This window comes from Actinia tenebrosa, unplaced genomic scaffold (assembly GCF_029948245.1).
Source record: "Actinia tenebrosa isolate PJP-AT-01 unplaced genomic scaffold, QUT_ActTen_1.0 PGA_scaffold1__47_contigs__length_23844297, whole genome shotgun sequence".
In the NCBI taxonomy this organism is placed as follows: Eukaryota; Metazoa; Cnidaria; class Anthozoa; order Actiniaria; family Actiniidae; genus Actinia; species Actinia tenebrosa.
In genome coordinates this window covers 3,964,351-4,108,106 of record NW_028292578.1, presented here as the reverse complement: position 1 = coordinate 4,108,106, position 143,756 = coordinate 3,964,351, and the positions used below count along the sequence as shown (strand labels likewise).

The 143,756-nt window shown below is 37.9% G+C and overlaps 7 protein-coding genes, 1 long non-coding RNA gene and 1 pseudogene across 13 annotated transcripts in view; 6 read left to right on the top strand and 3 right to left on the bottom strand.

Annotated features, from left to right (window-relative positions):
* LOC116294242 (calcineurin-binding protein cabin-1) overlaps positions 1-36,666 on the bottom strand; it is a 39,500-nt gene extending 2,834 nt beyond the window's left edge. Inside the window, exons 1-53 of the mRNA XM_089033346.1 lie at positions 36,539-36,666; positions 36,372-36,452; positions 35,904-36,017; positions 35,407-35,538; positions 35,041-35,142; positions 34,772-34,850; positions 33,386-33,439; positions 33,027-33,093; positions 32,730-32,781; positions 32,447-32,553; positions 31,501-31,622; positions 30,911-31,027; positions 30,563-30,657; positions 29,715-29,791; positions 29,210-29,278; positions 28,941-28,996; positions 28,455-28,542; positions 28,063-28,125; positions 27,622-27,699; positions 27,499-27,538; positions 22,845-22,939; positions 21,925-22,064; positions 21,063-21,133; positions 20,170-20,263; positions 19,636-19,688; positions 19,241-19,327; positions 18,332-18,418; positions 17,843-17,949; positions 17,115-17,193; positions 16,440-16,534; positions 15,956-16,153; positions 15,333-15,429; positions 14,631-14,696; positions 13,436-13,468; positions 12,969-13,067; positions 12,805-12,859; positions 12,309-12,396; positions 12,159-12,221; positions 11,210-11,321; positions 10,277-10,329; positions 9,492-9,546; positions 9,200-9,253; positions 7,932-8,132; positions 7,334-7,423; positions 6,700-6,877; positions 4,001-5,832; positions 3,366-3,479; positions 2,752-2,786; positions 2,091-2,219; positions 1,723-1,765; positions 1,218-1,274; positions 635-718; positions 325-375 (exon numbers count right to left, since the gene is read on the bottom strand). Coding sequence (XP_088889472.1) covers positions 325-375; positions 635-718; positions 1,218-1,274; positions 1,723-1,765; positions 2,091-2,219; positions 2,752-2,786; positions 3,366-3,479; positions 4,001-5,832; positions 6,700-6,877; positions 7,334-7,423; positions 7,932-8,132; positions 9,200-9,253; positions 9,492-9,546; positions 10,277-10,329; positions 11,210-11,321; positions 12,159-12,221; positions 12,309-12,396; positions 12,805-12,859; positions 12,969-13,067; positions 13,436-13,468; positions 14,631-14,696; positions 15,333-15,429; positions 15,956-16,153; positions 16,440-16,534; positions 17,115-17,193; positions 17,843-17,949; positions 18,332-18,418; positions 19,241-19,327; positions 19,636-19,688; positions 20,170-20,263; positions 21,063-21,133; positions 21,925-22,064; positions 22,845-22,939; positions 27,499-27,538; positions 27,622-27,699; positions 28,063-28,125; positions 28,455-28,542; positions 28,941-28,996; positions 29,210-29,278; positions 29,715-29,791; positions 30,563-30,657; positions 30,911-31,027; positions 31,501-31,622; positions 32,447-32,553; positions 32,730-32,781; positions 33,027-33,093; positions 33,386-33,439; positions 34,772-34,850; positions 35,041-35,142; positions 35,407-35,538; positions 35,904-36,017; positions 36,372-36,452; positions 36,539-36,541 — 6,291 coding nt within the window. The 5' untranslated portion in view covers positions 36,542-36,666. The remainder of the gene's footprint in view (positions 1-324; positions 376-634; positions 719-1,217; positions 1,275-1,722; positions 1,766-2,090; positions 2,220-2,751; positions 2,787-3,365; positions 3,480-4,000; positions 5,833-6,699; positions 6,878-7,333; positions 7,424-7,931; positions 8,133-9,199; positions 9,254-9,491; positions 9,547-10,276; positions 10,330-11,209; positions 11,322-12,158; positions 12,222-12,308; positions 12,397-12,804; positions 12,860-12,968; positions 13,068-13,435; positions 13,469-14,630; positions 14,697-15,332; positions 15,430-15,955; positions 16,154-16,439; positions 16,535-17,114; positions 17,194-17,842; positions 17,950-18,331; positions 18,419-19,240; positions 19,328-19,635; positions 19,689-20,169; positions 20,264-21,062; positions 21,134-21,924; positions 22,065-22,844; positions 22,940-27,498; positions 27,539-27,621; positions 27,700-28,062; positions 28,126-28,454; positions 28,543-28,940; positions 28,997-29,209; positions 29,279-29,714; positions 29,792-30,562; positions 30,658-30,910; positions 31,028-31,500; positions 31,623-32,446; positions 32,554-32,729; positions 32,782-33,026; positions 33,094-33,385; positions 33,440-34,771; positions 34,851-35,040; positions 35,143-35,406; positions 35,539-35,903; positions 36,018-36,371; positions 36,453-36,538) is intronic.
* LOC148909718 (uncharacterized) lies at positions 9,920-11,485 on the top strand. The gene is made up of 2 exons (XR_016120319.1): positions 9,920-10,374; positions 11,061-11,485. It is a non-coding gene; the product is annotated as an uncharacterized LOC148909718 (long non-coding RNA).
* A 653-nt stretch (positions 36,667-37,319) lies between the features above and the next one.
* LOC116294251 (uncharacterized) lies at positions 37,320-39,345 on the top strand. The gene is made up of 2 exons (XM_031701811.2): positions 37,320-37,726; positions 38,952-39,345. Exons 1-2 carry the CDS (start codon positions 37,411-37,413, stop codon positions 39,260-39,262), a joined length of 627 nt encoding a protein of 208 aa, XP_031557671.1. The 5' UTR covers positions 37,320-37,410; the 3' UTR covers positions 39,263-39,345.
* LOC116294250 (complement factor B) lies at positions 39,346-43,855 on the bottom strand. Its single transcript, XM_031701810.2, has 3 exons — positions 43,582-43,855; positions 42,288-42,669; positions 39,346-41,979 (listed from the first exon to the last, which is right to left on the bottom strand). The coding sequence occupies exons 1-3, from the start codon at positions 43,664-43,666 to the stop codon at positions 41,709-41,711; spliced, it is 738 nt and encodes a 245-aa protein (XP_031557670.1). The 5' UTR covers positions 43,667-43,855; the 3' UTR covers positions 39,346-41,708.
* A 1,687-nt stretch (positions 43,856-45,542) lies between these two features.
* LOC116294230 (organic cation transporter-like protein) lies at positions 45,543-55,376 on the top strand. Its single transcript, XM_031701786.2, has 9 exons — positions 45,543-45,672; positions 49,252-49,528; positions 50,105-50,251; positions 50,663-50,943; positions 51,371-51,619; positions 52,346-52,480; positions 52,900-53,088; positions 53,728-53,800; positions 54,073-55,376. Exons 2-9 carry the CDS (start codon positions 49,259-49,261, stop codon positions 54,331-54,333), a joined length of 1,605 nt encoding a protein of 534 aa, XP_031557646.1. The 5' UTR covers positions 45,543-45,672; positions 49,252-49,258; the 3' UTR covers positions 54,334-55,376.
* A 20,296-nt stretch (positions 55,377-75,672) lies between these two features.
* On the top strand, positions 75,673-76,598 carry LOC148909717 (uncharacterized; annotated as a pseudogene).
* Positions 76,599-77,376: 778 nt separating this feature from the next.
* On the top strand, positions 77,377-97,040 carry LOC116294243 (organic cation transporter protein). Its single transcript, XM_031701798.2, has 10 exons — positions 77,377-77,532; positions 90,793-91,056; positions 91,507-91,653; positions 92,170-92,450; positions 94,177-94,419; positions 95,070-95,204; positions 95,517-95,596; positions 95,975-96,083; positions 96,397-96,469; positions 96,735-97,040. Exons 1-10 carry the CDS (start codon positions 77,521-77,523, stop codon positions 96,978-96,980), a joined length of 1,590 nt encoding a protein of 529 aa, XP_031557658.2. The 5' UTR covers positions 77,377-77,520; the 3' UTR covers positions 96,981-97,040.
* Positions 97,041-99,866: 2,826 nt separating this feature from the next.
* Positions 99,867-131,384, bottom strand: LOC116294245 (5-hydroxytryptamine receptor 7). 6 transcript variants are annotated; one of them, XM_089032357.1, is made up of 8 exons: positions 131,121-131,384; positions 130,962-131,044; positions 130,227-130,519; positions 128,968-129,177; positions 125,604-125,660; positions 125,130-125,293; positions 100,942-101,508; positions 99,867-100,501 (listed from the first exon to the last, which is right to left on the bottom strand). In XM_089032357.1, exons 7-8 carry the CDS (start codon positions 101,477-101,479, stop codon positions 100,017-100,019), a joined length of 1,023 nt encoding a protein of 340 aa, XP_088888483.1. In that variant the 5' UTR covers positions 101,480-101,508; positions 125,130-125,293; positions 125,604-125,660; positions 128,968-129,177; positions 130,227-130,519; positions 130,962-131,044; positions 131,121-131,384; the 3' UTR covers positions 99,867-100,016. The 6 variants fall into 6 exon arrangements, with proteins under 6 accessions (XP_088888483.1, XP_088888484.1, XP_088888485.1 ...); XM_089032358.1 differs by having other exon boundaries at positions 128,968-129,160; positions 130,962-131,384; XM_089032359.1 differs by having other exon boundaries at positions 128,968-129,099; positions 130,962-131,384.
* Positions 131,385-131,741: 357 nt separating this feature from the next.
* On the top strand, positions 131,742-138,236 carry LOC116295257 (uncharacterized). Its single transcript, XM_031703029.2, has one exon. It carries the CDS (start codon positions 131,742-131,744, stop codon positions 138,234-138,236), a length of 6,495 nt encoding a protein of 2,164 aa, XP_031558889.2.
* The last annotated feature ends 5,520 nt before the right edge of the window (positions 138,237-143,756 follow it).

The window sequence follows — 143,756 nt, the reverse complement described above, 5'->3', positions numbered from 1 at the left end:
ACGAATCACTTTTTTGCTGTCATTTTGATCCGTTTTTGGCGCCAAATGTCCGGTCCTTTTTTGTGTTTGCCTCACTAATTGCAGCGATCGCAGCAATCAAATGGAAACTTCAGATAGCTACGATCACTGCGATCATAGAAACACGTTTTTGAGCGATCGCAGCGATAGTAGTGATCGGAGGAATTCAAATATAAACCTTAAAAGTCTATGGCGGATTACGCATAATCTACTATAAAGGTATTCAAACAATACCAATCAACTATTCCACTGACGACGGATAATTAAAGCTGATATCTTTAGGACAACAAGTCATTGTTTACTTACTACTTTTTCTCTGTACATTTCGAAGGCCTTTACTACCAGATTTTCAGATATCTAAAACATATACACAAGGTTTTTAAAGTCATAATAAATGCATTTTAGTATGTATTTTTGTCCAACTTCTATTTACGAATCAACTTCTAGTAAATTTCATTTTAAATGACTAGCCTGCGTTTCTTGGCTGCCTTGTGTTGTTGCCCTTAGCGCCAGCCCCCCTCCCCTTCTCTCCTAGGCAACAACCGCAGACCACCGAGTAACACAGGCTCCAAGTTAATGATTTACTGCCTGCCATAAATCAGATAGTAATAAACACCTTTGCAGTCCCCTCGTATTTTTGTGCGATTTTCCAACATTCGTAGGCATCGAACAACAGCTGTGATAAAACCGCAGGCTCGACCTAAGCAATTAAAACAAATAGAGTGTGTGCAACCATGTGACTGATATATAAATAACGATGAAACAGCCGACATCTTGGTTGATTTAACAAGAGAAGCTAATGAGGAATGCTTTGTTATCAGCCAAGATGGCGGTAACATGCACCTGCTCTATTGATAACTCGAATATAATTTTTCAATCAAAATGTTCTTCATTTTTTATGAAAGACTATACATTTAACCCTCGCCTCCAGGGAAAGTTCATAATGCTTTTGGACTGTTGTTAATAACTGAAGAAGCTATTTCTTCAGCTGAATAACTGAATGGGTCTTAGATGTTGGGTTATAATAGTTAGAGGGTTTATGGAAAAGACCCCTTGCAGCAAGTCGGAATGCATCTTAATTTGGAGGACATAGGTTTCCAATTGTCAGAAGATTGAAATTCTTTTGTTTTGTTCTCAAAATTGAGCTCCATTGACGTCACATGCAACGGGTATATACTAGAATCATTGGGTGTTATTACCTGAGCATCTTGTGATTCTACCCGCTTTGCCATGATCTCGACAGAAAAGTCACAGGCCTTTTGGTAAACGACAAAGAAAACAATAAACAAACAATCAAACGGAAAAACGCCGGGAATTCATGCGGAAGGACAGACCGACCATGAACCACCTTTTATTATTTTATACTATTAGTATAAATGTTATAAATTAGTTGCTAATAACTAGTAATAATCATAATAATATATGATACAAAAGTGTAAATTGTGGAAGAAAGTTTGATATATACTAGTAATACTACATAGTGCAAAAGAGGTTTGCACCATCACGTGTCGGCGCCCACAATACAGCTTGGACTGTCTGTGGTTAGATGCAGAATAAAATCCCTTTGCTTTCGGGAATTGAGTTTTTTCTCATGTAAAACGATTGCATTGTTCCTGCCCCCTGTCATGGCTGCCATCACGCGATGGTGCAAAGCCTCTATACTGTGAACTATGAAGCTCCATTTAAAAATAGAGAAATATTTACCTTTTTGGAAAGAAAGTGTCGTTCGTTGTCACGAAGATATTTTCTGGAGAAAAGTTTATTAAATATCATCAGTTGCAGAAGAAAGCAGAGAATGAGAAGGCAATTCTTCTTGACAATAAACTGTTACTAACAGTGGTACCTCTATTAAAAATACACCTTCAGGACCTCTGATTTCCGCCAAATCAGTTAAGGTTTGTTGTAAAGTAAAAAAATGTGACATCTGTATTACAGGACCATAACCAAAATATATTGTGGCAATTTATAATATAATTGTTGAATGTGTACATGCAAACACTTCTTTACATAACAATGCCATATTCCAGCAACCTTTTCTAAGCAGGTATAAAAAAACTAGGAAAATTTCTTACTTTCCTGGCTCGGGTGTCCTGTGCAGCAAGTTAGAGATGCTTATTAGAGTGTCCCATTCATTGACGTCTCTTAGTACTTGTAATAAGAGGTCCACCGACTTGTGTGTGTGAGTACAGAAGCTACCGGGACTGAATTAACAAATAAAAATGCTCAGACAGACAGAAGATTAGGCAAATGAAACAAAGGTATATAAACGATATAAAGAAAAGGAACTGAAATGAAAAAAAAAAAGGAAAAAACAAGAAAACAAGAAACGGAAACAGGGAGTAGAAAACAACAACAAAACAAAACAAACAAACAAAACAATAAAAAACGAACAAACAAAACAATTAAAACAAATTTGAAACAAAGCAGAAAAGAGAATACAGAAACAAGAAATAAAAGGAAATGGGAAATAAAATAAACAAATACAATAAAAACAAAAACAAACAAACAAAACAAACAAACAAACAAAAACAAACAAGCAAAAAGCCCACGGGATAACGTGAATCCGGCAGATTGTCGTAGAGAAAGGCAGAGGAAATTCATCGTACAACTAATCCTATGCTTTGTTCCAGCTATAAAATCTAAAAAACGTTTGAAACTGATACAACCAAAAAAAGCACCCGCCACTTTTACAAACTCAAAATGGCAAACTAAATAAGAACAAGCTCTTTGTACCGGTCAATATCTTCTTCGGGTATCCTCCAGAATGCCTGCAAGAGAATAAAGATGGAAAAGCAAATATTATATTAAAATGAAATCATTTTAAACTTATTTGAGATGCAGCTTTCGTGCAAAAGGCAAGCTTGCATAAAAATTTAAATATAGAATCAACCTTTTAGCAAGCAAACAAACATTATTTTAATTAAGCAAAACTTTAAAAACGTTTATGTTTGTAAGTTTAACTCTATCGTGCTCTACAGCTTTTAGAGTATTTTTATGCGAGCATTGGCCTGTTGTTATATACGTAGACTTGAAGCTAGCTTTGAAGTAAATACGGAAAAAAACAAAAACAAAAAAAAAAACAAAAACAAAAACAAAAAAAATCCAAAAAAAACAAAAACAAAAAAAACAAAAACAAAAAAAACAAAAACTAAACAAAACAAAACAAAAAAAAAAAAAAATAAATAAAATAAAATAAAATAAAATAAAATAAAATAAAATAAAATAAAATAAACAACAACAACAACAACAACAACAACAACAACAACAACAACAAAACGGGTCCGCCGAAAACACTCTGTCCCGGCGTTTACTGAGGGATTACAACTTTGTTTTTTCCATTTACTCACAGAAAACATATTGGTCTTGCTCTTTTCGTTGAACAAGCCTTGATGCGGATTTCGCTGCAGTTTTGCCTTTCCTGTATTTCCCCCCAGCAACAAGGCTCTACTTAACTGAAGATCCTAAAAAAATCAAATCATGTAGAATAAGATTAATTCTTTTGCACAAAACATTCGTGTTAACCCATCGCATAAAAGATGCAACAGCTTTTTTAAATGCTTATTAAACACGCTGCAGTTTGAATCATGCAGACTGACGAACGAAAGAAAGAAGACAAACGATCGATGAAACGAAGGAAATAACGAACGAGCGAGCGAGCTAGCAAAAGCATCTGTACAAGCGCAAACAAGCAAGCGGATGAACAAACAGATCGACAAAGAAGCTACTGGTGAGTGACCAAGCATGCATGCAGAAATACAGAACTAAATTTAAACTGTAGCTGTGCGAAAGGATTATAAACAAAGGAGGAATAATCAGGTTTACAACCAAAACAGCCTACTGAATTGCCCCCTTACGCACCCCCCCCCCCCCCCCCCCACCAAAATAACAAACAAACAATTGCGCTTTGTTTGTTTCTACCTCGTGTAAAATTACTTAACTCGCGCAGTGAGCACTTTTACAACTGAGTCAGCTAGAAACTAACCTTGTGATATGGGGATACATAATACACATTCGCTAGTCTGTATCGAGACTTGTGATGCTGAGGGAAACGAAGGAGACAGTGCTCCAGTCCATGAATGCAAACATCGATCAATTCACGCTGAACAATTTTTTGCTCATCGGTCAGCGGTTTCTTGTCCTTGACTATGCTTTGCGCAGGAATGCATTGATTGGTTACCAAGCTCTCTTCTTTGTCTGTCTTAGATTCCTTACCCACATTTCTTATTTGAGAGTCATTTTCAAAACGTTTGCTGTTGCTGCCATTCGAAACAAGAGGGGTTTCTTCACGCGATTCTTTAGGAGCTGTCACCGACTCTTTATCCTTGGATTGACTTCTTAAAATATCCTTTGATTCGCCAACTTTGTCTTCTTCAGCACTTGCAGAAATTTCTCTCGTGTCCTCCAAAGCTTCTTTCCCTACGCCAGACTCGTGTATCGTTTCATTAGACATTAATGTTGTATCCTTCGGATGAATCTTCTTCAAGCCTTCCTTTTCAGGTTGTGATTGAGAAATATCCATTGGAATAGCTGGTGATAGCTTTTCAACAGTGTCTGATATATTTGTTGATAATTCAGGCCTTTTTGTAACCTTTGTGTTTTCCATTTCCTCGTCTTGCTCGTCAGTAATTTTCTTTGTATCCATTGGCACGCCCATTTCGTGCATTTCAGTCTCCCCTGGATAAAACTTAGACGAATCCACAGACTCCATTTCTTCTTTGCTTGATTTTACTTTGAGCAAATCTTTCGAAATATCTTCCTGGCCAATCTGCTTAACACGATCAAAATCCTTAACGTCTTGCATCGATAACTCTTTTGAATTCTCTGGTGTACATGTTGGGTTTGCCATTTCAAAATCCTGTGCATAAGCGTGTTCTTTTGATATTTCTGATGTACCCTTCAGCAATACAGGGGTCCTCGCAGGAACGTCTACCGCAACTTCTTTTTGCGTGTTTGGTTTATCGTAAGATGACAACGACTTGGATTTACAAGTTTCTGTGTCCTCTATTCCAGACATCCCTTCAACGACTTCTAAAATGTGAGAGTCCGGCTTAGATCCAGGTGTGTCGTCTTTAGAAATTTGTTGAGAAACATTTGATTTTACCGGCTGAGCCACTTCAGTCTCGGTTCCTTTCAAACCGTTGGTATCGTCTGGTTGCTTAGCAACGTTACTTGCAACCAGTAATGCTTCTTTTTCTTCCACTTCCATCTTTTCTTCTATTTCTTCCTCCTGTTTAATCGACTCACTGACACTACCACTTTTCCCAACTTCTTCATTCTTTGATTCTTTGGTAAGAGCATCTGCAAAAGGATTATTAGATACACTCTTATCTTTCGTAACATTACCATTGTCATCCTCTATTACAGATTCTTGCGGTTTGCGTAACGTAGATTCTATGGGTTCTGTTATTAAAGAACTTGGAATATTTTCTTTGACATCTTTGCTTGGTTCTTTTTTAAGTTTCTCATCATGGGGCGGTTGCTCCTGTAACAATTTGCTAGTAACTGCTGCACTTTTTTCTTCTGTCATCTCCATTGCAGGCGTCACTTCTCTAGGTTCTTCCAACCCATCTTTGTCTTTTTGTACTTGTCCTTGTAACTGGCTGTCGCTCACAACATCATCGTTATCTTTCGAAGCTGCTTGTGCTAGGCCAGATTTTTCCGCCCTAACGTCTTGTTTTACGTCAAATGAGACCTGCATTGCTGTAGGTACAGTTGATTGACTTACGGGAGCAGTTGAAGTGTCTATTTTAGTTGAAGCAAGGAATTCGGAGGACAATTCAAAAACTCCTTTATCCGGTTCTATGGCATTGGTTTCTGAAGGAAATGAAAAAAAAAAAGAATAAGAAAATATATAATAAAAAAGTATAACATTAAACGAATGTCCGTAAACAAACTCAAGTACTTTTGAAGGTTAAGATGATAATAATGACGATAAATAATAACGAAGATGATGATGATGACGCTTATGTTGGTGCTGTTGATGAAACCGTTGAGGATGAATATGATAATGAACACGATGATACCGATTATCATGGTCATAATGATGTTGACGATAATGATGATAACGGTAGTGATTAGGATAGCAGAGACCTAAAGCACGACGTTCTTGCAAGGTAACGCAAACCTTAAACTGCAGCTCGGCGTTAGGCGTTTTCTGTCAAACTTTCGAAACACAGCAAGGCGTCATAACCAAGTCGCTGCTGCAACAGCCGCCATACTGAATTACATTGATACTGAGTGTTTCTCCATGTTTACGGGCGTAATTCTGAGGTTGCTTTCTAGCGGTTAGTGGTCAACGCTAATCCTGATGCTAAAGCTCTCTATTGATGATATCGGTGGTGATGATGATAATCTGGTGATGTGATTACGATGATACTGGTGGTGGTGGTGGTGATGATGATGATCTGGTGTTGTGATTATGATGATGATACTGGTGGTGGTGTTGATGAGGTTGATACTGGTGATGGTGATGATAATACTGATGGTGGTGGTGGTGATGATGATACTGGTGGTGGTGGTGATGATGAGGTTGATAGTGGTGATAGTGATGATGGTGATGATGATACTGGTGTTGGTGGTGATGATGATTATGGTATTTGTAATTAAGAATATATATGTTAAAGAAATATATTGCTACATGCAGAAGGAAATAATTGCCTAGTACGAGGTTATATGACTTACCGGAAGCAGTCGACTCGGATCGGAAGGCAATAGAATGACCTCCATCTATATCATACTCATGGCTAAAGAAAGGACCTTTGGCAGCTCGCTGTAGATACTTCTCAAGTATCTCCTTGTTTACGTCCGGAAACTCGTTGAGAAGTAGTTTCAGAACTGAAACATGTACACGGTAATATACCTAATGAAGAAAAAACTCACTGAGAAAAAAATTAACCAAGATGGCGGTAATGACGTAACATCCACCTGCTCTATTATGTATCATGTTGTACACTAAACCATATCACTCGACCCCGACTGGTTGGCAGCAGTACACATAAACATTATTTGTACTCCCTGAGAGAACCTATTACTCGCTGTGGGAAACACGCGCGCACACGGCTAACAGCGACAACTTAAAGGTAAAAAAAAAAATGATGGAAAGGACGTATTAATTTTTTCATTTCAAATAAACAAAAATATTACACGTACTAATTAATTACGAATTATACTCAAGGTCGTGCGATTTCCTATGCTCATTCAATATTTTCCCCAAAAATTTTATATATCGCTCATAATTCTTTTTTTTTTTTAAAATTAGCAACTATACTTTGGTATATTGCAACAACTAGTAGATACACCAACAATGTTGAAATACCTCCAACGCCTCTAGCACGTGATCAGGTGGACTGTAAAAAGGAATCTTCCTTGGATAATTGGCAATGTCTTCATCTAAATGCCTTGACGACTAAGAAGGAAAAAGTAATTGACTGTAATAAAAAAATAAATAGACAGATGGATGTATGGAAAGATATAAGTGAGGAAGAGAGGGAGGAAATAGAAAAAGGAAATCAATGTAATACAGTAAAACCTGCATAAAAAACAACAGTGGATTAAGAACCACCAAGGCTGAAACATTTAGCAAATAAAGCACCAAAAAAAAGAAGCAATTCAGCCTGACAAACGAGACAGGTTTTTATGTGAAAAATGATTGCTCACAAGGTACCAAATATATATGAACCATTACAGCCATACTAAGGAAAATAGTGGTCCTTTTATGTGGGTTTTACTCTATTTGAAGGTGTGATTGAAAAAGCGAATGCGTGGAAATATGAATCAGGGAAGAATACTGATAGGTTGGTACCCAGGGGGAGAGGCCCTAATAAAAGAATAAGAGAGAGGGAGAGAGGGAAGGGGGGGGGGGGGGGATTCCTGAGTTTTTACAGTTCATTATTGAAACAGCTTTTTGTTAACACCTTTTCGTAATGTTCTAGATATATCTCAGGGGACTTCCTAAGCTTCTCAGCAATCTTGCCCAACATGTAGTGATGAAGCCAAGCTTCACTGTCATCCATTCCAAGAGCTCTGGTGAAGATCTCCTCGGAAAGGACAAGCATCTCTTGTTTACGTTGACTTAACGAAGAACGTGTGTCTAGTGACACCTCTTCTTGATCAAACTATAATGCAAGTATAGTAGTAATAAATTATGCGTTCGGTGTGTATATATAATGAAGTAGAGAGAATAAGAGAAAAATATCAAATACCCTTGGCCGGATTCGAACCCACGTCTTCGGTATTCTAGTCCGATGTGTTAACCACTTCACTACAAGGACCAACCACGCTGGTAACGCAGCCGGAATATGAAATGTAGGGGAGGATCCCAGAGCGATATTTTTTCTGGGATCTGGGATCCTCACGAATACCCTACATTTCATATTCCGGCTGCGTTTCCAGCGTGGTTGGTCCTTGTAGTGTAGTGGTTAACACATCGGACTAGAATACCGAAGACGTGGGTTCGAATCCTGCCATGGGCATTTGATATTTTTCTCTTATTCTCTCTACTTCATTATAATGCAAGTAGATTATTATTTATTTTATTTCATCATAATCAAGCGATCAACACAGTCCAAGACGTCTGGATTAGGACATCCGTATGATGAAATGTGCAGTAGTCAAAATTATGCTAAGTTTATTTTATCGTTTGATTCACAGAAACCAAAAAACCCAGACGTCCTGGGCTGCGTTGTCGCATTGATATGAAAATGGATGGAATTGGCAAATTTAATATCGTAAAGACGCGATCATCATTACAAAATCTCGCTCATAGATGATTCCACAAGAAGCCTAATTTAATTCTTACCTAAGTTTTGTTTCGGAGAGTTTCGGAGAGGAGGAGGCGTAAAGGTGAAGAAGGAGATAGTGAAGGGTTTTAGTACTACTCTTCCCAGTAGACCGAGGTAGTCGTGATTTTTTAATCGCCTTCGTAGCGTCTGTTATGTTATCCGCAAGTACATTTCAAATTAACCACGTGATGCCAATGTTGTACCACGAGGACAAGTTTTTTACACCACGTGATTAAAACTTGACTGAATTTTGATCACGTGGTGTAAAAAACTTGTCCTCGTGGTACAACATTGGCATCACGTGGTCGATTTGAAATGTACTTGCGGATAACATAACAGACGCTACGAAGGCGATTAAAAAATCACAACTACCTCGGTCTACTGGGAAGAGTAATAATTACCTGCTTTAGCTGTCTTGAGGCGTGAGAATGGAGGAAGTAACACAACGAACCATACTATAAGAATAATACACAGTTGAGAGTTAAGTAATTAAAGAAAAAATATAGACCAAATGAAAGAAAGCAAGAAGCAAGGAATCAAGAAGAGAAAAAATCAACAAATAAAAAGAGCTTAAAAAAGACTGATAAAAAAAAGAATAGGATTGTTGAGTTGTGAATGAGTGAATCGTTGGATAACCCTCATTCATATTTGCTTCTTACTAGTGCATTTGTTTATTTTTTTAAATTCAAGTACCTCTTCCAGGATACTGCTATTGGTGCTGTCGGTTTCCATTGCTCTCTTAAAGCACCTACAGGTTGAAAAGTGTATTAAAAAAAGAGAAATCAACCTTGCAATGCTGCAATCAGGATGATGGCTTTTACGTTGCTTCTAAGCAAGGATCGACAACAATCTCTCAAAAATGGGGCATAGAAAACGCGTCTGATATCATATCAAACTAGAATTACAGTAACACACCGAAAACATCTTCATTATGTCTTCAACAACAGTGACGCAAATCAACAACAACAGCAACGACGACAACAGCAACAACAGCAACAACAGCAACAACGACAACAGCAACAACGGCAACAACAGCAACAACGACAACAGCAACAACGACAACAGCAACAACGACAACAGCAACAACAACAACAGCAACAACAACAACAGCAACAACAACAACAGCAACAACAACAACAGCAACAACGACAACAGCAACAACGACAACAGCAACAACGACAACAGCAACAACAACAACAGCAACAACGACAACAGCAACAACGACAACAGCAACAACAACAACGACAACAGCAACAACGGCAACAGCAGCATCGACAACAGCAACAACGACAACAGCAACAACAACAATAGCAACAACAACAACAGCAACAACGACAACAGCAACACCGTCAGCAACACCAACAACAGCAACAATAGCAACAGCAGCAGCAATAGCAACGTCGATAACATTAAAAAAAGCAACAACAAGAACAGAAACAAATGGACGATAAAGTTTAGATTGACAATCACCCTATTACCTCAAAGCAGCTACCGCATGTTTCTGTATAGGTCCTTCACTCTTGGGCTCACACTGTTCGGAAATCATGTGAAAACAAATTGGTGGTGAGAAAAAAAGGTGAGAATCGAAAGAGTCGCATAACGATGAGGTCTGGAGTGACAGAACCGTACTGAGCACGTCCAGAAAATTTCGAGCGCTGACACTTAGGTCCCGTTTACACTATCGATTTTTTGGCGATTTTTGCTGCGATTTTTTTTTTTTTTTTTTTGGCGATTTGTATAGGAAATCGCACGATCTCGAGTACAATTTGGAAATTAATAGACACGAGTAATGTTTTGAAAGTTCTTGTAATTGCACGAGCCTTTAGGCGAGTACAATTAAAGAACTTTCAAAACATTACGAGTGTCTATTAATTCCAAATTGTACGAGAAGATCGTGTGATTTTTTGTTTATAGTTCACTCAACAAAATTTCAGTAAAAAATGCGAAGCGACGCCGTTCATCTTTGTCTATTTGGCGACCGATTTCCAGTCCATCGTGCAACTGAAATGCATAAAAAAGATTAGTTCTTACGGCTTTAAAATTTCATTTATGCTTTTTAAGTACAAAATGATAGAAAATAATTGTTTTGACATTGTTTTGGCCGTGTTGCCATAGCGACTTAATTCGGTACTCCTACGGAGTACAATTAACGCTATAATTGTACTCCTCTCGACCAATCAGAGTCGAGTAATTTTGTTGAGTGTGCTATAATGTCCATAACGAATAATGGTAAAGAATTTACTTGTAAAGTTTTTTTTTCAGGATACCAAGATTTTCCTAGAAGAATGTCTCTTTTGAAGGATGAGACGAAAGACTTCATATTTCCGAAAATTGCCACAAAAATCGCAGCAAAAATCGCAGCAAAAATAGCCAGTGTTAACGGGGCTTTAAGGAGGCAGCAATGAACTCACCGCGTTTAGTTTACTTTCAAGGCGACTTTTCCTGATCAACGCCATGGCTGCCCATGAATCCGATCTGTTAGGCTGGACACAGATGTCGTGTGTGTAAAACTTGAGTGCTTTGCTGTCAAACAAATATAAGCCAAAATTACTAGTTGATAATGACTAGCAGTTACTGGTGTTAAATACAAGTGAAGAGGAGGGAAACTAAAACACCGTGAAAAACGTTAGCATATATTTATGACGGACGTTAGTCCTTCGTCGGAATAAAATAAATTCGTATACCTATTCAACCATCTCTCTTTCTCTCTCTTCCTATTCATCCTTCCCACTCATTTATTCGAAAATATACTGTCTTCCAATTGAAGATATAGAAATATAGATAAGTTATAGTGCTTGGGACCGAGGTTAATCAGGGCGAAAGCCCTTGGAATTAAATTCGGAAAAATTAATTTCCGACCTCGCTGGGGATCGAACCCACGACCTTCGGAATAGACCAGTTTCGAATTCCAAACTACCGCTGTGTTCCTTGATTACAGACTCATTTACTCAGTCTTAGCCTCGCATCAGTGTTTAAATATTCACAAATACCAACGGTAAAGTAAAGAATTCACAACTTCAACAATACAAACATTTTGAAACTCGACGGACCTTGACTGGAACACGTGAATATTCTGCACAAACTCGAGGCTAACCCTGTGCAAATGAGTCTGTAATCAAGAAACACAGCGGTAATTTGGAATTCGAAAAGGGTCTATCGTACTACCGATGCTCTACCAGCTGAGCTAGAGGTCAGACTGAGAGCAGGCCGGGGTGAAATAGATGTTAGGTCGCGGTAATTAGTGCTTGGGAACGAGGTTATTCTGGGCGAAAGCCCTTGGAATTAAATTCGGAAAAATTAATTTCCGACCTCGCTGGGAATCGCACCCACGACCAATTGTCTTCCAATTGGTAAACTAACCTGAATTCTTTGTTCTTGAAATAAAAATCAGCCAACAAATAGAAGAGCTCGCTGACCACAGGCCTAAGAATCCAAGGAAAGACAGTGCATATTTTTTTAATACCAATAATAAGCCCAGGAAGTTCAGGATGTTTCTAAGCAAAAACGTACCTCTTAACTGTTGCTAGATTCTCAGGGAGCTTGGGAACATCGTCGTTAACACCTTCCATAAAGGCCTGGACATTATCAAACGAAATGGCTGCAAACCAAAAATAATAATTCACGAATATGCAGTAACATGTATGTTGGTTGGGCTGGTTTAAACAAGCATTCTTATTCTGATCCTGAATAAACCGCTATCATGTGTTGATTGGTTCATATTATATAGATCGGTTTTAGTAACAATCCTCTGTTGATTGGTTCAAATTATACAGATCAGTTTTTGCAGCAATCGTGTGTTGATGACCAGGAAAAGTAACGATCACGGTGTAAAATTTACATCACCTTAGTGAACCAATTACACTAATAACGTGTGACATGGCACGATTGTGGGCACGGCACGGTACGTCAGTAGTACCACGTTTTCCTAGTCAAACCAAATATGCTCTAAAGTCCTGAAGCATATATATACTGTAGTACGAGAAGTCTGCTCCACATTAATATTTACCTTCTAATTCGTGTTGTGGTACGACGAGTGTGATGCGTCGCATCAGGTTTTGAACCTTGGGACAAAAATATTAACAATAATGAATATAACTATGATTTATGCAGATAAACATAGCTACATGTAGGTATTGATTCTCAGGCGTTATGTAAATAAACGATCAATACCTCTGTTGATATCGTGTTGGTTTTGGAGTCAAAGGTTGGTAGTTCAGGAGGCTTGAAATAGTTAAAGACTACAGCAGAGTTGCGCCAAGTTAAAGGAATCTAAAAAAGCAAATAGTAGCAACAGTATTATTGGTCTGAAATCATTTTGAAAATAAGAATAAGAGAATCGGCTACACTTAAAAAGGATCAGGGGAATGAAATTCTGATCGTAAGGCTGAAGATACAGAAACCAACCCACATTACATGGAATACCAAAATACCATTACTCTTGGTAAACGATCTTAAACGTGGGATATATATATCATTACAATTCAAGTTGCCCCTCCCCTCCCATACTGAAATTCCCGTTTTCTTCGCTTTCGTTGACAACAAGATTGTTGTTGAGACACTGAATGCATAATAAAGGAAAGAGAATTGTATTACGTATTATACATTTTAAAAAAATAAGAAAATAAAGTTGATCTTACCTGACATGAGTTGTGCTCTTGAAGTCCACGGAGCTAAAAAGATATGCCATGAGAAAAATTAATAATAATAATAATAATATAATAATATATATATTTATAACGCGCATATTTCATGCGGATATGTTCATATGCGCAGAAATTAACTATGCCATTTCAAATTAAATAAATTGGATAAAAAGAAATATAAATATAACATAATATAGTATAGTATAGAATAATATAAATATATAAAATAAATAAAATATATAGTAAATAGCAATAAAGATGTATGAAATTCTAAGTAAAAGCTAATTTAAAAAGGTATGTCTTGACAAGTGATTTAAATTTCCTGATACACAGTTCATTCCTGATTTCAACAGAAAGAGCGTTCCACAGTTTAGGGGCCGCAGATTGAAAAGCCCTGTCACCTAAAGTTTTTTTACATTTCCCACTAGCTGGATTTAGCAGAGTGCCCTTATGATTCCGGAGGTTATACCTAGAAACCTTACTTACTGAAACCAAATCAGATAAATATTGTGGTGCTAGCCCACGTAAACATTTAAATGTTAACAGTAGTATCTTAAAATGAATACGATATCTACTAGGTAACCAGTGTAAATCAAAAAGAACTGGTGTGATGTGGCAAAAACGAGGAAGCCCTACAATAACCCTGGCAGCAGAATTTTGCACTCTTTGTAACTTATTTACATGAATATCAGGAAGCCCATACAATAAACTATTACAGTAATCAAGTTTACTCAAAATTAGTAGGAGGGGATGGGGGTAGGGGGATGAAAAACAGATAAAATGGAGGGGAAGCCGAAAGGTCTACAATGACTAACGATGATACAAGGGAAATAAAGGGAAGAAAAACCAACAAACAGATTTATTCTGATAGACGGACGTCTGCGGCTACCCGCGAGAGTACCGGATGGCAAGCTTAAGTGACATTCGATGTTTAACCATTGAAATACAATTCAATAAGATAGATATTTTTACCATGGACATAACGTTCCCCATTACAGACCACGTCATTTTCTTGAGATTAAGATTCACTGTTTGAGTGATAATTTTTAAATATTCATGTGTTTTCTCGTGTGCGACCATTAAGAATTTTTTCTAGGGCCAAATGACACGTGGTCTGAAATGAGAAAATATTACTCCCGAGGTAAAAATATCTATCGATAACAAGCCACGACAATATGAGGCAAGACACCTTAGCTTTCTTGGACGGATGACCATACAAACACAGAAAACACTGCTCCAGGTCTCGTACTAGATCCTGTAATAAAGCAAGAGTATTATGGCCAAGTTAAAGGGTGAAAAATTTTCCTTTAATTTTTTTTTAAACGGTTTTGTGATACAAGTTTCAGGAAAAACTTAAATGTCTATGAAAATATTCAATCTTGTAAAACCTTGGCGAAAAAAAAAAAAAAAAAAAAAAAAATGAAACTTTATTACGAATAATCTGCTATAGAATGGTTCGACGTATGAAAATATTGCATTGTTCTTACCCTTCCTGCTGTGAAACTACTTTGTACGTTTTGTATCATCTAGTTCAGATTGTAATTGGTCAATTTAAAAGGCTAATGGACATAATACGCTGGGCCGGGTTGTTCAAAGCTGGATTAGCGCTAATCCAGGATTAACTCTATAGGTCTTATTAAGAGTTAACCCAGGATTAGCACTAATCGGGCTTTGAACAACTGGGCCCTGATTACTCGTGAGCCAGTGGCCCAAAACTACACATGCCAGATCAAGTTGTAATTTAGAAGTTGATTTTCATGGAGGGAGGAAACTCTGGAACTTAGAGAATACTCCCAATGCACAGGAGAGACCCAACAAGCAACTCAACTCCCCGTTGATTGGAGGTCTAAGGATGAAATCCCTTGTCAAATATTCATCAAATAACACTTACATCCCTCGAGGAAAAATTAGGTTTGGAAAGCTGTTCTCGTAACAAATCGACACAAAGCAGCAAGAATATTCCATCGTTGTTACAACACCAGCCTCTCCTGTCAATGAACACAAACGCGCTACTTAGTGATCATATAACAAAAAGGCCAACATAATACATACATATCGTAAAGACCTTGTATATCGATTGATAAGTTAATTAATGGGCGATTTGGCGGGAGATACTTCTTTACGAAGGAAAATAAAACGATCGTTTGTTTTGGGCTTTAAAACATCGGAATTAAATATTTAAAATATTAAATTAATTAAAAATATTTTCTCCTCTGGTTTTATATGTTTGTTGTTGTTGTTGTTGTTGTTGTTGTTGTTGTTGTTTTGGGGGGGGGTATGAGGGGGGGGCCTTCATTTAGAAGTTTATTCATCGATTGGTTTGATATAATTGTATTGGTCAGCTGAGAGTTCACTTAAAAACAAAACACGTGAACACAAAAAGATAACAACATACAAACAAACAAACAAACAAGCAAACAAAAGGAGAAAGAAAGAAAAAAAAAAAAGAAGAACCAACGAAAGAAAAGTAAAGAAATAAAGAAGACTATTAGGATTCCAAAATATTCTTTTTACCTTCCAAGATGATCATGCGCAGTCCGAAGGAAACGCAACGTATTTGACACCGCAGGCGCATCATTTGTTGAGCCAACAGCGTCAGTATTGTTGTCAGATATTCCACCGACGATAGGAACAGGACTGTCTACTGATGTTAGCACCGGGGTGTTGTGCTTTGGTGTCGGGTCAACTTCCATTTCTTCATCATTTTCTTTACTATAAATGAGATATGCTTTAGTGTTCAGTCAATTTTCATTTCCTTGTCATTTTCTTTAGTAAAAATTGAGAAATAAACGATAAATAAACGGGATGATGAGGAAACCTTTGCCGTAAACGCTAGAGGGGACATATATCTTCCCCTTACCCCCTTAATAGGGATATTAGACTCGCTACTAATTTCCTTTTGGGCAAGTTGACCAAAGCCGACGCCAAAGAGGGACTTACTCACAATCTAATATTGTAGGTATGGTAAAATGGTGTTTGGCTGGGCAAATAAACGTACCTTTTAATGATCTTACAAAGCAAAACCCAAGGAAAAGCCGAGGCTAATGGTGGCTCCATACTAACATCCGAAGAGTAAATGGATGCTTCGATAACCTGTATGCCAGTAAAAACAATGAAGATCCTTCATATTTTATGGAGTATTTCCGTTTGTTACAAGTGCAATTCACTCTAGATCTGTGAGTTGTCAATAACAGATTCTACAGCTGGTTCTGTTTGTGACTGGGATCCCTATTTTGAATCCTGGAACGAGGAAAGATTCCCTGCTAGCAGATAGTATTTTCCTTTTGCTTTGGTTGAGAGAGAAAAATAGACTCTGCCGAAGTAGGACGTTATTTCTGTCGCACATGCGTGGCGTAACTTAGCAACGCTGTCATGATTTTGACAGCCGCTCTCGTCAAACAATGTTTAGCGCCACGGTGTGTTATATTTGCTCATGCGCACTACATGTAATCGGTTAAAAACCGGTTTTAAAACTGGTTTTGTTCGTCCACGATGGTGGACGGCGGTGTATCAAAGGAAGCGCTCTACATCGGCAGAGTCTCCTTCCTCCCCGCCTGAAAGAAGGGAGAGAAAGAGAAGAGAGACTCTGCTAGCAGGGAAGAAGAAAGAAAGCAGGGAAGTAATCTCTATTTTATTTTCTAAATCAGCTAAAAGTTATGCGCTTTTAGAATACCTTGATAATATTGAGAGTAAGACTTTGGAGTTTAACTTGTGAGAAACCCTCCAGAATGGACTTCGATTCATCGATACAACTAAAAAGAAATCAGTTTTATATATGGAAAAAGTGAAATTTCTAAAACCAGGGGTGCTAACCATAACCAATGCGTTTGGTAATGGTAAGAAAAAGAGCGGGAAACTTGGATTTCCGACAAATGGTGCATATGTTTACCAGAAGAACCAAAAAGAGCGGCAAGAACTGATCACCTTAATCGGAAGACCGAGTTCTCTGGAACTTTCAATTCGGAATAACGAATGACATTTGTTTTAGTTTCCATTTGAAATTTCCGGTATTTCCGGGTAAATGGTAAGATCCGCCCAGATTCCTGAAAGTATGTTCACTCTCTCTCAGCCCCCCCTCACACACCCTCCTCCCTTAACTCACATACATACAAAAGCAACGAACCAAACAAATAAACAAACAAAAAATAAAACCACACACATAATGCACGCCCCTATAACTTACCAATGGATATAGGGACCAATGGGAATAGGGACCAATGGGAATAGTGACCAATGGGAATAGGGACCAATGGGAATAGGGACCAATGGGAATAGGGACCAATGGAAATAGGGACCAATGGAAATAGTGACCAATGGGAATAGGGAACACTGGTATAGGAGCCCACTGGATATCACTTTATTATCAATACAAAAATAACAAGTATGTTGAGTGATACTTACGTATTTACGCATTGGAAAAGTCGTAATAGAGTGGTGGACCAAGCTTCGCAGGGACTCATCTGCGATACCGCTTCATTCAGTGCGACTTCGGTGCATTCCAAACATTTCTAGATGTAAAACGATAAAAGATAATCAATTCCGGTCTATCAATTTTTTATTTCCTTTCTATTTCTTTACCCTACACCTAACATACTGCGCAGCCGTAACAGAACTTAAGGACGGCTACGTAGGAGGCTACCCTACACCTAGCCTACGATTCTGATCTATGGGGTCTTCGGGGAGGGAGGAGAGTAGGAGGAAGGGGAGGGGGACACCGCTACGCAGGCTTCCCTACACCTTCTCTACCCTATACCCTTTCTCTTTACTTGCTCTCATTATTTTTGTTTTGGTTATGTGTTACCCTGTTTTATTACTCCCCTTTTTCGCTTTTTTACCTTTCGTTCGTTTATACCTTTTGTCCCACATTTTCTCAACAAGAGAAATGCATACCTTGTAGTCTTTCAGCTTTATTAAGGAATCTTGTAACAGCAGTAGCTGAGCAGGACGTTCAGGTATCGACATACCAAGTTCACTAGCCTAGAAAATATATGAGGCATTCTTTTCTTAAAGTGCCTATGACACCTAACTCATTTTTTTCAGCATTGATATTACTTCAAGTGAATAGTTGAGTGGTAAAATAATTTTATATGATTTGAGTGCATCTTGAAGATATCGAGGTTTATACTTCCGATATGTTAATGATGTGATGTCATATGAGGCATTATCTGAGGCAGTGACACATCCTGTTTAAAAAAATATTCTTTTCTCATAGTAATAAGTGTTTCAATTAATAAATGATAAGAAATAAACACTAAATGCCTCCTTTGACGTCACATCATTAATGTACAATCAGTGTTCAAAATATTGATTTAGGTAACATAGGCACTTTAATAAAAGCAACGCCAGCAATGGAATTATAGCCACAAATAAAACAAATTCAGTAGTAACAAATATAAAGTAAGAAATGAAAAACTACGCATAAATAGATTTAGACAGAGTAATTTTCATCCAGGTAGAGGGAAAACCGGAGACTCCGGAGAAAATCCTCGAAGCACAGGAGAGAACCAACAAACAACTCTACTCACAGAAAAATAATCTTTGTAGGACTGTGAAGAACGCACAGTGCGGTGACGTGCCCGTGTTGAAGATTGATGACCAGTGTTTTCGCACAATGATTGGTTTAACGAAATTTACTCAACAAATACTACAACGAATCCTGTTTGCACTCACCATTACAAACGTCACGAAAGAAAAGATACGCGACACAAGCTTTCACTGAATGTCAGATAATGTATCAGATGTATAATACGTCCCTCGAGCCTATGAATTAAGATATGCTATGGTATTGTATTGCATTACCTTGGTTTTAGGCTGCGGCTGGTGTAGTGTAGGAATCAACAGCTGTACAACGTCTTCATACTGTCCCAGCTCATACAGACGATGGACCTAAAAAACGTTTTCACAAAATGTTAGAAAGTGAGTCTACAGTGGATTGATTCAGACTAACTTGCTAAATACAGACATACTGCTGATAGTAAAATAATAGCGTGATAGTATAGAGGCTTTGCAGCATCACGTGGTGGCAGCCATGACAGGAGGCCGAAACAATTGAATCTGGTCTAATCTAATTTACATGAGAAAGAATTCAGTTTCCCAAGGGAGAACGACTCTATTTTTATGCCTCCTTTCATGGCTGCCATCACGTGATGATGCAAAGCTTCTATTGGTGGCTAGTGCAATGGCTTCAAACTTACTTCTTCGAGGGACTGGCATCGCTGTAGTGATTCAAGTTTCTTGTGAACGTTTTCTAAAAAGCCAGCACACAATTAATTACTTTTTTTAAAGACTGGTAGTGGGGAGGGTGGTGACTAGAAGAATGATTACCCTCTACTCCCAGGGACGATAGTCCATTGTAGGTTACCTATTTCCGCCAAGTACCTTGCTAGGTACTTCAATAGCTGTGTCATGATTGAACTTTGGAAATGTAAGGTGAAGCTGCATATTACGATCAGTACGAGTATTTTGCTAGTTGGCCCTACCCCTATAATTGTAGCAGTTGTGCCAAACTGAATCTTAAAACTAAATGGAAGGTACATCTCTATATAAGGCACCTCTATATTTAGTAACAAGACAAAGTGTTAAGTGAGTAGAATACGCTAGAATTGTCACTCGAATATTCCATAAGGATTAGTGTGTGGGAAAATGTGTCTGCTGGCTAGCTTTTGTAAGATCATGCTTTCGCCGAATGGTACATAAAAACTATTATCCATATTCTATACTCGACTTACCAAGTGTAATATTATTATCAATCTTGCAGTTCACCAGCTTTACAGTGATTGGTTCAGCAAGTGGACTGACTTCGACTGCAAGAAGCTTAGTACACTAAACAAATAACATAGGATCACATAAGTAAAAAAGGGTTAAATACAATCGTGAATCGCTTTATCTACTTATTCCCTTGAGATTTGGTGTATGGGAAAATGTTTCTCCTGGCTAGCTTTTTTTTTTTTAACTATATTCTTCACACAAATTCTTCATATGGTAAGCTGTCTCGAGAATTTTACTCGTTCTATTTCTATTGTTTGATGTTGGTTTGAATTTAATTTCAATGGGAAACCTGTCAAGGATTTTGAATTCAGCATTGATACCAACTGGAGAGAGAGGGGCTGAATTGAAAACCCGGGACAGGTTTTCCATCGAAATGCAAACCCTCTATCAAACATTAACAATAGGGCTTGGTTGTTTTTTAAACCAGTTAAAACGCACGTGTCCGGATTCGCAGGCCCTCGGTCCTGAATTTCAATGCAAACCCTCGCCCTAGCGTTTTAACCTTTTTTATTTTATTTTTCTTCTTTTATAAGTATCATTATGTACATATATTATTAATCTACTAAAGTGCAAAATAAAATATCTATCTTTGTGAGTTTTTCATAGCTTTATGAACCTTTCTCATGCTGTACTCATTTTAGCTGAAACAATACATTTTTGAGGTTTCCACTCTATAACTTAATTTTTATACTCGTTGAAAATGGTTTGAGTATAATAAAAGAACTGCAAGGTAGCCTCAAAACAATGTTAGAAATTTCATACATTGATCATGTGAGCTAGATGTAACGATTGATCATATCAACTGAGCTATGCCATCCAAGTATGTCAAAAGACATTGCAAGGGATTACTTACCCTGTCAAGGTAGAGCATGGCTATTTCCATCTGTCCCTGGAGCATTAGATATCTGGCCTTTGCCCAGTTAACTGCAATCCATAAATGGGGTAAATTGCATTAAGCACAGGTAACTAATGCTCTATTAATGTCAGTCGTGACATTCCCCACAACATCATGATTTAAAAAAATCAGATAACAGGTTATCATAAATATGATGATATTGATGTTGACGATGTTGATGATGACGTTATTGTTGCTGCTGATGATGATGATGATGAAGATGGTTATGATGAAAGTGATACAGCATGTCTGTGGTGGAGGTGGTGCTGTGCTGAAGTATCACATCATGATATTGACGTTATTGTTCATGCATCTGTTCATGCTGCTGATGATGAAGATACACATTATGAAAGTCGTTGTTGATGATGCTGCTGATTAATACAACATTGATGATAATGGTGGCGATAAGATTGTTTATTCATGTTATTAAGGATAAATTATGAAATATTTAAAATAAAACGCGCTGATTGGCTGGCTACCGTGTTTGTATTGGAGGACAGAAACACGCTTACGAAAAATAAACGTGTTGCTAAGCTTGCTTTTCTCGTGTTCTGCAGCTCCAGAGTGTTTATATCATAGTACTGAGACATGCGCGAGCGATTTATGTTTCCTTTATCCATTTTCCATACATTGGTTCTCAAGCGAGGTACTTTCAAATGATTATTCAAATTTGAACCTTGCCTGAACCTCGACTGAATGTTATGTGTTTGACCAGTGAACTGATGTATGAAAAATGGTGAATGATGATAATAATGGTAATTATAATGATAACATGCAGTCATGTACGAAGGTCGACGGCAAGAAAGTTTCCTTTTAATACCTCTGATAGCCATTTCCAGCCAATTGTCACCATGGATACTTCTGTCCAATGCAATACAATGTAGATACTCTACATCAGTGGCCAAAAACTTGTTAGAGATTCCTGGGCCAACATTCATTGGCGACACTCCAGTCGCGCCGCTAAAAGACCAAAAGATTACTAAGTTCAGTTAGATGAACAACACGACAGAACCAAGAGTGGCTTGCGTATGATATATATTGCATCAAAAAGGGATGGATTGGTTAATAACTAATGAAACAGCTCAAACACCATGTGTACTAGTTTAGCTATAACATCAGAATGCAGCGATTGACTCAAAACCAGTGGAATTAAGATCTCATACCACGGTCCATGTTCGGGAATTTTTCATGAGTGAGAAACGATACAGGACATTCGTAGCCGTACTGTAGACGTACAGTATTCGACCTTAGTCGTAACTACAATTTGTGATCCAATAAATTACTGGAATACAATCTTGATTTCGATGTCAGTTATAGTATGTCATACCGCGTGTCAGTCAGTGCTGTAAGTCAGTTACGTATGATACCCACTTATGCGAAAACTGCTCCACTTATCTTTCATTCACACGCACGCCGCAAAGTCAATCGCGTTTTCGTCGTTTTCAGAGCAATATTACAAGTATCTTCGGCCTTTTGTCCATTTTGTTGCGAAATTATTTTTTGTTGTTATTGTTTTGCTTTTCCAACACATTTCGCTTTCTTTTTATCTTTTAAAATATCCCATCTTCCACATTTAAATTCAACATTAATAATGACGCTACAACGGTTAAATCACCTTACACAGTTGAGGGCCTTACAAAGTTGAAGACTTCGCAAAGTTAGTTAATAAATTCACGTTGACTTTTATGAGTTTCAAATAAAGGAACACAGATTCAAAACCCTGTCTTATTAACAACGTACCCTCTCGGAGAGCTTGCTGGCGACAGACTTGAGGATGACTTGGATTTGGCGGTGAGGAGTTTGTCGAGTGTCAATTCTGTGGCAACTAGAATGAGCTGTAAATAAAACAATAATGGTGTTTTAAGCATCGTTAAAGGATAAAAAATATTTATAAAAAATTACCGGAAAAAGAAAAAAAAAAGAGGAAATAAGAAAAGGCAAGAAAAAAGATTAAGAGAAAGAAAGAAATTCGAACCGAAAAGAAATAAAGAAAATTGAACTGAAAAAAAAGAAACAATAATCAAAAACACCGTTACAATAAGCGCGCGCAACCTTCATTGACTCCACATATGGTGAGGTCTCCAGCGCGAGCGACATGTACAGATCCTCAAGTAAGTGTGATTAAAACTTTTGAACGTTCGATTTGAGCCCACAATGTGCGCGCCCTCAAAACCGCTGAAAAATCTACAAGATTTTATTGAAGAACCAGACGCGTTTTGAGCTTCAACAGGGCAAAACCCTCAAATTTTGCACGGGACTCTATTTTTTAATAGCTCATTCGAAAAAACTCCTAAAAATCTAGCTTATATCAACATTTTAGGAAAAGTTTAAATCAGTAACACATGAAAAAATAGATGTTTGTAGGGATTTTTGTTCGACTTTATGAGATTTTTAAAGAGAACCGAAACAACAAAATATGACAAATCAATGTATCTCTGTCTTTTTGTCGAAAATATCCATGTATTATAGTAGAATGATTGACTAGCCTTCATTCGTGCAATCATATAGTCTGCAAATAACTATTATCTTTATCAATTTTTACTCCAAAAGCTCGTGCGTAGGCTTCCATTAAATGCTGATTATCTCGAAAACGAGCTGGGGACACCCTATTTTTCTTTCCAGATTTGGAATCAGCATTAAATTTCAATTCGGAAAATCGAAGTTTTTAAAAAAGTTTAAATCAATTTCCAAAAGTAGGCAGTCACCTTAAATTGTTATTTATTAAAAAACACACACACCTTCAAAAGTCCCCTGAATTTTAATTAAAAAAAGATAGGCGCAGCGAATAATCAAAACTCTTTTTTTTAAATAATGCTCAATATTTCGTATATATTGAATATCCATGATTCTATTGCATGTCGAAAGGACCTGGGAACCGCTCAAGTTCCGCGCGCGCAAACACGTAGATTCTGTGGACTATGACATCACGGATCTTCGGCGATTCCTCATTTGCAAAGTTTTCTTCATTCGAGAAACACTGTTATTCTGCGCTGCGATAAAAACGTAGGAAATAGTCTTATTAACAAAAGTTGAGTTACGAATTTCAGTCCTAAAAGATGGGGTGCGCGTACAGTAAACCAAAAGTTCAAGAAACAGAACCGGTAAGTGTCTGATTCACTTAGATTTGAAAGGCGTAGTTTACCACCAAAAATGTCATTGATTTGGTTTGCACGCAATAAGTAATTTTACCTTCATGTCACATTGCCATTTTTATATTGAATCTCACTATAGAATATATTGATATTAAATTAATATTAATTATAAAGTGTCTATTTTCTTTAGATTTTAAAATGCCCTTTTTATACGGAATCAAATTTTAAAATAATCAAATTACATGACAAAAGAAAAAATGTAGCTGATAGATGCAGTAGTTGTGAAAATAACTGCTACAAATTGGTTTTCTCATTTCAGATTACTATGGATCAACTTCAAAAGGAGTTATTTAAATTCAACAATAACATTCGAGGTTATTGGAGGCGAAAGAGTAAGACTTCAATCAATATTATTGCTACTATGATTCCATTTTGTTATAAACTTGTGCAGAAAAACTGACTGTGCTTATATTTCATGGTTACAGAGATCTTCTGTTTAAGAAAGGTGAAGCCCAATAATTCTCAGGCAGAGGAAAGGCCTCAAACCAAGGCACGGGTACCTTGCGACGGCAAACCGTGCTCAAGAAAACCTACAAACCAGAAACCAAAAACAACAACAAATTCAAAAGAAATCAAGCAGGATGGCGCTCCACGTGTACTGCGCTCTGTGTACTCAAAAACCGAGCCGACCAAAATCCGAAGATCACAATCACTGGAATCAATACCTCTCGCTACAAGATCTCTACCATTACAAGAAAGAAACTTAAGGTAAACAAAGGAATGCAAACTCGGCCTCTTCACTTTAAAAATATACGATAATAAACACTAGACTGCAAAAGTTCTTCAAAGGTACCTTCTAGATATTATTTCCAGTGGTATCGTATTCTAGAAGTCCTTTTTAGTAGTCCTTGAAGGCATCATCGTAATAACTATTGCCAATCTCCACAACAGATGGACAAGCGTCGATTTTCTTAATTTACAAAGAAAATTAACTGTTAATATTTTGTCAGAGAGCCCTACTAGCTGCCAATCCATAAAATAATCGTTTGCAAGAACTTCCTAGTCAAGTTTCAAGCCTCCTACGTGTAGTGTAAAATGTACTCGAACTTTGTTTTCACTAATATTCTCACTTTTCTTGTTCTTATTAGTGAACAAAGCCAAGTTACCCTTTCTGATATTGAACTCAGTTCACAAATAAGTGTACAACATATGTACATGCAAGGGAACTGGATGAGTGTTCTGGAACACTTCCAGCGCGATACGCGGTACCATCCAAACAGAAATTATGACATCATTAGAGAGATTGGAGAGGGATCGTATGGACAGGTTTACCTCGCAAGACACAAACAAATACAGGTACTGACCTCATAGTAATAGAGTGAGAAAGAGAAGTACGGGTCTTAGGAGATTATCATGACGTACCACTTTTAATTGCCAGAGCAGAACTATAATACGTTGGCTTTCTTTGTTTTGATCAGGGGGAAGAATACGCCATCAAGACCATCTCGCTCGAAGATTCAGACAAGAAAAACCTGGTGATGGAGCTCGAGGCCCTTCGCACCTGCAGCCACAAAAACATCATCACTCTTAAAGACAGCTACCTTACCGATACATCTTTGTACATCGTTACACCATATGTACCTGGGGTTAGCCTTTTCACGCTGTCCTCTGTAACAAAGGGATTAACAGAGAAGGTGGTTGCATCCATGTTAAAGGAATGCCTGCAAGGCCTCAAGTACTTGCATAATCATGAATATATTCACTGTGACATCAAGAGTGATAATATATTGGTTGGCATCGATAGACAAGTAAGCCTCATTGCTAACGTTTTGACGCACGCCTTTTTCCATGAAGCGTGGCATGATTGAACGTAACTCCATCAACGAACATAAATATAAATATACCAAATTTACAAAAGCTCTTGAGCTGGTTACCTTAAAGAAAGGCCTATGAGACTGCTAGTCCATGTTTGATAATCGTTTTATAAACTATATTTTCATTAAAAAATAAGACAATGTTTTATAACAAGATGCCTGACTGCGATTCTTATTGCATTTGTAACCATCACTGATAGAGATTAATATAGCAAAGTGGTAGATTATACTGCAAGAATATCAGTGGGATGACGCTAATGTTGACGGTCTGTTTTCAGGTGAAAATTGTTGACTTTGGTCTAGTGATCAAAGCAACGGAACAGAGACCACCAGGATTCAGGGGAACCAAACTATTTGCCTCACCAGAAATGGCCAACAGCTTCCCATACGGGAAGGAGGTAAGGAGTTAGTGATGTTGCTATCAGTTACTAGGGAAAAAAATGCTCGTCTGGTGTGGTCAATGATGATGGAAAAGTAGTGATGATGTCATTGTCAGTTGAGCTCATTTTTTTCTGTCGCTTCTCTTTTTAAAGCATTCTTATTCTAACCTAGAAGTAGTTCATACTATATTATCCACACAATGTTTTGATATGAACGGTTTCGTGCGTAGTCGTTAGTGGCCGGAGGAAATCCTTAGTTTCTAAAATAATCCAGAATTAATTCGCCCATCACTTGAACTTTTCTTGCCACAGATCGACATTTGGAGCCTTGGTATTGTTGCCATAGAGATGATCCAAGGATATCCCCATTGCAGGATGCTGACTCCATGCAATGCTTTGTCAGAATGGCTAAGTCTGGTTACAACACCATGAACAAAAAGGCTGCATCTAAGGCTTCCGAATATTTAAAGGACTTCTTGTACAACGGAGCATTGAAATACCATCCTGCAGATCGATTATCTGCTGACGAGCTGCTCAACCATCCCTTTATGTTACATGGTGACAACTGTCAGTGTCTGCCATTAGTTGTTGATTGGGTGATGCAGAAAGGAATGAACCAACAAGATGATGCTGGTTGATGCAATCATCATTATCCTTAATTATTCCAAAAAGAAACGTTCCTTTCAAACTGTCTGTGTTTTTGAAAGTTTTTAAAAACATTGCAGCTGATTTTTTTTTCATTTCCGACAGAATTATTTGTATTATTATAAGAATTATTGTCATAGAAACGACTGAAATGTGAATAGATTAGCTATAATTCGGAATCAAAAATTTGAAAATAAAAATATTTCATTTTAACGAGGGTTTTTCCTGAATTAAATTACATTTTTGTAAAACCATAAAACAGAAAGTGAAGGAAAGAAAGCAAAGCAAAACAAAGCATAGAAAGGCAAAAATAAACGGAGGGGGTGGGGGAGGGGAAAGCGGGCAGCAGGCAGCGAAGAAAGAAAAAGAAAAAGCAATTATTAAAAAGGCCAGTAAAAAATACCTTCGCCAATTCTGCTGTGTAGGTCTCATCTTGATCTCGTCTGATAATAAATAATGCAAGATAAATATATTTTTTTATCTCATAAATTATGCAATGTATTTACAAGCATTATTTTGTTCTTACACGAATTCTGAAGGCAGGATGACATGCTTACGAAGCCTTGAGTACACTTTAAGAAAGACATCTGCTAAAGCTGAGGGCCTGCAAAATCAAAAATAATAAGAGTCAGATTTTTTTAATATACATCTGAAATAAAAAGTACATGCGCCAATGGGTGGTTGGGTGAGGGATGGATAAGTGGGGAGCCAGATGGGAGAAAGCAAGAAAAGGAGGATGAGTGGGACTGATAGAAGTGGGAAGCATGTGTGTGTGAGGAAGGGCAGGAGAGGGGAATAGAATAATGATGAGTGGGACTGATAGAGGTGGGGGCATGCGTGTGTGAAGGAGAGAGGTAGGGAGAGATAGAAGGAAGGTGAGTGGAACTGATGGAAACCTATTGAAAGCATATTTGAGCAAGGAAGATAGGGAGGGAGAGAAGAAACCACAGGATAAGGTTGCACTTACCACTTCTTGTTTCGTTGAGCAGCTAAACGAACACCAAACTTGATCATCAAATCAATAATACCACTAAAACATATTAAGGAGAATATAAACAGGGGCAAAAAATGTTTTTATTTCAACTGCCATAAGGAGAATATAAACAGGGGCAAAAAATGTTGTTTTTATTTCAACTGCCATAAAAAGAGAAGAATAGGGACTGATTTCTTAGTCTTCTAAGCCAGCCCAGGTTAATTTGGATTGGAATTATTTAATGATAAAGAAAATTTATCTTGAAAGCAAAATACAAAAAAGCATGTCTAAGGATTAAAACCATAAGAGCTGTATGAGTTCCCAATTTGTATGAGGATAGAAGGGAACAGGGGCATTGAACAAAATATTTCAGACTCTGTCATTACCCATTAGTCATGTAGTCCTTCACAAATGTTAAAACATCTAAAGTCTCTGCCTCTCCTGATATTACATTACCATATTCACTTGATTGACCTTAAACAGTTATCAATCAATAATAATTAATTAATCAATCAATCAATGACTCAAATAAATGAATGAATCAATGAATGGAGGGAGGGAAGGAGAGAGGGAGGGAGGGAAGGAGAGAGGGAGGGAGGGAGGGAGGAGGGGAGGTGGGGGGGGGGGGGGGGTGGACGGACGGAAGGTCAGAAGGATAGATGGACAGATGAGTGAATGAGTTGATTAATGAAATGAAATAATCAAAAAGATAAATAAATGATCATATTATCAATAATTATAAAAAAACTTGTGCATTAATGCAGATCCTTGGTTCTGATTGGCTAAGCTACCAGTGTTTTATATGCCAATGGTGAAGGATATAAATCAATGGCAGGTTTCAAAACAATAAAGAACAAAATGTACTTTCATACCAAAAGTTGATTTGTCTGGGGCTTTTCCATCCTGAGACATCACTGGCTGGCTACCTCTGAATGATTAAAAAAATGAATTTTATATAGATAAATAAAGATTATAATAGTATCAAATATGTATGTTTTAAAAAGGAGTGGGAGAGATAAAATGAAATTGAAAGAAACAATAAAGGAATATCGATGCGTGTTATATGCATTCCAGACAAACTACTGTATGAGAACCAAAGAGAAAGAACACAGGACTAAATTTAAAACCTAAAGAAACATACTTTTGAAAATTAGATTGACTGTCATTAAGGCTGTCTTGACTGCTTTCATCTTCAGCAAGGATGATTGACCTATTCAAAGCATTAGGAGGAAAAATGAAAAGTAAACAAAACTAGTTATAGAATAAAGTGTCTGTAATCTAGGCTCTTTTAGAATCTAGGCTCCCTTCTATCAATCCTGGGCAGAGCTTGGACTTTGTATACCCTCCTACACAATGTCCACTACCATTTAAGAGCCTACCAATTGCTAATTGTTTGGTAAGTAGTTGGTAATTAGAGTGCCTGGTAAAATGTCAGTTAATATATAACTTACAGAAGTAACATTATTTTGTCAGTTAATAAATCTAATGACCAGTTGGTAAGTGACTGGTAAGGTGTTGCTGAGTGGTTGGTAGGTGGTTGGTAAGTGTCTAGTAAAATGCTGCATAACTTAGAGTCATAACATTACTGTCAGTTAATAAAGCTAGTGGTTGGTAAGGTAAAGTGAATGGAGTTACAGTATACCCACCTTAGAGGGAAAGGCATAAATGGTTGAATCAAGTCCTTGTAGTTGATGTCTTCTTCTTTCTTTTTGCTGGTACGTACCTTCAAATGAGAAAAAAAAAAACAGCATTCACAACTTATATGTCATTGGTTTCATTATTGTAAGCATAATGACATAACAATGTACACAGTACTTTAAGGCTGACTGACTTTTTTGTTCTGCTCAAATATGAAGGGCTTACAGTCCATTAAGAAAAAAATATACTGTCAATAAGCCTGAAGCGAGATGATGTTTTACCCCCGTCTCTAGACCATAATTCTTTTCACACTGCTTTTTGTTCTTTAATTATGACTATTGTTCCTGTATTCTCTAAGGAATCAAAAATTTTAATATGAAATAATTTTAAAAACTATTATGGTATAGAGTCGGGGGTAAAACGTCATCTCGCTTCAGGCTTATTATATACTCCATGGATAAATTAATGAATTCAAAGAGAAATATCAGTACCACAAGCAGTGAATGCATTTGTTTTAATACGCTATTGTACCTTGGGAAACCCCTTTGCGTTTCATAAGTGATCGGGAAAAGTTTGGAATGCAAATTCCTGGACAGTTGATTTATTGATTTAAAGAAGAGATAACTAGCTAAAAACTAGTGCAAAAATCACTTGATTTAAAGTGTCGTTACGGACATTACAGCTAAAACAACCACATCTTTCAGTTCAAAATTTTAAGTCTTAATTGCTGTGAAAGTGCCTGTACTCCCAAAGCAATGAGTACTTTTTTTGAAAAATACATAAAATATATTTTTTCATTAAGTTATAATACATAATAAATATATGTGACATTAAATTGCAAATTTGACCAGCTTACCCTAGCTGAACGCCTTTTTGGAGGAAAATCATTTTCTAGCCCATTAGTTGGTTGCTTCTTTCTTTTGGTAGCTTTCTTGATTTTCTCATCATTATCTGAGGGATATACAGTTTATCTTATTTCTTAGCTTTAACATCACAAGGTACATTAATGTAAGAACAGCCTGCAAATGCCCTGGTGATCAACTGTTAGCCATTTGTCACCCATTTACATGTATCAACCATTTGATGGTCTTTAGTCAACAGTTTGCTCCAGGACGCATTAAGAATCACCTCACCTCATTAAGAAGCACCTCACCTCACCTCACTCCTACCTCCCCTCCCCTCCCCTCACCTCGCCTTATCTTACCTGATGAGCCTGTACTCTTATAAACACCAAATCCTTCAGTTGAGAAACTAGATCCAGCAAGGTTGTCAGCAGTAGCAGCAGCCTTGGCAAGAGATGCTTTGTGGGGCATGGATATGTCTAGGAAAATTTCAAAGAAAAAAGGAAAACAAAAGTTTTTGTGCTGATTTTTTTTGTTCTTGTCAGACTGCTTAGAATTGGCTTCTTAAATTAAATAATATACAGTACTTTTGCTCATAACTCATAGCAAAACACCTTGAACACATCCATATGTAAAGTACTAGAGTATCAAAGTCATAATCATCATCACTTAAATCAATGAACTCAATCAAAATCAATTGAACAATTGGTGTTCAGTTGAGTTCGATTGGTATTTTGTTCGGATTTGTTTGATTGACTACGCCAACAGAAAGAGCTCATGCTTGTTGAATTCAGCTTATTAATTTGTCTGTCCTTTTTATTGATCATAAAAAATAGCCAATCAGCAGGAGAGAAATTTACAATTTGTGGTAAGATAAGGTAACCCTTAGTTAGTGATTTGATGATACGTGTTAATAACTGTACTCAACTGTCAGCCGATTGGGGTTACTGACCTGGTGTGACTATGGCCTTGTAATAGTCCTCTAGGTTAACAGTTCGTCCCAGTGACTGTGGATTATCTGGCGAGGTCAAGTGGTCATACAATACCACAAAACATTCTCCTAGTGAAGCCCAACTAAAATAGCAACATGAAAGCAACATGAAAGCAAGATTTGTCTCTCCACAGCGAAAAAAGGGTAGTAATACTTATTATTCTAATTTGGAAAAAAAATAATAATCAAAAATAGCTTCAATACATATATTCAGAGTCATTCGTTTAATCTTGAAAATAACATATTATCAGGGCTGTCAACTCTCCCGGATAAACCGGGAGTCTCCGGATTTTGGACCGTATCTCCCGGTCTCAAGATTAGAGTCTCAAATCTCCTGGATAATCGCCGAAGCTGACCATTTCTTGTGAGACTCGACTTTCACAACCATAAAATTCCAATTATTTTATGTTGTTTGTGTTATTTTACATTGCTAACAAAATCAAAACATTCCTCATAAACTGTTCTTGCAAGCAGGTCATTGTAATAATAAGCGATAATCTGATTGGTCAGAAATAAACCAATCACATCAAATGTTATAAAGCAGTAGATCATATTATATACGTCATCCGCTGTGACGTCATGTCCCTTCCCTATCAATTCTCCATATTTGAATATCTTGAGGGTTGACAGCCCTGTATATATTTATAATACGTCTTTGGAAAACAAAATTTTTAAGATATTAGTTAACTGAAAGTAATAGTCAGAGTCAAATCATGGGAGCCAAACGCCTCTTAAACATTTCAGCACCTAGATTCATCAAATAACTATCAAAAATATGTTATTTTTAATATTAAATCAATGACTCTGAATATGCATAGCAGCAATTTTTGATTATTAATATTAATTATTTCCAAATTAGAAATTAAAATTTCCACATAATTTAGATTGATTTCTCAAAATTACTCACGTGTAAGATGTCAAGGGTTTGACAGGATCAATGGGCAGGGGATCTGCCTTATCTGCTTCTATTAACTTAAGTCTTTCTTCTCTTAGTTTTAGAGCTTCCTGTACATACTACAAAAAATGCATACTTTTATATTAAAAGACAACAAATGCATACTTTTATATTAAAAGACAACAGTTAGGGGTCAAATGGATTTCCTTTTTCTTTTATAAATTAAATATCACTGGAAACCCAACTCATAGGTTTACACTAACATACAGTACTGTCAGAGGTTTAATACATGTACCTTTGAAGCTTCCACTGCATCTTCTTCACCAATAAATGATACAAAGAGAGCTCTGAAAAACAACAGCCAATGCTCAATAGAAAAATTAATGATTAAATGAAAGGTCTTGCAAAATGACTGGCCATCATGTCAAGCTATGAAGGATCAGGCTGCAGGTTTTTTGTAGCCCTGGCAAGTACTGTATTCAACCAACTGAACCAACCACATAGAGTAGCATGAATTACACGTCTAACAGTGTGCCACACTGTTAACAATTATTAGTAATTCACCCGTGTGTGTAAATGTTAAGTGCTGTACCTTAAGTGCTTGTAGTCTCTTTTTAAATACGCTTCTTCTTTGAATATTTTGTCCCTTAAGGCAAGACCTGAAACAATATCAATAATACCATAATGTTTTTGATCAAAGATGCATTTAATTTTTAATGTTTTGTTCTCTCCCTGCAGGCCATTGGCCACAAAAGCTATTAAACAAATAAATATAAAATTGTCTCTAACAAGAATACATAATGCTCAGCATCACAGTAATACTGCTAGCAGACATACATGTAATCATCACCAATGTTTGCCATATATACATATCACAGTACAGAGACATACACGTTTTATACATGACATATTGCTTGTATATATTAAATATTACACTTAATGAAAAATTACCTTTAAGATAATTTTCGTCCCTTTCCAAAGCATTGGCAATCATGACCAGGCAAGCTAAAAAAAGAAATATCAAACAGGAAAAAACTTTTAGGTTTTAAATTAGTTTTAAAATGTTGTGTAAAATATTCACATGTAATTGTGTTTCATGTCTGAGGAATGTCATAGTGTTTTACATGACTTGTATTCTTGACATACTGTATTGTGCTCTCATTGGAATTTTTCAATTTAAGGTGGCTGGACCCCCTCACGCTTGACGTTACCTTCTACGTTTGGAACGCTGGTGCATAAACGTGTTTTATCCGATTGCAAATCTTTTTTGCACATAAGTTATATAACGATTGGATTAATGTTTGATGCAGTTTTTAATGAGATCGGACATCATAACACGTGATTATGATGAAATATTTGTTTTCGTTTAGAGAGCAATTTTAGCCTTGCAGAGCGTTCAACACTAAAATGCTTCGTACCACATAATTATGTACTAGATGCCTCCATTTGTAGGGATTTTTGAAAAAATCTATCTACCTAATTATGAGATATTTGAGATTCTTTAAATATAGTGCATAATCTACTTCAAAACTAAACAATGGATTTGATACGGCCGAAATTAATATTTCAGAGCTATATATTCTCAAAAGTCATTGCTCATTTAGTTTTACTCTGTATCTAGTTTTAAAAGGAACATTTTGAAGGTAATCGACTTATGCGATTTTGTGAAAACGTATAATGCATAAGACGGGGTAAACTTTTGATGCGCACTTTTCATTGCAGTTTTCTAGTCAATCTTACTAGATCTTCCATTATTCTAAAATTCGCTGATGATTTCTGGCCTGGAGTTTTGAGACAAATGATCAACAAGTCAGTCATGAGCAATGACTTTTGTGAATATATATAGCTCTGAAATATTAATTTCGGCCATATCAAATCCATTGTTTAGTTTTGAAGTAGATTACGCACTATATTTAAATAATCTCAAATATCTCATAATTAGATAGATAGATTTTTTCAAAAATCCCTACAAATGGAGGCATCTAGTATATAATTATGTGGTACGAAGCATTTTAGTGTTGAAGCTCTGCAAGGCTAAAATTGCTCTCTAAACGAAAACAAATATTTCATCATAATCACGTGTTATGACGTCCGATCTCATTAAAAACTGCATCAAACATTAATCCAATCTTTATGTGTCTTATGTGCAAAAAAGATTTGCAATCGGATAAAACACGTTTACGCACTGGCGTTCCAAACGTAGAAGGTAAAGGATGCTGTGTGTGCCAACCTCAAACAACTAATGGTTCATATTTCAAACACTGCTTTCTTGAGTATGTCAATTATGAACACATGGTCATAAAATACACAATTACCCAGTCATGCAAAATTTCTTACTTGCATAGTCTCCTATGGCATACAAAACTGTACACAACTCATTCAAACATGGCCAGTGTTTGGAGTTACACCTGAGACCCTAGGAAGACAGATAAAATAACCGTTATGAGAAACAAATGTATAGTCATAAATTTATTGCATGGCAGCCAAAGCATAAGTTAAGATAATGTCACATATGCAGTTTGACTGAAACACGAAAAGCAATTGACTGGGCGAATTAATATATGACCATGCAAATACTGTACAGTATGAGTTGTTCATAAATGTACCTCTTCAAATGCCTGCCTTGCTAAACTTAGATTAAAAGACTTCATGAAAACCTTTCCAATGTGGTACCAGACAGTCACATCTGAGTCATCTAATAACACAGCCTAGAAAATAATTATATAATATTTAGGTACAGGTAAGTCCTGTCGCAGTAAAGAAACTCAATTCACATGTGGAGTCTGCAGGGCTTGAACAAGCAACCCTCTGAACAAGGAGGTGCTTGAACCATCCATCCAAAACTATACTCACTATACAAAGTACAGATATGGGGTTATGAAATCTATAATATCCACTCAATCATTAAGACAGTATGGTTAGTGAAATAAATTAGAAATAAATTAGAAATAAATTGGGATATTCATGTGTACCTCCAGGTAGGCATCTGTAGCTTTTTCATATTCTCCTTTGTTTTCTGCCAAAACTGCAAGGTTTTTGTAAGCAGAGTATTTCAACACCTGACCTGGATGCTTAAGCTCTTCGTCTTCTTCTGGTGCAGGAGCCTTAAAAAGTGTACATACTTTTTTACCATACACAAATAACGTTTCCATGCACTACTATAACACTATGTCTTCACTAAGCAGTGGTTCCAGCCAATGCATTCCAGCTGGTTTGAAGTTGGCAAGAAAAATTGTTTCCATTATATTTTGTTTAACACTTTAATCTCAATAGAGCAGCATGTGGCTGAACCTTAAGCAAATTGTTGAGTTTGTTTATTACTTCTTTCCCCCCCTCCCCCCTCCCCTCCCCCCCCTCCCAGAGCACTCTGTCCTTTGACTGTATAATATGTATACCCCCCACACACCCACAAAGAATTCCTCCTTGAACACTCAAAAACCACATGCCCACATATCCAAAGAACACCCACCTCTTTGACTAAATCTGATGACAGGAGTAAGTTATAAGTTTCTTCAGCTTTAATGTAGTCCTCAGAGTGCTGGTATCCCAGAGCTTTGTTATACAGCTCTAATGCCTCTGCCTCCTGCAAGAAAACCAATCACATCTACATGTAGCTATATCCCCTCCTTCCTCCCCCAACCCCTCCACCTTCCCTTTTCCCACTTTCTCTTCCCCTCCCACCCCCCACCCCCATTCCCCAAGGCTCAATACACAGGTGGAATAAAATATCTTAGGATTGGATCTCGGAAAATTTACACCATAATGTTAAAGATACAGGATGTGAGTATTATTTTAAACTCTGGGAAATCAAAGACGAGCTCTTAAACTCTCATAAAAAGGTAATGTATTAAGTACTTTTAAGGAAATATGGTACAAAGGATATCCTTCCTAGGAATATAAGCTAGGATATAAAAGGCAAAAGATACTCCAAATGTACCTGAGCTTGTTTGATGCTTTCTTGAGTTCTCTCGGGTTCACTTTCATCGCTTGAATCATCGTTTAGAGCACTCAAACGAATCTAATAAACAGGGCCAAAACAGTGACATGAAACTAAAAATGCCAATATTCCAACATCAAATTCTCGAGAAATTTCTTTGCACTTACCATTTTGAGTTTAAAAATCCTCAGACGCTACTAAATTTGAGGCATTTAGTAAAGAAATAGAGGGGGGAAAAACAACAGAAAAACATTTCTTAGTTTCGGAACACTTCGTCCGCCATTTTGAAGCTAGATTCAAAGACTCATTTCCAGGACTTTGCGCGGGAAATTATTATCAACATTGGGGACCTGTGGGGGAGGGGGAGGTCGAAATTGGGAATAAAACTTTTCCAATTTAGACAAAAAGCAAATGAAAATGGATGAAATTATATTTTAAAAAAAACAAAAAAAACACGAAATAATAAAAACAAAAACAAAAAAGACAAATAAAGTCAAAAAAGGAAGACAAAAAAAACAAAAAACCAACAAACAAAAAACATCAACAACAACAACAATAACAACAACAACAACAACAATAATAACAACAACAACAACAATAACAACAACAACAACAATAACAACAACAACAACAACAACAACAATAACAACAACAACAACGACAACAAAACTACGACCTGATGACCCAAACGTCCGTTGTGTAAATAGTATGAAGTTGTTGTATTGAAATGCGATCTCTCAGGATTTTTCTCAGAAATGTCTACTTAGCTTTTAATTTAAACTCAAATAAAAATTTAACTATAAGATTAAGCTTATTATCTTTATATTTTTTATTGTGTATTTTCTAGAAAGAGCCATGGCGCTTCCCCTTGGGAGCTTGTAACGGGATCGATTGAAATTTTCAGTCAAATTGTGACCAGGCCTTTAGCTTGGCTACTAAGGAGTCAAAGAATTTTTGATCAGAGGAATGTACGTCAGTCTGCTTTACACGTACACACTTTAGACAGGCAGGAATTCTATTCTCACGAAAGGCAATCACCATGAATGTTTTGCTTTGTATAATCTCGCTATCCCTAGCCACCGTCCTTCAGATCTCCTCTGCTGAGCAAGCACAGCTTAAAATTGAAGTAGTAGAAAAACCAGAGAAATGCCCTCGCAAAACCAAGGTTGGTGATACCCTAGCGATGCACTACACTGGTAGACTAAAGGATGGAAAGAAGTTCGATTCAAGTCTTGATCGCGGTAAAACCTTCGATTTTACGTTGGGTAAAGGCATGGTGATTCAAGGATGGGAGCAGGGACTCCTGGATATGTGTGTTGGAGAAAAAAGAAAGCTTATAATCCCTCCACATCTAGGTAGGCTTTTGAAAATTTTATTAAAAGTATGGTTAACTGTTACTTTGTTTTATTTGATAATCGCAAATTTTAGTATAAAGTCATCAAACGTAACCAGATGATGAATTAGAATTTATTTTGGGTTTGTTTGCGCGCTTTGTGCTTTCATGAACACTCAGCCATCATCAGAATTGATAATACAAGTAGAGTATTCATGTTTAAGAAATTGCCCCGATACTTAGAGTACTCTAGTAAAGGGTAACATTTCATTCCACGCACGTGTCATTGTATCAATGGCCCTTGTTTAGTGAAATTCTTAATTAAATTTTAATTGTATTGTTTGATTTGGCGTTTAACTTACTTGTTGGTAAATGATATTTGAAGAGGCAATCGACTCTTTTGCCTTAAACTGAATATTTCTTTACATTTTTACATTTTACTTATTTTTTTTATAATCCCTGCATTTATCTTATAATTATACTTATATATTTAATTTGATTACTATAGAGCGCATGCAGTAAAGCCATGAAATAAAATCAAAATTGATACGAACAAATAATAATATTTAGTGACTAATAGTCACTATCACTCAACCAGAATAGTTTGTTAAACAAAAGGCACATACATGAGACCTTTGTGATCAAAAATTGTCTTTTGTGTATGTGTCTTTGTGTAATGAATGTTTTGGCTGAGTGATTTAGTAGTCACTAAATAGTACTATTTGTCAGTATCAATTTTGATTTTTTTCATAGTTTTACTGCATGTGCTTTTAATCATATTTTACCAAGTGTTTCATTTAATGCTGGCTTTTTTTTTTTTTTTTTTTTTCATTATTACTTTACTGTTTTATTTATTTATAATTCTATTCTATGATTTAATTCATTTTTGATTATAGATTCAGTTTAATCCTGGCTCTTTATATCTTATTGATTTCCAATTCCGAGTTATGCTTCTCTTGTAATTATTGTCATGCACAAAGATTTCATGAGAGATAATGTACATACTGATAATGGTCATATATAGCGACAGGAGAAAGGGATTGATTTAATTAGCATGTAGTCTTGCACTGATACCTTTGTGTGAGAAAAGTATATCTTGGAAGTGGGTTAAATACAAGGATTGGATTGCCATCCTCCATGAAAAATTTCCTTTAATCCTATTTTTATTGATAAGATCAATTTGTATCCAGATGAAAATGCATCAGTCTATAATTTTTATAATAGTAATCCTTTCTACCTTTTTTTAGCTTATGGTGACAATGGAGCTGGTGCTGCTATACCACCAGGTGCAACACTGTACATGGACGTCGAACTGGTCGAAATTCAAGACTCCCCTCAGGCTCAACCAGATGTGTTTGGCATGATTGACAAGGACAAAAACAGACAGTTAACCCAAGAGGAAATCAAAACCTACCTAAAAGAGCAGAATAGCATGCCAAATGATGACCCTGCCAGCCATGATACAATTGTATCCGAGATTTTCCAAGAGGAGGACAAGAATAAAGATGGGGTTATATCTTTTGAGGAGTTCACTGGCCCTAAACATGAAGAACTTTAGGAATATAGTAACTGTGTTATTATAGATATATGCCAATTATAATGAATATTAATATCATTTTGTAATAAAATAGGCTCTTAGAATATGTTTTTGTTTTTAATCGTTGCATTAATATTTGATGGAAATTCTTAAAAGCAGTACTGTATATATAAACAGGGGTGATGAGGGGTAAACTATTCACCCCCTCCCTCCTTTGCACAAATAAAATTAGTTTGTTCATAACAAAAAGATATTTATTCAGATAAACTTTACTTGAAGCTCTGAAATTTAATTCCCATCAACTTGAGACTCTTCTTGATTTTTTCTCCCACCATTACCCCACATTAGATAGATTTTCTGTAGTACGTATTGGTATAAGGTACCATGTGACAGTCACCCCCTCCATCCCTTCCCCCTCGGTAATAAAAAATAATTGGATAAGGCTGAACATGATATTTAGCAATTATTGATGAGGCTGAATATGATATGAACAATTAAATTATGCAGGAGAGTGTTATCTCAGATAACACTCTTTGGCCATGGTTCAAAATCAAATTCAATATTTAATTATTTTGTTATTTATTCAAAATATTTTCAAAGTAAAAATATAATTTAGTAAATTTCTCATCTAGTGAAAAAAAAAATTTCAGTAAAACAGCAAGTTCTTGGTTATTTTCAGTTTTTTTCCTTCAGATATTGGTCCAAGAGCATTTCACTGCCATAAATTGGAAGATTTTTTGGTGTCAAACTTGAAATATTTCCTGTTGGAAAGCCATATTGCAATTGTGTGGTGCGCAGTACCATCTATATATGATAACATTAATTGTCCAATATTTTTTTTTTTTACTTTTTTGAGGGTATGGTATCATATCGTCAAAAAAGTAAAAAAATATCGAATTTGGTCAGTTGCTATGAAAAATAAACCATGAGTGGCTGTTGGCCAATCAGCAACGAGAAAATATTTTGAATAAATAAGAATCTTAAGTATGAAGACGAAGGCCTTACCTTGCCCTGTCAAGGATGTAGGCCGAGGTGCATAAAATGGCCGAGGTCTTGATATTCCAAAACTGAACTGGGGGGGGGAGGGTACTCCCCTATATTTGCTATACGGAAATGTGCCGCCCTATAGAGTATGGTTTTTCGGCTTTTGGGTCTGGGGTAGGGTATCATTTTTTGACATTTTGTCTGGGATAGGGTTAACAATTTGGTCGTTTTTGTTTGGCAAACTGAGGCTATGCTTTCTGCCGTTAAAATGTATACTTTTGCTATCTTTTCCAAAGCAGAACTGATAAAGTCCTTATTTTTAGTTTACAAAATTTGTAACTAAACAATTAGTGAATTCAGTCCCGGGGGGTACTACCACCCCAACTTGGGTTGGGGTGTGCCGCCAGGACCTCAAAACCCTGACCCTATCCCAGACCTAAAATTTTGATTTTACATACCCTACCACAGACTAAAACAAAGAATTACACACCCTATCCCAGACTAAGTGACGGAAATGACGGTTGTTCAATAGATTGCAATCAATATTTACTAACGTTATTGTTTTTGTGCCACAAAAACAAAAACGTTAGTAAATATTGATCAAAATATTTCTTAAACAGTTAAAAACTGATGTACTATGATAAAATGCCTATTTGAAGTGGTATTTTCAATTCTTCGTTTGCACATTACGTCATCGCGGCCATGTTGGTACCAATTAACAAAAGTTTTCTCATTAGCATCCTTTGTTAACGGCACCACAATGGCCGCCATGTTTTTGTCTTTTAACTCTCTTGGGAATGCTTGCAACCCATCAATTGTACAAAGATGTTTTGTTACATTTGTGTTAGAATGTTGCTTCATTTGCTTATAGAAAATATATGGGAAATAAGCAAATGAAGGCCTAAACCTCAGGCATTTTCAAATAAAATTTTTGCCTTTAGTCTACTTGGGTTAACACTTTGATTCCACTTTCATCGGTCATCTCCACTTCCAAACAAGTTAAACTTTCTGAATAATAAGATTTTAGCCTTGTACAACAGCCTTTCTTCAAGAAAATAGGTTTTGGCGCACACTGCTTGAATACGAAAAGAATTTTCTCTAAACATATAACTTGCCTTTAAACACCCACGCCTATATAAACCCCAAACTACTAGTGCTCTAGTACCGATTTCCGGGAATAGACCCTTTTCGAGTTCCAAATCACCGCTGTTTTTCTTGATTACAGACTCATTTGCTCAGGCTTAGCCTCGATTTTGTGAAGAATATTCACGTCGTTTCCAGTCAAGGTCCGTCAAGTTTCAAAATGTTTGTATTGTTGAAGTTTCACATTCTTTACTTTAGCGTTGGTATTTGCGAGTAATTAGACACTGATTCGAGGCTAAGCCTGAGCAAATGAGTCTGTAATCGAGAAACACAGCGGTAATTTGGAACTCGAGCAGGGTCTATTCCTTAAGTAATCTATCATCACGGCTCTAGAGGTGCTTTATCCCCATGGGTTTGTGTAGGGATTCCATTTGATGACGTCAACCAACCCCTTCATCGATTTCACCCTGAACACGTGGGATTCCTGTGTGCTTGCTAGGGAGGATATCGCCGGAGCACCGTAGAGGTATCGGCCTACAGCGATCACAAAAATATCTGTGTCGTTCAGTTTGAGCTGAAAAGCTTGTTTGATTGAGTCCAACTTATTCATGTTAAAGAGACCGTCTGTGATCATGACGATTCTATTGAGTGCCTTGGGATTGAGACCAGAACTGTTAAAAACAATTTAAAGAAAATACTAATAAATATCTTAACAAAAATACTAATGGACAGAAGGACCGGCGGTGTTAGGGATGGGCATGGATGGAACGGATGCGTAAATCAATTATTGGTTTGCAATCATAAGGAACCAAAGTCGTGGCCGCCGTGAAAAATACATATAACAAAAGAAATTAATATGTTATTGTAAAGAGCATATAGAGACTCCCAAGAGATAAATTCTTCAAAATAATCTATTGATCATATTCCTCCCACATGGCATCTATGACATAATGTGCAAACGAAGAATATAGCCTCTCACCTAGAATTTCTCAGAAGTTCACTACATGCCTTCAAAGCTGCATAGCTATTCGTTCCTCCTCTCAGTCTCTTCACGGCTCTCAGCTTCCTCACTATTTCAGCTGGTGTTGTAAACGTCGATATGACTTGCGCGTGTGTAGCGAAAATCACCGCTGCATATCTTGTATTCGGTCTCGCCTTAGCAGTTAACAGTCTTATTGCCTCGATTGCATGCCGGAAGTCTACATCCTTCATTGACGAGGACGAGTCAACGACGTAGATTATGTTGTACAACAAAACCTTTTGGATCAGTTGTCTCTTCAGACGGTGCGCATGCTCAGCCTCATCCACTTTTTCAGCTTGCTCAGTCAATCGGAGGCCTGTGGTTTCCTCGGAGGCGAAACCTGGTATTTTTTTACGAAGGGAAAGAGTGAATAAGTGATGATTCCATAACAAGATATCGATTGCACATCAAAGTCGCTGATAGCAATGTTGGTGGCTCGACCCTATTTATATATATATGCCACTAACAAATGTATGAAAATTAAAGGGAAGTACCATTCTTCCCTTAAGAAATAATTTTTCGGAAAAGTAATTTCAAGAAGAAAAATATATTTATTCAAGTCTTGACAATGGACAATTTCGACGATACGATGTCCAGTGGTGGTCCAGTTAGCAAATAGAGCTTTGTTACAGTAATGACGTCATTTAATTAACCTGAGGCACCCCGAATGCCTGGTACTTTGTTATATACAACAAAAGGTGAATTGAAATAGGATGGCACGATCGATCATCTTTATTACCCATAAAAGAACGAGTAATCATCTATCGTCACAAGACGGAACGTAACCTATAGTACTAAACTACTAGCAATGAGGTCGCCTCGGCGCATTGATACAAAACGACGATTCTAGACCTCCTCACATTAACCACATTAACTATATAAATATTCATTAAAAGTTACAACCACAGCTAGTAGTATAGAAACTCGAATGAAGGGTTGTCTGTACACTGACCCTACGAGCACGTCGCCTAATTGCTCGATGAAAAAACAAATACGAAGGATGTTACACGTTTTGTAAAATTAAATCTTCAAGTCACTTGAAATATATGCTGCTGGTATATTTCATCACAACAAGTTAACTCTCGAGAACTTAAAAAAGCTAATCAATTTCAGTCTAATAATCGATTTGGACGCATTTCAATTACATTTTCAGTTATTATTAATTCAGTGTCAGTAGTTCATCATTCAGAATCAAACACGCAAAAAAACACTTCACTCAGCAGATGTAACCAAAAGCCTAGTGAGGTCTTACCTTTTGGCTGTGCTTGAACGGTCATCAAGAACCGCGCTATCATAAAAATATACAGCCACCATGCTGTAAACGATTTCAACGCCATTTTTACAAAATTATATGCTGTAAGTCTATCAGTTTCCGCGCAGATAAGACCCTCCAATGTACAACCTGGGGTTTCCAACTAGTCGCCGAATATTGCTATATATCTGTATTATGTTAGCTTGTAAGTAAGTGTTTCAAAATGTCTCTATTTTTTAGGATTTGTGTCTTAATTGCTTTGTTGGCACTGTCATCGATCTGGGTCAAGAACATTTTAACATTCCTTCTTTTCAACGCCTGTAGACTGCTTGAGGGATTATGACGCGGTAATGTTATCTCAAGCCGAAGCAGATTTGCCTGTTTTAATAAATTCACCGCAGGGGTTTTGTTGAACTAAGAAATAGAATATCGCGCAATGGTTCTCATGATAAGAAAAGAAGAAAAAAAAAGGAGACCAAAATTTAAATTTAAAAAAAGCATTTGAAGGTCGTGTGCACTCTTTATTAGCGAGGCAAGTTTACGGAAAATATTGAACATGTATCAAGATGTATACATTTTGAGCCAGTTAAACAACCGAGTCCTGTCATGGAGAGAATAGAAAGGCGCACGCCTACTCATATATACACACATACGCATACACACAGTAGCACGTGCCCCCCCCCCCCCCCCCCCAAGAATTTTTAAACAATTTTTTTTGGAAAAAAAACAACAAAAACAACAAAATCAAAAAAGAAGGAAAGAAAAAAAAGCATATTAAACCAAAACGAAAGAGGGAAAAAAAATTATTGCAACCTAGGAAAGTGCGCTGTATAAATCAGTTTATACGATTACGAATACGTTTCTTTTTTGTTTGCGCGTTTATTCGTTTATTTGTTTTATGAAAGGAGGAATAATTTGGGGGGGGGGGGGGGGGGGTGTCAGTGCCCCCCAGCTCCTAGGTCCTCGCTACGCCCCTGCATAAACATACACATACAAGGGACAAACGATAGAACTGAGAATGGAACCAAAAAATCATGCATGTCGAGAAAACATGGAAAGAAGATAAGCAAGCGGCCGCGATCATTAAGATAATGAAGGAGAAAAAGGTATCACAAAAGCAAGAAACAAATTTAAAAAATCAAGAGAATCTAATTCCCCGTAAAAAAAGCTGCCCTGGGAATAACAAGGACAGTTTTTTTTTTCTTCAACCCCTTACACCTTAGCACTGAACGAGAGCTGCAGACGGGAATGTTGTTTTCAAGTATTTTTCGGTATGGTTTAGAACATGGACTGGTCTGGTTTAGACATCGAATTTCATGTGTCGAAATTATATTGCAAATGTCAAGACCTATTTGAGCTGAGTTTTGATTTCTAAACTACTAAGGAGCTGATCTAGTTGAGCAACAATATCGTTAAAATAGAGAGTATGCGCCACGTTACAGTCACTTTAAAGATAGAAATTGTCGACGATCACCCGTACTAGAATAAAAAACCGTCAAAAAAGTTTGTGCGTATGAAATTTTGAAGTTATAATCTAAAAAAATAAAAAGTTTGCTACATTATGATGATTATCAATGTGACATACAGATAAGGTTTCCACAAAGTCCATATTTTCTACTACGGTCCATGCCTACGTCCCCGTCCTTTTTCACGAGGGTAGCACTTAATAGCCAGTGGCTAACAAACCTGTGGCCCTCATTCCGTGATCGAATTGGAATTTAGAAGTTGATTTTTGCGAAGGGAGGAAAACCGGAGAACCAACGAACAACTATACTCATATATGCAACACCGAACCCGGCGGGACTCGAACTCGGGTCGTATTGATGAGAGGCGAGCGCTCACACCGCTACGCCACCCGTGCTTTCCGGTCCATGTTTTGTCGGGTCCAGTCCATTCCATGTTCCAGAACATTCCAACTGTCAAACACTCAAGCAAATGTTTTAGGTTACGGCTCAGTGAAGCAAAGATCAGAGTGTGTTTGCGCTAGTGTCTCTGCTCGTCTTTGCTTTCTCCTGATTCGTACGTACCATCCTCTCAACTTAACCACTTGTAATACCTTCGAAAAACAAATCCAAAAAATCTGCTAAAAAGGTGAGTTTAGTTTGAAGTACGGTAGGATAGTACGGAAGATCCCAGGGGTATCCCGTCATGCATTGCGTGTAATATTTTGGAAATTGAAAAAACAATGCTACTTATTACTTAAGTAGTGTATGTTATAGCTCATAAAAAAGAAAGAGATAACACGGTAAAACACTGGAGTACTTTCGAATACTCTCAGGTTCAGCACATATCCTACGACTGACTTATTTAATTCATTTGCCTAATTAATCAGTCGAACATATGTTCATCAGACACATTAAAGCAATACCTTAGTACAAGCATTAGTAGTAGCAATACAATTAGAAAACGATGGCACACATATATTAAACCGATTGAAATTTGAGATAGCCATAGATCCTCCTCGATCTGCATGGATAGCCGAGATATATAACTTTATTGACAAATACTCGATCTATACTGGATTTCCGCACATGAAATTAGCTTACCCGACTGAAATTCCGCATCGATAAGTGGAAAAAACTTTCCTTGTAACAAAAATTGTGTATGATCTGGAATATTAAAGGAGTCAAAAATACTCATTCTGGGAACTAAAACGTATGTAATGGATATATATAGATGACATTCATAAGTAAATAAAGGTATCAAATATTTGTTTTTCCTGACTGACCCGATGCTCTCGTTACTCCAAAGATAAGATGAAATAGAATATTGGAACGTAGAACATTGATTATTCATTGTAATAAGTCATATTCCATCCCGTGGGGGGGGGGGGGGGGGGTGGTACTCCCCTATATTTGCTATACGGGTATGTGCCGCCCTATAGGGTATGGTTTTTCGGCTTTTGGGTCTGGGGTAGGGTATCACTTTTTGACATTTTGTCTAGGATAGGGTATCATTTTAGTCTGGGATAGGGTTAACGATTTGGTCGTTTTTGTCTGGACAGATCTAGAACAGAACAGAAGTTTATTGCTCCTAAATATTAATTACATTTTGTGACAATATATAGAAATTTAAATATAATATAAATGTATAATAAATATCTATAATAAAGTGATAAGGAAAATTACACTAATTTCTATTCATATTATTTGTGCATATGACAATACAGACTGAGAATAGAGATTAGTCGAGATATTTGAGCCTGGAGGACAAATTAACAGTGATGCTTTCTAGTTGTCCCCCAGCCTTTTTATATTTACTTAAGTAAAAGTTAAGGAAGCAATGCAAAGTTAAGTCATATTAGGAAAAAAATATGCAGAGAAAAATGACAAATATTTACGTTGGTGACTGATGTGTACAGGATAGAGAGATTTTTGATTAATTTACTATCAAATATACAAGATACTGAAATATATATTGATATCATACAAATGAAGAAAAGGCAGAATAAAACTCTAGTTGACAATTCTTCTGGCGAATAGGCTACGCTTTCTGCCGGCAAAAAAACAATAAATACGTTAATAAATATTGATTGCAATCTATTGACTAACTGGGTTTAGTCTGGGATAGGGTGTACAATTATTCGTCTTAGTCTGGGGTAGGGTATGTAAAATCAAAATTTTAGGTCTGGGATAGGGTCAGGGTTTTGAGGTCCTGGTGGCACACCCCATCCGTGTATCATAAGCCTTGAGTTTGAATTTTCGAAAAAATCTTTGAAAGAAGCATCTTTGAAGCATTTTGGCTTGTAACTGTACATGTCAGCAAATGTTGTGTATTAATATCACCTGAACTACCATCTTCAACATTAATGTAGATACCTTACCTTAATATATCTTAGGTAATTCAAATCAGAACACTTTGCATTTCAAGGAATTCGTGATTTGCATTTGTTAAGCATTGGTTTTTCTGGGGCAATGTTCGATATATCATCACCATCACAAATTAACATGTATTGTTTTCGCCATCACCATGAACATCTGCATATATCAATTCATCATTATCATCCATCATGGTCGTTTTCCCACCATCATACTATGCAAATCACCATCAGCAAAATACATCATTTATCACCATTACCAACACCATCATATGACTACCATCATCATCATGTAACACTTCACCATCACCATCACCAGCCATCAATATTCACGTATCAGTTCCCTAGCATCACCATGCATCATCTTTACCATCACCATCATCATTAACATCAACCCTTTGACTCCTGGATATATTTGAGGTATTCATTTATTTTTTTCTGGGCCTAAACGTTCTGCAAACCCTAGCAAAACCATATTTGGCGTTTGTACATTGTCAGTACAAAGATCGCCACTGGTGTGATCGATATCGCGAAATTTTGAGAGCCTTATTTTCTATCTGTGGAGTGCTGGAGAACATCATGAAGACCTTAGACATGTAGCGTATCTCAGCCCTATCTTAAAAAACTGAGAGTATGCAAGGGGTTTTTGTACTGGGTACATTTGAAAAATTTTGGCGTTATTATCATGTAACCTCTTAAACAGATGGACAGCCATTTTGTCGAATATTTGGCTCACGGAAAATTCTTTGACGCCGATATTTCGTTCGTAGGACCGAGTGACTCTATTTTGAGGTGGAAAAAATATAAAAAAACATAATCGACCTTACTCCTTGTCCAACATTTCTGGAATTTGCCATGATGCATTGCGATGCAGACAAGTGAAGAATCGAGTAGCTATGAAATACGTCTGGTTAGCCGTGGAAAAAGAATACACGTTTACTAAAGAAGAATTTAAACTTGTATTCAGACCAACTGCATGGCAAAAAATTGTTAAAGCTTAATTTTTTCAAATAAGGTGGGTTTTTTTTTTGCGATCCGTTTCGGGTGTTGCAGTAGCCTGCGTAGCCGGCCCTCTTTTGGGGCCTCTTCTCCCTTTTCTTCTCTCCCCAGGCCTCCAAAAGAGGGCCGGCTACGTAGGCTAGTGTTGCAGGAGTCAAAGGGTTAATATAAGGTCACTATTAATTAAACCAGGAGACAGTACAATTAACCGAAGCGTACAACAACTCGCGTATCTTTCTTAGGAGATATCGTTATCCCAGTCCATCTATATTTAGAACTACGGCTTTCCAATCCCTCGAGAAATAGACAACACTATTAAGCTATAGCCACCAAGTCGGTGTCATGCATGAACAAGAGAAATTAATGAGGAATGCTTTGTTATTTAGTACCGATATGAATCTAAAAATGACCAGTACGAGAAAAATTATAACTTGAGCAAAATATCATCAGAGGCATCACCATACACTATAATCAATGCTTCCATCATGTGTCATCACAATCATCACCATTACCAGTTATCATGTGTATCATCGTTACTTTCATGGTCAATGTCCTCGTGAACATGTCAATTCAAACCCCCCCCCCCCCCCCCCCACCACCAATCATAACCATCATTATTACTGACAAGTAAAGTTTGCAAATAAACTAAAAACTATTTATAATTATTGCCAGTACGTTGTTAGAGTACAAACACTATAAGTGTGTAACATAAGTACCTCTAAATACTGCTAAATTATGCTAATCCTATTGTCTTCTATTGTTTAATTAGCACTACTTACTCAGTACTAAATAGTGCAATGTGTTGCACACTTTTAGTGTTTGTACTCTAAGCTTTTTATGTTTCAATGTTTTAGACTAACCATGGAGAGCACTAACAAGAAGAAACGATACGAATTTGATGAAGTGTTTCAGCTAGTGCGTACAATGGGTCCCTACCAGATAATCTTGTATTTTGGCGTTTGCATGCTTCAGTTCCCCATGGCCTTTCAGTTTGGTCAATCTATTTTCGCATTGGGTACACCAAAGTTTCATTGCTCTGATGGTAATTCTACGTGGTGTGAGGCAAACAAATGCTGCAACAACTGTACGAACTACGTGTTTGATGGACCTTTTACTAGTACTGTATCTGAGGTAGGTGTAACTACCACCAACTACCCATTTTTTAAACGATTGTTTTTTCCCATTGAAAATCATTCACGTGGTTTCTTGAAATGGGAAAACAAACTTAAATCGAGTGATTCAACTACATGTAAAACTTTAGAAAAATTTTTTTCGGTTATAATACTTTGGGTGCTAATTTGGAAATCAAAGCCAATAGACCCCTTTCGAATTCCAAATTACCGCTGTGTTCCTTGATTACAGACTCATTTGCACAGGCTTAGCCTCGTATCAGTGTTTAAATATTCACAAATAACAACAGAAAAGGAAAGAATGCACAACTTCAACAATACAAACATTTTGAAACTCGACGGACCTTGACTGGAACACGTGAATATTCTGAACAAACTCGAGGCTAACCCTGTGCAAATGAGTCTGTAATCAAGAAACACAACGGTAATTTGGAATTCGAAAGGGGTCTATCGATCCGTATACAAGCACGCCGAAAATTGGAGATCCAGTTTGAATTCGAAGCCACAACCCTACACATTTTTCGTATGCTCTACCCACTTGTATACTGAACCTCAAATGTTTTTTTTTTCCTTTCAGTGGAATCTGTTGTGTGACCGGGCATACCTAGGGGCTTCCATACAGTCTAGTTACTTCGCTGGAATGCTCGTCGGTTCTATTGTTAGTGGGTGGATAGCGGATTCATTTGGAAGGCGAACATCTATTTTCCTCAGTCTTGCATTCATTGTGAGTCATTATTCATCTAACAAAACAAGCGGAATACGAGGCAAAAAAGAAGTTTGGCAAAGCCAATCATGGAGTTTGAAGGGGGTTGAACCCCATTTTTTCCATCCTTTCCTCTCCTCTTCCCGCGAGCTCTCCTTGCCTCTCTATTCCTCTTCTATCTAGCTACATCCCTGTAGTGCATGCCCTGACTTATTACAAGAACCTTGATTAACCCTATGTGTATCCTAAAATTTGTACACTTAGTTTCGAATCTTCTTTCCTAGAAAAAAAAAATGGTGCATATATATTAACACATAAATTTTGTCTAAGAAAATTCATATTTATATACAAATTTGCATTTTTAGCCGGATTTATCAGGTTTGTTTATATAGTGTCCATTCGTTTCTAATGTATCTTTTGGTCACTCTACAGATACTGTTTGGTGTCGGTTCATCATTTGCAAATTCAATACCCCTGTTGATCTTTCTTCGCTTCTTCGTCGGCTTTTCATTGGCTGGATGCATGTTGACTCAGTTTGTCTACATCGTTGAGATGGTGGGTCCCAACAAACGCACGCATGCTGGGAAAGCCCAAGGTTCGTTTTGGAAGTTTGGGGCCTGGGCAGTAGTCTTATTGGCCTACTTCGTTCGGGACTGGAGATTGCACATTCTCATTGGAAGCCTCAGTGGAATTGTGTTTTTCTTTTTCTTTTGGTATGTATTGCATACATGGATACTTAGAAATCGAAACCCTGGAGTCTCTTCAGTCGATCGTGAAATCATCTCACACTGTCTTTTAACATTAGCGCTATTGTTGCAATTGTCATTTTTTAAAGTTAAACGATCCAATACGAGTAGACGATAATCGTACAAATTGCAATTCAGGGCGGCACGCGTTGCGATGCGGCAGGGTTTTTTTTTTTTTTTTTTTTTTTTTTTTTTTTTTTTTTTTTTTTTTTTTTGAGGACTTTCTACTGACAAGGCTGCATTGTTGTAATCGTTGAGGATTGCCTGCAAGCCTTCTGGGAAGATAACCTATAATATGTAGTACTAGAATCCTATCCTATCAGCTGTAGAAGGATACTTATTCACCTTAAATATTTCTGAAAGGTTATTAATTATCAATTCTATCCCTTTTTAGCGTATTTCCTGAAACTCCACGATGGTCTCTCGCCCACGATCACATTGAGCGAGCCCAAGCGGTGCTTATGAAATGTGGCGCAAAGAAAAATAAAACTCTGGATACGCAAGCGCTACGAGAGTTACTGGAATATGTAAGGGAAGATGGAAAGCAAATTAAAGATGGAGATTTCCATAAGAGGTACAATCCATTAGACCTTGTACGGACTCCTAAACTAAGGAAATGGACAATCATTGTGTGTTACAACTGGTAAGGTTACATTATATTAAAAAATATCAAGATCATCTCCTCTGTCTTCCATAGGTCTCCTCAATTCTTCCCTTTCTTCCTTCCTTTCATTCTTTCACCCTACCGTACCTAACTACCTTGTCTTCCACAATCAATTATTTTATCCTTCCAACCTTTCATGCTGCCATGCTGCTATGCTGCCATGCTGCCATGCTGCCATGCTGCCATGCTGCCATGCTGCCATGCTGCCATGCCACCATGCCGCCATGCCGCCATGCCGCCATGCCGCCATGCCGCCATGCTGCCATGCTGCCATGCTGCCATGCTGCCATGCTGCCATGCTGCCATGCTGCCATGCTGCCATGCTGCCATGCTGCCATGCTGCCATGCTGCCATGCTGCCATGCTGCCATGCTGCCATGCTGCCATGCTGCCATGCTGCCATGCTGCCATGCTGCCATGCTCATGCTGCCATGCTGCCATGCTGCCATGCTGCCATGCTGCCATGCTGCCATGCTGCCATGCTGCCATGCTGCCATGCTGCCATGCTGCCATGCTGCCATGCTGCCATGCTGCCATGCTGCCATGCTGTTTGTAAGTTTAATTTAAACAGAGCCCCATTCAAACCAGCTTTGCTGATCTGGGCACCTCTGCATAAATATTGTTGATAATAAATATATAAATGCTAGCGGTCCAGACCTCTAATTTTCCAATCGCCAAATAATTTTTTTCTTGATCATAAACACAGGTTTGTAGTATCCTTGGTCTATTTTGGGTTTGATCTTTACACCACACAGTTACCAGGAAGCATCTATCTGAATTACTTCCTCATGAACCTTATTGATATCCCAGTCATTGGAGTTGTATGGTTCACAGTTCATCGGTGAGTTGAAGATCCAAAAACCATTTAAAGTTCAGGTTTCATGACAGGTTGAGTGCAATTGGTGTGGTTAACTTTCGGATATCTTTTTCACGCATTTCCTTTAATTCTGTTTGGTTGCTGGTTTTCCTCCCTCAAAGAAGCCCAACGCACTCGAAATTTTATATTAATTTTAGCTGTGGCCACTGTGGGGCAAGGTTTCTCTTTCCTTTCCGATTCATGCATATATATATATGCATATTCAACGGTATCACTGTGACCTGTGAAGGGTATTTAAACTTTTAATGATGTCACTTTCCTTATATTTCATTATTGAGTTAGCCATGCCCTGACTTATCGATCAGGCAAGTGGTCGTTTTAGGTATTGAAAAAAGGAATTAAGCAATTTTTTCTTGATTTTTTACTTTCTTTCATAATGATAGATATGGAAGAAAAATTCCATACTGCGTGTACATGTTCGTGGTTGTTGTTTGTTCCTTTGTCATCCTTGGGTTGCCAAAAGAGTACGAAATAACAATAACAACAATGGCAATTTTGGGAAGATCCTTTGTGTGGTCAGAGTTTCATAATATCTATCTGATTACGACTGAGCTCTATCCCACGGTGGTTAGGTAAGTAATTATAAATACTACTATATAAATTGTTCCTCTTGAAGGAGGGGGAGAGTGGATGCATGGAGACTCGAAACTTTTGAAAATGACCCCTAAAAGCTAACCGAGTCATCCAAGTCGGCAACTAATGATTTTTACCCCTAAAAGGCCAATTATCTATGAGTGATAGCTAAGTGATAGAAGTCAAGTGATAAATCGAAAATATATATCCTGAATATGAATATATATATATATACACTCGATTTCAGAAACGTTGTAGTATACATTAATACATTTATACAAATATCTAATGAGATGCATAATGCAAAATAACCATTTTCAGCTAATAAAACCTACTGATTTATAATCTGTACGATCTAATAGACAAGAAAAAATATTTTGACAGTCATTGAATGACACAAAAAAATAAAGCGATTTTTCCGATTTTATATCATTAAATATACTGAATAAATTAGATATCTGTATAAATGTATACTAAAACGTTTCTGCAATCGAGTGTATATATATATATATATATATATTATATATATATTCATATTCAGGATATATGTTTTCGAGATATCACTTGACTATATATATATATATATTGTTGAAAAAAGAACAAAAAATATATAAGCATAATATATATTTCTGATTCAGGAACACCGCCATGGGACTGGGCTCTATGACCGCTCGTATTGGTGCAATGCTTTCTCCATATATTGTAATGGTGGTAAGTCTTTTTTAACCGCGTGAGAATCATGCAACTTCATGGTTACCCGGCTAATTATTTTTGTCGCTCAAGTATTGTTTTACTGAATGGCTGGATGGCTAGATGTTTTGCTGGATTATGAATAGCTGATACTGAGGCTGGATGAGGGTATATGGGTAGAAGAGAATGGGTTGCTCAATAAGGGATATGTGGGTTGCTGATTGGCTGATGGCTGAGATAGTCAAATCATTTTAAATATATTATCATATATACAATTTAAACCTTCTTTGCAGGCCCAACTTCCAGGACTAAGCCTTACACTGCCTGTAACAATATTTGGAGTCCTAGCACTTATAGCTTCAGTCGTGACCCTTTGGCTGCCTGAAACAATCTGTGCTAATATGCACCAGACCATCGAAGAAGCTGAATCAGCGAAGGAAGATTTTTGGGCATCTTGCTTCAGGAAAAACAGGGATGAGTGCAAAGATGCTAATATTGACATGCCTAAAATAACACCATTGAAATCACACACAGAACATGTGACTGCACTTTAAGCATTTGAGGCAAAGATTTTGTATCTAAAATGCTCTTATAAAATATCGAATTAAGCTTTTTTGGCGGATGCGCGTGATTCCATAGTCATTGATTTGCGTATGAAATTTTTTTAATCCAGTTTCTCTGATTAGTTACTCTAATATTTACAATAGACTTATACACATACAAAATCAAATATTGTCAGTGTGATTATTATAATATTGTTCTAGAATAATTTATAAATGAATTATTGATCTAGTATGGATCTTGATGAACATTTGATTAAGAACAAATGCAGGAAAATATTGTTGAAAATAATGACAGGATGTCCTCGAAACGTCCAGCAATTCTTGCGTTTATTTTCTTAATCAAATAATTGATCTATTTGGTAACATATAGAGGATATTGCATGGGCGCGCGGGAGATACGAATTTTATCTTCAAGTGTTGAAAAGATCTCTCTCACGAGAAGATAAAATTCGTATCTCCAAGCGGCAATGTAATATTCTGTTTATTATATGATTATCAATGAAGTATGTTTTGGCTTTTCAGGCAATTCTTTCCGTGTATTTCTGAATAGCTATCACAATGGTGTTATCTTCACACGTGAAAATAACATGTTATTTTCACATGTGAAAATATCAATTTTTCGAAATAGAGAAAAATAGATTTTTTATTGGTAATTATATAATAATATAATTCATTCAAAAAATTCCATGGTTTACGAGGCGCATAAGAAAACGCGCCAAAGGTTTGAAAGAAAAACGGTTTGAAGCACGCTTTGGCTCCATGCGCGTGCGGTTCGTAATAGGACGTTTGCATGATGGCGTCACTGACCTCTACTACCAGACTCCATTGCACACTTTCTTTTATTCAGTTAATTAGCACCAATTGTCTTACTATTTTCATAGGGAAATACAAATTTGAATAAGAAAGAAAATTCGCGAAGCATTATGGTAGTGGGAGTCAAATGACGGCATCATGCAAACGTCCTATTTGTTGACGTAGTTTGTTGGTAACTGTGCCTCTTATTTACCACGCCTGTCGACTAATCGAAAAGAAAAAAAAAAAAAAAAGAAAAAGAAAAAAGAAAAAAAAAAAAAAAAGAAAAAAGAATTACATTTATGGAAAAAAAATATAAATCAGTGTCAAAAGTAATTAGTTAAAAATATATATTTTACAGTTCAAGCTTAGTAAGCAACTTACTAAGATGCAACATCGAGTTGCATGCAACATGACACAAAAACTTTTAACAACCTGTTATTTTAAAAGAGCTGTAGGGCATTATAAAGAAAATGTGGTACTACGTTGTAATACGTCTTTTTCATATATAATATTACTGATTCAATATAGCGGATTCGATATAGCTTTCCGTAATTCACTTTAATGAGGCAACGAAAGAATGATTCCAAGTCGATGTTGCATTTGATATATAAATAAAAATGTATGAACACTACATCAAGTCAAACCTTGAATTAAGGTGGTTGGACCCCCTCACGCTTGACCGCTACCTTCCAAGTTTGGAACGCTGGCGAATAAACGTGTTTTATCCGATTGCAAATCTTTTTTGCACATAAGTCAGATAAAGGTTGAATTAATGTTTGATGCAGTTTTTAATGAGATCGGACGTCATAACACGTGATTCTGATGAAATATTTGTTTTCGTTTAGAGAGCAATTTTAGCCTTGCAGAGCGTTCAACACTAAAATGCTTCGTACCACATAATTATATACTAGATGCCTCCATTTGTAGGGATTTTTGAAAAAATCTATTTAGCTAATTATGAGATATTTGAGATTCTTTAAATATAGTGCATAATCTACTTCAAAACTAAACAATAGGATTTGATACGACCGAAATTAATATTTCAGAGCTATATATTCACAAAAGTCATTGCTCATTTAGTTTTACTCTGTATCTAGTTTTAAAAGGAATATTTTGAAGGTAATCGACTTATGCGATTTTGTGAAAATGTATAATGCATAAGACACGGTAAACATTTGATGCACACTTTGCATTGCAGTTTTCTAGTCAATCTTACTAAATCTTCCATTATTCTAAAATTCACTGATAATTTCTCTCAAAACTACGTCAGGGTACAAATTAGAACTTAAACTAATATTACACAAAATTGTAAGACTATTGAACACATTTAAAGCGATCTAAAGCGAACGAGAAATACAGAAAACATTGATCGTTTCCCAACGATTTGATGCTCTGGGAATTCTATTGTTTGCTAATGATCATATCATCAAATTATTTCGCATCATGCACGGTCTCATCTCGCTTGGCTGCTCACAAACAACAAAGCGGGAGCAGGTATTTTGCTGGAATTTTCAATGTGAATGGAGCTCAAAGGAAAAAAGCAGAAAATTTCCAGTGTTTCTAGAGAATAGATACAGACGTTCATCGAGAAAAAGGATTCGGAAAATACGAAAAAAGAGGCTAAAAATACTATTGCTACTCTCCTCGCTTTTTGGTAGCGAAATACAAGACCGTATGAGAGTTGTATTTGTAAAATCATTTGTCAGTCTTCATGCATTTTTCATTTAAAAATATATTGCTAAATAAAGTTTTTATTTCGTAAACTGACTTCTCAATATTTCTTAATTACCATATGACAAAACGCTTAATGTCTGGTCTCTCCGAAAATTAGTTATTTTGTTTTCCCTCGAGTCTCGATGTTTCCCTCGAGACTCTCGGGAAAACAAAACTAACTATTTCCGGAGAGACCAGACATTAAGTGTATAATGTATGTCTATTTATTATAAAATATTTGAGATATAACGCGCGCGCTGATTAGCTGGCTACCATGTTTATGTCAAATACTTTATAAAAGCAATATAAAACGGCTGCTTATGTCTCTGTACTGTGATATAAACACTCTGGGAGCTGTACAGTACTCGAAAAGCAAGAGAAATACTTGGCTACTCTACAGTTCCCGACGTGACGTTTACATCACAGTAGTAACGTGCGCGCAGTTCATATTCCTTAAATAAACTTAAAATCAAAACTTAAAAGTACCATTACCCAAAGTATAATACCTAACGTAATACCCAAAGTACTAAAGTATTTTGAAGATTATCGAGACCTTAAACCGGCAAGGTTTATGGCAAATGGTTAGACTCCAGGCATGGGAGGTAGACGTGCAAGCGTTTGCTCTCCAAATCTTTTTATTTTTGACTTATTTAGCAACCGAATCATCTCAAATCACCGAGAAATTTAACTTTTCTAGCGGTCTTTCCTGCACAGCTGGTGAGCTTTTGGCCTACAACGAGATATTTAAACTGGATTTTGATGTCGTTAAGCCATCCAGCTCAAGCGGCCATCTTGGTTGTACGTTAAAGCGTAAGAAACACTACTTCTTTCGAAGAATTGCTTGTTATAACAACTCATCTGCTTCCCTCAAATTGGATAACCTATTAATCTGTGGTGATGTTCATCCAAACCTTGGTTATTCTGGCTCCTCGGATACCAATGGAGTGAAGGCTCGTGTTGGAAGGAAACCACCCACGTGGAAACATCCTTGTGCCGTTTGCTGCAAGGCAGTTCGTTCGAATCAGAAGGGTATCTTATGTGATGGATGTTGTAAATGGCATCATATCAAGTGTATCAATATGAATACTCGTACGTATACCGAACTAAGCTCTTCTGAAGTAAATTGGTACTGTACTGACTGTACTTTTCCTTTCAACTTTACTGATTCATTCTTCAAAGAAAGCACTATGGTTACTGATGGCTCTGATAATCTACAATCTTCCTTGAACCTTGGTACTACTGGGCATACCAATTTTCCAAATGTCCTGCTTTTGAATGCTAGACGTATACGTAATAAAGTAGTTGATTTACAGGCTTTACTGCTCACGGATTCCTTTGATATCATTACCATGACCGAGACTTGGTTGGATGTCAACTACCAGGATTTTGAGCTTCATCTTGCATCCTACAATATCTTCCGGAAGGATAGATGCAATAAACGAGGTGGAGGAGTGCTTATTGCTGTTCGAAATCACATCTCCTGTATTCATAGGAAAGACCTCAAAGTTGAAGCCGAGATGCTGGCCCTTGAGATTCGACCAAACCCTATGTGTGTTCTCTTCTCTACTTTCTACAGACCACCTAATGCAGATGATTCTTTTCTTGTTCATTTTAAAGATTTTCTGGTCAAGTACTCAGAGACAGGGTTATCAAACCTAATTGTGACTGGAGATTTCAATTTTCCAAATATTAATTGGAATACTGAATGTCCCCTCATCTCTGACCCTGGAACAGAAGAGTTTTGTAATATCTTGGGTGATTTCTTCCTGCAACAAAAGACCTTGCATTTAACTCGTGTTTCCAGATATTCAGCTGATACTGGGAACATTTTGGACTTAGTTCTTACAAACAATGAATTTCTTGTTGAAGATGTTGTGGTTCGTCCAAATGCCTTTGATTCTGACCATTGCCCAGTTACCTTTTTAAGATACGCTCAAAGATGAGAAGGCCTAATAATGCCCAACGAAAGGTCTACTGTTACAAAAATGCTGACCTTAAAGGTCTAAAAGAGACACTACACGCTTTGCCCTGGGATCTGGTTATTTCTGATGCTTCCATTGACTCTTGTTTGGAGAAATTTCAAGACATCTTATTTTCTGCTATTGATTGTCACATTCCTCAAGTTACAATTAAACGACGATCAAGACCTCCATGGATTAACAACGAAATCATGAAACTAATTAGAAAAAAGAAGAAACTCTGGAAACGTTTGAAGACAAGTGAATCACAGGAACTATACTTAAAATTCAAGGAACTCAGAAAGAAAACTAAGAAACTCATCAACTCAAGTTATCAACAGTATTTAAAGTCTCTGTCTGGAAAACTTCAGGAAAACCCTAAGCACTTCTGGTCCTTCAGCAGCAGTTAGGGGGAACCGCGGTCACCCCCCGGAATTACATGGGTATTACCCGCCTTCACGTACGTGCGTCGGCCGCGGGTATTACCCGTAAGGTCCCTATGTGTAATGCCTGCGTAATTCGATTTGAAAAGCTCTCTACGGGTTTTACCGGTGACCCGCATTACTGAGTGTGTCGTAAACGAAGGTTAAAATATTTCCTAGATATAGATGGACGCCATCAAAAGCATTCAAAACAAAACTGTACGCAAGTTGCGAACCCAGGTATTGGATCGTTTGGACGCCGACTTCGCCTTCACGACATTCACAGAAGGAGACACAGAAGAAATCATGGACGAAGAAAGAGCCGAAAAGATAATAAACCTGATGCCTGAAGGTAATTACCGTTTACAGTTAACGTTTATAAAGTATTACGACGGTGAATGGATACTAGAAAGAGGTCGTAACCCTATTCGGGCGTCTGGTAAGCAAAGCTTGTTCGTCCTAAACAAGAATACCAGGCCTGGAGCGCTGATAGGCATCGACATGTTGTTCTACGAAGTTGCTTACCCTGTTACAGTAGTAATCTATGGCGCATACGAGATCAAAGAACCAGACGTTAAAAAGCTCAAGCCAATGCGACATCCTGGCAACTGCGTAGGAAAGTTAGTCAGGGAGTTCTTTGAAGATTCCGCCTGCGGAGGTAAGTTAACTCTGAAAAGAAAAGAGGAGGAAAAAAAGGCCTAGGAGATTGTAAGGAATATTACGACCGCTACGGACACCCAGACTCTCAGTTCTTTCGTGTTTCGTTAGACGGCCACTACGCCGGCTACAGGATTTGTTAGACTGACCTCTTGGAAGTTAGCAAAGGGCTTACACCCCATAATTTACGCTTGGTATGGTAAGCATCTACAGGAGAAAGAATGGATACCCGTACCATTGTTAAAGTTCCTCGAAGAGCGCCAATTGCTAAAATACACCGCGCATGAAGCTATACTTTGCCACAGTAGCTTCACGAAGTGGTTACCGGAGCACAACCCAACCGCAAAAATCGTCATAGGAAAGTTCACACAAGGTGCTAAGGAGGGCGAGAAACATATGCAAAGACGCCTAATAACGGACGAACTAAGCTTCCTTATCAAGCGCACCCATGAACAAGGAACAATGGTGTCTGTGGAGAAATGGGACTATTTAGTAGAAGATCAACTACACAAATGGAATGCTTTGTGTTACTACCAGGACCATCGGCCGCAGTATTACCATCTGCGTGCCAGTATGCTCGCATATGCGCATATCAATCTCTTAGCAATGCTCCTACGGTTTGACAAAGAGGACGTTCCGCGCGTAGCTACGGATTCCTTGTACGTGAAACCGCACGTCTTAGAGAAGATGAAAGAATTCTACACAGAAGACGAGTTAGCGGAAAGTGGACAATGGCGCGTCAAAGACGAAGAAATCAAAGCTTGGAGGGAACCCCCACCGCGGACCCCCTACCTTCAGTTGCGGACCCCATTTCTTACCAACGCTTCTCTTACCTCTACGGTACGGGCGGCAGCGGTAAGACGACGCGTGTGTTAGAACTCTTTCCTAAGATAAAGGTGCTAACTCCTACGCATCGTTTGGAAAGGGAACTCCGTGAGATGGGTTTCGACGCGCAAACATACCACAGCTTCTTTTGTTGGAACGGTCAAAAGTGGGTACCTGAAGCCATCCATGACATACCACCAGTAATACTTTGGGACGAAATCTGTACCGTTCCTTTGGAAATCCTGCAGGAGTTCGTAGACTTCCTCCGCGGAAAGTGTCAAGTTGTATTTGCTGGGGATCCATGCCAGCCGCCTCCTATAGCAGGCACAATGCCGCACGAATGGTAAAAAGATCTAGTAGACCACTCCGAAGAAATTAACACCGACTACCGCAGCAAAGATCAAATACGTAACTTAAAAGCAGAACTGCGGGGTCTTAGCGACGCCGACCAATGCAAGACACTACGCAAACGCGTACGAGCGAAGAAGTACGAGGACTTTCTATACGCCTGACATCCTAAAGATCTGGTGCTAAGTAGTAAGCGCGCGGCACAATCTCGCATACAGAAAGACATTACTCAAAATACACCAAGAGCGCTTCCCTACACATCCCGTACCTGTTTGTTATAAACCCCACGACACCCGCATGCAGCGCCGCGACGTTTACGTACCCGGTACTGACATCCAACTGCAGAACGCAGTAACGCAGATAAAGCCTGGGTACCCATAGAAAAGGTGGAAAAAAATAACCTCCCATCCAGACTGGCGCTTAGGTTACTGCATGACAGTCCACAGCGCGCAAGGGCTTACCATAAAAGAAACCTTATGGATCATAGACCAGCGGCTGTGTTGGAGCAACCTTATCTACACCGCCGTAAGCAGGGTGGAGTACGCCAAACAACTAAAAGAGCCTGGGGTCCGCAACTGCGTTATGACAGAACCCCCGAAGACGTAGCCAAAGGAAACATTGCTAAGAAACTCCTTCGCTACAAAAGACACGACGAAGAAAAAAATATGACGTTCGACCTATGTGTGGACGACGTCTATAAGAAAGGTGCTCGTTGCGCAAAGTGTAACATACCACTACTACGAATGACGATCAGCAGTTCTCCGTGGATCGTATAAATAATAAACGGGGGCATTGCAGAGGCAATGTAAGGTTGACATGCCTAGAGTGCAATCGGTCGCGTGGAGCAGCACTACTCTGAGTCTTTGGGGACTATGAGCAGCTCTTCCTTGACGAATCCACGACTTGGGCCATTTAGGTAATACAACACGGGTTGCCCTTCCTTGGTGACGGACTTCGAAATCTCATATGTTTCCAGGGACCAATTAGGATCCGTGGCTCTCTTACTGCCACCTTCGAGTTCCCCCAGCTGATAAAGGTATCTGACCACTATGTCGCGGGGGAGCTTTTTTTCCTGCAGTCCGACCGCCCTTAAACTTCTGACGTAGGACTTGTGTTCCACGTGTTTCTTTTTTATGGCCTCCTTGGGTTTCATTCCCGTAGCCCTGGCCACCTCGTTGTTCAAAGCCACGATGACCTGGGGGAGCCTCTGGGTCCATTCCCTGTTGCGTTTGGAGGGATCTTCAGAGAGACGCTCGGCCAGGGTCTTATTGACTCTTTCGATGATGCTGTGACCCCTGTGGTACTCAGTTTCGGCTCTCCTAACCTTGGTGCTGTGGTCTTTCAGGGTCTTGGTGACCATGCCCATGAACTCTGTTCCCGCATCCACTTGCAGCAGCTTGGGCCATTTCAAAACGCGCTTATAAATCCTACTTAGGGCTTCTGCTACTTCCCCAGAATCCTTGCTGGTTATGGGTTCGGCGTCCTTGTATCTGCTTGCGATATCAACTACGGTCAAAGCGTATCTATAGGTCTTCCTTCTCACCTTGTCGTGCGGCAAGAAAAGCAAATCCGCCTGATGAACTTCATTGGGGGCATTTACGGTGAAGCTGGGTCTGGGAATGTATTTGGGCACGGGAAGATAAACCTGCCAGAAGGTTTGTTTTCTTAGCCAATTCTTGGCCGTTTCTTCTGATACCCTGGCCGCGGCTGCAAGTTTCTCGATAGCTGACGCTCCTCTCCAATAGCCTTCAGGCCCATAGTAAATCCTCTTGAGCTTGTCCTCAGTTCGACCCATTATATGAATTCCAAAACAAGATTGATCTTGCGTCCGTTGAAGTCCACCGTCTCTCCGTCCACTTTGATAGTGATGTTTATGCTTTCTACCAATTCGCGAGACAAATCGTAGCACAAAGAAATGGGAGTGTATTCTACCAGGTCAAATGGATTGCTCTTGGGCAGAAACTTGGACATAAGAAAAGACTTTTTTCCATTGCTGTAGCTATGGACCAAGTCGCAATTGACTTCATAAGAGGATGCAACTTTCCATTTCACAGGTATGGCCGTGTTGGTAATCGTCTTGCCCGAGGCACATAATAAAGACCCCAATGCGTCACACTTTCCAAAAGTTACTGAATAATTTGACATATTATGTTTGAGGGTCATTTCGTGTGGTAATCCTGTGGTGAGAGTATAACCGTGTTTTGCTAATTCCTTGGCCAGTGTGATTGGGGTGTAATGTCCATTGGGCAGCATTACGGCTTGATAGTTAGATCCTCCTGTATGCTCAGTGACCACACCATTGATCAAATTATACCAAGAATTGTACAAAGAGCAACTTATGAGCCGAACCTTACAGGCTTTAATGGGGGGATTCAAATAAGTGGTAAAGTTATTCTTGTCGCTTCCCAAAAAGACGATCATGAATATTAGACGCTCATGCTTCGCGTAGCTTAGACTAAATACGCCAAAGCCACGCCTCCCGCCAGCCCTGCAACTCCTACAAATACTAGCTCATTGTCTTTTTGTTTCTTAGAAGGCTGGTAGTAATTCTTAAACTGGGGCTTTCTCATCGATGCCGATGGGTGCGCCTGCGCATAGAGCTTAAAGGCGTAGTCTGTGTTTTCAAAATTCTTGTCTGCCTGCATTTTGTCTTGGTAGTTCTTGTCCAACCAATCCCTGTAAGCTTGTCTTTTTTCATTCCAAGCTGCCACGTCCCTTTGATACTTTTCCAGCGCTAAGTCGTGTCTCTTTCTTTCGGCGGCTAAATCTCCGCTGTGATCACCTATGACTAATCTATCCAAATATCGACCACCATAATTAGCTCCAGTAAATGCTAAAGCTGCAATAACTCCACCTGCAACCAAGCTAGCCATTTATATATTGGGCAGGTACTTTTCCTTCCGCAGGTAATCCTTTACCATGATAGCCCCGCCAACGGCAGCGGTCATCTTGGCAAAGTTAGCGAAGCTCTTGTTTGGGTCTTCAGTAAAGTCTTCTTTGAGCACCTTTTTACCTACCCAACCGATACCCGCAACAATGGAAGTAATAATAGCTGCTTCTTCAACAGTTTTCAATAACGCGGTTGACATTATATTACAGAGCGAGAAGGTTATTCCATCTCCGGTATTCTGCTTCTCTTAGGGGGCTCCTGCGTCACATGTACGGCCTTTAATTCTACCTTTGGCTTTGCTGCCTTCCATTGCAAGTAAAGGCTGCCTGCGGCCAAGACGACTCCTAACGCGCCAATTACGTACCCTGGATTAATGAAGGATTCGCCTTCGTCCTCCGCTTTTTCTTCTTTCTTTGCCTTGTTTTTCCTGTTCATCTCAGCGAGCTTTTTCCCCGCGGCGACTCTGCCTGGAGATTTAGCTTTGGTGATTTGCTGCTCCTCCCGAGGTTGCTCTACCTTCGACTCTGGTTCACTCATTTATACTAAGGACTTGAAGGACTTGAGGATGACCTGACCAAGTTGACTAGGTACTGAGTAACTCCCGTGGATGACTTAACTAGGTACTTGATTAGGTTCTTTGTCGACCTCGGCAAGTGCTGCCGTAAATATGCTTTCGACTTCTCTGTCCTTCTTAAAGTCCTTACAAGACATCGTAAGTTCTTTCAAGTCGACATGCTGAGCTACGTGAAGTGCCGCAGAGGCGACTGCCATTAACTTACCGCACTTCAAAGACAACCACCCACAGGTTATCTTAAGTTCTTGGGATATGACATAGTCGTCTCTTATGTCCTTCTGTAGTTGCTCCACGTCGTCTATGGGCAGTGCAAGTCCAAGCAATTATTCGCGAACTTAATTGCTGAGTATGCTACGGCGTCCGTGGTCTTACTTGCAAGGGCGGCCTCGTACCTCTTATGGAACTTCTTAACTTCCTCTTCCGACAACTTATTAACTTGCTCATGGGTAAGTTCCTTGCCTATCATTTCCTTGCACTTCCCAGGATGTTAAGTTGTTCCTTAAGGTTACTTTCGTCTAACTGTGTTTGGACTTCATCTATGAGCTGCTCAATCTCCATATATCTTTATGGAATACGGAAATCTCAAAGAGAAGATCATCTTGGAATGTTGGTGCGTTTTTAGATGCCGCATGTATTCATGCAAATTTTTCTTGGATATTTCACCACCATAGTCGCTTAAGATGGTTTCCAGATCACTCTTACTTGGTGTGTAGAAGACGACAAGTGAACCTATGTTTTCCCTAAAAGGCTTGGAGACACTGGTAAGCTGCTGCGAGAGCAACCAAACGCTAATGTTGTCATGCCTGCCGCTGAAAGCAAGCTTTACTATCTCCGACGTGCGTTTTTTACGTCGTCCCCGCAGGCGATGTCATCCAGTATGAGGAGGGTTTGCGTTTCCTTAGGGAATTGTCTATGCCAGAACTTAAGGTGGCTGGATAACTCATTGGGGTCTAAGATATCCACGAAGAAGTCTTCATCTTTTACTCCTATACCCGTCCAGGTGTGGTTGTTCACGTAGGTGGGGCAAAGCAGCACTATGTAGTCAAATCGGTATCTAAAGGATCCTAATAGCTGCTCTACTACGAACTGGGTCTTTCCGCAGCCGTAGGTCCTACTATCAACGCGTTACAGGGCATATGATCTGGGTTCATATATATGGAGGCCGTTGAGTCTGTTAAGGGCATAATAGACGTCTTAAAGAAGAAAGCAGAGCTGGTTAACGAGCAGGAGGAGGAAATCAGGCGCTTAAGAGAGGAAATAGGAGAGCTCAAAAATGAAATGAGCGCCATTAAGCGTGGGGAACGTTTCGGTGCGCTGGTAACGATGGCAATGTGGGCTAAGGAGTCCGTCGTGGACTTCATGCGGTATCCCATATAAGGTTATTAAATTCTTATCATATATGGAGTGCACGCACTGCAACAAGGAGTTCAGCTCCAAGCAAATGTTAAAATATCACGTAAGGAAGGAGGTCTGTAGGAAGCCAAAGGAGAAGCGCTGTGAACACTGCGATCGTCTGTTCAGCAGCAAGCAGATGTTAAAGTACCATGTGGAAAATCGCGTGTGTCTGAAGAACATTTGCGTGTGCTGCGAAGAGGATAAAGAAGAGGATTGGCATCGTTTCCGCTGTTTAACGCGGTATGAGCTAGATGGCGTAGCATGTAAGTACCACGGCGATATTGTGGCGCGCTGTTGTCCTGAGGAGACAAAAGTGCAGCTCATACGTCGAAAGAAGAAGATAGACATGCGCTTTGCTATGTTTGACTTGACCGCGCAGAAGGTGTGCGCTGGGAAGATAGGGAATACTGGGAGGCAGACTGCGAACGCTGCGGCTGTAGGAGGGACGGTCAACATATTTGGCAGTGCTTATACGTGCAGGCGGACCCCATTACGTTCAAAGAGCAGATGGAGCGGATTAGGAAACACCGCGACGAACACCAAGGCGGTTGGGGAAATGCATAAAGAAGGATGCCTATTCTTATTAAGGATGGTCGGAAACTATTCTGACACATCCTTTATGTTTATTTAGATATTATTAGGGTGGGTCGGAAACTATTTCAAGATATGGCTTATCATTATTTATTATTTATTAAGGTGAGTCAGAAACTATTTTAAAGAAAGGCTTATTATTATTCAGATATTATTAAGAGTAAAGTGTTTGAAGAATTCCTAGTATTATTAATTGCCCCTAATAAACAATAAATAATAATAAGGGATATCGTAGGATAGTTTCCGTAACCCCTCAATAAATAATAAATAATAATAAGACTTCCTTCAAAATAGTTTCCGTAACCCCTTAATAAATAATGGATAAGACTCTGATATATGATAGCCCATCTAGCCGCATTCCTGGGAGGATTCCTAATCACCTTAAGTATATATGGACTGTACCACCTGCGAGCTGCCCGCCGAGTGTGTAGTGCCCACCATTCCTGAAATGCCTAAGCCCATTCTTAAGACGCGCGCCGACCAACACGTGAAAAAAAAGTCACCTTCGTCGCCGAGCAAAGATACGACTGCCTTTACTGTCGGCGAACCTACCTAGGAGACCTCTTTACGGACCATTGGTGCCAAGCCGATCCTAACGTACTCTTAACCACATAGAGGCGAACGAAGGACGCACTTTGCGACGTCAAAGTCCCAGCGACCATCTTTTTTACCATACGACCGCAGATGCGTGAACTCTTGCCCCTCCAATACGTAACGAACACGGTCGGTCGCCCAAAGACTGTACGTGACGTCTTCGTGTGCTAATAGCAACCATAGCCTGTCAATATCTTCGAAGGCTACGTAATTTTTTATCTCATACGTAGCACCCTCCTTTAAATCTCGCCAGTGTATCTGCTTTACCGCGTTAAACGTCATATATTCTATGGAATATCTTTAAATGCGTCCTTAGAGTCTGCGTGCTTTTAAAGCGCTTTACATGGTAAAGGCATTCCTTGTGCATACTCCGTGATACTCCTGCAAATATCATCGTAGTCGTTGCTGATGAGCACCTTATAACCATTCTGCTTATAGCTGTTCAACAGGCGACGTTGATCCTCAGATAATGCCCCGTTGCCTTTTGGAGTCTTCAGCTCGACGCAGAAACCACGGTATCGCAGGTGTGCATTAAGGATTAACAAGTCGGGCTGACGGCGTTGATATCCTTTCTGCCAACAGTTTATGCGTTTACCGTCGGAGTCCTGCAGTTCACCTAGACCAGGGGTCACGAGCATTTGGGGGTAGAACCTGCGGATGTAGTCTACGACTTTATTATGCAGGTCAAACTGATTCTCTATCTTGAATACCAACTTATTAGGGCTGTTAAAGCGCCGCTCTATCTCATACTTACCTGCCTTGCGCAGTGTGGGAAGGACATCGCCTAACACCCATTTTCTAAATTCTTTAGCTGCGGACTTTTCAGACCCGAATATTAACTCGTAAAGACCCATTTCTGTCACGTAGACGGAATGCGGCTGCGCATTAAGGGTGTCGGCCAGATTGACACCCTTAATGGACCCCAAAGTTACCTTGTTTTCCTCTGAAACGTGCTCTTTTACTGCGCTGATTGAGTTAACGTATTCCAAGGCATTAGCCACCACCTTCGCTTTAAAATACAGTTTGTCGCCTTGCACTATGCATTGCAGTTTGGTGTTGTTGTTATCGAAGACGCGTAACATGGTATATTAGTCAAATATTTCAATAAGCAACTTTTTTAAGTTGGTTCATTTCTACGCTTAGCTGCGCGTCAGACACAACGAAGACGTAGCAGTTTATCTTGTCGCTGTCGCCTGCGAAGGTATTCTTTGTGCGCTTGATTTCCAAAGTAATACCATCCTGGGTGTTGACCAGCCGCAGACCCTGGCCGTGCATGGATTCGTCGTTGGTGGTGCGCATGTCAATCCATAACGCGTACTTATCCTTAAAGAATTCCTCAGGACTAATTTGGTCGCCAAACTTGCGCATTGCCTCCCTGTACACGTCTGCGGGCTTTATTCCCTGGGAGTAGACCTTGTTAGGTACTCCGTTGACATTTACCCCCACGTTAGTAATGCCGGGGTTATGGAAGGCTTCGGAGTCGCGCTTACCAGTCTCATAGGGCTTAGCAAACACCAGCATCAATCCCGTGAGACTTCTTCGGGGGAGGTTAATGCTTTGGTTGATAACCTCGTCCGTCTTATCCAGGAAGCTAAATGTTTTATACATTACTACATGGTCGTAAAGGAATGCCTGTCCGGCGCTATATTCCATGCCGGCGCTACGGGCCAGCTCTTCGCTGTATACCGTCTCATACTGCAGCTCTAAGTTGGTGATAGAATAGGGATCAACGGCCCCGCTAATTGCGGTGGACATCTCTCCAAGGATGTTGGTCGTGTCTGCTAACGTTACTTCGAACTGTAACTCGCTTAGTTGCCTGGGGTAATACACACCATGGTTCGTAATCACTTCAAAGTCCAGCGGGATGACATACTTAGCCCCATAGGCCGTCTTTATTCGCTTCGCATCTGCTACTGCCGTTTCTCCGCTGGAGTCCGTGGGCTGCGTCTTAACGGGCGTGCGGACCTTACGTAGGATGAGGCTACCAATTCCTTGTTCTATCCTTTGCGCGCGGTCGAATGCAGTCAACCACAAATCTTTGTAAGTAGCGTACAGATCGTACCTGTTCAAGTCCAAAAGGGATTCCCCGGCGAACTTGATTCTCATCTTAGAGACAAGGTTACGGCCTACGTTATTGACGCAACACCTTTCATCCGCAGTGCTGGGCTGCACCGTTAGGTCAAACCTTAGCGCTAACGTGCCAGGAACCAATACTAGGTTATCCGTTAGGCGGGGTACGCCTACGTACAAGGTTTCTCCTGGTTTTGCGCTGCTGGGCGTGAATGTGACCCGGTGAAAGGTGCGTTCTGCCTTTAGTCCACCAACCTGCTTAGGCAATACGTTGGGGTTTAACTTTGAGCTTATCATATATAATGGAAGTAGAAGGAACGGATTTTGACCCCGACACCGAAGAAGGCCAAGTCGACATTAACGATGAAGAATACGAGTCCCTGCTTCCTAATGACAACGTGGACGGACAAAGCCTTTTTGAGAAATTAAGGAGCAAGTATGGCGGCAGGGCCCGGGCAGCCATGCGTTCCTTAAGGGCCAAGTTCAAATCCAGGAACCCACACAGCCCCGTCCCGGAGTATCTGCGAATGGAAGACTTGGGGCCAGTTCCTGAAGCTCCAGAAGCCCAATGGATTAGTAAAGTCCAGGAACAGATGGATGAATCCATGGAAAAAGAACAACCGGACGACTTTGATAGGCTGGTGGAACTATAAACCGATTGGGATCCTAAGAAAGCAATAATGCTATTTGATGAAGACAATGAATGAGGTAAAGAAATAATCCTGGGCAGACTTCCAAGGAGCGGCTCTAAAGTCTACGTAATTAGAGATGAAAGAGGAAGGTTCTTTACCGACCCCAAGATTCCCCCAACTTTAAGGCAAGCCATTGGGGAACCTAATTTAGCAATACAGGAGCAAATGTCCGAGGAGCGAATGAACATTGGCAAACAAAGGCTGTTCGCCGCCCTTGCGCGACTGCCGCCCGAAGCAGGTGGAAAGACAGAAGACCAAAAAGTCATACAATTTCAGCAGGCAAGAGGAACAATCGAAGACCTATCTGCGCTAATAGAAAGGCAGAACGAGGAAATTTCTACCCTTGAAGAGGAAAAGCTTGCGACCATAGCCTCCATTCGAAGGGAAAAAGATGCGGAAATAAAAAGGCTCGTGGACAGAATTAAAGGACTACAGAACGACACCACGGGAGAAAGAAAACAACTAATTAACGAACTATAAACCGCGAAAAAGGAAAGGGACGCAGCAAACGAAAAACACGAGGTCGTTAAGGAAGAACCTGACGTTGCCATAGCAGACCGAAATGGAACGTTTCAGGCCCTTCGTGATGCCTTAGCAAGCTTAGATGAAAGGGATGAGGAACTTATGAATTCCGCCAACGCCCTAATGGAAGTCGAACAACACAGAATACATTTGTTAAACGACATTGCCCTTAAAGACGAGCAAATTCGACAATTAAGCGGCGCTGTTGAAGACTTAGAACAACACGCCGACGCGCAGCGGGAAATAATAACCAAACACGCCCCGAAGAAGAGCAGGCAGCCGCAGAAAGGGAATTAGAAGCCACCCTGGAAAAACTCGAAGAGGCAAAGACGGAACTTGCCACCGCAGAACGGGAACGGGGACTTACCACCAAGGAAAAGATAAAAAAGGCCCTTGTAAAGTATAGCGTTCCGCTGGCATTCGCAGTTGCTATTTCAAGCGTAGTAGGAGTTATCCTTAACGCGCTTAAGGCTACGGGCGCAGGCGTAAGCAAGTTAGGTAAAGGATTGGCCAACTTAGGAAAAACGATTGCAGCCGGTTTGCCTGGGCTGTTGGGTTCTGTCGTTTCCTTGGCACTTAGGGCTGGCGGGGAACTGTTGAAGTTCGTGGGGGAATAACATTTGGATCTTGGTAGTAGCTATCGGGATGGTCCTCATGAAGAAGATGAAGGGCTGATCTTATTCTTGTGTATTACTGGGGGCTTATCGTCGTCAGGCATCCGAGGCGTCCTTGACTGGGGATAAGTAAAGATAGTATTCGCGCCGCCTTGATAATGCGGAACTAGCGGCAGCCTACTCATGGTGCTAATGGGCTTATGATTCCAAGTGGCATCCGTCGGGGAATCTTTTGACCGGGCGGCATTTATCCGAAGGTAGGCAACGTCGTTGGGGATAACTTGTAACTTCGCATATTGGCAATTGGCTATCATGTGAAAAGTTACCGGCGTTAAGTCTTCTCCGCTTCTTGGAGGGGTTTTCGACGAGAAATGGGCTGGGTTCCTATTATTATCCTTTTTTCTGTAGGGTAGTAATGGATGGTTATTCTCATCAACGATTATAAACCCGACATTACACGAATACCCCGTCGAAATGCTAATGGTGCACATGATTAATCCCAGGCCCCCAACCTTTACCCACAGCCCGGTGTCAAGCCAATGCTGTTCTAAGTAGTCCTTCTTCTCCAAAAAATGTAGAAACCAATCTTCCTTTGCGTGCGGATTCATATATTTAAGGGCTCACCACCGTAAGAGTGCTGATGGTTGCGTGGTTATAGATAGTATACCTTTGATTTTCTATGCTATTTACCGTAACCTTTCCCGTATCGTCTACTCTTATCTGCAGCTTTACCTTCCCATGGCAATCAGCAACCATATGGAAAGTCCAAACCGATAGATTTTCGACGCTGCTGGGGTTCGGCTCTACGGAAAAATGCGCAGGCTCCCCGTTGTTCGTTTTCGCGCGCATAGGCTGCAGTATACCGTTGTCATCTAGGAGCCTAAAGCCGACGTTGGCGTGACTACTCGTGCCAATGCAAATGCTGCATATCATTAGCTTCCTTCCTGAGTAGTTCAGATCCACGGACATCCCCGTGACATCAACCCAAGATGCTTGGGCGTATTTTTTCTCGCCTGTGTAAGTCGTATAGACACAATCTACTCCAGCTACGTAGGGGTTGTTCATCGCCATATAAAATAGCTCAGACCAATGCTTGCGCCTGCTAGGCCGGCCTTTAGTAAGTTATGGTCATATTCCTCGGGTATCGTAGGCATAACGCGGACCTTCTTTCGTTTCTTGACTGCGGGCGGCTTCGTTTCGTGTACCTTCTTTGGCTTCTCTACGAAGTGAGGAATGCCCTTGGTCATGTCAGAGTTCAGGTCATTCACCCCAAATTTCATGTCTTCGGTTGCTCGCTGCAGCTTGTTGTTATAACCCACAACGGAATTAGCGTTGATAACCAAATTACTTGGCATTAACCAACAACCAGGGCTCAAGGCGTAATCCAGTCTAACCTATGATTGCTGCACCGCAAGTTGATACCTTTGAACTGATTTAGAGATCTCATTCTCAATAACAGCGCTTTCGAAGAGGACAAGGAATACTTGTTGTGTTTCCTGTGACGCACCACTGGCATCTACGATGGGACTGCGAGTGCTAACCTGTGCTCCTAGAATGCAGTAAACAAAGGCTTCGATGCTGCGGTTAATCTTTGGCGCACCTAACTCAAACAATATCCTACGAATAGTAAAAGCAACGTGGAATCTTAGGAAAGGAATATGAAACATATCCATAGCTATACCGCATCCTTTAGTAGCAGCCGGCAAAGTTTAACTGCTGCGGCCAATACCGCATATTGGGGACTGATAACCATTCTCTGGATTCTTTCCCCGAGGTATGTTTCATGGCCGTTTCTCTAAAGATGCCTCTGACTTTTGTCTTAAACCTGGCAGGACCCACGGAAATCTCCAAAGAGGTAACCATCTTAGCAAAGTCATGCGCTCCTCCTTTGTTGTCGTAAAATGGGTAATTCTGGGTGGTCACTAATAGATTCTTTGGAAAATTAGGTTGCCTTTCTTTATGCTCGGGTACCTTCTTCGTTATATTTGGACCCAAGTCCGCATTGCTGTACATTCTGGAGCCGTTAAAGTAAATACCATCGGGTCTTCTTTCGAACTTACTAGGGTCTGCATGTGGAAACATTTTCCTAAATGCTCTCCAATTCCAGTAGTCCCTGTTATCGTGATGTGGCTGCTCCTCGATGTCATTCCCAAAAGCGTCGTACATTAGTATATATAATGGATGTTATACCATCAGCACCTCAGTTGTATCCTGATCTACCCAAGGAGGGTCAGAACGAACTAAACGCTGAAAACTTTAGGCTTAATAAGGCAAATCTAATACTGGCTTACTTGGAAAGGCAGACAAAACACTACGAAAAAGTTAGGAAGAAATACGTTAGAGCCCGGAGTACACTACATAAGATTGCGATGACTTCAGGATCCATATCCGTAGTGTTGACGGGCTCCGGCGTTGCTACTTCGCTTACCGGACCTGGAATGATCGTAGGGGTTCCTTTGGCCGGCGTTGGGGCAGCCTGCGGTATTGTTTCTGCTGTTGCTACGGGCATTATGAAAAAGCTATCCTCGAAAATATCAAAACGCGACACGACAATAGCTCTGTCTAAGCCTAAAGTAAAATAAAAGTAAAGTCTAAGGCTAAAGTAAATACTATTACCGACCTTGTTTCAAAGGCATTGCGTGACAGAAAGATAGACGACGTAGAATTCTCGCTTATCTTAGCTGAAGAGGAAAAGTACGAGAAATTAAAGACGGACATAAGAAACAAAAAAGCAGTCGTAAAAGATCTTTCCGAGGAATCTCGCAAAAAGATCTACCAGGAGGCAAAAGAGGAGCTTCAAAGAAAGCTCGCTCAATAAACATTTGCTTTGAAAAAAGCGAGACAGGATTTTATTTGCATATCGAACGCCGGCTGTCTGGTTCATATGCGTAATTAAGTAGTTCGTCAAGCCCATCCTTATTTCCAAGATCTTGGATCATCATGTCGTATTACGCGTAATATAAATTATTTACATGACCTTATTTGGCGAATTATTACACGTAATATGAATTCATCGTATGACCTTATTTAGCGAATTATTACGCGTTATATAAATTCATCGTATTACCTTATTTGGCGAATTATTACGCGTAATATGTTATTGCTTCAGTCGCCTCGGAATCCATCCCAAGAGGGGGTGGTTGGGGTCTATTTTGTAAAATATTTCGTAACTTACGTCAGGGTAATAAGGAATATCCTTATCCAGCCGACAAAACATCCACTCAGCCCTTCTTTTAGTATCTTCAGAAACCTCGGGAATAGGGTCACCGGTAATTTCAGACAAAAGGTAGGGAATACCTTTGTAATATTTCCCTAGCTTTAATTTTTTCAATGTCTTCCTTAAGCTTTGTGGTGTTGGTTCTTTTAAGTCAAGCGCTTCCATTACTTCGTTGTCTAAATATACCGGCCGAAGACCTTGGATGTGACTCATCCAGTCCCTAAAATATTTTATTCTCTTGTATGGGGTCTTCTTACGACCTCCGTTAGAGTAATATTGTTCCCTGGTATCACAAGGTACGGCATTGCGAATGTTCTTACCACACTCGTAACACTGTGCTGACGTGTCATCTTCTATTTGCATTTTTTTGCCACAACAAATATACTTATTTGGCTTACTAGGTACAAACTTGGGTTTCAAGCACTTTACACAAAAGTCATAAGCATACTCTTTACATTCGTGCATCGTATATAGAACAAATATTTTAACTCAGTAATGCGGGGCACCAATAAAACCCGTAGAGAGCTTTTCAAATCGAATTACGCAGGCATTACACATAGGGACCTTACGGGTAATACCCGCGGCCGACGCACGTACGTGAGGGCGGGTAATACCCATGTAATTCCGGGGGGTGACCTCGGTTCCCCCTAACTGCTGCTCCTTCTACTCCATGAAATCCAAAACTAAGAGGATCCCCGAAACTGTAATTTACGATAATGTACATTTTAGAGATATGACATCTAAGGTGGAGCTGTTCAATAACTTTTTTCAATCAATTTATTCATCATCTTCTTCAGCTATTAATCGGACTTATCCTGATGTAATAAATCCTAATTTATTTTCTGACTGTTATACTACAGCACAAGAGGTGGAAGGAATTTTAAGTAACATTAATATCAACAAAGCTTCAGGAGCGGATAACATGCCTGCCCGAATCCTTCGATCCTGTGCAACTGAACTATCTGTACCACTGGCTCTTTTGTTTAACTTATCCTTAAGCTCTGGGGTCATGCCCACTTTATGGAAGTCTGCGAATATCACTCCGATACATAAAGGTGATGAAAGGGAACTTGTAGAGAATTATAGATCTATTTCTCTGCTACCTATTTCTGCAAAGTGTTTGGAGAGACTGATACATTCTGTTATTTATGATCATGTTTCACCTTTCTTATCTGAATGGCAACATGGGTTTGTCAAAAGAAGATCTTGCGAGACACAGTTAGTTTTGACCCATCATCAGTGGGCCAGGGCTTTGGATGAGGGACGTCAAGTTGATGTGGCCTTTTTGGACTTTTCCAAGGCCTTTGACAAAGTGAGTCATTCAGTTATCTAACAGAAGCTCTGCAGTTTTGGAATCTCTGGATCCCTTCTTCGATGGTGTGAAAGTTATTTGACGCACAGAAGACAAAGAGTGGTACTAGATGGGGTTTCATCGTCTTGGTGTGAGGTTACATCTGGTGTTCCTCAAGGATCCTTGTTGGGTCACTATTTTTCATTATCTTCATAAGCGATCTACCCAAAGCTGTTCTGCCTGGTAATATCATTGCACTTTATGCTGATGACTGTAAGACCTCAAGGATTATTGACTCTGTTGAAGATCTAAATCTGTTTCAACAGGACTTGGATAATCTCAATCAATGGAGTATTCAGAATGCTATGAAGTTTAATGTGAAGAAATGCAAAATCATGAAAATAACAAAGAAGAAGCAAACTTTTATCTCTGACTTCTCTCTGGATAACACTACATTGGACGAAGTTGCAGAATTCAAAGATCTGGGCATAACCACCGATAAGCATTTAAGCTGGAATTCTCATAATGATAAGGTTGTGGCAAGGGCAAACAAGAAGCTGGGACTGATAAAAAGAACTTGTAGAGGTCTTGATGATCCAAAGACATTGAGGACTCTATATTATTCCTTAGTACGATCAAATTTGGAGTACTGCTCAGTGGTGTGGTCCCCCCATACCAAGAGGAACATTGATAAGATAGAAAGAGTACAGTGAAGGGCAACAAAATTTATCTTAAAGACTGAGGACGATTATGACACTCGTTTAATGAAGTTAAATATGATGTCACTAGAAAGTAGGAGAGTGTTAGCAGATGTTACATTTTTATTTAAGGCTCTTAATGGTATAACTAATATTAACATCAATCCTTATATAGATTTTTATACTACTCACCATAATTCATATTCTCTTAGGCATTTTCATAGTTTATCTTTAAAAAAGAAACCTGCTACAACAAATGTGCTCAAATATAGTTTTTTCAATAGAATATTTGATTCTTGGAATCAGTTGCCTAAGGATATTAGGAGTGAAACTAAAGTTCAGTCTTTTAAGTCAAAAGTGAAGGATTTTTTATTGAAGCAATCAAATTAGGGGTTGGAAAATTAGATTGAATTATTTAATATTTTACTAGGTTAAGACAAATTTTAAATTTTATATATTTATTATTAATATTTTTTTCTTTGCTAGGGGAGGGAGGATTAAATTGAATTATTTAATACATCACTAGGTTAAGACAAACTCCAAATTTTATTTATTTATTACTAATATTTTTCTTTGCTGGATTTGATAAATCGGTATAACAAGTTAGATTTATATTAATATATTTTTATAGATTTTAATATATTTTTATAGATTTTATTTTTATTTCTATTTTATATCTTGCCTGGTGATCTGTTTCCATATGGGGTCTAGGACTCCTTTACGGATTATCCATATGGCTCTTTCTTCTCTCTATGTTCTCTTTTATTGCCATTAAATTGATTAAATAAATAAATAAATAAATAAATAAATAAATAAATAAGGAGAAAAGGAAAGAAAAAAGGTGCGATATACATTCTGCTACAGCATGCATGATTTATGTTTGAAGAATGGAATGTCAAAATCATATCGTATAGGCTACTAGACCCACACGGGAAGATCTGGGACAGACACTTATAACGGCTTCGAATTGGATACTCGAAATATTTCAAATCGATCCATCTCCGGTTTCATTCAACCGTGCGTCCGTTCGGAATTAACCCCAATAGTCCACCTCTGAGATATGCTTCGCTTGTCACGCACAAAGGTTTCAGAATGAGGCTACGTGCTAAATTAAATCTATTCTTACCGCCTGTCACGAATGACTAAGCATTTAGTACGTAGCGTCATACTGAAACCTTTGTGCGTGTCAAGCGAAGCATAGCTCGGAAGTGCGCTATTGCAAAGGCTATATTTATTCGCAGGCTGTGACCACTCTGTCACGTTGTTTAGGTCAAGTTATTAGGACTATTTAGTGAGAGTTTGTAGCTTCGGTATGGACAAAAAGGTGAGTTTATCAGTACACTAACCGTGCATACCTACATAACTATTAAATATAAATATGGGTTCCAAATGTCGAACATATACTGCGCATTATGTTCTAACAAATGCAATTTATAGATCTATTTATGGTACTCTATGTATGGAAATGTGCATTACTTCATTCCCCCAAACCTGTTTAAAAATAAGCCTTGCGACGTTAAAGACGTCTCTAAGTCGCTCTCTACTTTACCATTGAATGATTAGAATAAAACATCTCGCACCCCAGCCAAATATATTTCACTTTAGGCACAAGCGTCTACGCTATAAAGTAGCAAATCATACCCAGAATCTCTGAAATCGCAAAGTTATGTGTAAAATATTTTGTCATGGAAAGAGTTAACCCGTTTTATAACTTGTTAAGTATAATTTTTGTGAGAATTGAAGCTGCTAAAAAATGTCAGCCTACTTGTTTTGTTTTGATGTTACTGTGCCACCCATTTTAGTAACATGGAATGTAAAGTTTGTTAGACGGACACTTGACTAGTGATCGGCTAGTGATAAAACCCGAATAATGAGCGAATAGCGCGAATAGCGCGAATAATTGCTAATTAGTCGCGAATAGTAAACGAAAAGTGAAGAATAGTAGAGAATAGTGGCGAATAGTGACCAATAGACGTGAATAGTGAATGTTATATGACATATTTTTCAAGTGGCATTCTGCAAAAGCAGGAATGGGACTTGGACTCGGACCTGGACTCGCAAAATATAAAAATAATGTTAATAGTAAAATAAAGTAAAGAAAAGTAATATTAAAAAGAATAAAATAGAATAGAATAAAATGAAATGAAATGAAAGAAATACTCCGAACACAAGTTATCGGTCCCTTTGCATATTGAAGAAAGTACAGAGAGTGTTAATGCTCTCTAAATGCGCTCTTTGCAGACATATATTATCGTTTTCGTTATCAGGCCGATTCAGACATTATAATGTTTATGATCAGTGTCTATAGCGGAGCTCCCGCTTTGGCCCGCGCGAGCGGAGCATCATACTTAAGAAAAAATGGTAAACCATCGAGTTGATTTTTCATGTCTTGGCTGACGTCACTTCCGTCCGTCCGTGTACACAACAAAGGAATCCCGCTTGATGTCAAAGCAAAACTATTCACAAATGCGGCTCTCAAATGCACGGAAAAAAATCGCTTTAAGACAAGTTATAGACCAAAAAAAAATTTTAAAAAAACATGTAGTCAAAGATGGATCAAGAAGTGTTCTTCAAGAATTCAGGTGTGTGTTTTTTTGCAAACAATCGTATATTATTATTATTTTTTGACAAGCATTTTCCTCGACGAATCGAAAAATCAAAGACTTTCTCTTAAAACTTTTTATATTTCTTTATATAATAGAGTTTCACGAACGCGCGCTCTGATTGGCTGAAAAGCTATGTTTTATCAGAGCATAGAAACATGGATATGACGTCAAAACCATGTTTTCTATACAAAATTAAACATAGAAAATACGTCACAGGAATTCGGCTTTTCAATTTCAAGCATTTCCAAATTTTAAATTTAAAATATTCATTTATTTTTATCAAGAAATATGTCTTTCCTCTAAAAAAGGAAAATATGTCGTTTTGAAGCACATTTGATTGGTACTACATTTCGACGAGTAAAGCTTTCTTTCGTTTGTGCTGCGACCATTAGTACAATGACCTTATTTCGCTAAACTAGAAGCTTTTTGCTTGACCGTGATGGTGTTAGAGAAGTCAAAAAATAATTTTAATTTTTTTTTTATAGTCTAACAAGAATGAACAAATCTATCGTAAGAAACTTAAGCTTACTTTACAAACTACCATCGTCAATTTAACGCTAATTTACGGTAATTTTTTTTACCGTAATTTGTTTTCCAATAGCCCGAGACTACGATTACAAAATACTACCTACACTACTATAGTTCAGGGTCAACTGAAAAAACAAGTTATCCAAGTACTGCAGTGCTAGCTTTCTTCCAATTTTGAAGATCAAAATCGGCTCCTCGTCTCTCGGCTCCTTGGCATTGAAAGTGTTCATAAGCTGGTTTTCTTGAGTGTTTGTAAAGGTTAAATGTCCATTTAACGATCTGAACTTTGAAAACGCTTTTCAAACTCTTCAATATTTGAATTTTCATTTCTTCTAGCAGTAAATTGCTTGTTTTCTTTGGCTTTTTTGCTAAAATTTACAAGCAATTCTCCTTTCTTGTTGAACAAATGCGATAAACCAGCTGTATGCCAGCCTGTACAGATCTGTCATTACCTGTCAAAACTGGACCAATCAGATAGCCATAGGTCGCGTTTTTAGCCAATCATCGCATAGATCAAATTTGTTTACGTGAGTTTGACGACAGACGCGCTCTCTTTTTGCAAACAAATCTTTTTATATATATATAATTTTACGCTATTTTTTTTCGTAAAAATCTATTATATGAAGGGAATAGATCAGGTTTAGCTGTAGAACACTCAAAAAGTTATATCGCCTACGGCTCGTGATTTCTATAACTTTTTTCGCGTCCTACAGCTCCAGTCGTGTTTTATCAGAGAACAGAACATAGCTAAGCCTGATCTATTTGTTAAATAGATAAGCTTAATTTCATTTTAATGCTGGAGGAAATATAACACGGAGAGCATATTACGACAACAAATATTCGTCTTTTATTTAGCTTTGTAAATGTTTAACAATTTGGTTGTTTTTAACCAACTATGGTATGTTTTTCGTTCATAAAATTTGCAGCTTTGTTCGCCTCCTATCGCGGGGTCCCATCGGCGAAACAAAGAAGACTTTCGTTCAATAATTTTATATCTTTCCACAGATAATTTATTTAATCATTGAATGAGATGTGAATTTACACCAAATATTTAACTGTTTATTAAGCTGTTCGAGAAAGTATGATTATAAAAATGAGCTTAAATTTGTGTTGTTTAGAGATGTTATTGTCTTGTCTTTAAAAAGCAAAAAAATATTCAAAACATTTACAAGCGCCAATTTACTGACAAGAAATTCGTCATTTTGTATTTTGCTTTGTCTTTTGCTATATTTTCTATCTTGTCTCAGTTGTTCTTCAAGTTTAACTGAATGTAAACTTCGTCTCGTTCTGTAAAAGACGTAATTAAGTAAGCTTATTTTCTGCTCACCTTAACCACAGGCTAACCACTCTGATAAATGAAGGAAATACTAAATGGTGTCTTGTCTTTTTATGCGTGCGCTATTGATTTTTTTGTCATCTCCCCTTCCCCCCTTGGTAACAATTTTGTTTTTCTACTATACAATATACTAACAAGGTAGGCAACTTCACGGGCTTCCTGTGGAAAATTCAAACTTTGACGAGAGAAAGCCGCGAACTTATCCAAATATTTTGACTCCGAAAACAAAAAAAGTATACAGAACGTCGTACTTACATCTAATCTTCAATAATTTAAAGGATTTTTGATAATAAATTCTCTATAAGGAGGGTTTTTTGGGGCTTTTTTAGCGAAAACCTATGTGCCGTCAGTTATGCTTGCATCTGAGCGGGCCTGAACAAGAGAAAACGGATCCAAAACAAGTCCTCTCCCTCCCTCTCCAAGTGTTTTTGGTTCGTTACCACATACTTCCCAACCCCACACTCCGTGAGTCTTGTATTTTACTTCCTTTTTTTTTTTTTTTTACAATCAAAAAGCGGTCGCTTATTTATTGGCTTCGCGAAACTGGAACCGGCGTGTATTTTCTCTGCATGAATCGTCTTAGAAAGGCATGGCAGTTTTTTGGCTTTGAAGACGTCGCAAGCCATTCCAGTGGAACACACTAGGTTAAAGTGCTACTATGACGAAAATCGCTCAAACTTGGATTCAGCTGAAACTTCCTAAGAATACTCTTTAAAGGTCCAATAATCACTGTATGAAGTGTTTTCTCGATATTCAGTACGAAAGTATGATATTTTTACGATTATTTTTGGAGTCTGTGACGTCATACACTCAACATCAAACATTGCTACATATATTTCTTTGTATATAAATCCTTAATTTATTTTAATCCTATGAAGCCCAAAGGGTGGCTAATGTGCTTATTTCACATAACTTGTGAATATAATTTATATTTTGGGGTGTTTGGGTATTTCTTTCTCCCTTTACTACTGATATTTTGATCATAAACTACAAAGAAATGTATGGAGCGATGTTCGATGTTGAGTGTATGACGTCACAGACTCCAAAAAATAATCGTAAAAATATCATACTTTCGTCCTGAATATCGAGAAAAACACTTCCTACAGTGATTATTGGACCTTTAAGAGTAGATGTCAGCAAAAATCACATAATCGAAATTTTCTGGCAACAGTCAAAAAATCGATTTCGCTTATATTCAAGCATAAGGTAGACATTAAGCCAGAACAAATCGTGTTATACTTCGTTTTTTGAAATATCGCTTTATTTCCGAGAAAAACGAGGAAAACCAATTTGTGCATACAATACAATACAATACAATACAATTTTTTATTTGCTCATACAAGAAAATTTACATGAAATGTGAAAAACAACTATAGAAAACAACTAAGAAAATAAAGAATAGATAATTGTCAAAAGAACATAATTCAGAGCCTGGGGTCTAAATTAACCATAAGGTTTTCGAGTTAGACCCCAGCAATTTAAAATTTAACATTGGAGTAAACTGAAGAAGAACCAAGTACATAAAAAATAATTACAATTTAACTGAACAATAAAACTGTTAATCCACAATTAGAGTAATGACATATATGGTATATATTAACATATATGAAGAAAGAAATAGAATATTTAGAAAAAGGAAAATCTAAGGAAGAACTAAATTTTTATCTGTAATTGGTCGGCAAGTAAATAACTTTTTAATTTTTTCGCAAACGAAAATACATTAACATTTTTTAAGTGGCTAGGAATTTGTTCCCAGAGTTCAATCGCCATATTAGCCGTCATTTGCTTGCCTATATTGGTACGCACTTGTGATTTATGCAAGTTTTGCTTTGCTGCGTACCTGGTATTGTAAGGATGGATATCTTTTGCATATTTGAAAAAAGAGGAAAGTGTCTCTGGGAGCTTACCTTTGTGCCATAAATGAGTAAATTTTAAAGCATGAAGACGATAAACATTATTTACTGTGAGAAGCTCCAAGAGATTTAGCAAGGGAAGAGCGCTTTCGGTGTTTTCGCCAAAGGATACAGCAAAGAACATTATTCTTACAATTATATTCTGTTTGACTTGCACTTTCTTAATGTGCGTTTTATAAGCGCTTCCCCAGGCCAATATTGCATATGATATGTAGGGATAAACGAGGTTGTAATAAATTTGTTTCAGTTGATGAATGGAGAGATAATGCCGTAATTTTGATATCACTCCAATATTTCGTGAAATTTTTGAGCAGACATAAGAAATATGGTATCTCCATGATATGCAGTCATCAATTATGACTCCTAAATATTTTATGTGGTCTTTTCTTTGTAAAGAATTGCTTGAACCATCTCTGTTTTGAAATTTCAGATCAATTACCGCGTCTTTCTTTTTACTTGATTTCACGATCATGAAATTTGTTTTTGTATAATTAATTGATAGTTTATTTGCGTCACACCATGTCTTAACTTTTTGGAGCTCAGAGTTCATTAGTTTTTCAAGTTCCCTTAAGTCATAGTGCGAGGCAAAGACATTCGTGTCATCAGCAAATATTCTAAATTTCAGAGTATCAGAGCAGTTTGGCAAATCATTAATATATAATAAAAACAAGAGAGGTCCAAGAGAGCTACCCTGAGGAATTCCACAATTCATCGTTTGTTTTGAGGATACGTTGTTACCAAAAGCAACATATTGTTGCCTATTTGTTAAATAACTGGTAAACCAATTTAGCGCAATACCTCTGACTCCATATAGTTCTAACTTTTCTACTAGAATTTTGTGATTAACAGTATCAAAGGCCTTTGAAAAATCTAAAAATGCACCACAAGTATACATTTTATTGTCTATTGCTTTCCTTAGGTTGTCCGCTATTTCAGTAATGGCTAGTGAAGTTGAGTGGCCTTTTCGAAATCCAAACTGAAACTCGAATAAAAAATTGTGTTTTTCAATGTAATTGATCAACTGTTTGTAGACGAGCTTTTCGAAAATTTGAGTAAAAGCTGATAAAGTTGAAATTGGGCGATAATTAGCTGGATCCATGGCATCTCCTCCTTTGGCGACAGGTGTTACCTTAGAAATTTTGAGAACATCGGGAACAATACCTTGAAGCAGGGATTGATTAAATATTATTGTTAATGCTTCACTAAGGTGGTTGCTCGATATTCTTATGCACTTTTGCGGAACACCAATGCATGATTTGTTCAATTTCAGGTTTAGAATTTCATCGTGTACCTCATTTGAAAGTATCCCACGAAACATGAAGCTACTTGGATTCGATGTTTTTATGTATTGGCTTGGATTGACATCAACCTCCGGTATTTTCCCAGCAAGATCTTGGCCAATATTTATAAAATATGAATTTAGCTGATGACAAATGCTAGCTTTATCAGTATGACATTTATTGTTATGAATGATCTTTTCGATACTTGTTACTGACGATGCTTTTTTCCTTTCGATAATCATACCAATGAGCTTCCATGTAGTTTTTAAGTTTTCTTTGTTTAAATCAAACTGTGCTCTAAAGTAATTTGTTTTAGCAGCTTCTTTGATTTTATTTAATCTATTGTTATACGTTTTATAATACTTAATTTTTTCCGGGTCATTACTTAAGAAGTGTGTTTTAAAGAGCTTTTGTTTTTTCTTAATTGAGTTAAGTACAGCAGCGGTAATCCATGGTCTTTTCAGTTGTCTTCTTTTTTGCTTAGTTACCTTCCGTATTGGAGCGTGACAATCAGATATCTTCTGAAGCGTTTCAACAAGTCTATTCATACTTTCGTTAACATCATTTGTAATAAGGCATAATTGACCCTCTGAGAGAGCCAAAATATCATCCAACTTCGAGTGCCTCGCGTACCTTTGCAAAAATGCGTATGGACTTGAATGTTGAAAAACTTTTTTTTAACATTGTCTTGGCTTTGAATCTGTGAAATTTTATTATTTTCCAATAAATTTATGTTGGCGAAAAATTTTTTATTACCAAGTTACTTTGGCACGTCATCAAATATAAAGAACTTTCAAAAAATATTTAAACCATGTGCTATATAAAATAAAACGTCGATATTTAGAAATTGAGAAGTTAAAACAATGTTCTAATCGTGAGTAAAGTGATTGTTTTGGGTATTTTGATCATAGTAGCACTTTAACGTTTTTGCCGTTACTTTCAAATAAATTAATCATATCAGTTATAAGAAAAGACTTACCAGTGCCCGCTTTGCCTTGTATAAGAAAATTATGCCCTGCTAATGCTTGGTCTAAGCAATACTTTTGCTCTAGCGTCAACCTAAACGGCAGAGAAAATACACATTTTTAATGCAAGTAGGAAAATATTATTAATTATAAGTTGGTTATCATTGGTTTGATAAATATGTATTTTTTCATAAACTTTGTTCACACCAAGTTTGTGGAGCCGGCGTACTACGTAAGTTTAATACAAGAAAAAAATAAAAGAATACTTACTTCATTGCACTTTAGGTGAATGAAAAATAGTTTTAAATGTATTTTTCTGCCCTTTTTCTTCCTGATACAATGTATCTTTTTTCTATTTTTTTCTATACGACGTTTTTCAAGATAGATCTGACAACTCTACAATAAAAAAGCTTTACAAAAAGGCAGCGCAAAATCGCCGGTTCCAGTTTCGCGAAGCCAATAAATAGGAGACCGCTTCTTGATTGTAAAAAAAAAAGAAAGCCGGAAGTAAAATGCAAGACTCACGGGGTGTGGGAAGTATGTGGTAACGAACCAAAAACACTTGGAGAGGGAGGGAGAGGACTTGTTTTGGATCCCTTTTCTCGTGTTCAGGCCCGCTCGGATGCAAGCATAACTGACGGCACATAGGTTTTCGTTAAAAATGCCCAAAAAAACCCTCCTTATAGAGAAATTATTATCAAAAATCCTTTAAATTATTGAAAATTAGATGTAAGTACGACGTTCTGTATACTTTTTAACTCGTGGCTACGCGAAGCGTAGAAACGAGTTATTGTGAGGGGTCTGAATATGCAAATGTGTCACTCACTCACTAAGATGTTAGCAGATCGATAATTAAACGTTTATCTGTCGTCTTACGTCACTTGATTACGAACGTTACACGACACTAACAAGTACGAAACTCTTATGTACTATAGACTACATAGGTTATTTATATGAGGAAATGAAATGCTGATGAAACATGTGGGATATTTCTAGCACTGTGGACCCAATGAGCATGCGCATACTCGCACATATTTTTTTCTTCGGAATATTTATATTTAAAGAATCAAGGAAAGATGCAAGTTGATTAAAAAATATACAATTAACGCCTGAACTAAAATTTTAATGAGTTAAACCTCTTTTTGCTGATGTATTGAAGTGAACAGGAACGCTTATGTACAATCGTCAACATATTTAGATTTTTTCAAAAGACTCGTGGGTCGAGCCGGATGCATCGAAAAAAGCACCTCTTATTAGAATTCAAAACGAGATTCAGATTTCAATCTTTGAAGGAATTTATTCTCATTAGAGAAAGGTCTATAAAGTCACTGCGGCCGATCAGCAAAGAAATCTTATTAACTCGATCGAGCGACGTTTTTATTAGAACTGCTGGTGACTTCTTAAATATTAAATCAATGTGTAGATCGTAGAATAATTAGGAACAATTCCGATGGAGTCTTGAAGAACATTCAGCCAGTTTTGTCATCCAAATAAGCCGTTATGAATATTAAATAAGTAGATTGATCGCCGAAGCAATGTTCTTGTATGTTAATCTGCGAAGGTACCATTCTACACAATAGATGTCGCTCGAGACAACGAACGAAAGTTCGCTCCAATAAATAATCCGTAATTTACAGACTTGAATGAAAACAAATTAAATAGTATTTCTAAACCAATTTCTACAAAATATTCGCTTAGTTCACAGTGTAAATAAAGTGTTCAATATAAACATTTCGGGCAACGAATCAACTGTAAGCGCCGTGACCCTTGAAGGTCAAGACAAGTAGTAACGCATAACGCAACGCTTTTTGTTAGCCAGAAAGATTTAATCGAATGATTCCTGAAATAAAGCACTCGGCCCGACTTTTAAATTAAAAACAAAATCCAGAATTCGTTTTTCAAAAGACTTAGCAAATAGAAGTCTGTCGAAGTCGTATTTCGTTGCATTCAGACAATCATCAGAATCACAGAATCTAAACTAAACAAAATAACAAAGAACTAAACAAAGTAGGTGTTAAAAGGAAAATGAAAGGACGACTTATCATCTTACCAGCTAAATCGAGTATTTAAAATATGAAATTGAGCGAAATACTTCGAAACATTCGCATATCAACAAGTATAAAACACAGGAAGCCCAATCTCTAGAATGTCAACTAGTATCAACGAGTTCGCCATACGGCGGTTTGATTTTGTTTTCGGAGTCAAAATATCTGGATAAATTCGCGGCTTTCTCTCGTCAAAGTTTGAATTTTCCACAGGATGCCCGTGAAGTTGCCTACCTTGTTGGTATATTGTCTAGTAGAAAAACAAAATTGTTACCAAGGGGGGTAGGGGAGAAGACAAAAAAATCGATAGCGCGCGCATAAAAAGACAAGACACCATTTAGTATTTCCTTCATTTATTAGAGTGGTTAGCCTGTGCCTTAACCAGTTTTCAAGTCCGGTTTTTTAGCCTTGATTTGTCCTAAATCTCCAGATTTTCGATTTCCACGAAAGACATACGAGGTAAATTTCACTAAACTTGATATTGTATTGGATTATCTGTAGTTATCTTTCGTTTTTCTTTAATTAAAAGAGATTCAAAGCCTAAAACTGTCGGCCTTGGAAAATTTTGTCGAAGAAAATCTTCCAAGAACAAAACTAGTCCCTGGGGGTGGTGGTGAATTGTGTACAAAATTCCTAAGTGGGAGAGCATACTCACGCAAAACAAAACAAAACAAAACAACAACAACAAAAAAAAAAACAATGTACTGCATTTCGATTCGATTTCACTGTATGGTTTTTATTATGGGAGAAATTATCTTCATCTCGAATTAAAAAAATTGAAGATTTTTTCCTTTATCTTATTTTTACCTTTCAGTTCTCCCTGTGACTTCCGTATTGGGAGCTCCGCTTTTAGGCAGTGCCTAAATATATATATTACAATATTAGAGACAAAATCAACCAAACTGTTCTGATAAATTCCAAACTGATTTTAATTATTAAAATAATTAATTCCAAATAATTATCAAATGAATGTACTTGTTTTTCTGATTATTTGCGCTATAGTAAGGCAAAATCAACTAATCATAATTGTGCACCAATTATAAAATACAGACCCATAAAAAGGTTGTCAAAACTAATAGATCTTGTTTTCCTCGGAGTTTGATTAGTCTTTTATCGCCACGGTCACGGTTACTGCCAGTTAATAGCTAACTGCTGGTTAACTGTTAACCGGGAGTAATCCTCGCTGTTCTGTGTTGACACAAGATAGTCTAGTTTTTGATTCAATAATAATAACAAAGTAAATTAATTTTTTAAAAATAAAAAATAAAAAGATAAATAGAAAAATAGAGAACATAAAAATTATATAAATAAAAACAAATTTAAAAAAAAATTATTTCCTTAAGTTTCATGATTCATTTTTTATTCATTTTCATGTTTTAAGTTTATAAACATAACATTGATATTAACTATTCGCATCTATTGGTCACTATTCGCTACTATTCGTCACTAAAGATTCGTTCGCTATTCGCAACTATTCGGCACTATTCGCGACTGTTCACGACTATTCGGTCATTATTCGGGTTTTATCACCGTGGTATCCCATGGTTACCCGTGTCAAATCAGTAATCATCAATTTAACACTTTAAATGGTAGATAAACTAATCTGGATTGAGACTACACTCTCCAGGAGGATTTAAGACTACACTCTGGAGAGGATTTTATCCAAAAAGGGTAATTGAGTAAAAGAGAATATAAAAAACGTACATGAAAATATATAGATCAAGAAATCGATTTTAGGACTTGACACCCACAAAACTGAAGTCAATCGACAAACAAACATTGGTAAGAATTGTTATGAATCAAATTAAATGGCAATTACATGGCCGCTAACTGTGGAAATAGGGATTTAGATTTTTTTTTTTTTTTTTTGAGTATTGAACGAACGAACGAACGAACGAACGAACGAACGAACGAACGAACGAACGAACGAACGAACGAACGAATGAATGAATGAATGAATGAATGAATGAATGAATGAATCTTTATTAAGGCAAATTCAACAAACTTGAAATTGTTACAAAAATGTAAAATATAAATAGAATATAAATATAGCTGTACGAATATTATAAAACACTTTGATTGAAAAGATACCTATTTATGAAGAAATTTTTAATGATAAAGTTGTGCTTTCGATCTCGTGTTTTTCATTTGTACCGATTTCTTTGAACAGCTTGTAATCATGTTGACTTTTAAGTTCTGAGATGGTAATCTTTCTGTTGGTGTATCTAAATTTAGCTGATCGCTTGAAAAACCTGTCAATTCCTTCATGATCTTTATGATGGGACGCTGCCCCCCAGACTTGTGTTCCGTATGTAAAAAGTGATCCAATCAGTGAATCAAATAGTTGTGCTAGTTGCTTAGGGGGGTATCCGTAGGCTTTACAGTTCGTGATGATATATAATCGACTAGAAGCTCTAGATAGCAAATTATCGATAGTGAATATACGTTCCGCGATGTTGGCTTGCTCTGGAAGGTTATACCAAGTAGTCTAAGAGATTCTTTCCTTTTGATGTCTTGAAGGGTTGCGGCATAGGCTTCAATGTGTTGCCGTGAATGACCATCCCGCATGTCTTAGTCAAGTTAAGGCTCACTTGGTTATTTTTTGCCCAGCTTGCGATGTTGTGTAGTTCAGACCGGGGCAAGTCACTGTGATATCGTCAGCATACTTTACTAGCAAGTTGTTTCTTGGGTCAGCTGTACAGATGTCATTAGCCATCAACGAGAAGAGGGTTGTGTTGTAACTTCGAGTCAGAAAATGGTTTAACAATTGCTTTATTCAATACAACATGAAGCACATGGTTAGTCGGCCATTATGCTACTTTACATGAGGTTGAGTATCCCGCATGTCAGGGCAATGACGTCACTATAAATGAGATACTACAGGTTGGTCCTAGGACCGTACCATGAGGTACTCCTCTGTTTGTGTACACATAGTTGGTTGTAAGTCCGTCAACCACAACCCTGTGCTTACGATTGCTCAAGGAACTTATAACCCAGTTGATGATATATGGGTTGAGGTTAGTAGGTTTGAGCTTTTCGATGGTAATCTTGTGAGGAACAGTATCAAACGCTTTGCTAAAATCAAATGACAAAACTTGTACGTAGTCCGCCTCTCCGTCTAATGCTTTGAGCCAGTAGTGCTGAGATCTTAATAGTAGTATTACGTCCTTCCTTGAATGCAAACTGATCGGTTTTTAATGATGGATTTGAAAGTATTAGATATCTCTTGTTTTAAGACCAGTCTCTCAAAAAGTCTCATGATAATGTTGGCAAGAGAAATCGGTCTCAGTTGGTTACGTGTTGTAAACGGCGCTTTGTTTGGGACTGGTCTGATATTAGCGGTCTTCCATGGAGATGGGACTGTGTGGTTACTAAGTGAATGATTTAAAATCCTAGTTATTACAGGTGCAAGTTGATGAGCAAAGTCTTTCCATAGCCAGTGAAGTATTGAGTATTGAGGATATCTTGCCCTTTGTTGCGCTCACTCCGGCGTAAAAATATTACCTTAACATTCAAAGATAAAATCCGTATCTCCAAGCGGTCATGTAATATCCTCTATTTCCGAGTCACATATCGAAAAAGAATATACGAAAGCTATATGCTCTTGGAGTGTTTGCTCGGGCTTGTGAGACAGTGAGCACCTTTGCTTTATGTATGAAAATAGGGGCCGGAACGACTTGCAATGGTGATCAACAGGCAATATCAAACTAAATTTATGGCGGTCTGAATCACTGATTGTAATCAAACAAATATTTATTACATTTGGGCCGCTCAGTTATAATGGCGTTTTAGGTGAAATGAGGATCTCCTCTCCTCTACTTCTCTTGGTACAGGGCAGCGGAATGATTTTGCCGAAACAATTGATGGTATAGTGTGACTAAAGGTTCATTTTTCCTTGTATCTATTAATAGGATAAGAACTCTTCCAGTTCCTCCGTTGAGTTTGACGATGTCTTTCAGCTGGTCAACTCGTTTGGTAGATACCAAAAAGCCATTTATTTTGGCTCTTGCATTCTGGTTTTATTGATGGCATTTCCGTTTGGTATGCTAGTCTTTGGGTTTGCTGCCCCATCCTTCCAATGCAACACATCAAACATAACATGTCCCCAGAGTACGTGCTGTGACAACTGTACGTCATACAGCTTCGATAAGGCCTTCACCAGCACGGTTACTGAGGTATCTAACATATATACTTGTGCATTAATTAACAAATAAAACAGGTTTTTCCGCGCTCCGTTCAGTAATAAAGCACGCAGGAAGTAACGTAAGCACGAAAGAAGCGTAGGGAGAAGCACTTATTGAGTGCTTACGTCACTTCCTAAGTGCTTTATTACTGAATGGACCACGGAAAAAAGCTGTTTTGTTTGTTTTATGATATAGTCACTAATTTCATTTGTATTGAATTTACTTTCGCAAAAAGAAAGACGGTTGCAGGATGTAGCAGCATTTCGCGCGCGCGGATGGCGTAAGCACTGTGCTCCGTTCACTATAATAAAGCACAGTCTTCGACCAATCAGCGCGCACGGGCTATCCTAACTATATGATAATTATCGATAACAAATGGTAAGCGTCGACAAACATACTAGGAACTGTGCTTTCTCACTTTAGATTCTTTCTCTTTTGCAGTGGAATCTTATCTGTGATGATGCAAGTCTCAATGCAGCAATCCAAACCTGTATGTTTGTTGGCATGCTCATTGGCGCTATCTTATCTGGCATGGTTTCCGATGCTTTTGGAAGAAAAAAATGCATCTTCATATTCAATGGTATCATGGTAGGTTTCTTGAAAACCTTTGATGTGTTATTGTGACACATCAAGGACTGCGTAAGGAGACCATTATTCAATACTCTAACACAGTAATCTCTAGAGTCTAAAGAGTCTACTCGTGCTAGCGCTTTCGCACTAATTAAAGACACTTTTCACTCACACACACTACCACTAAATTCAATATTCTATGCACAAAACGCTCAACTCACATGTTGATTTTTACGAAGGGAGGAAACCGAAGAAAATCCTCAACACATCAAACAAACTTGATCCCCATGTGGCGACAGCAGGGCTCGAACCAGCGACCCCACCTGTTGGACTCATAGCGGTGAAAGACGTACGACGCGTTAGCAGCGTACGCTACCCATGCTGCCCCCCCCCCCCCCCCAAAATATCCATTTTGGGTCCCGCGGTTCCTTCTCGTATAAGGTCTAGAAATGCTGCAAAGCAGATTTGTTTTTATCCGCCATCCTAAAAATACTCCACTGTTATGCATATCAATTGAATTTTCCTATTGCCAAGGTCTTCGGTGGATTTTCATCCTCGTTCTCCAACAGTGTTCCCCTCATGGCTGTCCTGTGGTTTGTCGTGGGCTTTGGTCTCATAGGACTCATTTTATCCCTATATATCTACGTCATGGAAATAGTCGGTCCAAAGGCTCGTACGATGGCTGGGAATGTCATCTGGCTGTATTGGTCTGCTGGATATTTCATTTTTGTACTGTTAGCTTACTTCATAAGAGACTGGAGAATTCTGTGTATGATAACCACCGCACCTGGTATTCTACTCTATTTGTTCTGGAGGTAGGGATTGCAACAAATGATGGATGCATTTTAAAATGCTCTAAAATAGCAAACCAATTAACGGCGCCTTGCGTGCTTTAATTCAACCAATCCCACTAGACTTGGCAAGTTTTCTTTGGCTTGGCTTCCGAACACTAAATTTACAAAGATCTTAGCGGAGCTCCCGCTCGAGGGGAGCCCCATACTTAAGAAAAAAATGGTAAACCATCGAGTTGATTTTTCATGATTTGGCTGACGTCACTTCCGTCCGTCCGGGCGTGTACACAACACAGGAATCCCGCTTGATATCAAAGCAACACTACTCACAAATGCGGCTCTCAAATGCACAGAAAAAATCGCTTTAGGACAAGTTATAGACCAAAAACAATTTAAAAAAACTTTCATGTAGTCAAAGATGGATCAAGAAGTGTTCTTCAAGAATTCAGGTGTGTGTTTTTTAGCAAACAATCGTATATATATATATATATTTTTTTTTTTTTGACAAGCATTTTTCTCGACGAATCGATAAATCAAAGACTTTCTCTCAAAACTTTTTATATTTCTATCGATAAGATTAATTTATTTTAATGCTGGAGGAAATATAATATGAAGAGCATATTACAACAAATATTCATCCTTTATTTAGCTTTGTAAATCTTTATTAATTTTGGTTGTTTTTAACCAGCTATCGTATGTTTTTCGTTCAAGAAAAAGCTTTGTTCGCCTCCTATCGCGGGGTCCAGTCGGCAAAACAGACTTTTAGATATCTTTCTACACGGATAATTTATTTAATCATTAAATGAAATATAAATTTTTACCGAATATTCAACTGTTTATTAAGCTGTTCGAGCAAGTATGATTATAAAAATGAGCTTAAATTTGTGTTGTTGAAAGTTGTTATTGTATAAAGACCTACCAGACTTTCACTCTAAAAAGCTAAAAAATATTCAAAAACATTTACAAACGCCAATTTACTGCCAAAGAAATGAGTCATTTTGTATTTTGCATTGCCTTTTGTATTATTTTTTATTTTGTCTCACTTGTTCTTGTCAACTGTTTAAATGAATGTAAGCTCTGTTTTTGGAAAACTGTAGAAGGCCTATTAAGTAAACCTCATTTTTTGCTCACTTTAACCAGTTTTCAAGTCTGTTTTTTGGTCTTGATTTGTCCTAAATCTCCAGATTTTCGATTTCAATGAAAGACATCCGAGGTAAATTTCACTAAACTTGATATTGTATTGGATTATCTGTAGTTAGCTTTCGTTTTTCTTTAAGTAAAAGAGATTCAAAGCCTAAAACTGTAGGCCTTGGAAAACTTTTTGTCGAAGAATCTTACAAGAACAAAACTAGCCCCTGGGGGTGGTGGTAAGTTGTGTACAAAATTCCTAAGTGGGAGAGTATACTCGCGCAAATAAACAGAAAAACAAAAAACGATGTAGTGCATTTCGATTCGATTTCACTGCATGGTTTTTATTATGGGAGAAATTATCATCATTTCGAATAAAAAATAATTGAAGATTTTTTCCCCGATCTTATTTTCACCTTTCAGTTTCATTCAAATTGTTCTCCCTGTTACTTCCGTATCGGGAGCTCCGCTTTTAGGCAGTGCCTAAATATATATATTAGTTTTATTCTATTTTTACCCGGAACTTTACTCAGAACCCGGGCTTTACTCAGAAAACAAGAAGCAAAGAATGGTATGTAAAAAAGCGTAATATTCAGCTGCTAAGTAAATATTTTAATTGTAGGATTTTCCCAGAATCTCCTCGCTGGCTTGTTGCACATAATCACCTAGAAGAGGCACATTTCATTTTGCTGAAGTATGCAGGCAGAAAAAACGAAGACATAGATGAGGAGCGCTTAAAGAATCTCATTTCACGAGTGAGACAAACACAAATAGAAAAACAAAAAGAAACTAAAGGATCTGATCCGCGAATGCTTTTTCGAACACCAAAGCTTCGCAAATGGAGTGCTGCATTAGGATTTAACTGGTAAGCCTTTTACTAACTATAAAATACATTCATTTTAAGATTCTCGAGCGATGGTGGCAACTGTATTTCACTGTATATAAGTTCCAGGATGTAAACATCTTCTTATATCCTAATGTAAATTAAACTATTAAACTTTCCGTTTTTCTACGGGTTCTGCGGTTTTCTTTTCCGATAAAACCCAACACGCATAATTACGATGGAATATGTGTATTACGCGTGCCCCGCAATAGTCATTTTCATAGTTCCCTGCGCCATCTTGAAAGGTAGGTGTGCCTTTGCATCGAAGCGAGACGAACGGTGAGATTGCAATGATAGAGACATGCGAATAATTGTTTGAAGGTCAGATTTTCAAACTTTCCTCATGCATTAAGGATTTAGTTAAAACTACAGCTCATCTGAATAATAGACCATGCACACACCTGTAGCGGTTGACAACTCCCTTCTTTTATGAACAGAAAGTAAGGCTTATGAAGGTATAAAATTTAGAAAGAGAAATAGATAAACAGATAAATTGCCTTTAGCGATTATTTGATAACGACTAGAGGTTATTGAATCGAATACAACTAGCGCGAATAAGAAGGAAATTTTTTAAACACTATGAATATGCTTTGTCCTTTGTCAAAGTAAAAGTTTGTCTTTTTCTTTGCCAGGTTTGCCATATCGTTCCTAAGCAACGCCTTATTCCTTTACATCACCAATCTGTCAGGAAATATCTACCTGAACTTCACTATCATGCAAGTTATCGCTACACTGCAACAGCCAATACTCTGGATCGTCCTGAAAATGTAAAACCATCATGATGCGACATTCCTACTTGACATTCCATACATTTATCTTGCTTGACAAAGGGTTTGACTATAGACCTCTTATTTATCTTTGGCGTAATGTTTGCATTTCATAACACGTGTCATTTTCCAGAGTATCATGACTTCGTTAAGTGGTGGTTGTGCATATATGGATACATCTAAATACAAAAAAACTTATTCTCAAGAGAAGGACACGTGGTCTGAAATGGGAAAACTGATTACGCCCAAGAAAAGAGGTCTTTGTACTTTACGATACCAAAAAAAAAAAAATGTTTCAAAATGTATTTTTAGGTTTGGTCGTCGTATTACCCACGCTGTTGTGTTGTTCCTGATTGGAGTACAATGCCTTCTTGTGCTTGCGATACCTAACAGTGAGTATCTTATTGACCCAGGCAGTTTCGAGAAATTGAAGAATTGGAAGTCGAGAGAAGGCTACCAAAACCTCACAACATATAGCAGGGAGTAAAAAATTACATATTGATGCTTCATTTTATAAATTAGCAATTTTTCTCTCAAATTCCATAGAGCTTTTGGTTCTGAATCTTCACTTGCTTCAAGCATACAACTAACATGCCGTTCGAGCTTTTTCTTGTGATATGTAGAATGGTAGAGTGTTGCAAAATAGTGATAAACACTATTGAATAATTCGAATCTGGTTTCCGATATCATTAGGCTCGTAATTCATAAAACGAAAAATATTTTTTTAAACTTAATTCGAGGCAAATAAATTGATTTAGTATTTTGTTCAGAATACGCCATGATCAAATCAGGACTGTTCTTGGGAGCAGCTGGGATAACGTTCGGTTTGTGGACTACAATATACATGATAACTTCCGAGATCTACCCAACAGTCATCAGGTACGTAAGTCTCAATAATTGTACCAGCTTACCAATGTTTTCATTACTTCGCGCTGACCGAGACAACAGTCGCAGCAAGGAAATCAGGCAAAAAAACCTGCTGTCAGTCAAAGTATATAAACGTATAAAACAATTTCTCTTGATTGACGCTAGTTCGTCAATGTTTCCTGAAGCTTCTGTTGCAGCGGTTTTTAATTGTTATTGTAGTTGTGTTTTATTCTCTTACAAACTTGCTTTGTTACTTTTGCCACTGATTTCACGCTAAAACTGTCTGTCATCAACATAAGTGGCTTGTCTTCTTGTTTTTCGACAGAAACACTGCCCAAGGAACCGGATCAACCATAGGTCGTAGTGGTGCTATAGCAGCTCCTTTCGTTGCTTTGTTGGTAATGGAAAACACTTTTTTGACGATATATAATCCAAGCTTTGATGAGGGGGAGGGGAGAGACGTGAGATTAGAATTTCGATTGTTAGTTTGTGGAAAAAAGAAAATCAAGGAACTCTTGTTACGTGCGCAGCCGAGTTCAGGAATCAACCCTGAGCGAAACCAAGAGTTGAGACGCAAGTGAACTACCGCTAGCTACGTCACCCTTGTTTCGTAAGCTCATGCCAGATATAACACTCTTTCTTTATTACTTTTGATCTCCACAGACTCGAATCCCAGGGTTTGGGGTGACAGTTCCAGTGATTATTTTTGGTGTAATATCTCTTACTGCTGGGATCATATCGTTATTCGTCCCTGAAACCCTTTTCGCGCCCATGCACCAGACCATCGAGGAAGCGGAAGCTGCGACAGAGGATTATGGGATACCATGTTGTGGGAGACCTCGAAATGTGTCACTGAAAGCTGAAGTTGGACTTCAACAAATGCTGGTAGAAGACAACACAAAACTCTAGGCCATGTTATTACAAACATATAACTAACGCTACAGTTGAAATATAGTATGTTGAAATCAATTTCATGGTGGTCTTTTAACTAGCAAGAGAGAGAGAGAGAGAAAGTTCAGAACTTAAAACCAGAGAAAAATACAAAGTAGGGAATAATTTAATCAAAATTGTTGTAGTAACATTTTAAGTTGTGCTTAAGTCGTTTGGCGTAACTAAACGTAAATTCCTTGTACAATAAGCAAACAGAAATACTGTAAAAATGTCACGTGGTCTGGTGGGGTCTAGATAAGACCATTCACAGTCATCCCGGGATGGGGGGGGGGGGGGGGGGTACTCTTGCCCGTTTAGGGTAGGGATGTGTCGCTGAGCCCTCTTAACCTCTGAATTTGCTGAAATTCATACCCTGTTCCAGAGCAAGACTGCTGAAAACTCTGTTCCAGAGAGGAGAGAGCGTGTTTTCATATACCCTGTTCCAGAGCGAACCCCCCCCGGGACAGTCATGTGCTAGTCATAGTCTGTTCAGTATCAAAACAGGATACCTACGGTTTGTGTGACAAATAATATTGAGCTTATTTTTTGCGTTTTCCAGAATTGGCTTTACGCGTTTTGATGCCATTTGCTCGCAACTGGAACTGCAATCAAATAATGTGCACCAGATCGATAAACCACAATACTGTGTCTTTTAAAATAAAAGGGATTTCTTTAATTAAAAGGTCATTCCTCTGTCTGCATATGAAAGTAAAAAGTTTGCAAAGGAATCAAATGATGCCGAAGGGAAAGTTTTGAGATTCAGTTTACTTTTGCAAATGGTTTGCTCTAAGCGAGGCTAAGCCCTGTGCAAATGAGTCTTCACTCATAAAACACAGAGTTGTTCGCTTGAGTGATTCAAGGTCGAGCCCAAGTCAAGATAGATAGATAGATAAAAGATAGATAGATAGACAGATAGATAGATAGATAGATAGATAGATAGATAGATAGATAGATAGATAGATAGATAGATAGATAGATAGATAGATAGATAGATAGATAGATAGATAGATAGATAGATAGTTAGATTCATGGGGCCCTAATGTAACTTGACACGCTCCCTTTTGTAACATTTGATCCCTTTTGTAACTCATTGCGGTTACAAAAGGGATCGCGATCCCTAATGTAACTTCAAGAGTTCCCTAATGTAACCTGATGTTCCCCAATGTAACCTGACACGTTCCCTAATGTAACCGGAGGTTCCCTTTTGTAACTCAAGGCGTTCCTTTATGTAACTCCACATTCGCCTTCAATTTTCTGTCATTTCTTTTTATTTATTTCATATAATAAAGGTGATATGGTAAATCGAGATGCTTTTTGAAGAGTATTACCATGGCTGTTCACCTTCTGAGAAAGGTTTTTGGGGGTAAAAATCGATTATAAAAAGTGTACTAAAACCAGTTACTTCGATAGTTCCCTTATGTAACTCCATATTTGCCTTCAATTTTTTGTCATTCCTCTTTATTCTTTTGAAATAAACAGTGCAATATGGTGGATCAGAATGCTTAGAGAATACCATTATCGTACTGTTTTCTTTTTAGGAAATGTTTTTCCGGGATTAAAATCGATTTAAAAAATAATATTACAACCACTCGCTGTAATAGTTGCCTAATGTTACCTTTTACTAAGTCTTGTGTTGATATAATGTTCTTTGAAACTGATAACAAATATCTTACACTAATTGCCCATGCACAGAGTTTTGACTAAAAACTACAATATTTTTTATCGAAATAAATACAGCCACAAAGTAGTTTGGTCTCTATCGTACTTCTTAACTAAGTTTTGCATTACTTTAGAAGTCGTTATTAGTGCTGGTGATACCCACTGTTCAGTTGTGTTTTGTTTGCTTGACGTTTAATGGTATTTTTACACAGTGCAATGCAACAAACGATTGAAGTAGTGCAAGTAACTTCAGCTATACTTATTATAGTTATGGCCTTTATGTTATCATCAAGATTTCAATGGCGTTTAAGTTGCTGACACACGGTGCAACATTGCACTCATCAGCAAGCAATAAATTTGAATCGCAGTGACATTGGAATAAAATCATGCAACATCGCTTGTGTCAGCCTGCTATGTTAAGATATTTGGTCCGCAGTCATAAATTTGGTGCAAGCTGTTTCGCTTTAAGTTTCAAAATGTTGCAGGTAATGTTGCAGACATGTTCACATGATGACATTTGTAGAGCGCGATTCAACTTCAGATTTGTTGCATGCAACGTTGCGTGCAACAAGTTTGTGGTAGACACACGCTACAACAGTCCTTTTGCGTGTAATGTTGCATGCAATGTTTCACCGTATGTCAGCACCATAACTGCCGTGAGTTTGTAAAGCAAGGTTATTTAGCAAAATGTGTTAAGATTCAAAACTCACGACTGTACCAAAAATACCCAAAAATACCCAACTTTTGGGTATTTTTCTGCTTTCTTTCTTGACTAAAATATGACAAACGTGCCTACAAGAAGCAGATACATTGAAAGGAAGAATAAAACAATTTCACTTTACCGCCATGTTCGCTTCGTTCTTTTAAGTTTAGGGCCGGTCATTTTGTGCAATCATGCTTTGCGCGCCGCGTTCACCGCTCAGCTGGTATAGACATTGGTACTCGGAATGTTTTTGAGATTATATTATTTGGATTAACAAAATTTAGCCATGAATGTCCGTCTAAGAATATCGATATTTATAGATTATATCAATGTAGAATATTATCAGTTTAGTTGCGAGTGAGTGTGTACATAGAAGGGAGGGGGGGGGGGGGGGTTAAAGTATACACCTCCTGTACCCCCCCCCCCCCCCCCCCCCCCCGTCCCTCTCCTTTCTCAGTTGCTTGGGTTAAGACCGAACGGGAGGGACATATGGTTACAAAATATATAAAATGAAGTCCGTTTTCTATTCGTTTTGTTCCAATTTTTCACAATATAAACGCAGCCCTTCAGTGCAGCATGGGATTATACTGTCCCCCCACCCCATGAAAGTGTTTATTAGGAAGATTAAAGGTTTGGCAAGAATCCAAACTCATCTAGCTAGCTCCGCCTTTAAAAACTCTAATAAACCATGAGCGCTCACAAAACCGGTGCTTAAGTTTACGAATCAACCGCATGACTGCTCTCTTAAGTCTTTTATCTAGAAGAGTATATACCAAGGGACTAATTAGCGCGTTGGAATACCCAAGCCACTTAGCGGCTAGAGCTGCTTTTAAGTCTATGTTGGGGTTGACACTGTACGACAAACTGATGACAAAAAAAGGAAGCCATGATATCAGAAATGTTCCTGTTACTATCGCCATTGTCCTGCTGCCTTTGAAGTTCCTTTTAAATTTCGTTTCCCATTCAATTGACCTTGTCATTTTGACTTTCTCGCTAGATTTAACATATTTGGTCTGCCATGATTTGGTGGTTTTGTGTATCTGTTGGTATTTTGCCACTAAGAGCATTCTTCCGTATGCCAAGGCCAACACAGTGAAAGGCAAGGCAAATCCAACGGCGAAGACGATTAAAGAATAAGCTGAAAGTGAGAAAAGATGTTAAAAAATTAGAAAAAATATAAATATATATAAGAAGATTAAATGCTAGAGCGCTCAACTTTCACAAATGCAACTAGGGTCGGCTGAAACTCGATGCGTATGTGCGAGAGTTACTTGTTGCTTCTCTCCTGTGCTACAACTGTGTATCCTTCAAGTTCTCCGGTTTTTCCTCCCTTCATTAATCTTTTTTTTTATTATTATTATATGAACATTATCAATTGCCATATTTTTTTCAATGAGATTCTTTCTGGCTGACAGCACATGATGGTTAGTGTTATACCACCATTTGGAGCAGATAATGAGATTCAAAGGCTTTTGTCAGCTTGAATATAACCCAGCAATACTTGACATGAATAGCTCTGCTCTCGGATTCGCCTGAAAGATACAGAATCCCCCCTTAAATTTCGAATAAGATACTTACTTTGTGCTTGTGACCATTTCACAAACTTTAAAGTAGCTACGATAACACCATAAAGCCATACGCCCGCAATGATGTAAATACACCTCTTGAAGGACAAAACAGCCATCCAACTTAGAGGATGGCTCACAGTCAACCAACGAGCCACACTTATTACAGTCAAACTCATGATCGATGCAACGCCACCAAGAATGTCAATGAATAAAAAGAACAGAAAAATATCAGGTCCAAGCATATGAAAGACTTGATATGACCCGAATAGTTCCACCATCACCCACCAAGGCATACTGAATATTGCTATTACGACATTTGCAACGCAGAGGTTCATGATGAAGGCGTACGAAGTATTGAACGATTGTTTGCCTTTTGTTAGGGCACAACAGACCAAAATGTTGACAAAGAGAGTCAAAAGCATGAGAATCATAGTGAATGTTATTCCAATGCATCGCTCTGTTAAATTGACGTGAAATTCATGGAAAACCAAAGATGGGTTTCCTAATATTATCACGGAATTGTTGCTGCTTGTCGTATTGTTGTTCATTTTTCTAGAATCTTCCTTGACTACGCCTTCTGCGGACAGCAAGAAGAGAAAAAAATGTCAGTGAATATGCATGAAGCAAACGTTATTTTATTAATAAAAAGGCAACGGAGAAAGGCATTAATCATATAGTACATAAAAACCATCACCATTAATACTTACAGTGACACTATGTCAGTTATTAAAGTAGAATGTATGGCGGGGAGGGGGGGGCAATTTTTTTTTATAACGACACTGTTTTATGCTTTTATAATTCATGTCTCTATTTACCAAGCCTTTAGTAGTACTAAATATGACCTGTATTGGCGACTCAAAATCGCAATAATTTTTGTATCGTGATTCTCTTCTGTATCACGAGGTAATTTTGAGCCCCACTACGGGTTAACATTGGCGGCCCTCTCTCTCGATTTAACAGCGATACATCGTTATCTATCATATTACCCGAAGAGTATTTTGAGAATTCTAGGCTAACAAATCAAAAATGCGCGCGCACCATAGCTCCAGCTCACTGAAAAATTCTGTTGTACTGAAGTGGAAGGTCATCAAATTTCAAATATATTGCAATTGAAATGTCCATAATCAAAAAGAACACACTATTGCTTACATTTCTGTTATAACCATAGCAAGCTGTAGAAATGGAAATGTGATATACTTTCTCTATTATTTTGCACTGAATCCAATTTCTCAAGATTCAGCCAGATCAAAAGTTGCGTAGAGAAATAGTCGGCAGTTTTGAAGAGCCATGCCCAAAACTTGCTTCTTACGTCATCAGTGTTTAACGTTAATTAATATCTCTCTTATATGCATGATGACACTTTTTTTTTCAGATTCCAGAGGCCTCCTGGGTATTTTGAAAAGACTAACACAATGCAAAGGAAACACCTTGCAGTTAGTGAGCACTGTCCTAAGGTCGTAAAAATGAATAATTTTGTGACGTCATCATTTTGCTACTCTATTGCATAATAAACTATAATTGGACTAAGAATAGCTAAAGGCCATATTGAAATAATATTTCTTTTATTTATAAAATGTCAAGTAAAATCTGACAAATTGAAAGGCAAAATAAAATAAAAATAAAAAAGAAATAGGGCAAGGAATTGACTTTCGTTGGTCAGAAATCTTTTCCATTACTTCAACACTACTTAACATACCATTTTATTCTTGTATGCTCTTATTTTTTCATGTTCTATAGCAAATTGCCTGTAGCTTGGAATCAATATTATTTGGGGTTTAATCTCTTTTTACCTCAGCACTCAGAAATATTATCGAGGTATTCATACGAGTAACCATCAAGGAATTTTAAAACAAATCACATCAGAAAAAATCTGTTAACATTTGGTCAGCTACGATTTCAAGCTCAGGCCCCCTCATGTGAGCCCATACAAATTATGTCTCAAAAACACGGTTTTTGGATCTTTTCTCAAAATAATGACTATCTAGGCAAAAAACAGAAGTGGATTCAGTTAATTCAGCTATTCACGGACTGTACTATATGGTTTAAATTGGATTCTATTGAAAAAAACCACCGTACTTTTTGAGTTGAATGTACGCTATTGGACGTATTTTACAAGAGAAAATGCATGACATAACCGGGGTCAAGCTAGAAAATCGTCTCTCCTTGAAATAAAACAGAACCTGTCAAAAAAACAAAAGTGGATTTGAAAAACCCCGGGCTTTCCTGAATATTTTGGTATATAATTCATAGGAATTTGTTAAAATTTAGAACCGTATTTTTGCTGATTAGCTCATACTATCTGCTGGCCTATGCATTCGCTTCTTATGGTTTCTTAGGTTTCGCAGCCTCGAAAACACGCTAACTACAGTAGTTAGCGAAAGAACAGAAGATTTAGGGTCATTTAGGATGTTGTGTCACGCAGTTTACTTGTGCTATAAAACTTTACTTTTAAGAACAACCTTTTGCTTTGGAAAGAGAGGAAAAAGACCGAAAAGAGCAAATATTCCAAATATATGGGCAATTTTTTCCATTGAAGATATGTTGAACCGAAGTGATGGATATTCAACAAGAAAAAACAAAAAGCAAAAAGCAAAAAACAAAAACAAAAAATAAAAAAATGGAAGTCCCAACAAGACATTTGAAATTGTGAAGCCGCTTTTAATTTAAGATAAAAAGTCTATTTTTTACGAACTGTTAAAAAAAAGAGAATGTTCTTCAATTTAAAAAAAAGTGATCACAGTAAAAAGTTATGGTAGTTAACTAAAACAATAAATAATATATATAACTAACATATACGATAAACATTTAATTATATGCTAGTTTAATTAAGAATAACTTTACCTTATTTTTTTTTCGAACTGGCAATGCTTGAGGCAGGTATTCAAGAAACTACCTTTTTCCCATTTGTAAAGCTTTTAAAGCTTAATTCTTAATCTTAATTCTTTCCGGCGTGTGCACCGTTCAATGTCGTTAATTTAATTTTAGAACTATTGATATGAAGTCTGACATGGAAATGAAAATAACGGAATGAAGACGTACCTTTTTTTTATTACCTCGTTTAATATTTTCAGTATTGATTCTATATGAAGTGAATAGTTGAATGGTAAAATATTTTTCGCGGGTGATGTATTTTAAAGATATCAAGGTTTATACTTGCCATATGTTAATGAGTTTGGTAATAACAATAATTGGGGTTTCAGTTATTTGTCATAATTTGTAAATTGAAACACTAATTGAGTGCTAAACCCTTCCATGATAACTTAGTAATTAAGATAATTGTCATGGATTAAGTTATGTAAACAAATAATAGTAAATAATTTATGGATAAAAAACATTGAGTTATGTATGAGTCAATTCCAAAGGTTCCCATCACCCCTCCTTAAGATGTAATTGGACGAGGAAAATTCCGAGGACTGACAAAATTGGATTACGCCGTAAGCCGTAAGCCTCATAGTCAAATCGATTACTTTTTATAACCGAAAAACGAGCAATCCTGGGCAGCCATATTGAATCCAGTTGGGACTGGATACTAATAACTGGTGTCTGCGGGGGGAAGGAACGGTTTGATTTGGATAGTGTTTGGTTTTTCCTGTATTGATAATTAAAAATGGTGATCTGATGTTTCGATCGATTTTCTGTTCATAAAGACAAAATTTAATATCTCTAAGCGGCGAAATGTTCCTGAGAAATTCTTTAAACCTTCTTGTTCAAATTTGGATGAGGCCGTAGGCCGAGTCCAATTTGGCAGTCAGAGGAATTTTTCGAGTCTAATTATTTTTTGATTGGGGAGCATGAAATCCCATTACCTATTAATTATATAGCTGCCTAATTAATCCCATATCAACAAGACCTGTCCAACATAAGAAAATAATTGGACAGTTACCTACTTGGGATTAATGAGAAGCTGTATAATTATAACAATAATTATATTTAATAATAATAATAATAATAATTATTATTATTATTATTATTATTATTATCATCATCATCATCATCATTATTATTATTATTATTATTATTATCATTATTATTATTACTATTATCATTATTATTATTATTATTATTATTATTGAAATACTGCAGCTGTTTCCTACTCACAAATTCATTTATATAGGGTTAGTATTATTTCAGCGTCCAAATATTCTCGGCAAAAACCAACAGTAAAGTAACGAATGCACAACTTTCAACAGTACCAGAAAATAAACACTTTGAAACACATCCATGAATCTTCACTGGAAACAGAAATATTCAAAATCATAAGAAATCGAGGCTGTAGTATTGAATGCTTTTTTTAACTGTCACGAACTCCTCGTGGGATATTTATAGAATGCCATTAAATGTATTACTAAACCTCCCTGAACGATAAAACGTCAATATTAATTGTTGCCATTCCTGGGTATGCCAATATCATGACATCAATCATACTATTTTTATCAAGTATTTTAAGTATACGCGCAGTGACGTCTTCTACGCAGCTATAGTAGTAACTTAGTTCATGACTTTTTGTTGGATAGACTGACTTTTGAAAGCATATGGTAAAACTATATGACAAATCATACGATAAAACTGTAAGCAGAAGTATTCTTCTGATGTTAGACAATCAATTTTTAAGAAGATTTCAGCCGGCTTTGTGGTGGGAAAGAGAGATTGTGTGTTTGTGAGGTGAGGTGGTGGGGAAGGAAAATCTGTTATCGCTTACGGATCGCATTCCATTCTACATTCACAATCATGAGTATAATAGTCTATGTTACATTTGAACTTTTTCTACAGCTGATTATTTGAGTCAGTCAACTTATTTATTTTGGCTCCCTAGTCTACGCTTTTGAAAAGGTTTAAAAATGACAACGTAAATCAAACAACTTCCGAATGTACTGTTGAGTGAAAAGGACGCAGTTGAAAGGAGTATAATCATATTCAGTAATGTTTTTTTTTTTTAAATAAGTATTGGAGATAAGTACATACTACGCGGATTCTGATTGCTCGGCACAATCTTAAAGCCACTCATAAAGTCTTTATCAGACGACATAAATACACTGAAGCCCAACAAAACCATTTCTGTGTATGTGGGAATCGCCTATCGCCTTTGGCGATGATAACACAGTGTATTGAAATAGGTCTATAAACACGAGGCGTTACCAAGTGTTTCCCTTGCTGTGTTTATGTCGCAGTATTCAGGACGTTTTAAATTATTATTTTTTTAAATATAAATGAGTTGGGCTTGTTATTTGCAATGTGAATTGCAAGCTAGAGACACTACGCTGAAGTTAGCAGAATATATTTTTCGTGATATTCAAAGGCGAAAGTTAAATGCATTAATCTTATGGAGAAATGCAATTAGTTAGCAGAATATATTTTTCGTGATATCAAAGGCGAAAGTTAAATGCATTAATCTTATGGAGAAATGCAATTGGGATATGGGAGTGTTTTCGATTTGGGAGATTTTGAGCTGCTGCAGATGTTCAGTGTGTGTTAACTTCAGCATGGTGCTAGAGACAACTCCTTTTTATTTAAATGCCGAACTATATGACATGAAACTTGAGGGGTGGTAAACTCGATAAAACTTACCTTCTTCAGAAAGTTGCACGCATTTAAAAAATCAGTGAACTATTAATAGTTTGATCGATTTTTTAGACTCAACTTCAAAGTTCTCTTAGGACAAAGCAATGGCTAACAGACAAGAATAAACAAGAATTATTTAATGCCAACAGTTTTGCAACGACAGTTACCAAGTATATATCAAGAAATTATACCTTTTTCGTACAATCAATTTGAAATCGGAGAAAAAAGGGGAAAATTTATAGCATCAAGATGGAAACGTACGACTTTGTACGTAGTGGGTCAGATAGACCAATTTTTCAAGTCTGGCATGCTATACAACTACTATTGACAAAACCAAGACTAAGTGAACTAAGTATATGTATGTGCAAGTAATCTTGTTTCTTGATTTCACTTTTTTAATCTTATGCCACTTTAATTTAGTCCACCTGTTTTATAACTCCTTTTTTAAATGATATAAACTTATAACTTACGATAAGAAATTGGGCTTAACAACTGAATAGATCAGAACCTATTATACTCTTCTGCAATCGCCCAAAATATAAGATATGGTAAAGGTGTCTCATGATATTAAATTCAAATGCACCGTGTTGACAATAACGTAGTGCGGATTGCAGACTATCGTTGCTAGAATCTCTCATTGTAAAGCTAAAAGTATATACATAGTAAGGCAAATCGAATCCTCTAAATAGCTTTACCTTAGCAATGCAAAATGATCAACGGTCTATAGGCACTGGAACCATTTCTTCAGTGACATAAAAAAGGATTTTGAAAGGACATTACTTCACAATTGAATATATTCAATCACCTAAGTATTAGGCAATCATCCTACCTTTAGCAATTTACGCAGCAACATATCGGTCGAAGTAAGGTTCCCAAATAACAATTTATTACGCTATCATTATCAACTTAGGCAATGTAAGGATTATTTCATTATATGGCTCTAATAATTACGAGAATATTACCTTAGATAGAGATGATAACAGAGACTGCAGCAAACGAAGTAGCGGACACTGAGACATCGTTGAATGGGCTTGACAAATTGGACTGACAAATTCAGGACTGACATAGCCCACGCTAAACTTAGCTCGCAATGACGCGTTTGAAATATATTTTTGACAAGTTGATATTGATAGTGAATTCTGCAATCAAATGTACAAGTTAATTTTTTTTGTAAAGATTCGATTCCAAAAATAAGAGAGTTTTCGATTTCTACTAGCAGAATATTGCTATAAATCGCCTGGAAAATACTATACAGATATGTATTTATACCTCAACTTTAGCTATAGATTTTTTTGCTTCTAGTTTGTTTTAATTTTTTAATGTTTTTATTTCTATCTTATTCTATTTATTTATCTATTTTTTAATAACATGTGATGTCTCTCTATTGGCCGTGCTACTTTAAACCAAGTGCCGTTAATCATGGATGCGTAACGCTATTTAGAAGCTTTTGACCTTTTTTGTGCTTTTTGTTTCTCATATATTGTTTATATCACATGCAGTTTCGTGCACTTGTAGTCCCACATTTTTTACATTATTTCCTGTGCTCAAAATATTTAAATTTTGCAGACACGAGTTCATGGTCATTCAAAGGCTACTTACAGAACTAATAGTCCCGTTAATTTTGACTCAAATTGCTCAATTCATGAAGGAATGGATTTGTCGTAAAATCATTGCTGAGCTTTTGAGATGTTCACAAACGCCTCACAAAGGTTCACAAACGCTGAATAACCTCACTTGGAAAGGTTATTGAGGAACCGTTTAATGTGAAAATATGGGAAAAATATCTAGCCGATATGAAAAAGCCTGTGTGCAGATTGCATTTTTTTAAACCTGGACGTTTCTTTTTTTATATATATATATTTCTTTGACCTGGTTTGAATTGGGTTGTAAACTACACGCACGATTTGCTTTCCGATTGTGTAAGGCCGACAAACCGGGCCCACAAATCGCCGCGTGCACCAACCGATATAAAATCAAAAGAGTACGTATTCGTTTGGCTTTAACGAATGTTTCCCCTATAAAAATAGTTCATATGTTGCAGCTTTTTAAGATTCATATTTTCTTACGATATTCATTACTAACATATCATTCACTATACTTAGTTTAAATGTTCTCCATCGTCATCAGTTCGTGTATTACATATCTATCATTAGAATTGAAATATAATAGAGCCCTTTCTTCTTGCCGATGCAATCGGATTCGATTCCAAAATCTGTTGTGTTTTTCTTGACTAAACGTTGTCATCGCCAAAGGCGAAAGGTGATAGGTCCTTCCGACATGAATATTGGTTTCGTTTAATACAAATAACATTCAATCAGTCTCAACTATAAGGTCCATGCTCATGACAAAAATTAGGCCCTGGCTAAACAAGGAAACAAGTTTCCAGAAACATGTTTCCCGCGCGCATGTTCCCCGATGATTCCAAGTTTAACCACATGCGAAACATTGCTACGTGCAACAAATTTTGCTTCCAACACGCAAAAATGTTTCTGCTGTGCGGCAGAAACATTTCATACTTCCAAGACGCATGGAAACAATGTTTCCTAATATTTCCTCGTTTAGCCACCGAAAGTCAACATTCTAAAAGTTCGTTACTTAGCAACGCTACCTCTATTTTGAAAGTACGCATTTGCTAACCGATATTGAGTAAAGATGTTTCCCGATGTTCCCTGACAGTTTTGCCACCTTTGGAAACATTTAAGAAAACATGTTTCTGAAAATATGTTTCCTCGTTTAGCCAGGGCCTAAGAAGCAGAAACACGAGTCTTTCCAGCTATTCTTGGATCTTACATGGAAGACCTTATCTTCTATAGCTTTTGCCTATCGCCTAATGTCTATCGCCTTTGGCGATTGAAATACTTGTACATGTCAGTAAAGTAGAGCTTTTTTTTTTTTGTTTCTTTGAATAGACGACTTGCACTAAGAGGTCACGTGATCAAATCGGCCATTGTGGCTGGCATTCTACAGGATTTTAGCTATGCGAGAATGTAAACAAAGATGGCGGCTTCGGGTAGTTTTTTTGGTGACAAAAGGTAAGTTAGCGCACTAAATAACTATAAAAATCCCCTTTTCTTGCAAGAAATACATTCTTAGTAGATATCTAAAGTAGATTTTTGCTATTAACTCGCCAAGAAGAGAAAAAAAAAATGGTATTTTTTGCGCTATAATGTGAAGACCTAAAGAAGTTTTTAGTCTTGTTTTGCCGGCTTTATTACCTCAAAACAACGACTTCTTGTCGAAACTTTTCAAGCATATTTCAACTTCATTCTTGAAAACTGCATTTTTCTTGCAAGAAATATACTTTTAATAGATAAATAGATATTTTAAGCAGAATTTTGCTATTAATTCGCCAGAAAGAGGAAAAATATTGTACATGTTTTGAGGTCATGAAGCCAGCAAAACAAGACTAAGCACTTCGTAGGTCTTCACATTGTAGCGCAAAAAATACCATATTTTTTCTTTTTTGGCGAGTTAATAGCAAAAATCTACTTTAGATATCTACTAAGAATATATTTCTTGCAAGAAAAGGGGATTTTTAGTGTTATTTACTGCGCTAACTTTCCTTTTATCACCAAAAAAACTACCCGAATCGCCATCTTTTTTTACATCCTCGCATAGCTAAAATCCTGTAAATGCCAGCCACAATGGCCGATTTGATCACGTGACCTCTTAGTGCAAGTCGCCTATTCTCTGGTTTTCCTTCTTCCATTAAAGAAAATCAACTTCTAAGTTCAATTTGGACCATGGAACAAGGGCAATGATTTTGTTAGCCATTGAGCTATTGGTTCTACCCTCATTAAAAAAGGCCGGATTCTCTATTACTTTTTCCTCGCAAATGCTTACTACGAAACTCAGGCTCATTGTGCATCGAGTATTAAAAAAATACGCACTTCGCGCTGCATCTATTTATTTATCTTTTCAATCTCACTTATTTATCCACTTGCTTTTATGTTCTTCAGTTACTATTATTTCCTTTTTAAACTTAATTGTTTCTCTCTTTTTGTCGTTCTCTCTTTGCCTCGATCGTTGTTTGCTTTTTATCGTCCTTCCTTCTCTCTTTTCATTTCAGTCTTTCTTTTGTTGCAATTTTCTTATTTTATATGTGTGTGTGTGTGTTCCGTGTACGTGTTTTGTTTTTTCTTTTCTCTCTCTCTCTCTCTCTCTCTCTCTCTCTCTCTCTACCGAAATGCCCTGCAAGGTTACCAAACTACCCTATTTTACGTTACGAAAGTGCCCTAAAATATGGCTCTCTCTCTCTCTCTCTCTCTCTCTCTCTTTCTCTCTCTTGAGATCTCTTTTTTTTTCCCTTTTACCCCTACTATTGTTTATCTCTACTCCCCTTCTAGCTTCCCTCTTTCAGCCTTTTTTCACCTAATCTTAAACCTCTCAATCCTTCTTACTAGAAAATCACAATTTCAAGTATCTATCACGAGGAGTACTACAAAGAAAAGCCTAATAAAAAGCTTCTTTTGTCTTCAGAAAGCACCCCGTGAATAGAAGTGTATTTATGACATCAAAGCCATTACCTTCCACTACCAGGAAATGCGATAAAGTATTTTTTCCAATTTACCACCAGACGTTTCATTGATGGTAAAGTGGTTCGATCGATCTTATACAACATCAACATCTTGAAGCTTTTTTCCATTAAAGAAGCTAGAGCTCATCCCTTTTGGCCTATGAGACACTTAGACTGGCGTGGTCTCAATTAGCATGGAACTTACGCCCGCGAGATCAACTTGTTATTTACGAAAAAGTGTCCTGATGTTGCTCATATTTGTTTACGAATTAGATAAGAGTCACAGGGAATGCCAGATAAAAATGGCAGACTGATCATCTTATATTGATCGTTATGGCTTCTATCATTGTTCATCAGTATTTATTGACAAGCACAAGGTATTTTGTTTACACCATTCACAATCTTCCCCAGAATTTAGATTTTCAAAAGAATGCATAAAATATAAAGTAAAATGACTTTTTCTTTTACCTGAACAAGACACTTTCATGTAACTAATATTTCACTTGTATTGCGCTACTCAGTATTTTTCGATTTGTAGTGCTGATTGCCGTATCCTAGACTTAATGGTTCTCCTGTACTCTATTAATATCCTTCTAAAGAAGTTTCATCTGATAATTGATTTGAGTCCGGTTGAGTGATCAAAGAGGCATATCACTGCCTTATGGACGCAGCAATTATCTAAGAGATCAGCAGATGTGCTCGAACTAAGTTATTCAAAACATATTTTGAAGGCTGAGTGAAAAAGCTGAGAAAAATGGCCCAATAGTTTATCTTGTAGTAGGGCGGTCAAGTCTGAAAATACTGATGTCTTATATCCCGGCTCCATGGTATCTGTGTACATTACTTGCACGTGCTTTATTAGTCCTTAGGAAAGTTTGAAACGAACGTCTTTCTCCAAAGAACTGATTCCCCCCCCCCCCCCCCCCCATTGTTTATCTATTTTGAGCCTAAAATTGTTTTCGATGTGAACTAAAGCACGAGAAGTTCTAGTAGTCAATTAAGGTATTCACTTGAATTTGACATGAGTTGACGAAGGTTTTTCTATCATGCAAAAATCATGCGAGGGTCTCTCATTACCCTTGTGATTGATCCAATATCGATTCTTTAGTGAGTTAAGGAGCTTTTTACCTAACATCACTTAGAATATATCAATACTTCAAGCAGAATTGGCTGAACGCCGAAATGCGCACGTGTAGCAATTGCAAAAGGAAGCAAAATTTTCATAACACTTGAATTATATGATGGTTTTGAAAGCAAAAGGAAAGAAATGGTACAAGTACATATTCAATATGTAACATATGAAAAATTTAAACTGGTAAAAAAATTGTAAAAACAAAATAAAGATTTTGAGGGGAAAACTTGATATACAATTCTTACTAGCAAATAATGAGAGCGATCGCAAATAAAAATAAAAATCTAAAAATATCAGTTATAAATTATAAAGTGTACAGGATTTTGTTATGCTGTATTATGTGATTGATATTTTATCCTATATATATATATTGAGCATTCTTTTGACATTTTTAAATATTTTTTTTTCTTTTTCTTTTCCTTTTTTTTTTTTTTTTTCCATTCCCCCCGAATATCACAAACTATATTTTTTTTTACTGATTATAGAATTATTTAGCCAAACTTTCTTCTATAACTATAAATTATTTATGTTAGTTATATTTACTCTAATAACCTAAGACTATACAAAACAGTCTTCTCCAGCTTTATTCTATATTCATTATATAGATATCGATGAAATACCAGGTTTTCTCTAGTGTCGAAAACTTGATATCTTTCACCAGTGGAAGATACCATATCTTTCACACGTGAAGATATCGCTATTGAATCGGCTTGCTATATTGACTATATATTAGTTGTAGTTTATACACAATATTTTGGTCTCTTACGGCCAGTATAGACAGTTATGTACTCACGCGTTTAAGTGCTTTGTCCCTAGATGATGTCCATAGATTGATAAAATGATCGCCCCAAGGATGATAAGCTACTCAGTGCTCTGTTCCCTGTCGTGACTTTATATCAGATTGTTTTTGATTTTCCCTTGTTTAGAATCAATGCGCCCTGCATAGATCAAGCTGTTTATTTTTTGTTGTTGATTCCGTCAATGCACAGTTACATTTTTCGAGTACCTGTAACAGACGGTCGTGGCACTACAAAAGCAGTTTTTATTCCCAAAGGTAACCTAGTCACCAATCAGTAGCTAGCAACAGTAATCGAGCCCTGTGATTGGCTTTCTAAACGAAGGTCGTTGCCTTAAGCCACGTTAATCCATTCCATTGTTGGGGAAAAAACTGAAAAACTCCCACTGGTTTGTAACGACAGTGACTAAGCAATACACATTTGAATGCTTGTCTAAACATTAAGTCCAACCGTATGTTAACCTATTATTCTCCTATTGTACCTGCTGCAATAAGTCAGTTGCTATGATATGATACAGTTAATCTTTATGTATACACATAAAGATATACTGGTTTCAAAAAGCGTGGTCGGACGGAGATCCTATTTCATTGGACATAAGTAATGACCTATATTTTTCGATTTAGAAAGTTTTCGATTTTCCGCATCTTAACCAGAAAACATAAAGGCACAAAAAATCTATTTAGTCTCAAATCACCCAATTCAGTTCTCCGATCGACAACCGCGCTTACATCTAAGACAAAGCCATCAAAACCTGACCATAGCTTAAGTGTTGTAAATATATTTCACGTTGGCTAAAAAAACAATATTTTTTAAGTGTTGCCTAGTTCTACCAGTAATGACGTAAATAACTACATCTCTCCCGAGTGCGAGCCATATTTTTTGTTTAGACTGACTCTTTACCAAAGGTTCCCCTTGTTTCGAGTGTCAGAATATTCACAAAAGTAAACTGCACGACTTTAACAATACAAATGCTTTGAATCTTCCCCCTTTTTATAAAAAATCAACAGTACTAACTAAAATTTCAGAATCAGACTCGGTGTCTGTGCCACGTGCATTTTGTGATAATGCCTTAGGTACTAGGCCATTAGCCCATTAGATTTCGATCTGCACAGGTTGTGATTTGTTAAGGAACTGGTTACGTTATTGACTGTGGGGCTGGCTACCCGTACAATCATGTGCAGGTCAATTTTTCGAGATTATTTTTGTAGGGGTGAGGGGGAGTTGATAGTGATTTCGATGCCAAACATTGCGTCCCGTATGGCTCAGGGCTATCATAACATGCAATTCTTTCCTTTACATAAAATTATATCCGCTTTCCACAATCATATTCAATACACTAGTGAGAAATCTCAAAGCTATTGTCTGGATTGTGCCACTGATGAAATTGAGCCTTGAAGCAACCCGATCGATTTCAGGGCATCACAAGTTCGCAGATCAAAATGCTACTAACGATGTGTTGTGCGGTGTGAATGATATGGAACATTGAACTAGATAACCTAGAGAAAGAACCATGGAATCAATGGAGACTGAGATTAATTCAAACAAACTCTGCTCGAATATTGAGTTTTGGAATGGAACCGAAGATCCTAGAATTGTGAAAGGCTATAGCATTCCGCTTTATTCCCGTTACGAAATACTGCGCAACACATCAGTGTTATATTAGATAATTCAAAAACTCTCGAATATTTCATAAACCTTTCATGGTCAAATTGGATGGACCATACACTTCTCGTGCATCATTAAAATTCAAGTGATCAATAATGACACCTGTGTCATAATATACTAATTAGAACGATTGCATCAAGATAAAGTTGTACCCGAATGTTTTTACGTTGTTCAATAAACTAAAACACGACTAAGACTACGATTCTTGTTTTTATACCTGGTAAAATCCTCCTCGTTCTTAGAATCAGAGACTTAGCGAGGTTTGGAGACCTTTAGGGGTAAAAACGCAAAACCCAAAGGAACTTGAGCAGTCTAAGCCACTAAGAACCTCATAGGGAATCGTTGATCCATGCACTTAATAAAAGCCAGTAAGATGGAACAAAATAATAAACAAGATAACTATAGCCTATGGTTATGAATAACTGCCAAACGTGCTATGTTAAATAACACCTAGGGGCCGATATATATTGACGATCATCCTATTCGACTATATACACCTATTTCAATAAACGTTGTTATCGCCATAGGCGAAAAGCGATAGGAGAATGAATTTAGGATTTCTACAACTGAGAAATTTCGTATTTTAACACATGTAAATATACGATAACTTTTACATGTAAAATTATAACCAATCAGTTTTACAGTATTCTGTGTCGTCATTGCTCTCACAGGCGCGGGAAAATCACAACGGTCGGCAGCTTTGTCTCGTATGTGGTAGCAAAGACTGCTCACTAGATCGATAATTTTGTTAAAATTATCTAAAAATAAGTTCAAAAACATGGCTGAAGGTTTTCACATTTGACTTACAGGACGTCATAGCTCCTATCGAGGAGGAAAATGCAAACACCAAAAAAAACACAAAGGACGACTTGTCGCTCATTCAAATATTTCTCACAACTGAGGAGGGGACTCGACCGATTGAAGAGATTACCCCTCAAGAACTCGACTCGTATTTGTCCAGATTTTTGCTATCAGTCAGAAAGAAAAATGGTGATGAATATGAACCAACAACCCTACGAGGGGTAACAGTCTAGAGTTGAACTTGATTTGGGTTTGTTTATTAGAGACTGTACTTATAAATTATCGGTTTTATGTCGAATTGAACTTTGTATTTGGGATGTTTTCAAACAATAGAATTCAATTGTTTTGAAAAAAATACAGTGCTATGGTTTATATAATAAACAGAATAATACATGGTCGCGCGGAGATATGGAAGTTATCTTCTCGTGTTCAAGTTTGATATCTCACTCGTTCGCTGCGCTCACTCGTGAGATATTCGAACATTCGAAGATAACTTCCAACCCTAAAATATCTAATACGTTATTTGTTAATCCAACGGATTTTACTTCCCCCCCCCCCCCCCCACAAAAAAAGCCTTCTTAACGAATGTAGGATATTCGTACTCGCTACATGCAGGCTTTCTTCCGCGATATTTGTATTACAGTGTATATATAGTTGAATAATGGTTAAAGTTGACTTCCAAATAAGCGAGGCTAGTATACAGCCAATTCAAAAAATGTAGTCGTCGACCAACTCAAGCATACACGACTGGACCGAAAGGAACTGTGGGTAGTAATCATTGAAGCCGAGTGGACTCCATTATTTTATCTGACTAGTTATGCCTGGTTTACAGGCGAGCGGGAAACGTGAAGGAGACGTTTTTTTAATGCCTTTATATTTTGGGAATTGTGAACTGAATCATAACTACTTTGTTTTTCTTGCCCTAAACCCAAAGACATGCATTTGATGGATTGTTTCTCGCCATTATTATCTTATTACTAGCGGGAACAATTAATTCAGAACGAATATTTAACCGCTTCAGCGATTTTTACCCATATTCCTTTCGGTCCAGTCGCGTAGGCTTGAGCCGGTCGACGACAACGTTTTTTTGAATTGACTGTATATGGGATGGGTTATAACTACGCTAATAATATGGATGCAAAAATTTCTCACTTCTGATGGCTTGAGAGCAGTGCTGTTTTCCTGAAACACCGGTGCAAAAATGTGAAACACCAGTGCAAAAATGTGAAACCCTTTTCAGTGATTGGTTGAAAAGACAAAATAAAGTCAAACTAGCCAATCAGATCACAGCAGTTGTCAGCCTCCCATCTCTAGAAGTTCTCAGAAAATTCAAGATGGCGGAGTTTCATCTTAAAAATGGATTCAAAAATGCTAAGAAAGTCAAGCTTCATCAGTTGAAAACCAGCAAAAAATGTTGAAAATGGCAAAAGGAGGACTGAAGAGCTTTCGCCTACTTTATCCGTACATAATACTTCTGTACAAAGAAAGCAGCTTATTCAACTTTCCTTTGAGTATTTAGGAATTGAAAATAGAGGATATTTGATGATTTATGTAAGTTTTGCAGAATTTCTTCGCAATATGCTTACTTGTTTTCTCAAAAAAATGTCAAATATTTGAAATTTTGAAGATGAAAAAAAACGATTTCTAAAAAAAAAATGTTTTTATTCCTTAAAGATCAAAAGTAATCTTTGTTATTCATATATCTTTCCTGTTTTGTAAATAAAATATTGTTTTGTAAACCGATATTTGACAAAAACAAACGAGTTCTTTGCTTCGTGCATTTTTTTCCAACACGTCTTTTTTCTATCTAATTTTGTTGGTCCGAAATTTTTGCATCTATATTACACCTTTTGCTGTTCATTAACCGCAAAGGAATATTCATTCAAGCGAAAAAGCATTATCATTAGCGCGAAGAGGCACACAATAACGCGAACGGAGTTTCAAGAGCGCGATGGAACATTCATTAAGGAATTTAGCATAACATTGGACAATCATGAATATGTTTGTGCAGGTTCATTAGCGTTTTCGAAGTTTCATTAGCGCCTTTGTGCAATCAATAGACAAAACCACACATTCAATAACGGTTTTTGGACATTCATTAGCGCAATACATTATTACTTTACTTTTTACACGGGAATTGTAGGATTTTAGCTTTCTTTACATTTTTTACAACCCATGAATATAACCGTTCTTTACAAAGAAAACATGGCGTTAGGTATTGAAGAAAGAAGTGTATTTATCCTTGAATTGCTTCTCTATTCATACATCTGGGAAGATAGGTTTGCATGTGGTTGTACCACTGCATGCATTTTTGTTGCGTGATAACATTTATGTTTCTTGTAGTCGCTCTAAGAAGCAATCTTTTTCTTAGCTCTCCGAGTGGAATGCCTTGCCTTCTAGCTAAAATCCTACAATTCCCGTGTAAAAAGTAAAGTACACCTTTTGCTGTTCATTAACCGCAAAGGAATATTTATTGAAGCGAAGAAGCATTGTCATTAGAGCGAACAGGCATACAATAAGGCGAACGGAGTCTCAATAGTGCGATGGAACGTTCATTAAGAAATTTAGCATTGAATTTGACATTCATGAATATGTTTGCGTGGATTCATCAACGTTTTTGAACTTTCATTAGCGTTTTGGTGCAGACAATAAACCACAACACACATTCAATACAGTGTTTTGGACATTTATTTACGCAATACAATATAAGTATATTGTGCTTTTACGATTGTAGATTTTCAAAAACAAAAAAGTGAATTTATCCTTGAATGTGTTCTCTATTTAAACATCTTGGACGATGTGTTTACATGTGGTTGTACCATTTTATGCATTTCTGTGGATCTTCATAGGCACTCAAAAGACGCTAGTCTGACTCATTTGGAATTTGGTTTATTTGTTGAACCATTGCAATATCCAAAAAAGAGGGATTAAAAAACTCAGAACTGACTGATATTTATACCTAACGGCGCTTTGTTTGTACGAAATCGTATTCACGGCTTGTAAAAAAAATGAAAAGACAGTTAAAATCCTACAATTCCTAGTGGAAAATGTACTTATATTGTATTGCGTAAATAAATGTCCAAAACACTGTATTGAATGTGTGTTGTGGTTTATTGTCTGCACCAAAACGCTAATGAAAGTTTGAAAACGTTAATGAACTTACGCAAACATATTCATGATTGTCAAATTCAATGCTAAATTTCTTAATGAAAGTTCCATCGCACTATTGAGACTCCGTTCGCCTTATTGTATGCCTGTTCGCTCTAATGACAATGCTTCTTCGCTCCAATGAATATTCCTTTGCGGTTAATGAACAGCAAAAGGTGTAATAATGTATTGCGCTAATGAATGTCCAAAAACCGTTATTGAATGTGTGGTTTTGTCTATTGATTGCACAAAGGCGCTAATGAAACTTCGAAAACGCTAATGAACCTGCACAAACATATTCATGATTGTCCAATGTTATGCTAAATTCCTTAATGAATGTTCCATCGCGCTCTTGAAACTCCGTTCGCGTTATTGTGTGCCTCTTCGCGCTAATGATAATGCTTTTTCGCTTGAATGAATATTCCTTTGCGGTTAATGAACAGCAAAAGGTGTATTAACAAGGTTTTCAAAAAGTTCAAACAGCACTCGCCCTATCGGGCTCGTGCAATTTTGAACGTTTTGAAAACCCGCTCGTGCAAATTTATTCCAAAGTGCACTCGAAACCATGCGATTTCCTATACAAATTAATCCAAAACGCAGATGTATATGTAATTGAACCTTTTAGCTTTTTTTCTTTATTTTATTTTTTTGAACACTACAGATCTAAGTTCAAAAGTTCGTTACAAGATAAGCACGATAACCGTATGGTTTTTAAGGGCTTTTTGTTATATCAGATTTGACTTACTTACCATTGGTCACCGAAATAACACTTGTGGATGATCCAATACTTCAAGATACTGAAGACAGGAAGGCTTTATAAAAGATAAAGTTCTAAAGTTCGTAGATCTAAGTTCAAAAGCTCGTTACAAGAAAAGCACGATCATCGTATGTTTTTTAAGGGCTTTTTGTTATATCTGCAGATTTGACTGACTTACCATTGGTCACCGAAATAACACTTGTGGATGATTCAATACTTCAAGATACTGAAGACAGGAAGGCTTTATAAAAGATAAAGTTTTGTTCTGAATGGGCAAAACATGTTTAAAATTAGAACAAAACCAACCCGAATGGCCCACGTAGCCGGGCCACGTAGATTATGATTCGAGAAATTGAAAACAAACGATAAGTAAAATATAAATTTAGGCACTGCCAGAAGTTATGAACTTCTGGCACTGCCTAAAAGCGAAGCTACAGGCAGCGAAGCGAAGTCACAGGCAGAACAATTTGAATGAAACTGAAAGGTAAAAATAAGATCGGGGAAAAAATCTTCAATTATTTTTTATTCGAAATGATGATAATTTCTCCCATAATAAAAACCATGCATCAGTGAAATCGAATCGAAATGCACTACATCGTTTTTCCTTTTTATTTTTATTTTTTTATTTTTTTGCGCGAGTATACTCTCCTACTTAGGAATTTTGTGCACAACTCACCACCGCCCCCAGGGGCTAGTTTTGTTCTTGGAAGATTCTTCGACAAAGTTTTCCAAGGCCGACAGTTTTAGGCTTTGAATCTCTTTTATTTAAAAAAAAAAACGAAAGCTAACTACAGATAATACAATACAATATCAGGTTTAGTGAAATTTACTTTGGATGTCTTTCATTGAAATCGAAAATCTGGAGATTTAGGACAAATCAAGACTAAAAAACAGGCTTGAAAACTGGTTAAGGTGAGCAAAAAATGAGGTTTACTTCATTAGGTCTTTTATTACAGTTTTCCAAAAACTTGACAAGAACAAATGAGACAAAATAGAAAATAATGCAAAAGGCAATGCAAAATACAAAAATGATTATTTTCTTTGGCAGTAAATTGGCGTTCGTAAATGTTTTTGAATATTTTTTAGCTCTTTAAAGTGAAAGTCTAGTAGGTCTTTATTTAAGCAATACTAAAACTTTTTCCGTGTTTACATAGCCTGATGGCAACACGAGGGGAGGTTGGGAGAATTCGAGACTACGTCTCGGGTTTGCATAACTGTCGAGAATTCTCCCAACCCCCCGAGTGTTGCTATCATGCTATATAAACACAGAGAAAAAGTTTTCTATTGCTTTTCTATTGCTTTTATAAAATAAATACTAATGGAAAACATTACCAGTTGCAAGAAAATAAATATTTATTTGAATTCGATTCTCATACCAAAATACAAATTCTCCATACATCACAAACTTCAATCGTTAGCCAATCAAATTTCGTTTAATAAACGCCAAGGAGGCAAATGTGAAGCGTGAAAGAATCGCTAGCTATATATTTTGAACATTTATCATTCTAAAACTTTAAAACAAATACAACGAAATGTTCAAAGATTGAATAGAAATATTTGTTGTACTATGCTCTTCGTGTTATATTTCCTCCAGCATGAAAATAAATCAAGGTTATCGATAGAAATATAAAACGTTTTGAGAGAAAGTCTTTGATTTGTCGATTCGTCAAGAAAAAAGCTTGTCAAAAAAATAACAATATACGATTGTTTGCAAAAAAAACACACATCTGAATTCCTGAAGAACACTTCTTGATCCATCTTTGCTACATGAAAGTATTCTTTAAATTGTTTTTGGTCTATAAGTTGTCCTAAAGCGATTTTTTCTGTGCATTTGAGAGCCGCAATTGTGGGTAGTTTTGCTTTGACATCAAGCGGGATTGCTGTGTCGTGTACACGGACGGACGTACGGACGGACGGAAGTGACGTCAGCCAAGCCATGAAAAATCAACTCGATGGCTTACCATTTTTTCTTAAGTATGGTGCTCCTTTCGCGCGGGAGCTCCGCTATGATTTCTTTAAATAACAGGGTGACGCAAGCCATTGGAATTTCAAATGAACGTTAATTGCGTGACAGCAGTTAAGCGTTCCTTTCCTTTAATAACATCAGAACTGATCCTGCTTGTTTTCAGTTCTAAATAGAGCTAACACAGTGGCTACTGTGGTAAGACAAAACGTTCACTGGATGTCTATAGTAACAAGAATAGGCAATGTGCATTAGCACGAATCTCTATCACAAAGCATGGTTAGAAAAACCGAGTACTAAACAAGTCCGAACAAGGAAATCGATAGAATTAACAGAAAAATATTATTCAGTTACTTTCGTCTGTTGAAATACTTACAAATGAGCGTCGTATGATATTTTTTTCTGTTTATAAAAGCATCAAGTGCGTTTGGAAATACTAAGAGAAGCCGGTCAAAGATCACATCCTTTGCTTCCTTTGGAGGCACACTTTGATAAGCAAAGCTTAAGCTTACTTTTATTCTCTGTTCTACTAGAAATAATTATGAAAAAAATGCAATGTATGAACCGATATGAATCTGACAACTCTAGTTCAGCTAGTCAAGAGGATATAAACTAAGTAGGTCATTTTTTCTTGAGCTAGTAGATTCTAGAACATTATCCTTGCAAAATGGCCATTACTTATATTCATTTACAAAGCAATGCAAACCACCTATAGTAAACATCATGCAGCATGACAGCCACTTTTATTCCCTTATAGGAATGATTACAAACCACCTATAGTAAACATCATCCAGCATGACTGCCACTTTTTTCCCCTCAGGAATGATTACAAACCACCTACAGTGAACACCATCCAACATGGCTGCCACTTTTATTCCCTTAGGAATGATTACAAACCACCTATAGTAAACATCATCTAACATGGCTGCCAGCTTTTATTCCCTTAGGAATGATTACAAACCACCTATCGGTGAACATCATCCAGCATGGCTGCCACATTTATTCCGAAAATAAACGATTCTAGCCACCTTTAGTGAAGTTCATCAAACATGGCTGCCACTTTTATTAGGTTAGGAATCAATATAGAAACCACCTATAGGGAGAGACAATGGGTGGAGGTGGGATGGGCCATGGGAATCGAATTGTGGGTGTAATGCCGGTGGTCCACCTTATGGGTTGAAGAATAATGAGAATAAAGTAAAACCTAAAAGAAAGCTATGTAAAACCCAATTTAAACTAAAAATACCTAATTAAGCCGTAATTTTTCCAAGCTACACATGCGTAAACACCAGGTAATACACCTTTTGCTGTTCATTAACCGCAAAGGAATATTCATTGAAGCGAAGAAGCATTGTCATTAGAGCGAACAGGAATACAATAAGGCGAACGGAGTCTCAATAGTGCGATGGAACTTTCATTAAGAAATTTAGCATTGAATTTGACAATCATGAATATGTTTGCGTAAGTTCATTAACGTTTTCAAACTTTCATTAGCGCTTTGGTGCAGACAATAAACCACAACACACATTCAATACAGCGTTTTGGACATTTATTTACGCAATACAATATAAGTACATTTTCCACTAGGAATTTTAGGTTTTTAACTGTCTTTTCATTTTTTTTACAAGCCGTGAATATGATTTCGTACAAACAAAGCGCCGTTAGGTACAAATATCAAGTCAGTTCTGAGTTTTTTAATCCCTCTTTTTTGGATATTGCAATGGTTCAACAAATAAACCAACTTCCAAATGAGTCAGACTAGCGTCTTTTAAGGGCCTATGAAGATCCACAGAAATGCATAAAATGGTACAACCACATGTAAACATATCGTCCAAGATGTTTAAATAGAGAACACATTCAAGGATAAATTCACTTTTTTGTTTTTGAAAATCTACGATCGTAAAACTAAGCACAATACACTTATATTGTATTGCGTAAATAAATGTCCAAAACACTGTATTGAATGTGTGTTGTGGTTTATTGTCTGCACCAAAACGCTAATGAAAGTTCCAAAACGTTAATGAATTCACGCAAACATATTCATGATTGTCAAATTCAATGCTAAATTTCTTAATGAACGTTCCATCGCACTCTTGAGACTCCGTTCGCCTTATTGTATGCCTGTTCGCTCTAATGACAATGCTTCTTCGCTTCAATGAATATTCCTTTGCGGTTAATGAACAGCAAAAGGTGTAATACTAAACTAGACTAGTACCAGTCGCTTCTTTTGTCTTATTGACCTCATGCTGTGGTAGATGAGAAGCAAAAAAAAACTGGGTACGAGTCTGTCCTAAGAGCGCATCGTCAATGCTGAAATGCTGAGTTTGACTATTGTAGAAGGCTCTACGTATTCTTGTAACATTGGTGAATTTTTATGATCGCTAGTGACATTCTAAGCTAACCTAGCTACAAATATACGTAAATGGATTTCTAGATTCGAGGACCATATTCCCATGGCTTCGAAAAAACAAATATTATTTATCAATTGACACGGTTTTCTTTGTTATTCACAAGGCTTTATTTTTGTTATAACCCTCATTATAAATGCGAGGTCAATATATAGTTATTAACCCGGTTAATAACTATATATAGACCGTTCGCATTTATAATGAGCAACATTTGATAGAAAACCTTCTCAATTGATAAATAAAATACTTAATTACCTCGAACGTCGGCAATAAGCCTATACATCCCTCGGGCCTGCGGCCCTCGGGATGTATATGGCTTATTGCCTCCGTCCGAGGTAATTAACTCTTACTTAGCCTGTAGCCGGCCAACCATCGCATTTCTCATTCTCATTCGGCAAACTTAAGGTGTTTTCACTTCCCTATTTTGATGGACAAAAAATACAATTATAAAAACTCAATTATTTTTGATATAATTAAAGTCTTAGCTCAAGGTTGTCGAAAAAATATTGTTTATGCTTGGCCACCTGAACATTATCATTAATTTTTTTAGTTTATTGCGATGAATATTGTGGAAATTAGTGATATTTAGCCTTTTTCTTTTCAATTTTTTAAACTATATTACTATGCCTTTTGAAAGACCTCTTTTTCTTGGGTGTTTGCTTTGCCCATTTCAGACTACATAGCTCTTCTTTAAGAATAAGATTCTTTGATTAATTTGCATCCAAGCAAAGATATGATTCTCAAGGAAAGGAAATGTCGTCTGAAATGGGCAAAACATTACCTTCACGTTAATAAGTCTCAAATTACAGAATTATTTATTCATGGTTAGCCTCATTTTGGTGTTCAAATTTACCAAGAGTTAGCCTAAAGTAAAGAATATACGACTTCCATTCTACAAACCCATCAGAGAATATAAAGGCGCCGAGCCAATTTCACTGTCGCGACTGTTGTCTCGATCAGCGCGCGTAGCAATGAAAAGAGTGGTAATAAATTAGCTTGTCAGTTGAATACATGATTTTCTTACTTGATTCTAAAAAGGCATTCTGCTGGTAGATGTGTAGTAAAACTGCGACATAGAGTGATCATACCAAAACCGTTTACTATATTGGTTGATTTGGCTACAGAGAATAATTTCTCAACTCTCGTTAAAACGTACCAAAATAGAGACATACAACAAAAACATACACACGCACAAGAAAAATCCAGTATCATTACATTCAATAAGTTCAATTCAATTTTACTCAACAGAAAAGAAAAATATATTAAAATATGTAGAGTGATTCAGTTTCGTATGAGTGGAAAAACTACATCTGATTCGTAGCCGTACTTCAGTAACTATACGCTTTACATTCAAGTGACTGGAGACAATGAAAATCCATTTCAGTGTTCACTGTATGTTTCCCACTCATACGGAACCGAGCGCAAAATCTCCTTTTCGAAATGCGGAACATACCTTCAAATTAAGGAAGTGCTGATAGTAAGCTGGTCAGGATTTGACACTAAACCCAATCGATGCACAGCAGTTATTTATACTCTGTCTCATAACTCGTTCCAGTATGCTCAACTTTAATACCGAAGTCCAGGCCAATCATATATTTCATTTGTAGCAAATGTCGCCTTAAAAAGAATCAACAAAGTCTATATATATCAAGTTGAATATATATTCTCAACTTTCTCATTATCAATGGCATTTGCTTCCTGGTGTGAGAGCGCAGAATGTTTTTTTTCTTCTGCCATTCAAAACTAAAATGACAACTAATGGAATATCATGCTGAGTGTTGACAGAAATCGATATCGACACAACCCGATAGAGCCAAACAAAACCAGATAACGTAGTAGAATTATATATTCTTCAGTAGCTCAATGAAAACAAACATGTTCCTAATATTAGGCTAAAAAACGACATGATCATACAAAGTCAACGTACCTAACTTCGGCTTGACACAATTGGAAGGCAAGAAACTACGGACGTAACGTTAAATATCTGAGGAGCACAAAAATAGTCTTCATTTACGATTGAATGAAATACGGGTTCAGTTTATGAAGCAATATAGAGGTTTTATATCTGGATATTGATGGGTAATCTAGTTTAAAAACAATCCATAGTAATCGAAAATGAAGCATATTCTTTTTAATCAAAATAGACTAGTTTAAAAGACGTTACGAATACCGAGATCAATCGAATTCGAAAGCACTACAATCGAGCACTAGATGTCATTCTAAGTGCATGCATTAAAAACACGGGGGGGAAACATAGCTTTTTTGAGCAGAAATTTTTATTTTATTTTACTTTATTTTAATAATTTAATTTAAACTATTTGTTTTGTTGCCGTTGTAGCATTAAGTATTCGAATATGATTGCAAATGTGAAGCAGAAGAAATTAAATTGTTTAGAGTTTAGAGTTACCGGTGTCAGAAATTACGATTTTCCTTTCGTCTCTCTTGGAGCTAGCTCTAGGCCTTAACTAATCACTAAAATATAAAATATAAAAAAGGAAGAAGAAAAAGAAGAAGAGGAGGAGGAGCTATAGCGCAACAATCACAAGCAAAGTCCACTTACGAACATATACTAAATGTAGCTAGTCTGTCATATGTAGCCTGTAAATGTTATAAGAAACAAAATGCTGCCACTTTGCTACAGAGCTTTTTAAAAGTTGAACTGTGAAGTATCACGAGTCTTCTCATAAAAATCCATAAAACTAAGTGAAAAGTGACATAATCGGTTAAAAGTGAAAAGTGTTCTCAGTAATTTAATCTCCACCTGAAAGAATTAGAGCGTTGGACAAATAATGACTTAACTAGTAGTGTTATGAAGGTTTCGTGTTGTTGGCCTATTTTTTTTCCACTCAGGTCTAAGAGGCGCCTATCTTTGGTAAGTGGTTGGTTTCGAACTGTACCTGGGCAATTCTGTGAATAAATATGTTCACATTTCCTGAGTTCATGTCCTAGTTTTCAAAACAAAAACAAAACTGAAATTCAAACAATCAAAAAATGGGAGGTTTTTGAAATTTGGGGTTAAAAGACACGAAATTTTATCACTATTGTGAATTTTCTCGCTTTCTGATTGGTCTGGAGCCGGGGGAAATAGGAAGACATACCGATAAATTACGTCAACAATTCACGCATGCGATTGAAACCGTTTTTTCTTTAAAACTTTACCCTTGCTTTTGTAGTCAAATTTTTACGAATTTTTTTGTGGCAAAAAAAAAAAAAAAAAAGAAAAGAAACATTTCCTTCAGTTTTCCTTGGTATGTCCTCTTATTTACCTCTGCTTCTTTGTAAATAAGAGGAATTGTTATATAGCTACGAAATTTTCCGGTATAACGAACACTCTCATTGGTTGAAAGATGACCACTTGACACTAGCTAAACCTAAATGTAACCCGACCGACATGAGTGAAAAACGTCCGCGCATGCTCTGAATCCGTATGCAAATTAGTCAAAACATAAGTAACTTTGACTTTCAAACATGACTGATAAACAGGACTTCAGAAAACGCCAAAACTTAGCGTCCATGCTTGAAACTTAAGATTAATTCTTTCATTACTGTGTTTGTTAATACAGTATTTTGGTCTGACAAAAGTATACTCTCGAACTTTTTTGTCTTTTTTGTACACTTGGAGAAAACAACATTTATTTTCTCACTCAAACTCTTCAAAATTCTTAGAAAACGTGCTGAAGTGCACGTATGCGCAAACGTTTTTCCCTGGTGTCATCCCGACCGGGAAATAAGTTAGGTCGGAAAATAAGTTGCACGTGACAACAATGATGAAAATAAACAAGTGCACGTGATCAGAACGTGAAAAAAGCTGGTGGCGTGATATTTTGCACCAATCACAAACAAAGCGGAAGCAATATTTTACTGGCATTTTTCAGTACGGATGGAGCTGGAAGCAAATAATAATCAAATAATAAATACACACATCTTCCAGTGTTTCTGCAGAGAAGACAGACTTTTAATTGAGAAAAAGAATTAGCAAAATGCGAAAAATGCGGCTTAAAATGCTAAAGCCAAACGCTTAGGGTGGGTAATCGAGTTTGGGGGGGGGGGGGGGGGGGGCTAATTGAGTTTCTTCCGTCAACACAACGGAAAACAATAAAAAAAAGCATCTAATTCTTCAGTTTTGTTTTGTTGCTTTTTATCCTGAAGGTGGGTTTCAGCAACAATAGGAATCAGTGACTACTGACAAGAATTCAGACTTTGTGTTATCAAGGAATCCAAAGATGTAAAGGCTTGTTTTCATAATCACCATCATTTACGATGGCCCAGAGTTGCAGCAAACACAAGAGAATATTCTTTGAGATAATATTCTGTTAGAAATATAAAGGACAACCACCAGCAGTACAGCAGTATCCAAATCCAAGAATACAATCGTAAATACACTAGCGATACAAATCATGAAACACAAACACAAACACAAAAACACACAAGAAAACATGAACAAACAGGGCAGGACGTGCGCAGTACAGAAATACTAGGAAGATCATGGTAAGATGTCTTTTAATCTAATAAAAGCGATTTGTTTTAGCTTTTCTTCTTGTGGCTTTGCCAGGAAACAGTTGAACTTTAATTGAAATATTGGCGATCCAAACTTCATTGCTATTTATAAAGTGCTCACACTTATTTCTAAATAAAATCTGTCCAACAATACTAAATTCATATTGAACTAAATAATATCACTTTCTACTAAAGGCTCCGTCCACACTATGCCGGATAAATTTCGGGTTCATTCTGGGTAATTTTTGGCAACTTGAAAATCGCTTCGATAAAGGTTTAACACAACTTTTTTTTTTTTCGTTAAAATATAGCTAAAGTGTACAATGCTAGCATAATTATAAGGAAAACAAAATATCTGATGGTTTACAAGACGAACCTTCGTAGGCGAGCAGTAAATGTTAAAGGAGAGTTTTTCTTTTTTTTTTTTTTTTTTTTTTTGGTGCTTTCAAATTGTGAATTGAATAATTACTAGCATGAAAAATCAATTTAGAAACGAATATTTAACTTCTTCAGTGATTTTTCCTCATGTTTCGTTTCGGTCAAGTCGCGTAGGCTCGACGACAACGTTTTTAAAATTGACTGTATATCCGTAATGTGGAAGTATGTAAAGACCTTGAAACGCAAATTTAACTCTTCGTTTAAATCAAGAACTACTCGCGAACATGAAGCAATTAAATTATATTTATAAGATAGCATAATGTAAAAAAAACAACCAACAAAGCATATATTATCAGTAAATGGAAATAAAATACTATCTTGCTAGTTCACCGTACATATATAACCTATTCCCTTACCTTGACTGTAAAAGAATCGATTGGTCCTTTTTGTCGGCTGTGTATGTGGAGCGTGCTATCGACACTGATTATCGGAGCAACTTCAGGTCATCGATAACCTATGCCTCCCATATACTTTTGGACATGTTGTTCCTTGACTCAAGTATTAGACACAACAATTGGCAAAAAGGTTCCAAGCAGGTCAAATGTAAACCTGATGTAGATTTTAGTCTAAAAATTATAATTACTTGCTGCGTATGATGGTAATTGAACTGAGTGGAGTGCAATTTTGTAATCACTCGTATGGTTTTGGTCCAAAATTGTACGACACGAAGTTCAATTACCACTTAATCATATCCTTTTCGTAATCATACACAAGAAAAAGACACAATAAACAGTGCAGAATAATCAATTTAATGTAGAAGAAGAAGTAAATCAATAATGTTTTTCCTGGTATAAAATAAACGATTTATCAGCAAATCATTAAATATTCACAAATAATGCTAATCATTCTCTTCTCTGATTGGCTGAATATAAGAATTATGTTCTGCAGTGATTGTTGGTTCTTTCAAAAAGATGCGATTAAGAACTGAAAAGGATGCGATTAAGAGCTTCTAAGGATGCGATTTTGGAATTAATCTCACTCCTTTGAACCAATCAGATTGCATTCAGGATTTGGTAGTGATTACAAAAAGAATATGATTAGGGACGTAATAGGTTTTTATAGCATGATCTTAAACGAGCGACCAGTGATTATGAGTCAATAATAACTTCACCTTTGGCAAGTAATTGTTAAATATAGCACTGCAATAAGGGCCTTGCTTTTCAAATGAAAAACTTATCTTGGATCCCTTTCTTCTCCTTCCTTGCCTTTTCTTTTTCTCTGTAATTCCATTCGTCTCTTTCCAACATTCATTGACACATTCAACCACTTACTCATTCACTAACTAACCCATGGCAAGCACATTCAGACATTCAACCATCCTTCCGTTCGGTTTTTGTATCCTTTTTTCGTTCATTCATTTCTATTTTTTAAATGCATGCCAAATGGGGCGGATAAATATTCTATACACGTTATTTATTGAATTGGCAATAGAAAGAAGGGCAGAAAAGGGTAGACAACCAGTTGTTTTGATTCAGGAACAATCTGGTTCAGCAAGGTCTGAATGACCCTCTAGAGCACGTCAAGTTTTGCAATACTTCGTTTCCGGTTTTAGAAAATACAGAGCAGCTAGTAACTTTTTTAATAAGCCAGCTTAAACTTTTGACATGTGACATACCTTGAAAGCCAAATAGGACACAATGTATTTGTAACAGGTCGTTTTTCTTGCCAAAATTCAAGATCTAATTTTCCATGCGGCACTTTCAACCATGTAGATCAAATCAAGAGTCAGTCTTCTGTGACCGTTGCTCGTCGTGGTTCCACTCGAACTGTCAGCACATTCCCAATGAAGAACTTATTCAACTTGGTCTTTCGACAGAGGAATGGCTGTGCAGCCAATGCTGTCTTCCACCGTTCTCTCAGCTTCGACGTCGACTGTAACCAGCTTTAGATTCACCTCCTTTCATCTCCCTAAAATAAACGAAGTAAATGGTCCCTCAGATGTGAGTTGTTTACTCCTGAATGCTCTTGCTTCTAGTAGAAGTCTTAAACGTGTCACCGCTTCTACTAACAAATTGGTCCAATTCCAACATTTAGTTTACACTAGCCTTCCAAGTCTAATCGCTTTAACTGAAACTTTGGCTCAACATCTCTGTCGAGGACTCTGAGATCTTGCCTAAAGGATGCAATGTGCTTAGGCTTGATCACTCGAGTGGCAAAAGGGGCGGTGGAATACTATTCGCCTCAAGGGAAGATCTATCTTGCTCGAGTAAACCAGAGTTAAGTAGCGGTATTAAGATCTTGATCTGTGAGCTCAACATCTCAGGGTTTCCTAAAATTGCTGTCATTGTTGCCTATAGGCCTCCCACGGAGAATGATTCATTTACAAGATCCTAAACCTACATAACCTAACCTTGATTCAAGTGGCTTTAGTCATCTTCTACTTCTTGGGGACTTTTAATTCCCCGGTATTAACTGGCGCTTGAACTCTTCTTCCTGCGAATTATAGAATCGGTTCTGTGACATCTTGGACGATTTCTCGCTGACTCAGGTAGTAGATACTGCTACTCACAAACATGGTAATACCCTTGATTTAGTGGCAACCAATTTCCCCGAACTTTTTTGTACTCCAGAGTGTTTCAAGTCAACCGTAGACACAGACCATCTAGCAATCAACTTCAAGATCAACGTCAAGGGATCTAGGAAAAAGAACTTTTGACGTCAAGTTTATACAACTACAAAAAGGCAAACTTTGACAAGCTTAGACCTGATCTCATCAAAGCCAATTTAGATCAAGCGCTGGAAGCTAGTGATATAAATTCCAACTGGTCCACCTGGCTTGGCCTTGTGTTTAAATGAATTGCATGACGCTAACATACCCAAAGTCAATGTAAATGATTTGCTGTTTATTCGATTACGTCACTTCGTCAATTACTATTAGCGTAGTATAATGTTTCAGCCTCGTGGCTTTAGATTGAATACTGTACGGGAGGAAAGAGTTTTTAAGTGATCCAACATTATTACAATAAAGAATCGAGTATGGATTACAGTGTTTAAGCCTTTCTCCCCAAGCGGCGTAACCGCGGGTCTAGTTGACAGCAAGGGTGACCCCAAGCCGCTACAGTAAAAACTCTTTCGATCAAAACGTTCAAGTTAAAACCATCGGATTGAAACAAGGCCTAGCGAACTGATCATGGCAGAAAAACGAGTAAGAATACAGACCGAGAAAGGACGCGTATATCAATTACAGCTAATCGAGATCGAGTTTCGTAATGCTCAGAGAGAATGGTCAAAACAACACAATAAACTAAGGGATATAATATCTGACAGCGACGATCCCGAGAAATTAAGACCCGAAAGGATATATCTAGAAACGCGATGGGAAATCGTCTCGTCCGTCTACGATAGAATATCAGAATTAAGAAACGAAGAAGATATAGGCACAGAAGTAAACTCACACGCAGAGAAATTTGAGAACTTACTTAAGGAACACAACGAAGTATTAAAGTTGGCAAATAACCGAATTTTGGAACTAAAACGAACCGAGGAGAGAGAGAATTCCGCGCCGCCGTCAATATTAGGAAGTTCCAGTAGCAAATCGCAAAGATCGCAAAAATCGAGTGGCTCAAAGTCATCGACAGCTTCGTTTTTAGAACGAAAGGTAAAAATGGCAACAAAATTAGCGAGGCTGACAGCTGAGTTACATTTAGCAGATGTAGAACGTCGACAAAGAGCAGCGCTTAACAAAACAAGGGAAGATCTCAAAAAGTTCGAGCTGGAAAAAGGATATGAAATAGCACGGGCCGAAATGAACGCTCTCCTCGATATCGAAGGCATAGGATTTGCGGATTTGCCTAGTGAAAACTGTTCACAGGAACGCTTAGAAGAATATTTAGAAGGTCAAGTCAATTCAGTCACGCATTCTCAATTAGACAAATATAATCCTCCTCCGTTGCATTCAAACCCTGTCTCTAACTACAATTCGACCCCGATCACCGTACAAGACCAAATACACCATCAGCTTCTCATAGATTCTCCCATAAAATCTGCATTCCACATGCCACCTCCGCTATTGCCTAATATAAACACTAGTAAAGTCGATAAATCAACAGCGGTAACGCAAACCGCTGGCGAAAATGATAAATACTATACATATATCACCGAGTCACCGACAAAATCGCTCCAGCTTAAGCCTCAATTCGTGACCAATCCATTCGCCACAACAGCTGAACAGTCACGTGATACCGTTCCGCCAGTCACACAAGTCTCCTTCTTGCCCAGCGGAATAGATAGCGCGATAGTCCGCGAGTTTCCATCCGCCTCCCCATCGGCCTCTAGATACACGAACGCTCACACCATGGAAGGATTTGAGCATGCTTCGCAAGGAACAGACGTTTTCGCTGCACCGGTCCCTACCGCTTCTGCTGCACAACCGTGGTCGGCAAACGAGGAAATCTACCCCCCATGCGAACTGCGTAGCAAGGCGATCCCGGAGCCGACAATTCCTCCTGATAGGAATGCAGCCACGACTGGTACAGTACGACCTCCAAAGGAATCACCGAAACCCTCACAGTTAGAAAATCCTCTAATGCAACTGGCTGATCTGTTGAGTGAAAGGCGAACAAGAGATTCACTGCCACTCCCAGAACCTGAAATATTCCGTGGAGATTTGCTTCATTACCCCAAGTGGCTAAAGTCCTTTCAGACCATCGTGGAAGAACAAACTACCAAGCCGGCGAAGCGCCTGTACTATCTTGGGAGGTACACAGCAGGTGAAGCAAAGGAGGCGATAAGTGGGTATGTCACCTTAGACACGGAGGAAGCATATCAGGAGGCCAAGGCTGTACTGAAGAACAGGTACGGAAATTCTTTCCTTATCGCGAATGCCTACCGAAAGAAAATAAACGAATGGCCCAAGGTCCAACCCAACGATGGTGTTAGCTTACGAAAGTTTTCAGACTTTCTGAACCAGTCGCTAAAAGCAATGCGCACCACTTCATTCCTGGACGCTTTAAACGATCCTGACGAAAACCAGAAAATGGTAAAGAAATTGCCACCTTACCTCGTCAACCGATGGGCTAGAGAAGTGGATCATTGGATGAACCAGGACACTCCAACTGCCGGTTATCCACCGTTCTCACAGTTCTGCAGCTTCATCCAAAATGAAGCGAGAATCGCCTGCAACCCCATAATCTCCATGCGCGCTTTCAAGGCTGAAAGTGAATCTAAACACAAGAACAGTGCGCACGACGGCCGTACCAGACCCTACGGCAGTGTATCTCACGCAACGAAAACAGCCTCTAGAAGCGATGAGAAAAGGCAAGATCCCAGAAGTCCCACCTGTCCAATGTGCAAGGATTCACACTACATAGAAACATGTCCCCAGTATCTCAAACTAACACAAAAGAAACGCAAGGAATTCATAATAAAGGCTGGGCGGTGCCTTGGCTGTTTGAGATGGGGTCACAAGAACAACGTGTGCCGTAAGAAGGTTTCCTGCGACGAGTGCAAGGGACCTCACCCAACATCATTACATGAGGAAACTTATGTACCACGTGAACAGCGACATGCAGAAAAGGAACCTCCCAGCCCCAAAACATCGAATCGCATTCAGAGCTCGCCAAGAGATGAAGTATACTCTGTCAGCTCACTGATAGTCCCAGTATGGTTGCACCATGCATCTGATCCAGAGCGGAAACTGCTAGTTTATGCTCTTCTAGACGACCAATCAGATGCTTGCTTCATAAAGGACTCTGTGGTGAAGAAACTATCCCTAACCGGCCCACTCGTCGATCTGAGCGTGGGCACGGTGATGGGTGAAGGCGTGGAAAGGTGTATGAAGATAAGGGGCTTAACTGTATGTGGCTTAAGTGAAAATGCCGACATACCTCTACCAGGTGCGTACTCACTTGACAACATTCCCGCAAGACGCAATCAAATCCCAAGACCAGAAGTGGCACGTGACTGGCCTCATTTAGAGCAAATAGCCGAACGGTTGATGCCTTACAGGGAAGACGTCGAAGTTGGAATCCTCATAGGTTCCAATTGCCCACGTGCCATAAAACCGCGTGACGTCATACCAGGCAGAGAGGACGACCCATACGGCCAGAAGACAGCGCTAGGATGGGGAATCATAGGCTCAGTGGATCCCAGCCGACTAGAAAATGAAGATCATCTATACACGACCAATCGTGCAGTCACGCAGTCAGACATCCGTGACAACAGATGTCATATCACATTTCAAACAGAATCCAAAGAGATTATCTCTCCTGCACTGATAAACCAGATGTTCATGACGGACTTTATCGAGAAGAGCAGTACGAATCAATCAGAAGAAAAATCCCTGTCCCGCGATGAAATGAACTTTATCAAAATCCTCGAGAGCGGTGTCAAGCATTTAGATAACGGTCATTACGAATTACCTCTACCTTTGAAGACTGACCAGGTATCGTTACCCAACAACCGACAGATGGCCCTGAGCCGTCTGAACAACCTCAAAAGGCGTTTCGATGCGGATTCAACTTATAGCGAACATTACCGGAATTTCATGCAAGAGGTAATAAGTAAGGGCTTCGCCGAGGAAGTCCCCGAAGCAGAGCTCTCAATCAACGATGGAACAGTATGGTATATCCCGCATCATGGCGTTTATCACCCCAAAAAACCTGGGAAGATTAGAGTGGTATTCGACGCTAGCGCAAAATTTCGAGGAAGTTCTTTGAACGGCAGTCTCTTACAGGGTCCAGACATGACAAACAACTTGACCGGCGTGCTTTGCCGCTTTAGAAAGGAAGCCGTGGCCTTTATGTGCGACATTGAAGGAATGTTTCATCAAGTCAACGTCAGGCCTGACCACAGAAACTTCTTGCGGTTCCTTTGGTGGAGAGAAGGTGATCCAGAGAAGGCAGTCAAGGAATATCGAATGGCCGTGCACCTGTTCGGAGCAACATCCTCCCCAGCATGTTCAAACTTCGCACTGAAGAGAACTGCCGATGATCATGAAGAGGAGTTCGGAAACGAAGTTGCCGACTTCGTGCGCAACGACTTCTACGTCGATGATGGTCTAAAGTCCGTGGAAACAGTTAAGGAAGCAAATGAGCTCATAACGAAAACAAAGGCAATGTGCCAGATGGGAGGCTTTAACCTCCACAAGTTCACCTGCAACAGCAAGGAAGTCCTCGAAGGCCTACCAACAGAACAACGCGCTAAGAACATCCAAGAAATTGACCTCAAGTGCGAGGCCTTGCCGATAGAAAGAGCCTTAGGCGTGCAGTGGTGCGTGGAATCCGACCAGTTCCAGTTCCGTATAGAGCTTAAGGACAAGCCACTCACAAGACGATCGATACTATCCACGGTGAGTTCCGTATTTGATCCCCTGGGATTAGTCTCACCATTCGTTCTCAAAGGCAAGAAAATTCTGCAGCAGATGTGCAAGGAAAATCTGGGATGGGATGAAAGGCTATCGGACGAGCTACAAGCCGAATGGGAGAAATGGAGGGATGACCTGCACCACCTGAAGGATCTCAAGATCCCGCGATGTTATAAACCGACCAACTTTGGAACGATCGAGTCTGCTGAGCTCCACAATTTCTCCGATGCCAGCCTTGGTGGATATGGTCAATGCTCCTATTTGAAGTTAAGGAATCACAAGGGCGAGATACACTGTAGTCTAGCCATGGCGAAATCTCGCGTGACGCCTCTAAAGCCAGTGACGGTCCCAAGATTAGAGCTCGCAGCAGCCTTAGTGTCCGTGAACATCAGCGCATTCCTAAAGAAAGAACTTGCCTACAGCACCATCCCAGAAACGTTTTACTCTGACAGCAAGGTGGTGCTCGGGTACATCGGCAACGATGCCCGCAGGTTCCATACATACGTCGCCAATCGAGTACAACAGATAAGAGATCGCACCACACCAGCTCAATGGAAGTACGTCCAGACAGCGGAGAATCCAGCTGACGAAGCGTCACGTGGTATGGGAGCGCAACAGTTGATCAACAACTCAAGATGGTGGAACGGACCAGATTTCCTCTGGAATGACATAGAAAACCCAGCAAATGGTCCAGTGGTCCTGGATATCCCTGCCGATGATCCTGAAGTTAAAAGAGCGTCCGTATTCCGCGTCAAAGTAAAAGAACAGTTTAGCCTACTGGACCGCGTCAAACGCTTCTCAGACTGGCATCAAGTCAGGAACGGTATTGCTGCCATCACTAAATTCCAACAGAGAATCAAGCTCAGATCAAGGAACGAAGCCAACGATAAGCCAAACGTGGATGTCAAGGCCATTAAGCTTGCAGAATCGGAGATAATTCGCGCAGAACAGTTGAGCAACTTTCAAGAAGAAATTGAGACCCTACGCAATCAAGGCAAGGAACCAGCCACAGTGAAGAAGAGCAGCCCTATATATCGACTCGATCCCTTCATCGACACGGAAGGCGTTCTAAGAGTCGGCGGAAGATTAAGCAACAAAGATGTAGCGTTTAATATCAAGCATCCGGCTATCCTACCAAAGAAGGGTCATGTCACGGAATTGGTCGTCAGACATTTCCATACCAGGATAAGCCATCAAGGTCGTACAACAACGCACGCTGAAATTCGAGCGTCAGGATATTGGATAATTGGCGGTGCTTCCGTTGTTGGACATCAGCTATCCAAATGCGTCATATGCCGACGGTCAAGAGGTGCTCTGGAACAACAAAAAATGGCGGACTTGCCAGACGATAGAGTAAAGGAGGCACCCCCCTTTACATACAGTGCCGTTGACTACTTCGGACCTTGGCTCATAAAGGAAGGCAGAAAGGAGCTGAAACGCTATGGCGTCCTCTTTACTTGCATGAACTCTCGGGCGATCCATTTAGAGACAGCGTCGTCGCTAACAACCGATTCGTTCATGAATGCCTACCGTCGCTTCGTGGGTAGAAGAGGTCCGGTGCGCCAACTCAGATCTGATCAAGGGACTAACCTCATGGGAGCAAGGAACGAACTACACGCTGCAATGGAAGACCTACAACACGACAGGATAAGGTCCAAACTACTGAAGGATGAGTGTGACTGGGTGCACTTCAAACCAAACGTGCCCCATGCCAGTCACATGGGCGGAGTATGGGAGCGACAGATTCGCACTGTCAGAAGCGTGCTGACGACGTTGCTCCGCAGCCACGGAACCCAACTAGACGACGAATCGCTGAGAACATTAATGGTGGAGGCAGAATCTATCGTAAACTGCCGTCCATTGACTACAACTGGAAGTTCACCTTCAGACTCCGTGGAAGTACTCACGCCAAACCAATTGCTAACACAGAAATCCAAAATAGTCCTCCCTCCTCCAGGTAACTTTCAACAGGCGGACCTGTACTCAAGGAAACGTTGGGTGCGGGTGCAGCATTTGGCCAATCAGTTTTGGACTAGATGGCGCAAGGACTTCCTCTATGCCTTGCAAGAGAGACAGAAATGGGAGCGTCCAAGGACGAACCTAGAAATTGGAGACGTCGTGATCCTGAAGAACGAAAACCAATCCAGATCGCAGTGGCGCCTAGCTCGAATAGCACAGACATTCCCCAGTGATGATGGTCTAGTCAGAAAGGTACGATTGAAGATGGCAGACAACTCCAAAGAAAACAAGATAAACGCACCTACCTATCTTGATCGTCCTATCCACAAGCTAGTGCTGCTTGTACGCCAAAATGAACAGTGATGAGTATCCCGCTGCCACAGTACGGGGAATTCCCCACCAGAGGAGCCTAGCAGCAAAACAAGCTAATTCATGAACAATTTTAGATTGAATATTATCTCATTTATTGCTCTTTATCACATTTTGTTTTGTTTTGTTTATCGGTTTAAAAGACACTATTAAGAGGGCATCTCTGTAACAGCGTGCCACTCGATCTGGGCTCGAAAAATAGATTTCTTTTATATTCCTATCATCGAAAGTACTATCTATCCTCACTACAAAATTGCAGTTAGAATTGTTCTAAATTCTTTTTTCCACCCGCTATACGAATTTTTGTCCATCGACCCCAAATCAGTGAAAGACGCCGATTTTCGAGGTCGGCCGAGGGCTATTTTCAAAGTCTGTTTTCTCGGGTTTCTCTGCACATAAAAGCTAATTTTTCTATCCAGAACTTTAGTCTAGGGTAACTTCTGCATAAAAACAGTAATAGTTTTTTTTGGAATGCGCGAATTCTGAAAAATAATCCTAACTGATCGAGACTACTGAAAGCGTGACATGGAATGCTAAGATTATGAGACCTCGAATATTGCAAATTTCTCATTTGTGGCACCTAATCCAGCCCTAAAATATCATTCAACCTTGAGATAAGAAGCTATTTTATAGATGTGTGCAATAAAATTTGCGGCACATTGCGTTTCTACGAAATAAGCTAAGTTTCAAATTGTTCTATTTTCAGTTATTTCCTTGCGTGACACGACAGGCCGTTGGGTCTGTGACGGCTACTTCTTTGCTCATTATCCTCAATACCATTACCTAAAATATAATATGATGAATTAAACCTTAACTTTACAATATTTGTTCCATTATAAAAGATTTCAATAATCTACGGCTTCATTTAATAGTGTTTCTATAAGCTGTTTTGAAATTTCACCGCACAGTAATTTTTTTTATTTGAATATTTCGAGGTCGGGAGGTCAATCGCTATTTGTTTATTTAATTATAGTAAATTTAGTAAAAAAATCCTCGCTTAGTAGTATCTCCAAACACCCTAAAAAGATCCAAAACTAAGAACTGTTCTTGTTTGTAGAGCTGAATATTTCTAGTTTTTTTTAAGTTGTAGGAAATATACCATTGATATCTTTGTTTTGATTTGCATGCTCGATCGCTCACGTACGCCACGCGGTCGAAGCCCTGACAAACATCGGCTAATATTAAGCTAAATAACGCCTTCTGAAGCTAGATATTCACGCTACAATTATGTTATAGTCTTACCTTTCAGATCCTGGAAGGGTTTTTCTATACATAAAGTTTGAAACTGTAAAAAAGAGAATTTTTGAAGAGGTGTCGCGTCACGCTCGAGAAATTTACAAGAAATGTATGGAGCTTAGTAGCCTGGCCTTGTTATTCCTTGCCTACTCGTCAAAATGGCGGGGAAAACCGTCACTCCAACTATTATCCATCATTTTCTATAGTGAAAAGGTATTTCGTCCTTCCGATATTTTCGAACTCCATATACTATCATTTTTTCGAAAAATACTTTGCAGTCTTGACTGTTCTTCGGCTGAGATGACGATTTTTGCAACAGGTGCAATCAAACGTATGAATTCATTCATAACTACAGAACAAGTGATTGTGAAAATTATGATCATACAGGGGCGGCGGTTCGGAAGTGAGGGTTGCGGGTACTGGCTCCTCCAATAATTTTGAAGACATAGAGCTACCTTGTAGATATGCTTCAAATAAACCATTATTATTATTACCATTATTCAATCAATGAATCAATGTATTGCTCATTTCTCTTAGAGAAACATTCAGCTCTCACTCTACTCGAGTACGTTCAACTACTTTGAAGCCAAGCTATTATGGTTGCGTCTAAAGCATTCTTTCAAAATCTGTGATGGTTGATATTCCTGAAATCTTTGATAGATTGTTCTTATTGATGTTTTTATTGGACGGCCTTTTCTTTTGTTGTTGTTTTGTTGTATTATTATTATTATTATAATCATCATTATTGTTATTATTATTATAATTTAATAAATCATTATCATCATCATCGTCATCGTCATCGTCATCGTCATCGTCATCGTCATCGTCATCGTCATCGTCATCATCTTCATTACAAAAACAAATTCTTTGGTTATCTTCATGGGTTCGGAACTAACATTATTTTCAAGGCGATTTTAAAACAGTCAATCAGTACAGGCTGTTTTGACGTGCTCCTCCAAGTCCTCCAATGGACAATGTTCAGCTTCCGCCGCCCCTGTCGTGTACTCACTGAACTAAGATAAAATGTTACAATGATCTTATGAATTTATATAGCGCCTTTTCTATATGAATATAATCAAAGGCGCTCTACATTGAGTTGTTAATGACAGATTGCTTTTATGCAATTTACAAGCATGAGAGATGGTTAGTATGAAGTGTAGGCACTGAGGGTGGTCACTGCCAGGGTTTCTTTACGTCCTCAGTGGTTCTTTTACGTCCTTCCGATGTTGGTTAGTAATGATGATTGTGGAGGGACAAGACCGCCATTTAAAGTGGTCATCCGAGCCACTTGAAAGCCTAACCATTTGCAGATGTAATTACAAAGGCAGCACTTTCTTCTCAGTTATTTTAAGACCCTGAGTGTTGGTCAAGCTGGGACTCGAGCCACGACCTCCCGCACGAAAGTCCCGATGCTCAACCAACTAGCTGAGCCAACCGGTTTGCGGTATAGCTAGCTAGCACTACTGATTCTACTGCGGAGAACACTTGCATTCCTTAATGACTTCCCCAACCAAACGCAAGAGCTCTGCTTTAAGGTCTTTAGATCTAAACTGTACTTCAAAGTGATTAAGTATTTTTTTCAGCATTGCAACATTGAAGGCTGAGATCTTGTTTCTTTGATATAGTAGGCGCAAAGATCGTACGTGTCATAATGGGGTGTTGCAGGCCAATATGCTATACTCATGATCAATTTCTTGTAACAGCAGGGGGGGGTCTAATTGAGTTGGGGGGGGGGGTCTAATTGAGTTTCCTGCAATCTGGGTCTTCGATAGCCATTCTTCTCTTTCAAAGCGCCTTTCATCGTTCTTATTTCTCGCGCACCGCATTTCCGCGGCAACTTGTTCAGGGTCTGCTTTTCTACCAGTCATCTCACCCAGGTTAAACTTTGCTGTCAAATACGACCGCACATTTTCCGTAAAACGAGCAGCTCAATCCGGTTCTTGGTTTTAGAGCCCAACTCATGCTAAGTGTTGAAGGTGTCTCTTGAACAAGTGATATATAAGAAGCTTCGTCTGGTTCTCGGCGGAGCCCATCGTATATAGTTTCATATCTCTCGGACTGAATTTCGCTCTTAGATATATATTTGTATTTGTAATAATGGTTATTTGTATTATATTTAAAAGATGTATATTTTAAAAAAATATTATGCATTGTTATTTTGTTTTATTTTATTTCATTTTTTCCTAGTCTAACTCACTGGTATTTAGTACAAAGACATGGATTCAGTATTCCAAGTACTACTAATATAAGTATAGAGTTGATCAATAACATAATTAAATAAACAAATAGCGATTGACCTCCCGACCTCGAAATATTCAAATAAAAAAAATTACTGTGCGGTGAAATTTCAAAACAGCTTATAGAAACACTATTAAATGAAGCCGTAGATTATTGAAATCTTTTATAATGGAACAAATATTGTAAAGTTAAGGTTTAATTCATCATATTATATTTTAGGTAATGGTATTGAGGATAATGAGCAAAGAAGTAGCCGTCACAGACCCAACGGCCTGTCGTGTCACGCAAGGAAATAACTGAAAATAGAACAATTTGAAACTTAGCTTATTTCGTAGAAACGCAATGTGCCGCAAATTTTATTGCACACATCTATAAAATAGCTTCTTATCTCAAGGTTGAATGATATTTTAGGGCTGGATTAGGTGCCACAAATGAGAAATTTGCAATATTCGAGGTCTCATAATCTTAGCTTTCCATGTCACGCTTTCAGTAGTCTCGATCAGTTAGGATTATTTTTCAGAATTCGCGCATTCCAAAAAAAACTATTACTGTTTTTATGCAGAAGTTACCCTAGACTAAAGTTCTGGATAGAAAAATTAGCTTTTATGTGCAGAGAAACCCGAGAAAATAGACTTTGAAAATAGCCCTCGGCCGACCTCGAAAATCGGCGTCTTTCACTGATTTGGGGTCGATGGACAAAAATTCGCATAGCGGGTGGAAAAAAGAATTTAGAACAATTCTAACTGCAATTTTGTAGTGAGGATAGATAGTACTTTCGATGATAGGAATATAAAAGAAATCTATTTTTCGAGCCCAGATCGAGTGGCACGCTGTTACAGAGACGCCCTCTTAATCGCTGGAAGAGACATTACTATACGTTAATTTTTGAGATCATTGTCACTGATTATAAATTGAAGGATCAATTTAGGGGAGCCATGTAAATGATTTGCTGTTTATTCGATTACGTCACTTCGTCAATTACTATTAGCGTAGTATAATGTTTCAGCCTCGTGGCTTTAGATTGAATACTGTACGGGAGGAAAGAGTTTTTAAGTGATCCAACATTATTACAATAAAGAATCGAGTATGGATTACAGTGTTTAAGCCTTTCTCCCCAAGCGGCGTAACCGCGGGTCTAGTTGACAGCAAGGGTGACCCCAAGCCGCTACAGTCAATGTCAGGAATTCTCTCTCTCCACCATGGATCGATTCTGATATCATTCATCTGTCAGACAAGAGGAACACCGTATGGCGGAAGCTGGAACGCATTGGGTCTGAATACCTGAGAGGTGAATTACGCAAACTAACTAATAAGCTCAAGAACTTAGTTAAGGAAAGGCACTTTCAATTTATATGCAATGCTAGCTCAGACCTATATAGTAACTCTAAGCGATTTTGGTCCATTTTTCAGACCAAAAACAAGCCTCGTACGTTACCCTGAGGTATAATCAAAGCTCTCGGTTTAGCAGCATGTACCTCCTTGGATAAAGCTAATCTATTTAATAGATATTTCCCTTCTGTGTTCAATCACTATACGCATACAAGTAGTTTTGAATGCAATGCCAATTATGCGAATCTATCATTAAGAGTTCTCCAATTATCAATCTCCCAGGTTAAATCAGTATTAAGTAATCTCGACCAAAATAAGACCATTGGCCCTGACGATCTCTCTCTCTCTCTCCTAGGGTGCTTAGGGAATGCGCGGACGCTCTCTCTCCATCGCTCTGCGCCTTATTCAAGTCATCATCATCAGGCATACTTCCATCGGGTTTCAAGGAAGCCAATGTCACTCCTGTTCATAAGAAGGGTGATAAGAATGTTGTAGATAATTATCGACCAATTTCCCTGGTTGTCGGTTACTAGCAAAGTGCTGGAGAGATGTGCTCTCGATATTATCTATCCTATTTTGCAACACCAGTACTAGTTATATTTCCTCCAACACGGTTTTGGCAAGGGTAGGTCGTGTACCAAACAGATGGTTGACGTCTTTCACCGTATCGGGAAGATCCTTGGCCCATCTGGGAAATCAAAGTGTTTTCGG

Excerpts from the sequence above, each read along its gene's own strand:
- LOC116294245 (XM_031701802.2), bottom strand. The coding sequence starts at position 101,479 with ATGAACAACAATACGACAAGCAGCAACAATTCCGTGATAATATTAGGA. Across the intron at positions 100,502-100,941 it reads GAAATGGTCACAAGCACAAA|CTTATTCTTTAATCGTCTTC; the intron begins GTAAGTATCTTA and ends TCTCACTTTCAG.
- LOC116294230 (XM_031701786.2), top strand. The coding sequence starts at position 49,259 with ATGGAGAGCACTAACAAGAAGAAACGATACGAATTTGATGAAGTGTTT. Across the intron at positions 50,252-50,662 it reads TCCTCAGTCTTGCATTCATT|ATACTGTTTGGTGTCGGTTC; the intron begins GTGAGTCATTAT and ends GTCACTCTACAG. Across the intron at positions 53,089-53,727 it reads CTCTATCCCACGGTGGTTAG|GAACACCGCCATGGGACTGG; the intron begins GTAAGTAATTAT and ends TTTCTGATTCAG.
- LOC116295257 (XM_031703029.2), top strand. The coding sequence starts at position 131,742 with ATGGCAGAAAAACGAGTAAGAATACAGACCGAGAAAGGACGCGTATAT.
- LOC116294251 (XM_031701811.2), top strand. The coding sequence starts at position 37,411 with ATGAATGTTTTGCTTTGTATAATCTCGCTATCCCTAGCCACCGTCCTT. Across the intron at positions 37,727-38,951 it reads TATAATCCCTCCACATCTAG|CTTATGGTGACAATGGAGCT; the intron begins GTAGGCTTTTGA and ends ACCTTTTTTTAG.
- LOC116294243 (XM_031701798.2), top strand. Across the intron at positions 95,205-95,516 it reads CTCTGGATCGTCCTGAAAAT|GTTTGGTCGTCGTATTACCC; the intron begins GTAAAACCATCA and ends ATGTATTTTTAG. Across the intron at positions 95,597-95,974 it reads TGTGCTTGCGATACCTAACA|AATACGCCATGATCAAATCA; the intron begins GTGAGTATCTTA and ends TATTTTGTTCAG.
- LOC116294250 (XM_031701810.2), bottom strand. The coding sequence starts at position 43,666 with ATGGCGTTGAAATCGTTTACAGCATGGTGGCTGTATATTTTTATGATA. Across the intron at positions 42,670-43,581 it reads CGTTCAAGCACAGCCAAAAG|GTTTCGCCTCCGAGGAAACC; the intron begins GTAAGACCTCAC and ends AAAAAATACCAG. Across the intron at positions 41,980-42,287 it reads GAACTTCTGAGAAATTCTAG|TTCTGGTCTCAATCCCAAGG; the intron begins GTGAGAGGCTAT and ends TGTTTTTAACAG.